We start from the raw sequence: 105,662 nt of genomic DNA on the forward strand, positions 1-105,662 counted from the left end.
TTTTGCCAATTAAAGTAAAAAATCATTCTCCATGACGATATTTATGATCTCAATGTTATTTACGAGTATATGTTAAAGTAAATACTTAAAAGTACCGATTTTTCTTCGAGTAACTGTGAAACATCGAGACAAATAAGGGTGATAAAAGGTAGGTAAGAACGAGATAAATAAGGGTGATAAAATGTCGGTGCTAAGACCCACAAAGCATTCTCTAGGGATTTATGATTTTTATATCCTGACCGTGTTACCCTTAATTACATTTAAAAATCATTTACAAAGTTGATAGTTCTGCATTAGCGTTTGGTTTTTCCTTTAGTTACGAATTTCAACGAATAATAACGAGTAAAGTAAAAACTTCGACATGGATCTTTTAAAATGGAAAAAAAAAAAAAAAAAAAAGAAAAATTAAGTTATGAAGTTTGTTAAAACAGAAATCTTTTATATTTTTACGCAGTAAAATATTTTTGCTGTTTTAAACATAAAGAGTTTAACGGATTTAATCAAAAAAACTGTTCGTGGAAATTTCTAGAAGGTTTGAATTATTATTCCTAGAAGGTTTGAATTATTATCACTTTTTAGGTTTAGATGTAAAATTTCATTAATTTTGATTTCAAATGCCTGATTAAGAAGTTTGCATTTTTTTTTATTATTCGTTAACAATAGAAAGTTCAAAACAATGCTTAGCTCAAATGTCCGCCACGGCTTCGTTAAAGAACACACCCGATCACTCTAACTTTTGATTACCCTATCGAAGAATTGTGGCTGTATGCCGGTGATAGCTTGACAAACACTATGGAGCAATATCTTAAAGGCTTCAAAGAATAAAAGGTTTCATGCCTTTAAGATATTTAAAAAAATAAATTGATGTCTCAAACCGATTTATTTACATTAACAACTTTAAGTTAACCATGGGACAACCGACAATTTCAAGTAATTTTAACTGTAGAAACCCACGCCAAAAATTTTACATTTAATTTAAGCGAATTGTTATAACCGTTATTTGAAAAGTTGAGTTCTTAACCGAAAACTTATTTCGAATGAAATAAATATCAGCGACAATGTTTGACTATTGAAATTTTTTTTCTTGCACGTTTTTTATAGAGAAAAATATCTCTTTTCAGATTGTAACTGATACAACTCAAAAAAATAAACCGGCAATTAAAGGTCTTAGAATCAAATATTTTTGTTTCTGTTCTCCTCAAAATTTGACAAATGTAGTACGTTTCAGTTGAAAAGTTGATCACTGCAAAAATTTCAAGTGCATATTATTAATGAGTAAAAAAGATTTCCCTTGTTAACTTCATCAACATCTCAGAAATTTTTTTATTTTTTTATTTTTTTAAAACAGGAATAAAATTTTTTAACAGATTTCAAATTTTATTAAAAAAATTTCAATTTTCATGAAAAATATTTAGACTCAAACTTTAGCGTCGTAACTGCAAATGTCATCGTTACATATTAATATCCGAAATTAATAATAATATGTAAAACATTAATATGTTAGAAATTAATAAAAGAAGGAAAAAAAAAAAAATTGGAATGAAGTAAAAATTATTTTTAAAATTTCTGTGTTACATTAAGTTAATAAGTTACTTAAAATATAATTTTTTGTAAAAATATAATTTTTTGTAAAAATATAATTTTTTGTAAAAATATAATTTTTTGTAAAAATACAATTTTTTGTAAAAATACAATTTTTTGTAAAAATACAATTTTTTGTAAAAATACAATTTTTTGTAAAAATACAATTTTTTGTAAAAATACAATTTTTTGTAAAAATACAATTTTTTGTAAAAATACAATTTTTTGTAAAAATAATAAACTAGAGTGATGTAAATAATATTTTGCTTTCTCATTTTAATCGTTATTTACTTACTTTAATCATTGTTTACAATACTTTATTAAAAGTTATTTTCATTTTTTTTAAAAAAAAAATCAAATTAACCGTTCAAAACAAAATTTTACCATAAAAAAAAACTCCGCAAAAAAGTGCTACAACACAACAAATATGTGATGTAGAGTTTTATCATTCGGCATACTTGGTACCACCCATACTTTTCTGCCATAGAAACTCAGCTATGCAACACATAAATATGTGATGCAAAGTTTTATCATTCGGCATACTTGGTACCACCCATACTTTTCTGCGATAGAAACTTAGCTATGTAAGACTGTAAGAGCGGTCCACTTGTCCTGTGTTGACGACGTAATTTCCTCTTCGCTCGCATCCACGTGTTCTCAATAAACTGGGTGTGCACAGTTGGGTTATTGGAGTGGACGAAGTTTCTTTAGTGAACTATGACATCGTGCATATAGATATCACTTGAAATTTGTGGAATATCGGCAAAAGATGTCCAACTATCAAAGATTATTCAACTTCCAAGTAAAATCTATTGATGTGTTATAGGTTGCAGTGTTTCTCACCGTCTATCAGGCACCTCTACTAGATAGCAGCGTAACGAATATCGCTCTATGGCCCCAAAAATCCATTGACCCCTGCCGCCATTGACCACGATAATATTTCCTGTGAAAATATTTAAACTCATCAATTTCCACATCTATTGGTTCGCCATTCTTATCTAAGTCTCCAAGTTTCTCCAAAATTTTCTTCTAAATATTGCTAACAAATTTCTCTACTAAAGTTGCACCAGTTCTAATACGGTTTTTCTGGAGAGGCGTAGCTCTCAAGTGATTTGTTCCTGTGTAAAATCAAATCACCACACGTATAGCAGCAATATTAGAGTTTTCAGAGGCTGATGGCTTCTTTCAAAAAAATAAATGATTGCGCACAGCTTGACTGAAATTGTTTTCATTATAACAACATCCATCCGTCTTGATTTTGACTATTTATTCAATGTGAGTGGTATGTTGCAGATTGAATACTTTACATTGTTTGCCACTAGTTGTTGCCTAGCTGCATATTGCAAAACATAGAAATCATCATTGAATTCAGCAAATAAAGATAATATTGAAGTATCCTCAATAATAATTTCTGTTGGAGATAAAACCTAATCAACAATTTTGATACTTGCTCTTGGTCTACAGGCCATTTTTCAAAGCGAAGTGAGTAGCGTAAAAAACACAGTTTAAAAGAACAAAAGTTTTGACAAACCTTATAAAAAGTAGAACGGCAAACATAAACATTGTCACAAAATAAAAATAAGGAAGGATGTTTAGCTCAAACTGCATGAAAAAGTAATTGAAACAAATAATAATTTAAATAACTTATATTTTAACTTCAAACTTTGTTTAAAAACATTTGTATTCTTACTGTAACATTCCCTTCCTACACTTTTTTTTCCGGATATTAATGCGTGTATCAGGACGACACATGCAGTGTAATTGTTAATTTTTTCTCTTTTGAGATTTATTGGTATTCAGGAAATAAGTATTTTACAAAGTTTCATGAACATTCACGTATAGCTGACATATAAGCTAGCATAGCTGACATACAAGGCATGCCTTATAAACATATAGATTATTTCTCATCTCGAAAGATTATTAATTTGTTGTGAGCAAAAATTGTTTAAAAGAACTACTTTCAAGCCATATAGATTTTTAATCAAGCAGCAAAGTTTATCTATACTCTGCCTAGAAAGGAGAATCTAGTTATTGTTTCTTTAGTGAAATGTTACTTAAGAGAAGTAACAAAGATTTTTATCGAAAATTCCGTATTCCTTAAATTGTCGTAAATTCCGTTGTAAAACTTAAATTTGTGAGGGCGGCGGATTTTATTAATTAATTTTATTTTATTATTATTTTTTTTTTATGTTAAGGATGATGATTATTAAATGTGACTGGTGGTTCTATGTAAGTGTAATGGTAGCGCAAATATAGAGAGTGATAGAATGTGAGGTAAGACTGTCAGTGTGTAACGCAGATGTGGTAAAAGCGCGATAGGAGCATCAGACTTTTTAATAACAATTGTTTACTCAAAATATATAAGGAAAAGCGGGTTCTGGCGCATTGATACATTTCCTATACTTAAGGATGCATAAAAAATGGTGAACACTTCATATCATGACAAAACCAATACTTAAGAGTCGTCTTTAAAAATCAAGAAGAAGTATAAAAATAATCATGTTATTTATATACCAGTTCTTTAAGATGCCTGTTCTTGTTTATTGCCTTGTTTTGTAATGTCCGATAGCCAAGGTGTGAATGCCGTCTTGTAAGATGTGTCTTTTGTCATCGTTAGCGCTGAGTGCGACTTTGTTAATTTCTTCAGTGTAAACGTCGTGAAGATGAGATCTGAAAACGTTCATGGTGGCGAGCTTTTCTTGTTTAGTCATTAAGCAGTCATAGTAGTCTTGATGAGTAATCTTATTTTTGACCACGTTCTTTTTGACTCCTTTGCATTTTTTGTGCTCTTTATCTTCTTTTTCAATTTCTTCAGGGATGCAGTAGGAGTAGAGCTTAGGTCGAAGCCCGACAAACTGCGTGATTTGCTTTCCACCGGTCTCATCTTTGAACTTGCCAATAACCTTTTTATTTTTTCCTACTTTGAAGCCAACGTTTTCAATGGCAGGATGGTCTTTTGGAAATTCGCTCGTGTCAAATTTTTCAAGTACATCATCAGCAATGTCTTTGTAAAAATCGTCTGTTTCGATTTCATAAATGAGCGAGTCGGTGTCAGTCATGAGAAGTTTTGCTCGATCACCGTATTTAGGTTTCATGTAGTCATAGTGGTGTTCAAACATGAGAGTTTTGCTCAGGTCGAGGATGCTCATTCCTAAGTAAACAGGTTTATCGTAAGTAATTTGTGTTTTCTTCATGTGAATGGCAGCAAGGTTTTCATCAAAAATGTTGTACCGATCACAACGAGGATTTTTGGATAATTTTAAGACTTCTTTTCTTGTGGTGACAAGTTTAATATCAAAATGCTTTAGAATGTTTTCCATGGTTTTACCAAAGACGGAGTTGTTCATGAGTTTGAAAAAATCCTTCTCAAATTCGTTTTTAGCTCTTGTTCTTTTATCGGTGTTGCCATCAATGTATGATTTCATGAAAGGTTCTTCTCTGAAGGTAAAGCCTCGATGAATTTTGGTGATGACTAAACCCAATCGTTCATAGAGTTTTAGGCTTTCATGGTGAATGACGTATTTTTCTTTGTTGTTTAAATTGGGAACCAGCTTGGGTACTTTTCCAATGGTTAATCTTTCAGGTGCAAGAGGGTAGTCGTTGTGTAAATCGTGAAGCTCAACAGGATAGCTCAAGTCAACTTCAAGAATGCACGGCATGCTGCGCCAATTTTCAAGATCAGTCATCCATCTGAATCCTCCAACGGGAAGAGCTTTACTCATAGCCCATCCATAAAGATTGTTGGCGTCTAAGTACTGAATAAATGTGGATGGTTGTGAAGGATCATAGTCTGACATGTATTTGTTGTTAGCATTTCCAAGTCGATTCGAGATCATGCAGATTCCACCGCGTATTCCTTTTTGGATCATGTTGAGCATGTCAATATCGGTTATCAAGTCCAGCTCAATTTTAGTTTCCTTTAACATAGCGTCCCAAGCCAAACCAGGAGAGGTGTAATACCAAAGAGGGTCGAGACTGTAATATTCCATGCAAGTGTCTCTAAAATTTTCAAAGACATCGGCAAGATTAAGAACGTCGGACTTGTTGTATAGCACGTGATAGTCTTTAAAGGTTTTGCATCCAAATACGTTCCAAACGTTTTGTGCATGCGCGTAGTCTTCATCGCTGATGCGTTTATCATCTAGTCTAGAATAAAAGGCTTCTTTCGGAGGCAATTGCGTTTCGGAAAACTTTTCAATCGAGTCCACCCATTCATAGGGGTAAACTCCTTTTCTTAGTAGCAAATTTCTTTGTTCTCCGCTGTATAATGAATTGAGATGTTTGCACATGATGTTTCCTTTTTTAAACCTTCTATGAGCGCAGTCTTTACAATTGTCTTTGCACTTGCATTTTTTACCTTTCTTATCAAGGCAGTCCTTTTTGCATGTCTTAGGGTCTAATTTAGAGCACTCCTCACACAAATCTTTAACAAGGTTGCTAGTCAAATCTGCTAACGAGCTTTGCATGAACCTATAGCTGTCAACGAACCTTAAATCTCTATACACTTTTGTTGGCTTACCTTTCTTATCAATCGAATCTCTCACTTTGATGCTTTTTGAGAAGCTGATGTATTTTTCTTCGCTGTTGGGTATGCAATTGAGTTTTCCGTTTTTCCGCCTAATCTCTTGATGAACAAATGACTGTCATAGGCAGACAAGTTGTGGAAAATGACTGGTATGAATTTTGGAATTTTATAATCCAAGTTGCATTTCTTATGAGCAGCACCACGGTACTTTCCAGTCAAATGACAGTGATCCCACACTTTGTCACCGTTAAGATCCTTTTTGCAAATGTGACATTCAGTTGCATCTTCAAACTTCTTTTCATCCTCATCCGTCTTTATTGGCTTATTCTTCCATTGTTGTTTAAGTGAATAACTATCACAGCAAATCTTTATAAAGTCAGCTTCAAGACTGGTAACAAACTTTTTACCTACGTCATCCTTATCGCTTTCGGCTGTATACTCAAAAGATTTAATTTTTAAACCATCAGGTCCTATGATGTAATAGCAGAAGGAGCTTGGAACATGCTTTTGGTATTTTTTGGTGTATGACTGTTTTAAGTCAGGGGTGCAAGTGTTGTCATCGATGGGTTTGATGAAACTTTCAAAGTCGGCATAGACACAGTACGGAACTCTCATACTATTGTTGTAGTTTTTAAACTCAAGGGTCGACCCTTCTTTTGGAAGATCAATTCTCATTGGAGCGTTCTCATAACAGTATCCTTTGTGAATTTGAAGCTTTTCTTCTTGGTCATAACCATGCATGCAATTTCTGCAAAAATGAAGTTTTCTTTTTCCTTTTGTTGTTGAGGAGCCGGCAAACCGACTGAAATTGTTAATAAGGCAATAATCGCTGTTGGCTTTGTTTGAAATATACAGCAAATCAACACAGTGCTTTCGATCATGAAATTTGGATATAAGCATAGGTTGAGGCTTATTCATTTCATAGTGAAAGACGTTCACGCTGATGTCAGGGTTATTCACTTCAAACTTTTTGATTTGAGTTGTCTTTACAGGAAATTCCATTCCTTCCCAATTCAACTCTTCTGATTTTAAAATAAGATCATTGTCAATTCTTTCATTGTCTCTATTTTTAAGATTCAACGCTCTGGTGACGCACCACTTGAAGCATTCATTGTCGTTGTTTACCATGTTGATGATAGCCTTTTTGTTTTTCAACTTGAGAGGCAGCTCCATGTAGGAAGAGCCCTTGAAAGGTTCATAATCAACAAAGCTTATATCCATTCTTAAAATCTTTGACAAGACGCAATTGGATCCCATCTTGTTGTAATTAGCGCTACGTTCCAAGATTTTTTCTTCCATTTCAGTCATAAGCTCTCTCACATCATCACCCTCCAATAATCTTCGCGCATTAGATGAAAAGTTAGCTGTCTGAGTAGTTTCCTCACCAGTCAAGATGCTTACGCGAGTCATTTCACAGGCTAAAACAATTCTTACCTTTGTGTTTCTTTCTCCTTCCATGGTTTGAATGGCAGACTCCCTTACCAAGTTTAAAAAAGGAACAATGTCTTGATAACGAGAAGACGGCTCGTAAGAAAATACTCTGGTGGAGCGCTCTGCTGAATGCTTAGTCATATTAAACTTTACTATAATTGGTTTTGACACGGGCTGTTTGTACACTGTTTTTAATACAAGTGATTTGATAGACTGTATCTTTTCATCGATTTGTTTCACTGATTCGCTTACATTCTTCTTGACTACTTCAGGAACGTAGGGATCTATCCATTCTTTAATATCATTAAACTTAGTTTTAACATAGGACGCCACACTTTTTGTAGCTGCCGTCAGACTTGAAAATAAAGGTCTTGGTGCTGGAACCGGTCTAGGTGTAATAACGTTTGTTGAATCTATAACCGGTGTGTTAAGAATAGAGGGTTCATCTCTTATCATCCTATTTTGCAAGAGAGCAGAAGTTTCGAATGAAATCAAGTCGTCAGATTTTGGCCTTGGAGCAGGTACAGGTCTTGGAGCAGGTACAGGTCTTTCGGAACCAACAGCAAACCTTACTTTTGTCGGCTTTATTGAAACTTTTGTCGGCTTTACAGAAACTTTTACAGGTGGATGAACAAACCTTACTTTTGTCGGTTTTACAGAAACTTTTACAGCTGGTCGAACAAACCTAACCACGGTAGGTCTTTCATTAACAGGCAAAGGTCTCGCCTCAGTCGTGCGTCTACGAGCTACAGGTTGAGGAGCAGGACCACTTCCAATGATGGTAATATTTAAAGCTGCAATGAGATCAGCTTTTTTCATTTTATAGATACCTTTGATATCATCACGACCTTTAGCCATCTCTCTTAATTCTTTTACAGTCATTTTATTTCGATCTTTTCGATCATTAACAGAATTTTGGCCAATGACAGGTTTTGTTGTTCTTATTGCTTCAACAAGCTCTTCCCTAGTCATTCTGGTATAGTCTTTTATAGCTCTTTCTTTAGCATCTCTTCTTAATGATGCCATTGATACTTTTCGATCTTTAACAGTTTTACTTTCCATTTTTATTACGGAAAGATTTTTCTTTATGTCACTTTCAATTTTTCGCTCTTTGGCGAAAGTTTTTGCTTTTTGCTTTTTAACATCAGTTTTATCACCCATTTTATTAAGGGAAAGAAAATTTTTTTCGATGCATTCAAGTTTTCGCTCTTTAGCAATTAATTCTGGTTTTGAAGAATAGATACTCATTTTTATTATACTAAGATTTTCTTTAAGTCAATTCAATTTTTTTTAAATCTTGGCACACTTTCAGCATATTTTCTTCTTCGAAAAGTTTTTACCGTTTTTTTTAATTCTCCCGGGAAAAGAATTAAAAAGTTATTTGGAAAGACGTGAATACATATTTTTAATCTCTCTAATATGTTCAGTGATTTTACGACAATTATTACGTCCGCTAGCATTTAGTTTCCAATTTGTTCCTATCAGGAATTTATTACGCAGATCAATGTCTTCTTTTATATTTCTGATCACTTCTTCAAAAGGTGCTACTTCAACCATTTCTTTGAAAATGATTCGATGTTCCTTTGGAAGTTTTCTTACGTTTTTTAGAAATTTAAGCAAACTTTTTGATTTAGCCGTATCAGAAGTTGACACAAAGCTATCATCAAGGGCATTTAAAAGATCATCCTTTTGCATGCTTTCCATCTTTTTATTTATGCCAAGAATTTTATTTAAGTCAATTTTTTAACATGTTAAAAGTTAAAAAATCAATTTTGCTGCTTTTTACGTTTTTCAAGCTTTTCAGAATTTAAAAATTCAATCTTGATTCCATTATCAACCTTTCCATCTCGACGCTCTAAATATCTCCATCCACGTCCAGTTCCTGCCATCGCTTTGTAAAGAGACTTGTATTCAGTCACCTCACCCGTTTCAATGTTGGTTATTCTCACAGTGATGGGTTTTTTCTTAACAAAACTAAGCCATTCCCATTTCGGATCAACAGGTTTTTTTTCTTTTGGAGGAGGCTTTTCTTTTTTTTCTTTTGCTCTTTCTAAAATGTCATCTTTACTAATCAAGTTGTTTTCAACCGCAAGCATCATCAACGTTATTAAATCATCTGCTGTTTTACTAACGCCGTTTTCATTCAACAAATTTTTCAAATACGATGTTGTATATCTCATTTTATTATACCAAGATTTTTTTTAAGTCAATTCAATTTTTCCTGAAAAGACATCTTAATAAACAGCAGTCATGTTGGTTCCGTCTGAAACAAATTTAAGCAGTTTGTCAGAGATCACCACTGCAAAAATAACGGTATTTGCAATAGTTGAAGTTCGAAATTTAAGGTTTACCACTAATTCAGCTGTTTCCGACGTCATTCTTTCTTTTTGCTTGCTGATATCCACAAAGAACAACGGATATAATTTTATATATTCAAGCAAGCTTAACCCAGATTGACAAACAAGTTCATTTGTGCCGTAATATTTTTCATCAAAAGAGAACGCATCTGAATAAGCCATAACCACTCTCTTTTCTCCAAAATTCAAGTCGTAATTGTAATTTGGATACTTTATTCCATTAACAGTCACGTAAAAATTGCTAACATCACAATGGTCGAATAGTGACGGATTAACTGTTTGACTGGAATTTCTGTTTGTCTGAAGTCCGAACAAGATAAATCTTGGAATGCTTTTGTCAGTGACTCTTCCAAGCGACCAGGTAAATTCTGTTTGACCGGCTGGAATAAGCTGTCTTTCACATTTGTTTGATTTATAAGCCACTTGAATGGGAATTTTTTGAGCTATTAAATTCATGAAATCAGTCTTTTTCGAAATATCTAATTCAACGCGAGGCATATAAAGTCTGAATTTTTTAAGGTTGATCATTCCTGCACTAACGCTCTCCGCTCTATAAATCGCATCATCACATTCTTTCTTTGTAAAGGTGATGGTATGCCTAAACCCATAAACAACTTTGTCATAGGTTTCGCAAAATCCAAAAATGTGCTTCAACGGAATTTTAAACGAAAAAGCTCCAACGGATGTAGTGTCTGCAAACAAGTGGTCTCGTCTAACATTGAATCCTGAATTTCCAACAAGATTTGACGTATCCATATACCACATCTGTTTTAATCCATTAGCAAACTGAAATCCATAAGGATATTTCATCAATCCAAGTATGGTGGTGGCTGGACCTGGATACATCACTCGTTCCACTTGCTCTCCCGACAAGTCATAAGTCACATCATTAAACAAATACAACAAAGCGTTGTTCACCAGTGCAATGTTGTCTTTAGCATCGTAAAAGGTTCCATCGCTCTTTTTCAACACCCCTTCAATAAGAATGTAAGCCTCTGATGGTACTGTTTGAATCGATTGACAGTCAATCTCAAAAGTAATCGTGCCTGAAGAATTTAAATCGAGATTGGTTGGAAGATACTCAAAAAAATCAACTTTTTCAATACCAATATCATATTCTGGGTTCTCAGTAACTCTTAATCGCTCAGTACTTATCATTTTTTTATATAATAAAAAATTATTTAATTCATTTAAATGTCTCTTATCGCAAGACATTGCAAGTTTATAACAAGTCATCGCAACAGAATGCTATCTTCATACTATTTTCATGCCCTGCCCTATTTTCACCAGGTCTTGAATTCGAATCGCGTTCTTTTTAGAAATTTTCTTACTTTGAATAGATGAACCAGTCTTTAATTTCTCAATGGTCTTTTTACCTTTGTCAATAGCCACATCTCTAGCAGTGGAAATGGCTGAAAGGGCTAACTCTGTCCCAGCAGATTTTGCAGCTGTAATCGCTTCTTGTCCAATTTTGCTTGTTGCAGCATTTTTAAGCAAATTCACTGTTGCTTTTGTAACACTTGACGCAGCTGCTCTTTTTATGAAATTTTTAATCATGTCTACAATACCACCTCCACCAACAACGTTCTTTTTCACATATCTTCTTTTGTTCACAATGAGCATTTTTTTAAATAAAACAATCTTTTTAAATAATTTTATCAATAGTCCTCATTAACGATTTATATTCCTCTTTATTAATCTCCCCTTGTCTCAACAGCTCATCGCAAATAGCAACAACCATATTTCTTGACTCTTTATTCCCAGCATGCCATGCAGCAATACTCAATTCAAGCTTTTCCACCAACGCATTAGGATCGCTCGGAAGAATAATAACACCACGACCTTTTATACCCTTTTCAATACGCATCATTTTTTCCCAAATAGGAGCAATAAGTTGCTGATACTTTGGTCTTCTTGATGATTTCGGTTTATGCGGTTGCGAATCAGATCTTATAGCATCACTATCCATTAAAATTTTTTCATAATTTTGCAAATCTTCATCGGTATAGCTCTTTGGTATTGTTAATTCACTCATCAGCTCCCAAAGACCTTTTGTCCCTTCATTCACCACCGACAATGATATCATCTCCATCTATTTCAACCTCCATTTTTCCAATATACATTTTATCTCCAACTTTGTTCACTTCGAAAGGCCTTTTCTTTTTTTGATCGACTGACAGGCTCTTGATCATCTTTTCATTGCTCTCGATGATCGGCTTGAACAGCTTGCTCAAATCAGCTTGAAAATTAACATCTGAAATGTTGTCGTTGATGCTGTTCTGATAAATTCTCTTTCTTCTGTCATTAATTTGTTTCACAATTTCATCCCTTTTATTCAGGTCTTGTATTTTAAAGAAAAACATCTTTTTAAAATACGTGGAAAAAAAACATAAATTGGTTTTACGACTACGTTGATCCTTTCTTAAAAAGGTTATTGAACGTTTGAATCGCATCTTCTCGTCCTTTTTGGATCAAGTTTTCTTTAGTAACTTCATCTATTCCCTTTTTGGTTTTGGTTCGTATTTCCTCCATCAAGGATTTAAATTTTTGAAGCTCATCAAGAATCAATTGAAACTCTGAATCGCTTATTTTTCCGTCTATCAACGCTTTGGAAATGTGCTCGCTGATGGTGTTCAATTTCGACTCAGCCAACACTTTGATCTTCTCATGCTTTTCCGCTTTTAATGCTAGTTTTTTGTTGACTTGTCCTCCTACAATTGATAAAAAACCCATTCCAATAGCTACACCTTCACACGCAATTGCAACAGGGGCAGCAGCGATGGTTGATAAAAGACCAATTCCAGTCACACCCAAAGCAATGCATAAGGTTTGCATTGTATTATCTACATTAGAAATGATCCTAAACAAGCGATGATACTTTTTGCTTAGATGAACTCTTTTTGCTTTTTCACTCTCTATCTCTTTTTGTATCTCGCTTATTTTCTGAAGCCGGTAACTATGTCCTTCATCTGCAGGAGCTGTTGGAAGAACTGGATAAAGTTTTTCATTCAATATTTCCATTTTTTTATCAATAAAAAAATTATTTTAAATCAATGTAATTAATCTTACAAAGTTTTTCTCCTTTTTTAACAATCACGTCCTGTTTGCTGTTACTATTCACATCCATAATAACATCATCTACAGACTCTGAAATAATAACTTCGTTTTTTCTATAATTCAATTGATCAGTAATTTTATTCATTAATGTTATCACTGCAACACCTTTCTCCAAATTCAACCCAATGGATAAAGCTATCATTGTATGTGAGAGAGCAGCAAATTTAATGTCTTTCTGAGCAAAAATCTCATATTGTTCATTAACGTTGAAATAAGGTGGATGATCTAACGTTTTCGTAGACACAATAATGTTGTTCGGTCTTCTTTCCTCCAACTCTCTAACCCTCTCTTCCAAAATTTTTAATTGCAAATCCAAACTGTGAACTTCTGCTGAGGCAACATTTCTAAAAAACTTGTGAGGAGCATGCATTTTACATATTAAAATTAAATTTTTAGATCATTTTTGCAAACTTAACAATTCATTATTATCTACCCATGAATTAAAGGAGTCTGGATATCCTAACCATTTGACTAACGACTTGCTCTTGGTTTTGCGAATGATTTTTTCAATTCTGAATATGTCTTGATGTGTCTTTTGCATCTCCTGCTCGTAAAAGGTGCCTTGAATTTCTTCACCGTTAGCGTCAGAGATTTTATACGTGGGTGGATTCATATACTGAACTTTTGACACTGTAAAAACCTCCTCTGTCCATCTCGGTGTATACCCCTTTTCAAAATGAGACTTCTTTTTTACAATCCGCACTTGATCACCCATTAAGAATTTTGGTTTTGCTGGTAATGTTTGATCCTTTCCATACAGATTCCACCATACCCTACCTTTATTCTTTTCATCGCTAGCTTCAACTGGTGTCATTTTGATAGAAGAGTGCTTTGTGTTGTTGTAATTTTTCACCATCTCATCTAATACGTCAATATATTTATTGGTATTGTTGGCTGAAAAATATTTAAACATTCTCTCTTTCATCGTTCTGTTCCATCGCTCGACAACAGAACTTTTTTCCTCGTTTTCAGTGGAGTATAATTGCACACCCAACGCTCTCACGTGCTTGTTGTAAAACTCTTTTCCTTTATCTACCCACAATTTGACGCATTTTCTTTCACCAAAAATCTTTTTCAACGATTCTGCCACTTCAAGACCCGTTTTGCTTTTTAACGGAACGATCCATCCATACTTTGAAAACACGTTAATCACCATGAGCAAATATTTTACACCCTTGTTGAATTTTGAAAACGATTGCATGTCCACCAAATCTGCGGCCCATATTTCATCAATGTCGTTTACAATCACCCTTCTTCTTTTAAAATGATGAATCACCGGTTTATGAAGCTCCTCTGCAAGCTGGTCTGTCCATTTCAAATCACTTACACCCAATCCGAATTTAGCTTTGGCTTTGATGATGGGAGCGATGATTTTTCGCTCGCTTATTTCTTTTTGAGTGGGATTGGGAATCGAATTCATTTCTTCAAGCATCATTCGATCTGCTAAATTTCTGCTTTGAACGTCGTTTAAATATTTATATGCCAAATCATGGTGATACGCTGCATTGTCCACTCTGTCTACCGGTTTGCTCCAATCTTGATACATGTCTGTGGAAGTGAGTCTTTTGTCCAAATTGGTTCCAGGCCCTGCAAAATTCATCCCTGGAATGTGCATTTCTCCTGGAAACTTTGCCCATGGAAGCTTTATTTTTTTTGAAAAATTGTTGATCGATTCCACCAAGTCTCCTCCATTGATCGCATGCGAAGATGATCCTTTGGGCGTATGCGAAGAAACAAACTTGCATTTTGTTATCCCACAAGAGTTGCAAGTCCCTTTCAACATAGGTCTGTTGTTTTTTGTGATCTCGTTTTTCAAGTGAATGGTTTCAGTCTCTCTTCTACACTTAACGCAGTACATTTTAACATATATAAAAACTTTTTAAATATAAAAAATGAAAGTGATGAAATTGTCATGTAAAATTGGGAAAACCAAAAGAAACAACAGCAAGCTTTTACCGAGAAGCATTCGAGGAATCATCGTTGGAAAGTCTGGATATGGAAAAACAACGTTGCTGCTCAATCTACTTCTCAGACCGGGATGGCTAGATTACAACCGATTGTATGTCTTTGGAAAATCCCTTTTTCAACCTGAATACAAAATACTCAAAAGATCCTTCGAAAATAAACTTCCTAAAAAGGATATTGTTGATTTGTTAACAGATGATGTACAAGACGAAATGGAAAAATTGAATTTAAACCCTGAAGATGTTATTAACAACCTTTCAAAAAAATATTCCAACAATGATGATATGAAGTGTCAATTTTTTGAAACAGCGGACGATGTGCCTGAACCTGAATCCTTAGACTCAACCAAAAACAATTTGATGATCTTTGACGATTTGCAATTAACTAATCAAAACAAGTGCGAAAAATATTACATCCGAGGAAGACACTCTAACGTCGACTGCTTTTACCTCGCTCAAAACTATTTCGAGATTCCAAGACATACCATCAGAGAAAATGCTAACTTTATTTGTCTCTTTAAACAAGATCAAAAAAGCGTTAATCACATTTATCAAGATCACGTTTCCTGCGATATGAAAATAGAAGAGTTTAAAGCCTTTTGCAATCATTGCTGGAATGAACCTCACGGATTTGCCGTCATTGATCTCTCTTCTAAAAAGAACGAGGGAAAGTACCGAAGTGGGTTTGATGATTTTTTATTTTTCTAAAACAATTTAAAAAATAATTCTTATTTAAAAAATGTCAGGTATAATCATCGATGTAGATGGAAAATCAAGTGTTATCACCACTGATTTTTTGGATAAAATCGTTTTTGACGAAGGAAAAAGTTATGAAATGGCTTTTCTCGGTCTTGAGACTTACAACAGCATTCCAAATGTAAGCAGTAAAAACAATTCTTTCAAATACAGCATGAACAATGGAGCTCATTGGGAAAACATTATCATTCCATCAGGAAGCTATGACATTAAAGACATCAATGAGTATTTGCAAAAGTCTATTTTAAACACAATAAAAACAGCTCAACGTGGAAGTTATATTATTGCAAATAAAATTAATTACTCTCCAAACAACCTTCAAATTGGAATCAATCTTAATACTTTAAAATCAACCATTAAACTTGGTTTGAATTATTTGATTGACTTTAACGTGGAGAACAGCATCTCTTCAGTTTTAGGGTTTACTAAAAGAAAATTAAATTCCAATTCCGAATACGAGTCGGATCATATCGTTAGAATTTCAAGCATTAACACCATCAGAATCGTTAACAACGTTATCGGATCATCCTATATTAATGGAACCCAATTAAATTGTATTTACTCCTTTTATCCGAATGTTAGTCCAGGTTTTAAAATCATCGAGAGACCAATGCATTTGATTTATCTTCCTGTTAAACTGTTTGAAATTTCAACAATGGTTACTCGTATCATTGATCAGAATGGAGATTTGGTTGATTTTCGTGGAGAGGATATTACAATACGATATCATATTCGAGAAGTGAAATATATAATTTTTAATACATAAAAAAATGAGCAATTATCAAAATATCAAAATTAATATCTCGCAGAGCCAATCTGATAAAATTAAAAAAGCCATTCAAGACAAAACCGATACTAGCATTAAGCTTTCTCATCAAGACTTGAACGGTAAACATGTTCTCGCTATCACTAATGCGCAATTGAACAAAATTAAAAAAGCGTATGAAGCTGGTAAAGGAGTCACACTCAAACTGAGCAGAAAACAATTATCATACAACTCAACCATTGAAGGCGGATTCATCGGAGCTCTTTTACCGTTATTAGGTATGTTAGGCAGCACTCTTGCAACAAGAGTAGTTCCTGCTCTAGCCACCGGATTGTTAGCAGGTGTAGGTTCTTCTGCCGGCTCTGCTATGGTTGATAAAATTGCAGGAAGAGGTATCGTTTACTTGAAAAAGAATGGAAATGGAATGAAGATAAAAACTTTAGGTGGAGAAGGATTGTTTATCACCCCATGGACTAAAAATGTTCACGGTGATGGACTCTTCATTAAAACTGGAAAAGGTTATCAATCTGTTGGAGCTGGTTTATTACTCGGACCTAACTCACCCTTTAATAGTATACCCTTTTTAGGTGCTATTCTATGAAAATCGCTTGTTAAAAAATTCGGATAAACTTTTTAAGAAAATAAAAAAAAATGATCGACTTTCAATGGATTGACGTAGAAGGAATTGTTTTACCTAATGTAGCTTTAACTAACTTTCAATTGATAAAGGCTGCTAAACAGTTAAAATTAAAAAACTTTCAAGGCGTGTTTGTCAGGGATGAGTTACCAAAAAAGCCAAGAAAAAAAGAATGTGGTATTGTGAATACGGGCGATTCAAGCACTGGTGGGTTTCATTGGGTGTGTTGGTTTAAAGACGGTGACAAAAAGTATAGTTTTGATTCTTACGCTCAGCCTCCTCTTGTCGAACTTGTCGATTATTTGAAAAGCCCGGTTTATTATAACAGCGAGAGAGTTCAGTTTGGTGATACGTCTTATTGTGGCCACTTGTGTCTTTACGTCTTGAAAAAATTACAGGAAGGGGATGACTTTCAAGAAGTTATCAATACCTTGTGGTGACTGCTTAATGACTAAACAAGAAAAGCTCGCCACCATGAACGTTTTCAGATCTCATCTTCACGACGTTTACACTGAAGAAATTAACAAAGTCGCACTCAGCGCTAACGATGACAAAAGACACATCTTACAAGACGGCATTCACACCTTGGCTATCGGACATTACAAAACAAGGCAATAAACAAGAACAGGCATCTTAAAGAACTGGTATATAAATAACATGATTATTTTTATACTTCTTCTTGATTTTTAAAGACGACTCTTAAGTATTGGTTTTGTCATGATATGAAGTGTTCATCATTTTTTATGCATCCTTAAGTATAGGAAATGTATCAATGCGCCAGAACCCGCTTTTCCTTATATATCTCAAATAAAGCAACAATAAAAATATTTATAATGATAATATTGCCTTACTTAAAATGAAAGCAAAAGTAAAAATACTTACGACTGATTTTTCTTCTCTTACTTATTTTTCTTAATCAATAATCTCAATTATTTCTCATCAATATGTATATTCTCTTAATATTAACTCATACAAATAACAATACATTAATACTTATAACAACGCAAATTGAAAACTACTCAAATACATTTCCTGACCAAATCCTTCTCATAAGTTCCTCTTTAAATTGTCCATAAATTCTTTTCATTAAATTCTCTTTAAAATCTTCAAAAATCTTTTTCTCATAAATCCTCTTTTAAAATCTCTTAAAACTCTTTTAAATCCTTTTCTCATAAATCCTCTTTTAAAATCTCTTAAAACTCTTTTAAATCCTTTTCTCATAAATCCTCTTTTAAAATCTCTTAAAACTCTTTTAAATCCTTTTCTCATAAATCCTCTTTTAAAATCTCTTAAAACTCTTTTAAATCCTTTTCTCATAAATCCTCTTTTAAAATCTCTTAAAACTCTTTTAAATCCTTTTCTCATAAATCCTCTTTTAAAATCTCTTAAAACTCTTTTAAATCCTTTTCTCATAAATCTTCTTTTAAAATCTCTTAAAACTCTTTTCTTTCTCTTAAAATTCTTTTTTTATAATCTTTCATAACTCTTTCTTAATACTTCTTCAAAAACTCTCTTTAAAACATTTCATCAAAATTTTCCGAAAACATCTCTCTAAAGAGAGGTCTCAAGAAAATCTACTAAAAAAATCTCACCCAAAAGAAAACGTAAAAATCTAAAAGATTTTCTCAACCGTTCCTTTTTCTATCTGTCCGCAGGTGTTATTTTGAATTCTCGTCCAGACAATAGATTACTTTTTCTTCAAGTTCGTTCAGTACTTTAGTTTCAACTTCTAAGCCATGGTATTCTTTAAAACAAGTTTTACTAGTTTTCTTTTTATAGTAGTCTTTATATCAGAGTGGCTACAGAACTTTTTAGAACTTTACTAATTAAAATCATATTATTGTGTTTCAAGTCGTGTTTGCGAAACAGTTTTAATCATTTATGGTGTGACTTATTCATTTTTCATGTTATTAGACATGTGTGTCCACCTGGTGTTTTTTGGTTGACTTACTCTTTTCCTCGTTCGAATATAGCGTGTTTGAGTCGGATAAAACTTAAAGATAATGTTTACAATTTTCTTCATCTTCCCTCCTCACAAATTTATGAGAAGGAATCGCATTTTCGTAAGAGCAATGTGTTTTATAGCTCGATTGTCTGAAAGTTTTGTAGCGCCAGCAATTTTTACTCATGATTTTTAAGGATGATGAAAAACATATTTTGACTTCTAATTCAAAGAATAATTTGTTGAGCCAATTTTAAAATAAACACTAAGCCAGCACAAATATGTTTAAACAGTTATTTGTTTTTTTAGAAGTAAAAAAATCTCTTGTGATTGATAAAGTTTCTTCATAATAAAGTCACCGAATTGTTTTGAAACAACCACAATTTGAAATTTGGCATTATTTTGATACTTTTCATTGGACGCTTATGGCATTTTAAATGTAAAAAATGTTAGAAATACTGAATTTAATTCTCAATTAAAACGAATAAAAAGAGGTGGCTTTGAATACCTGCTCTCATGTTTCAAATATAAAAACAGTTTTCCTCGCTTTATTAGAAAACAATAGGTAATTGATTTCTTCGTTTTTTGCGTTTAAAACGGTTGAATTAAACGAATGTCCGGTAGTTGCTTTAAATTTCATTTAAAACGAATTGAATTTAACAAGTTTATATACTTAGACAAACAATTATAAAATTCCATAAAAAAGTTTGTGATACTTCACATATTTTCTATTATTACAATAAAAAATTCTATAAAACTTAAAATAAAAGTTGTGTTGATTTACAAAAGCATACTTAATGCCAATCAACTCAGCCGACGTTTAGTTGATTGACGAAAATGTAATTGTACATCAATTTTATTGTTTGGCAAGTTGGAACGCTGAGCACAGTGAATTATACACACTGCGCCTATTTACGCAAATCCCTTTATGAAATGCCTTTGGCTCGTAAGTTAACCTTTACACAAAGTAGAAAATCCTTTTTCTAAAAGAAAAACTAAAGAAACTTTAAACCAAAATTTTTCAAAGCCCATTTGAAAAGCATTTTTTGCCATTTTAAAGACTATAAATGTTAAAATCAGAGAATTTTTTTGATTTTCGATAAGTAATTTTTTTTTTTTAATTTAGAGAATATGAGGAATTAGAATTGAAACTAAAGCTAAAATTTTGATGAAAAAAAAAAATATCTTGACAAAAAAATAAGTAGTTAGTTGTGATATTGAAAAATGCATGAAAGAAGTAAATACGGGAGCTCTTAGTCTTGAAGTGGTATAGGAAAAAAAGTTTTTTGAAGGAATTATGATATAAATTTTACATTTGCATCAAAATTATTGTTTCAGACTCAGCTAATACCAATACAGAATGTAAAAGTTAAGCAGTTTAGCGTCCACAAAAGACGTGAAGAAGGTGAAAACAAACCTTTGTCAATTGGATATTATATTCCAAGTTTATTGGATATTTTAACCACATATCAGATTCCAAGATCAAGTCAATATGCTGAGCGTAATAAAAATATCATAAAAGAACTTTGTATGTATTATAATAATGGGAGTTCCTCCTTTTTAAAATATTTTTAACCCCATAATTTTTTTTGGGCATTTTATCATAGTATAATTTGCATTTTGTTAGGAAAAAATATTAACAACGCTGTTCAAAGCACATTTTAATACAGAAGAAAAATTAAAGTTCAACCAAAGCGCAATAATTCCCCATTTTCTTTTTTGCTTAAAATTAAAAAAGGTGCTGTTGGAATTATTATAGCATTTTAACACAAAGTTTTCAAAAATTTCTAATTTTGTTTGTTACTTTTTTACGCATTTTCATTTTTTCGTATATTCATTTTGCTTTTGAAATATCCTTTTCATTTACTAAAACTTAGAATAGGATGTTTATCTGACAAAATATCTTATCCCTATCTAATACTCTTAATAACAAAGTCCAATCCTTGTAGATAATTTTGTTGCATCTATAGTTCGGCAAATGCAGAGCAATTATTTGTTTTTGCAAACAAACAAAGAATAAAATATAGCCCCAAGAGTATGCAGAGCATACCAAAAAATGCCTCAAAATCATAAAGAACTTTTGAAAAACTCAAAAAAAAAAAAGAATGAAAATCATAAAAGATATGGAAATATACAACTGTTTTCTTTATTCCAAAACACCCAGTTAAAAAAAACTTAATTGAAAAATGATATTACAAAAAAATCTTAACTTTGAAAATTTTTTTGTGCGTTGCGTTTAGACTTAATTTGAGAACACTTATCTTTGTCGCAATTAGCCTTTTAAAAATAATGTGTGGCCCCCTTTAAGTTAACAATAATATGTGGCCCCCTTCCTCTTTGATTTTTCTATTTACTATTTTTAGTTTATTATGGAACGTATGAAAACTGAGAAGCATCCAAATTTGGAAACTCTAAAGTTCGGAATTAAGAAAACCGGGCTTTATTTGATGCAACGAACTTGAAGCAGTTTGGAATCACCTACAAACTATCAATAAAACCAGGGGATGCTACATTGCAAAATAATTATATTATGAGCTTGAACTTGTTTTCGTTGTTCCCGAATTTTAAAATTGTATCTTGAACTCAATAGTAACCTTTCTAGTAACCTTTCTGTATGTGGTTTATAATTGAAAGGATCAAAATCACTAAGCAATATAAAGATAAGTTCAGATATTTGCAACAAGCATTATAAACCAAAATTTAATTGTTCTAAAATTCATTTTTTAGTGGCTATGAGTAAAATTAAATATCAAAAAGAGCTTCGTCTACTATGATAAGGAATTAAAGCTCTACATTTTTGTATAATGCCACACCCAAGTGCCTCCCCCGTCTCACAGTTTTCCCCAAAAAGTTACAAAAAAAAGCTAAAATAATTTTTTTTCTCAATCAAAAACTTTTTCTTATTTATCTTTTAAACATTCTCTTAACTATGTATTTAATAAAAAGAAAACTTTGTATTTAAAAAAAATTTAAAAAACGCGCGGACAAAGCGTTTGCCTGTTGTACGTTGCTAAAACATTGAGACAGTTGAGACTGTAGCTCTCTTTTTTTAACTGTAATCAAAATACCTCCTTCAAATTTTGTTTTTTATCTTCTTCAAGAAATTTCAGAAAATCTGAGGCAACGTGTTTTAATTTTTTTAACTTTATTCGGATGATTTGATTCTGAGCTCATGTGACGCTTGAGTCATTGTAAGATTATAAGCTTGCAGCGCATTCAATGAGACAGTTAATGTAAGTTATTTTGACATTGGATTCATTTTTAATCTTTCATTTTCATGCAAATCCGTCAACAATAAGTCATTAAATTTTTTTACTATTTTGCAGTTGTTCTTATAAAGTTGAACGTGTTTTTTTTTAGAGTTTTTTTTTATAAGTAAATTCATTTGCTGCAGTATTTCGTTAAACAACTTAAATGCGTAATTTGTTTGGTTTAGCGAAGCAAAAGGTCAGATTATACTTTAATATTAAAAATATATATATTAGAAACAAGCATGCATAAATATATATCTAAACATATATATATATATATATATATATATATATATATATATATATATATATATATATATATATATATATATATATATGTATAAATCTAACCACAAAAATACTAATTTTCATAATTTTCAATACCAAACAGATTTTTGAGCGGTAGGAATAAAGCCATATATTTTTAAACAAAAATATAGGCCTATATTTATGTAGCCGAAAAAAAAAATTTGAAAAAAAAACAAACTGCCCCTCCCTCAAGACGCCCAAAAATGACCACATTTCGGTCATTTTTTCCCTAAATTGTTAGCTTTTGTGTGTGTGTGTGTGTGTGTGTGTGTGTGGGGGGGGGGGGGGGGGGGGGGTCGGGGGTCGGGGTGTCAAAAAGGATCTGATAGCGCTCAAACTTTTTATGACTCATTTTTTATACATTTGCCCCAAATTTACAGGGTGTGGCTTTTTAGATTTTAAAGTTTACTTTTTTTGAATACCCCTAAATTAAAAGATAAAACCGTTGTAAAAGTTTGGTATAATTAAACAACGTGATATTAATATCGATCAAACTTCTGTACTTGCTATTGGTTACAAAATAAAAATGTTTCCATCTTGTCATTTTTCATCACAAAACTTATATAAACTCTGCTAATAGCCATAGTTTATATCGTATTAAGATTTTTCGTGCCACAGAATGTGCAAATTAAGTCTCCACCAGATTTACGAAAGTTTAAAGTTCTTCTATAGCATTGGTGTAATTGTTATCAAATTTTGTAGATAAATGTAAATCTAAAAAATTCTTAAAACATTTTCGTACCTTATAAGAAATTTTTTTTTTTAGAAATATATGAATAAAAGAAATAAACAAAAAACCAAATCAACTTGTAGTAATTTTTTAGACAAAAAACCATTTTGTGAAATAATCTCTGAAAAAGAAAAATGCTGACGATTTTTGTAATTCTAATGCTTCTGCGTTCAGGTAATGAATTATTTTAATCAAAACAAATTGTCTATTATCGATTTGTTTCAGCACCACCACGCAATTAGTTTTAAATTACACTGAAATTTTTTTTTTCGAAAAATGTTCATCAACTTTTTTAAGATGATCAATCTTAACTTAATTTTTTTATTATTAATTGTTCCTCTCTTTTTTTTTATTTTTAGGAAAAACTGGTATAATAAATAAAGTAACAGATGGATATTATGTACTAAATCCGCTGAAGATCACAGAAAAACCTAATTTTATTGTTGGAACTATGGAATCAGACTACAAACCAAACCCACAGTATTTTATAACATATGTTTTTTACTATCAAGCTGGATCTAAAACACCCGAGCCTGATACTTCCGGTGAGTTCACTATATAACTATATATATATATATATATATATATATATATATATATATATATATATATATATATATATGCATAAATCAAAAGTTAACGGCATAATTACACGCAGAAAAAATAGTTAAAACTTTATAAAAATTTTTGAATTCATCTCCTTCGTGTGCATTTCCATCATTTAGAAAAAAAATTAAGGTGGAAATATCTTGTAATTTGGTTATATAAACATAAATGATCTGGATCTTTACAAGTGACTTATTTTATCATAGATTAATTTATTCGATAGTATTCTGCAATAAACTAATTGATTCATCACAGCTAAATATTCTTTGAGGCTTATATACTCTGTTTAGCAAATAGCTCAGGGATTTTAAAGATAGAAGGAAGAATAATGCTTCTGATAATTATAAACGATTTTAATATTTTTTGTTTATTTGCTTAATGATAAAGAAGTAGAAAGTTCTTACATACATCGTGCATTGTTACACAGAATTGTTAGATGGTACTTTGAGCTGTACCAAGAAAATGACTTATGTAAGTTGAAAACATTTTGCTCAGACTCCAAAGTGTAAAAATTAAAATCAAACTATTTCGTCTGCCAGAGAAAGCTAATTATTGACTTCAGGTTTCTGGGAAAAAATACTGTATTTATTTCGTCAAAAAGCTTTTCAGATTTATAAATAAAGCAGATATAGAATTTATTTTTAAAACGCGAAATAAGACAAAGAGTTGTCATTATGATTTCAGAAAAACCGTTTGTCTTATAGACAAGGTTGGTAACAGTTACTTGTTGGTATATCTAAGGAACTTCCAGAAATCACAATATCGCTTAGATTTGCTCACTAATTCATTTAAACTTGGCAAAGTTTGTCGTCTCATATTATTTGGTGCCTTCCAATATTATTTGTAGAATTCAAAAACCATGCAAGCTCCCATTAATGAACTTGATGTGTTGGTGATTCAAAATGTCTTTGAAAGTAAGGCACGCTTAAAACACTTGAATTTCTAATCAACTCTTACCTAGCACAAAAAATATTTGGCTGTGACTACTAAATCTTTGATTTATGAGCTAATTATCACTGGATTGCCAACTCATTAAATTAGTTTTTTATAATCATTCAGTTTTATGTGAAGAATAGTAATTGCCACATTACAGCCAAAATAACTGTGAAATTATGTGAAGAATAGTAATTGTCACATTACAGCTAATACAAAATAACTCATTAAGAAATAAGATGCAATAAGTTACAAGATATTAAACTATTAATAAAGATACAAAGTAGTTGTTAAATACTAATAACTTTTTTGACAATTTTATAAAAAAAAGGTTTTATTGTAATAAAATCAATTTCAAGTATTAAGCTATTAATCAAGCCGCAAGATCAATATCAAGTATCAAAATTTGATTGAGAGTTTTATAAAATAGGAAAATAAACATTAAGTATAAATTATATGATAGCAGACGTAAAGACATAAAGATAGACATACCCAGCAAGCACACAACGTTGAAACAACGTTGATCAACGTCGATCAACGTTATTTCAACGTTGTTTCAACAATGTGTGCTTGCTGGGAAGGGAAAGATAAGCTGTTGACCAAAGCTGCATCATAAAGTCTATGCCATGCTGCTGTCTTCTCCTTGTTTTTTACGTTGGAATATAAAATATCCGTTGCAAAGAAAAGCTTTTGAGAGACTGTGCATTCGAGTCACATCTTTTTCACTTTGTCGCGTCTTCTTTCTTGCATTGTAAATGTTATCACTAAACTTAATAATTGCAAAGTTAAATTATTAATCATTTAATCTTAAAAAACTCTAGAGTTTTGTCATTTATTTGAATTAAAAAAATATACTTACATTTTTAGTTAACGATTTATAGTTTGTAGTAGAACTTAAAATCAAAAATAAAAACTTTTATGTTTTACAAAGTTTAATTAACTTTTCTATCTCTGTATGCTAAAATTAGAGAAACTAAAACATAAATAGAAGCCCACGAGTTACAAAATAATTGCAACAATTCAAAAGCTGTCGTGAAGTACTTAGGTCCAATTTATGGCGTAATGAAAATATTTTATAGTAAGCAATACTTTCATTTTGTTCGAATTCCAGGAATTTTCAACGTTACGTTGAATTAAAAATAAAAAATTAAACAACAATGGTGGAATTAACCCTGAACACTTGCTTACTCCATCTCTAATGGACATCAGGAAGACCAGAGCTAAACAATTAATTAAACATTACACGACTGAATTCATTCACAGAGTTCAGTGTCATTATGCAGCATAAGTAATAGTTTTGTTGGGTGCCTCGTATGAATGGATTTCTGAACTAGATTGTGCTCATAACGTGAACTAGATTGTGCTCATAACATAATCTGAACTAGATTGTGCTCATAACGTAAATCTTCCAAAAAGATATATATAGATATACATAGACACATACACACACACACACGACACACACACACACGACACACACACACACATATAATATATATATATATATATATATATATATATATATATATATATATATATATATATATATATATATATATATATATATATATATATATATATATATATATATGACACACATGCACGCACACACACATACCACTGATGTTTGAGGCAGTAGATGTTAATATTGTGTTACATTATTTTGATAACATGTCAATATTTCGATTAAAGAATTTACATTGCATTTATATAGAATTAAAAAAAAAAAAAGACATATTTTGAGTACTGAAGTGTGAGTTTGGAGTTTTTAACTGAGAAAGAAATTTTCTATTTCAACATACTCAAGCGATGGTTACATTTTTTAGGTGGTGTAAGCTGGAAAGAGAAAGCAGAGAATCAAAGCAATAATGATTGTGCTGATGAAACTCTGCAACAATACCCTGTGCGAAGAAAGTGCTTTTGCATTAATCATTTCAATGGAACAATTTATACAACCTCGTATTACAATCAAGTGGAGCAAAAAGCTGGTGGTCGATATGAAATGACCCTGATAACAGTTGAGGGATCTGCTAAATATAGTAATAACAATTTGATATCCATAACGCTGTTCTCTGCATGTAACAGTATAACTGCATTATACAATTCAATTCAATGGGATTGCAATAGCTATAGTTATAACACTGATATGATAATATCTAATATATCTAGAGGTTATATTTTACTCACAGAAAAAACCTTGTATGCTTCAGGAATCAAGCTTAGTATAAAAAATCCAGGCTTTATTTCCATAGGTTCCAAAATAAATGGTTCTTTATATACAAATTTGGATTTCATAACTTTTTCTTTTGTTTACTTAAATCCGACACAACTAGTCTCAGTCAAGCCTATTAAACTGAAACCTAATGACACTCTTTTTTTTGACAATGTGACAAGTTTAAGTACTCTGTTTACTATACAACTTATTACTGTGGAAGAAAATGACTTCTGTTCTTCTCAACCTGAATGCATTGACATTACAAAACAGTATCTTACTGAACAAGATAAACTTGCCGAAGATTGTCCATGTATTGATCAATATGGTTTCATTGCAAAGTATGCATATTGTGATGGTAATTTTTTAATTTTGATTTAATTAAATTGTTTAACATAATTTTATGACTTTCTACATAAACAAAAACTTAGCTCTTGACTTAAAATAAAAATCTTTATTCTTTTTTATGTTTTTAGGATGCAAGCCATATTGGCTGCTTTTTAACTAAATAGAATATATAAAAATGTAATCTGTATATTTCTTCTATATAAAACATAAGAGTTTCTCTTATGGCACACTTAAGAGGCCAAGGTACTGATTTTAACAAAAAGTTTTAAACTTATAAGGTCTGACAAAGTAACTTAACTTACAAAATGATTTTCTGAATTTGCAATGGAAAATTGTGAAAAGTAAAACTTTTTCCTCCTACTTTTGTATCCTAATTACTTTAGTCAAGTAAAATTTTCATTTTTCAATTTTGATTTCCTCAAAAATGTAGCCTCCAAACTAGAAATCATAAAAGATTTCAAGGGAAGTCTAATCTTCAAGTCAAAGTTTATTTAAGCTTAAAACAGAAGGGGATAAGGGGATATTATGCTTAATGTTTACTCTAAACATTAATGCTTTTAAAAAGTTCATGACAAAAAGCATATAGTTCAAAATTTACAGTTGGTGAAACTCTAAATATGTTTCAAATTGACGGAAACATTTTTCTTTTTTACTCTACAAATTTAAATTGGCAACAAAAGGGTGCTTTTTTTTCTTATACTAGTTAAAATAGATTTTCATTAGGTGTTCTTTTAATCCTAGAAGACGTTCCTTAAAAGTGTTCTGTATTTTTTTGCAGTTTACTTTTTAACATTATTAATGAAATGAAAGTAAAAAGTATATGAGTTTCTGTTTATGGAACAACAAAACTCAGTTAAACTTTAAATAGTTCTCTAAATTGTTTAGATAATAAACCTCCAATTATCAAGACCACAACCGCATATCTGGATTGGGATAAAATGGAAAAAACTCAGACACCTGTACCTATTATTTCGAGTTTTGTGTATGATCCAGAGGGAAAACCGCTTCAGTATAGTATTTTAGGTGTAAAAGCACTCTACTCTTCACCACCATCAGATGCTACATATAATGAACCATTTTGTGGCTCTACATCTGTAAACATTGATGGGTGGTTTTGTTTCAATAGCACTTCTGGAACAATGTTCTCTACAATCAACTTATTGGGGAAAGTAACTCCTGATGAAGTATTTACTATCAGCATAGAAGTTTCTGATGTAGAACTGTATCCTCCACGTAAAACTTCTGGTGACTTAACAATAACCTGTCAATCACTTTGTACCAACATGACTTCTACATACCGAGTTATGCATGAAAAATGTAATTCAGAGTATTTTTTAGGAAAAGCTTATAATGGCACCATTTTAACAACGAGCAGACCTGATGGATCTAGTTTTACAATAGGTGATGATGTTTACTACATTACAGGTTTAAAATTTCCCACTGATCTGAATGGTAATTATATGGAAATACTGATAACTCAACTTCAAAACAATGACTCAGCTGCAGCTAAATATTACTTTAATGGAGATTATACCTTACTAGATCACCCACTCCTTGCCAAAAGTGGCTATGTTTACAACATCACTTTTAAAAATATACAGCAAAATGTGTCTACGTATTTCACTTATTCTAGTGATTCATTTAAATATCCTACTGATTTTACCTTTTTGATGATTAGACAGAATGATTACTGTTTAGATTCAACTTGTATCAATTACTTCAAGATATACAACAATTCTTTGTTTGAAAATACTACAATCAAGTCCACATGTGCTGAAGTTGATATTTTTGGAATGAAAGCTAAATATGGATATTGCAACGGTAAACTTTTTATGTTGTCATAATGTATATATGAAATATAGTGACATAACAGTCCTGCTACAGTTTACTATATGTTTTGATAAATTATATTATACTGAGCACAAAGAACCAAATACAACAGCTTTCAACATAATCATTTGACAAAAAAAATGATGTTCTTCTTCCCTTTAGTTAATTCTGCACCTACAATGATAAAAACAGTCTTCTACCTTGATCTCAACGATGAGTACGCTTTCACTGAAGTAATTCCTGGCAACTCTTCTATGTATGTAAGTGCTACAAACCCTTTAAAGTACTACTTTACTGCACCTGATAAATATGTTAAAGAAAGTAATGTAACGTTTCCTTCCAACTGCTCAATGTTCTTGAATGACTTTTGCATTAACAATAGCACTGGTAGGATATACACAAGTAGTGGCATCTTTGGAAAATTGTTTCCTAACACTTCTATTAGTTTGAGCATTAAAGTAATAGATGACACAAGTTATCCAGTTCGAAATTTAAATCTAGACTTGACTCTATTAATCACAGATAGGTGTTATCGTTCTACTACAAGTTATAAAAACATAGTTGAACAGTGTGTAAACTATACAAGTCTTGTTTCTGTTAGAGAGAATAAAACACAACAATTTGTTTTTTATCTGCCTAATTCTTTGGAGCGCATAATTTCATTTGAATTTAACCCACTCAGTCTCTTGAATAAGTTTAGTTCTGTCAGTATTGATGCAACTTTTTATTTCAAAGGTGAACTGAATGCTATTTCATCTGACAAAATGAATGTAACAATACCATTATTAAATATGCAGTTGAAGGTTCCATTAAACGTTAGTAATATGAATATTAGTGTCTATGGATACTCTTTTGAGAAAAGAAATATATTTTCTCTAATACCAGAGCTAAAACTGAGGTTTTTAAGCAGTTACATTTGCAATAATGGATGTATGACAAGTTACAATCAATGGTTAGAAAGATGTAAAGCAATACAAAATTGCAATAAAGACTTTGATTATCTGAGTTACAACTTTGATGTTTGCAATGGTGAGTATTTTTAAATTGTTGTTAATTTATGAGTTTTTTAAAATTTGTCAATGTGTTTGGTATATTTATTGGTTTAAACATTTTCCAAATGTTTTTCAGATCCTGACACCACATTTGTAAGCAAGCCAATTTTGTTAAATGGTACTGCAAAGTTCAAACAAAATGTTGTTATTAGCAGTATGATATACACATCTCCTTTTGAATTTGCTAACAAATATTGGTTAAAAGATGGAGTTAAAATGTTGCCAATAAATAATGCTGAAAAGGCTGCACAGTTTTCAAGAGAAAGTTTGAAAAGCAGTTATTTGCTGCATGAATACAGTGTTGGAGGTCTGTTGTTAAACAGTTTAACAGTTTCTGATCAAGGGTATTATCAATGTGTGGTAGAGAATACTAATAAGGTTATCTCTTCAGAGAAGATAAAGTTGCAGTTGTCAGGTAAGGGTACAGCAAATTTAGCAAATAAGTTTTTACTTTTCATAATATTTTAGTCATGTTTTATACTTTAGATAAACCTCAGAAAATTTTTTCAAACTGTCTGAAGTATTTGATGTTTATCTAAAGTATCTGATGTTTATGGTCTGTCTTTTAATTATGATAAGAAAGCAGCATAATTAAGATTTATTTTGATTTTTACAAAAATGAGAGAAAGTTTTTACTTTATCCTTGTGACACTTTTTTAAGTAAAACTATAGCAGTGACAAATATTTTTCTTATGAATAAATATATTTATTTATTTACAAATAAATATACATATATTATTTATAACAAATATATTTATTGTAAATAAATATATTTGTAATAAATAAAATTTATAACAAATATATTTTTCAGTGAAACATATAAAAGGTTTCATTGGAAAATGTCACTTAAGATCTCCTGACAAGTATTGTATAAAAGATACATGGAAATTATAAATATACTTAGAATCATTGTTCTGCAGGAAGATTCAGAGTTGTGTGTGGTGCAACCTGTCAACAGTACCCAGTTAACTCCATTGCAAATCTCTAGGTATTGGCAATGATCCAGTATACCTTCAATAAATGCCTGATTGCCAATTCCAACTGCAGGTATTGAAACCCATACTATCAAATTGCTACCAAAAACCTACCCACTTGTATACGGCAAACAAACATGGTGGATTTGTTTTCTCATTTTTAAATCACCAAACCTTTCCAGATGCAGCTTTTTGCAGTGGGGATGTTTTAATAAAACCTCAAACTTTTTGGATAGGAATTTTTTATGGCCATTTTGCAATATATAAAAATATAATTCAGCTTTAAATATTTACAACATAAGTTTTTTGCTTCTCTCGGATTCTTTGTAAATGTGACTTATGCTGGGATGATATTGACTTTTATGAGTGGCTGCATGCGTTCATGCATTCACACAGGCATTATACATTCATATAAATATAAATGCATAAAATCCTCTCTTTAGATTACACTTGTGCAAAAGCAAATCTAATTATATCAGAAAAGTGGAATGATCAATACTTAAATATCTTAAGCCGTGAATACAAAGATTTACTAAATAAGGTGCTTTTTGTTATGTCACTAAAATTTGTTATGTATTTAAGTAAATTAAAAAAAAAAAGATAATTCAATAGGAGTATCAAAATCTACATAATGTGATTTTATGATTTTACTTTCATTGAATATCATTGAATAAGCGAAGACTCCTCAAGATTTCAATGTAATTGATGCAAACAAGCAAAAAAAAAGAAAAACTTTACTGCAAGAATTTTGTTACTCTTATAATGAATCATTATCAATCAAACCTATAACATCTATAAAAACCTATATAAAAACCTATATAATCAAACCTGTAAAAACAATAATAACTCAAAATAAAGCCCCATACAAAAGTGATGTATTTATTCAATAAATATGTACTTTACCCTTACATGTTTTTTTTTATTTTTTGTGATTTTATGTGAATTTATTTTTAAATGGATCAAAATGTTTATAACTCTGTATAAAGTTTTTGTATTTATTTTTAAAATTAAAGTTATGTTTAAAAATGTTTTATTAAATAACTGTCATATAAAAATGTTTTTATAACGCATGAAAACATTTTTATATGACAATTACCTGAAAATGGTTCATAAGTATATGTTTAATAATTACCTGAAAATAGTTCATAAATGTAAGTTTATCAATTGTATGTTCATTCATTATTGTGAGGAATATCTCTTTAAAATAGCTTTAAGGTAATCCATTTTCATTTTTAGCCGCTGTTAAAAAATTATTCATCATATGAAGGAATAATATTTCAAGATATGCACTTTTATGACAGGTTTCGTTTTATTTTATTGTGAATTTATGAATTGATTATTGAATGTTTTAATGATTTTATTTAAAGGTTAGGATCTGTGTTCTTTGCTTTTTACTATTTACTGCTAAAATGATGAAGAGCACATTCATGATATTTTTGACTTTTTTTTAATGAAGAACAAAATTGAAAAAAGGAAAATACTGAAACTTTTTAGCAGGTCTTTTAAGTCTATTAAGTCTATTTCAAACATAAATTTATTTCAAACATATTTTAATTCCTGAATTGAATAAAACTATTTTGTTTTTTTTTTTTCAATTTGCAAGTTTTTGGTGATGCTGTAATTTAACATAAATCTGATACAAAACTTTTAAAGTAAAAAAAAAACGGTTTCAGATTTTTGATCAATTAACATACTGTTTTAAAGGAAAATAATGCATTTAAGACTGTTTATTAAAAAAAAGTAATCCAAGTTATTTTTTTTAGTAAAGTTTTCAATAATTAAAAAGCAATAAAAACTCTGAAGCTAATAAGAGTCTTATGAATTTTAAATTTGTTAGTTCCATTTAAAATAATATTTAATAGGAATAATATTTCAAGATGTGCTGTAATGTGCGTAAATTAAATGCAAAATTTTTAAAGTAAATAAAATGATTTAAGATTAAGTTTTTTCATCACTTAGCACTCTGTGTTAAAAGAAAATAGTGCATTAAATTCCTTATCTCCTTTAAATTTTCGTTTAAAAAGTTACCCAAGTTATCTTTTAAATAACAAAATTTGATAACGAAAAAGCAATAAAAACTGAAAGCTATTAAGAGTCTTGAATTTTAAAGTTATGAGCCCCATATAAAAAGTGATGTATTTAATAAATATGTACTTTGCCCATCCTTAACATGCTTTAGCAACAAAAATGTTGGTGTTTTGGTAAACATTTCCTATCCATGTTCAGACGGAAATCGTACAAAATGTTGCACAGAAATAGCTAAATCATTTCAAAGCAGTACTACTAAAGAGTTAAAACTTTGTGGTAAGATTTGTTTGATTTAATTTTCTTTTTATTTGATCTCATCAGTAATTAAATTAGAAGTACTTAGTAGAATTAGCAATGTCTGAAATGTTTCCTCCTGTGTAGTTGTGAATTTTACCAAGTTCATGCAATTTTTTTGATCATAAAATTGTTGTAGTACTTCGTTTTGTTTTTTTTTATTTTGAGAATAAAATTTTGATCAGAAACCAAAAATTTCTTTAGCTTAAAGAACAAACCTCACAAATTATATTAGAAAATATTTATATTAGAAAAATTAAATGAGTTCAATTAACTTGGTTGAAGAAAACTAAAATGTAGTCTTGGAAAGAATGGTTATTCCTGTACGTTGTTACCTGTACATTTTTCTTACCTGTATGTAAAACTAAAGTTCTTCTAAAGTCTGTTAACGAAAAAGTCTTCCAACATTCTGTTATCTTTAATTAACAAGATATTAGGAACAAAAAATACTTAAAAATTATTTATGGTTTGCCAAGTTGCTGGAGTTTACCATGCCCTGTGTCAAATTGTTTACCTTTCTTTGTAGTTTCTATTTTGTTTTTTGTTTGTTTAAGATTGCTGCACAAGTGAGACAGTTGGAGAAGATGATTATACAGGAGAGTATACATTTCCTGTCACTTTAGCTGGGAGTGTCTCAACACTTCGTTGTGTTCATGGTACAGAAGCCAGAAGTATACAGAGACGATGTATAGGGGTTAGTCTTTTTGATGTTTCTCAATGGGAGAATCCTGATCTACTAGCCTGCCCTCCAAAATGGCAAATCACTCAGAATCTTGAGATATTAAGAAATGTTAGTTTGATTATTTATTTTTAATGATTATTACTTTGATATTTTTACAATTAACAATTCCAAGAAACAATTTTTTTTTCCCCTTCTTAATAATTTGATTTTGTTCAAACAAACTTTGTTTTTATTCAATAAATTTATTGCTTCAGTAAAATATTTTAACAAGCTCTAAGATTATCAATACAACTAGCCCTGTCTGATATATCCATTTGCTTGCATCTATAACTAGGTTACAGCAGGAAATGTTGTGAATACAACAAATAGTTTGAATGAGATTCTGCAAAATGGAACCCTCAAAAGTATATATGATATTGATTTAATTTCTGGTGTTATTCAAAATATTATCAAAGTAAACTCTTCTTCAGAAGTGGTAGGTATATAATGATTTAAAATGTACTAAGTTTTTAAGCAAATGTTCTTTGGTGTTTTTGCTTTTCGGAATAAATTATAAAATTAAGCGATCATTTTCAGGTTACTGGTGGAATTTTGTCTTCTGTTGATAACCTACTAAGTTTAAATGCAGATTTGATTGTAAAAGCAAATAAGAAGTTTGATTCTTCAGCTGTGTTTTTATCTCAATTGAATGCTTTGGCAAAGCAGCAGACTAAAAATATTACAATATCAGGGAAAAACTTAGCATTTTCTTCTTTCACTACCAATACAAGTCAAAGTTCTTTGTATATTTATTCGCAGCTAAACGCAAGTAGTGTAAACGTAAATATATTAGGCAAAGATCTTAGAAATAATTCAAGTTTACAAGCCTACATAGTTATTCCCTCACAACTGCTCACTGGACAAAATCAAGTTTACTCTTATGCATTTTTAAAAAAGACTTTTTTTACAACAGATGAAGACAAAATAGACAGTGTGATACTTTCTGCAACTTTAAACGGTGTTAATGTGAATAATTCTGTCTACCCAATATCAATGATGTTCTTGCCTAACACTAATGTTGCAGGCAACAGATCTTGTTATTTCTGGAAAGTAGAGGGTGTGTTTATCTTGTACTGTTATTAGATGTATAACTTTGCTTCCGCCGTTTTTCGGTAGGTGGCGTTAGAGATACGTGGTAAATACTACTGTCCGGTCTAAAGTGTCATTTGGCAACTTCATATATCTGTCGAAAGCACCACTTCCAAACATAATTGATTTTGTACTCGCTTCATATATTTTTAATCGCTTTAAAATATCAGTTTACAAACCGTATTCTCGACATTTGCGGCATTTTTTTTTTTTTACGTGTTCGATTAAAAGAAATCTGCGGCAGAGACTCATCAAATGTTCTTGTATACGTATGTTGAGGCAGCTGTTAGTAAATGAACGTGTCATGAATAGTTTCAACGCTTCAACGATGATCTCAACGTTGATGACTGGCATGGCAGTGGAAGGGAAAATGAGTTTGAAGATGACGAATTGACAATTTTACTCAACGAAGACTCGTGCCAAACCCAAGAAGAGTTGGCTGAATCATTGCATGTGACTCATGCATTTCCAAACGCTTCATAGCCCTGGGGGAATGGTTCACAAGCAAATAAATTGAATGCCGAGTTGAAGCAGAGGGATACTGAATGGCGTTTCTTTGCTTGTGAACAGCTGCTTCAAAGGTAACGACGGAAGGGATTTCTGTATCGTGTTGTGACTGGGGACGAAAAATGGGTCCATTACGATAATCTAAAACGAGGGAATCATGGGGTTTGCCCGGCCATGCTTCCACATCGACAGCAAGACACAATATTCACGGCTCCAAGGTTATGGATTGTATTTGGTGGGACCAGACTGGTGTAGTGTACTACGAGCTGCTAAAACTGAAAGAAACCATTATAGGCGAACAATACAAAACTCAACTGACGCATTTGAGACAGGCACTGAATGAAAAACGGTCGCAATACGAGGAAAGGCACAACAAAATAATTTCGCTGCTTGACAATACTCGCCCCCATGTGGTGCAACTAGTGGAAACGTACTTGGAAACGCAAAAATGGGAAGTTCTACCACACCCGCGGTATTCTCCTGAGATTGCTCCATCTGATTACCACCTTTATTACCGATCAATGGCGCACGGTCTGACTGATCAGCGGTTTTTTTCTTACGACGAAGTGAAAAATTGGATTGATTCATGGGTTGCTTCAAAGGGTGATGAGTTCTTTCGACTCGGAATTTGTTTGCTGCCGGACAGATGTAAAAAGTTAGTGGCCAGCAATCGACAATATTTTGAGTCATAAATGTACTATCGATTTTTGAAAATAAATTTATAGAAAAAAACGGCGGAAGCAAAGTTGTACACCTAATAAGTTTAGAATTCAAAAAGTAATGTTTTTTAGTTTTTTTTTTAAAAAAAATTCCTTAAATTTTGTAACTTAAAGGTGTATGCACTTCAAAAATGTGTAAGGAAAGACACTTCATTTATATGCAAGTAAATGTTTTGTGCAAACAAGTTCCTAGTTTTTAAAATAAAAATAAGATACTTGAATTAGTTACATAAATGTGTAACGTTTTTCTGGCTTAATATAGATAAATCTTGGTCTACTCAAGGATGTCACGTTACTAGCGATCCTTCGTCGTCAAATGTTTCATGCGAATGTGACCATCTCACAAACTTCGCTTTGATATTAGATGTTGATCAGTCAGGTAATAACCCCTTAAGTCTTCAAGTTATCAGTTGGATTGGTTGTGGTATCTCAATTGCTGGATTACTTATTACTATTGTTAGCTATTCTGCATTTCGGTGAGATTTAACATTTTTCTTTATAACAATGGTTGTTTTGTATTTAGTTTTGTATAAATCTATTTATTAGGTGTTTCGAAAAATAGTAGGAAAAACTATTTGTGAGTTGCTGCTCTCTTGACGCAAAAAGGATCTTTTCCTTGTCTTTTCCTAAGTAACAGCAAAGTCATTTTCAAGGTCTTGGACTACATCTGATAAGTTCTTTAGGAGTCATGCAGCAACATCTTTTTCTTCCAAAAAAAATTTAGCTGATTGCAACGCATTGACATTGCTGAATAAATTACATCATTTTACTACACTAAATACTTCATGATGATTTAGATTTTTATTGCACTTGATAAATAGCTCCGTAACCTAGAAAAGGCAAAGTTAATATTTAAATAATATTTATAAACAAATAACATTTATATTTATTAATATTTATAAATAATATTTATCTAAAAAAGTTAAGGTAAACAACACTATGAACTCTGGTTCAGACCGCCTAAAAAATTAAAAATCATATTTTAAACACAACTTTTTTCAATATTTTTAGATAATCGTATCATCTGAGGCAAGATGTTACAAGATATTTTATATTTTAAATATTAGATAGCATTTTTACATGTACATTCTTAAAAAAGACTTTTACTTACATAGAAACATGATAGATTTTTTGTAATTTTTAGCATTAGAAAGGTGGAGAATATTTGAATGCTTAAATAACATAAATGCATTTAGATATAATTGCTATTAGAAAGGTGGAGAATATTTGAATGCTATAAATAACATAAATGCATTTAGATATAATTACTCTTTGTATTCAACAATTCATAAATTTTAAGTACAAGTTTTAAAAGTTTATTTAAATTTTTAATTAGAATAATATGCTTAATACTTAATAATAATATACTTAAATAGTAATAATATACTTAAATAATAATAATATACTTAAATAATAATATTTGGCCGTGTTTACTACAGTCTGACTAGAATAACAGTATAAACTTTAAATTATAAACTTTAATGCTCTAACTAATTACTCAATGAAACACTTGTATACACTACATCAGAGCAAAAAGCTGTGGGAATAATCAAAAGAAGATGGAAAAAATTGCATCAATAACAACGACAACAACAGCAACAACAGCAACAACAGCAATAACAAATTTGAGAGAGCTCAGTACTTTAAAATATCAACAGCTTGAAACTTTGTATGTGATAAAATTATTCATAATCATGATGAAAAAGAGAATTGAATTCTCCTTCGACTATTGGAATGAAAATATTCAGATATTGGAACTGTCCAGAAAATCTTGAGTATTTTTTCTTGGTCATAATCAAGGTGCTGGGCACACATGAGGCTGTGCACATTATTTTCAAACTAAGTGAAGATATGGATAGAAAGATTCAATGCTAAGCAATAGAAATCTAAAATGTTTTTAAGAGGCGGTACTCTAATTCCGGAAAGTTCTAGAACATTTAATGACGTTAGGAAGTTAATAGTTTTAATAGTTTTTACCAATAAAAATTGTAAATATGTTTGTTGCGGTGATTTATAACGGAAGAATATTTTAGGAAGAGCATAGGTTATACATGAAGGAGAAAATTTGTAAAAGAGAGTTTTAGTTAGGAGAGAAAGTTATTGCTATTTATTGATTTGTTGATTACGAGAAAAAACTACAAGCTAACCGGGCCATGGAACCAAGTATGAGATTATTTGATATGTTTGAAACGTATGATGGCACTTCGGAGGCTGCTATCTGGATTCAACGAACGAAAGTGATTGATGAAATTCAGAACTTAAAGCTTGGACTACTTTTTCCGATTCTTCTCAGAGAGGCTGCTTATGCAATACAAGATGCTTCAACCGCGGAAGATAAAAAGATGAAGTGGAAGTCATACGTGTGTTATTAGCGGCGTTTTCTGTAGATGCCTACACTGCATATGAACTGTTTACAAAACGAAAATTATGTGACGGAGAAAAAGCCGACGTGTTTTTGGCTGATTTAAGACAATTAGCCTATCTTTCTAAATTACTAGAGGAGTCTGTGCGTTTGGCGTTTGTTGTGGGTTTACCAGAAGTCTTATCATCAAGATTTCGAGCCGTAATGGACCCGATTGATATAATGTTACCCAGAGTGAGAGCTGCTTTGAACTGTGCAAATGTGATTGACAGTGATGGTGTTGGCGCTGTATCTAAACGCCATGCTACAAAAACTAAATTAGTGTGTTACAACTGTAAAGGTTTGAATCACATTGCAAAGATCTGTTCGCTTGCGAAGAACTTGTCTCCGAAGACCGTTAGATGTTTTAAATGTGGTGAGAAAGGACAAATTGCATCGAAATGCTGGAAGCTGCAGGGAAACGACTGCAGGAGCGAGGAATCTGCGCTACCTCGCTCCTGAACATCGGTGGAATGAGAGCATTATCTGTTATTCGTTTGAAGGTTAACGGTATAGTTGTGACAGCTTTAGTAGAAAGGTTAATCAGTGCACTGGGTCAGCGGTCGTGATTCTTGAGGTTGATGGCATTAATGCACGTGATGAAGTTATTTTAGTGGATTTCCATCCGTTTGGAGTTGATATGATGCTCGGAATGAGTTCCATTAAATTACTAGGAGGAGTATCCATTTCTCCTTTGGGAAAAGCGAAGTTCGGATTGAGTTACTGTGGAGCATCAGCTTCAAGCAAGGACAAAGTCAAGAAAATTGAAATTAAAAAGAAAAATCATGAAGCAATTTTTAATGGTGTTGAATGGAGAGTCAAATGGAAATGGAGAGATGGAGAAGGCCCCAACCGATTGTATAAAAAAGTGGCGCAGTACGGAATTCCACCATACGCTAGAGCAGACTATGAAAACGAATTACAGGATTGGATTGATCGGAAATGGCTGTTTGAGTATGACAAAAATGAATTGGGGCCGCCCAAAGGGCAGATTCTCTTAATGGCTGTCATTCAGAGAAACAAAGACAACAAAATACGACTTGTTCTGGACTGGAGAGAAGCTAACGATTTCATTGAGGCTTACACGAGAGATGCAGATGTGTGTGTCGAAAAGCTTAGAGAATGGAGAAGGATGGGTAACAAACCAGCAATCATTGATTTACGCCAGGCTAATCTTCAACTAAAAACTGATAAATCTCTTTGGCCGTTCCAAACAGTGGTGTTTCGAAATAAAAGGTATTGCTTGACACGAGTTGGTTTCGGATTGAATGTTGCGCCAATGATCATGAAATCTGTTGTGATTGCTGTCATTGATCAAGACGAATTAGTGAAGAGTAGAACGTCCGCTTATGTAGACGACATTTTCGTAGACGAAAGTGTGGTAAGTCTTGATTATGTCAAGAGACATTTTTTGAAATATGGTTTAGAGAGTAAAGAAGGTGAGCAGATTGGTGTTAATGGAGTTCGTGTGTTAGGATTGTGTGTGCGCAAGGTTGGTAACAAACTGATGTGGTCCAGAGGGAATGGTATCTCAATTGCTGGATTACTTATTACCATTATACTATATTACTATATTAATTTCACTGCAAGATATCATTTCCATATCGTTTATAGAAAACAAAGCCATCTTCAAATTTTTTAACCTTTTTTAAAAAAAAAAAGTATTTGGTCTGTCAAAAAGTATTTGGAAGAACTTATTATCCCCCCTCCCCCTAGACCTACCTGTTTTAGTTTACTCCGTAAACCATATCTTGTTGAATACTTAAAAAATTTAATTGCATATATTTTAAATCTAGCCTAAGTGTTAACAGTTATCTCTAAAAATTAATCAAGATGGTCACAGTAATCAGCTAGTGTTCACTAAAAAACTAATTGAAATCTCGATTAGATGAAGGTCTAAAAAAAAAAACAACAGAATTTTAGGTGTGGATGTTCCATTACGTCCTCTTCCATTGTCAAACTCATATTTCTGCTTTTTACATGCTATTTATTCAATGCAAAAAAATGAAAATATGCAACGTCGTTACATCACATATTTGCAATAAAGTTTTTTTGTCAGAAACAATTTTTTTTTTTTCAAATAAAAATTTTATTTAGAAAATCAATGTATTTAAATAGATCACTTAACTTAGAAAGGAAGTTTCACCAGGAGACTGTAGACCTTAAACGCCTCCACCAAATATAGTATTGAATTGATGGGAGACAATTGGGGGCTGATTTAAGAAATTTATTTATTTTATAATCTTGAAACATTAGTTTCTTCTAAATCTTTTATTGTTATTTTTGTGTTACCTTAGTCGAAGTGTATGGTAATTTCTACTCGTTTTTTTTTTTTTTTTTTTTTTTTTCTGTCACTACGAAATGTTACTATTGCAGTCGTTTTGTTTTCTCGTTTGAAAAATGCATATTAGAAAGTATTACTAGTCGCCAAAGTGATGTTTATGTAGAGATAGTAGGAACTATCTTGAGACTTCAGTAAACGGTTTCTTTGGGAATAATTGTTTGGAATGTTTGGGAAATATTTGGAACTATCCGTTTTCGTTACTTGATGGCATTAACAATTACAATAAAACCTTATTCAAGAAAAACGTAGTGCTAAATATAAAAACTATAACAACAGAGGATTAGTGCGTTCTCATTATGAAGTTTTGAATTTTGAGTGTGAATCATTGATTTGAGAACAGCTGCCATGTTGTTCAGATGTATTTTTGATAATTAAAAAAAAAATCGACTATTGGAATCATTTTCTATTAAATTTTTTGCAGGTTATGCCATACAATTTCTACTTTTTTTTTTTAGTAAATTAAGAGTGAATCTTGCTCCTAAAATCCTCATAAATCTATGCATAAGTTTAATGGCCACACTTGTACTCTTTCTTGCCTTTGTTGAGCGCACCCAACCTCGTATTTTGTGCCAGGCAGTTGCGTCACTGTTACAATTTTTTATTTTGTCGACATTTTTCTGGATGGCAGTTGAAGGGTTAAACTTGTATCGAATGTTTGTTAAAGTGTTTCGTGGTTCATCTAGCTCTCGGATATTTATGTTGAAGACATCTGCTTTTGCTTGGGGTAGGTGTGTTTTTACATAAGTGCAATTTTTTTTTTAAAAAAGCTTGCGGTCATATTAACCTTGAATTTTTTTTTTTTTAGTTTTACGTCTATTTTATTTATGTTTCCTTTTTGTTCTCTTAGGTACACCGTTGATATTTACAATAGTTACAGCTGCTGTTAAACCTGACAACTTAGGCCCGGCAACTGACCATGATCCTAAGATGTAAATATTGTCTTTGTAACACTTCGATTTTCTGGTGTTAATTTTTTTTTTTTTTTACCAAGGATTAGATGATATTTAATGTTATTATATCTTCTCTAGATGTGTTGTTCGAGGTATTCCATTTTACTTTGGAATACTTTTACCTGTTTGTGTGGTGATGGTTGGCAATATCATTATTTTAATTCTCGTTCTCAGAGGAATTGTGGGTAATTCAAAGCTAGTGAAAGATAGTAAGTCTAAAAAAAACGATCGCTTCGCTAAAGTTCGAATTGCTTTGTCTTGCTCTGTCTTGCTTGGTACAACTTGGATATTCGCAATTTTAGCTGTTGGTGATCTTCGAGACGTATTTCAATGGCTATTTTGTATATTTAATTCATTACAAGGTTTTTTTATTTTTCTGTTCTATACTGCGCGAAACAGAGAAGTCAAACATCAATGGCTAATGTTCTTTGGAGTAAAAAACCTGATTAAAGATCCTCGAAGTTCGATGAGCGATATGAGTCGTAAGTTATATTTTTGTTTGTTTGCAGGATTTATCGTTGTAACGTAAATTCCTTGTAGGATTTATAATTGTAAAATCAATTTCATATAAGAAAAGGAAACACTTTCTTTACAGCCGTTTTTAAAATGTTTTCAATCTTTAGAGAAAACGTGGAAAGAGAAAATTGCCTTTTCAATTCAACGAAGTTCAACTGAAGTTAGCAAAGAAAAAAAGTCAAAGAAAATAGTTTTAAACTCCCGTCAGAGCAAGTGAAATGCTTATCAACTGTGGTTGAATTGCTGTAAATCCGTAGTTATTTTGTTTATTTAATTAACTTGGTGAACAATTTTAAAACGATTGTTTACTGTGTTATTTATCCGTACATTTTTATTTCAGTTAAAACTTTTATTGTGAAAAAAGTAAATGATACAATTTTAAAACAATTATATTACTCGTCATTATACTTACAAATACTGTTCTCACAAATCTAAAGTAATGCATTCCCAATTTTGCAGGTTTCATGAGGCCAAAGATGACATTTGGTGCTCTGAATCCATATTTCCTTAGCTGTGATTTTATTTGAAGTATAGGTATAGGTTATCATCCATGTGTCAAAATTGTGTTTATAATTTTTTAAATGGATTAAACATAGTGCAATCTATGGGTTACATTTTGTGGCTGCATTGAGGTGGAAATGAGCAAACCAATCAACCATTTTCATTGAAGTAATTTAAAGTTTCTTTTGATAAGTGGGAGTCAAGTTTGTTAAACTGTATAATGTTCTTTCAAAAGAAAGACAGGCCTTTCTTTCACCATGTTCTTAAATATACTTCTTGTATATTTCAGAACATGATGGAAAAGCTATAAAAATTTAGCCTCTGTCTTTCAAACAGAAGAGTTTGCAGCGCCTTCGTTTCACTTGGGAACACTATTTAGAAACTACTCTCTAATAAAAAAAAAAGGGTCGAAGAAATTCCCACTGGCAGAGACAGCGAGGCGATAACCATAACAGCTACTTAAGGTATAAGACCCCTCAAAAATTTTTAAATTAAAATAACTCTTTTAACAAAAAACCAACTATATTCTGAGAAAGAACTAGGTAACAACATTTAAAAAAATAAAAAATAATTTTATTAGTTGTCATGGTTACCAATTAAAATAGTCAACATTCAAAAATGTTTATGCCACCCCGGCCATAATATCTCAGTAACTGAAAGCATTTAGGGTATGAAATTTTGGCAAAAGGTTAACAACATGTTGATCTACAAACTGAACTAAAACTATTTAAAAAAAATAAATATTTGAGTTACACTGAAATTTTTAAAATGGTGCATTAAAAAAAACAAAATTTTTTAAGATCAAGCTAGTATAAATAAAGAAATTTTTAAAATATTGCAAAACTTTTAGTTCCAATTGTAAAACTAGATGCAATAAACATTTGCTGAAAGTTTCATGCAAATTGAACATACCGTTAATGAAATAGGATGGCCGGGAGGTCAAAAATTTACATATTGAGAAAAACGCATTTAAATATAACATTCATAATTGTACCAAAAATTTTCAATGAAAATGCCAGTTTAAAAACAGTTACTTATAAGAACATGAACCAGGATCATATAGTCTACTTTCTTGGTCATTATCTGCATCTTCTTTTTTTTTTTTGCATCCACGAATTACTTTTCGTTGCTTTTTTGATGCTGTCCGATTTTGATACTCTGCAAAAATTAGACGCTTTTTGTTCATGATTGAACAACCTTGAAGAGTATATATTCCTGGAATCATATTCAACTTTTCAAATAAAAGAACACTTGCTTTTCTTCCAATATTAAAATTTGAAACAGCGTCGTAAACTCCAAACTCCAACTGTGTTAAAGAAACATACTTTGTTTTGGGTATGCGCTGCCATATCATCCCATTAAAACTTTCATTTTGGTTTTGGGTCTTACCATGAAGACATTTTTTTAAAAGTTCTTCTTGAGATAGATCGATATAAATAGGTTTTAAATGGCTGACAACTGAGAGTGGAAGGCCTGTGCCTGGTTTGTAGGTAGAGGTTTTATTAGCTTTGTCCTGTTTATAACAACACCAGCTATTAATACCATCAGGGCAATGATCATGCCAATTATTTTCAGCTGATGAAGATACATGAAAAAATGTTGCAAGTATGGCCTTTTTCATACCTTCTAAATCATTTACATTTTGCCTAACAGCAATTCCATAGTAATTTTGTAGACGGTTAATTGTAGCATTTGTTAATTTTCCTTCCCCTCCAAGTCCTTTAATAGTTTTTTTCAACTTTCTCAATCTACTACCAACACGTTTTTGTACGTGTCCAACACACTCCAACTTACACACTGTAATACCAGGATAAGTATCCTTAACATAAGAAAAGCTTTTACAATCACCATCCCCATAATACTCTACATATCTTAGTCTATTTTGTGAGATCGAACGACTAAATATTCTTTGTGCACCAATCACTTCCATACCAGGAGCAGAGCCACGATAATTTAATTTACATACATGTGATGATTTCCATGTTTCAAATGCAGTAGGATTACTTTCTTTTAGTTTAAATTTTAGGCTACATGCTTTGCATGATCGACTCATTGGTTCGCAATCAAGAATTTTACCTGTTTTCATTGATATTGCTGTAACAACTCCATTTAATGAAGAGAATCCACGTCGTTGCCAGCTGCCATCAACTGATACTGCAGTATCAACAATATTTAAAGAAGACTGAGAGATATCTTTGGCAGCATCAATCATTGTTTCTTTTGCAACAACTTTAGCACATTCAGAGACAGTTTTAATTGTTTTGTTGTAATTGTTTTTAGTCATTGGTTTAGGGATGTTCATTAAAGATGTAAATTTTTCTAATCCTGAAAAACCTTGACCACATGCACGCATTGAATAAATTATTCTATTATTTACATCAAAAGTTTTTCTTCCAGAGCATTTCTTTGAAGTATAGAATTCAATTTTTTCATCGCAGTTAGAGCACCAAATATATAACATTGAGCTCAGTCCCTTTTTCTTAGAAAAACATTCTGAAAGATTTAAACCAGATTGTAGACATTTTTTACAACATAATTGATAAATCACACTAGATAAAATTTCCATGTCAACAATACGATAACCAACAGAACTGTTTTCATTTAGCTGTGGTGTCTCAATTTTTTCAATTTTTTTTGAAGACACAGATAAATTCAACAAAGTGCTAGAAGAAAGATTGTCTTTTTCAGTACTTATAAAGGAAGCTACTGGCAAATTTGAATCATTTAGCAAATTTCTGGTATATCTATTTCCATCAAATCTTCTTGATTTTTTACTTTTAGTACTTTGTTTTACTCTACATGACTTTCCCATTGTTTAGAAAGTTTATTAGATAAAAAGAAATATAATGAAAAAGCTCGCAATTCTCTTTAAAAACTCGTTGCTATGCGTGTTGCTATGCAGACCAAATTTACCCAGTCAAAGGAAACATTGGATATCTCAAGAACTAAATAAAATCTTTAAAAATGGTTTTTAAATTTGTGTTCAGCGATAAATTTCGTGCCAAAATTACATAAAAAAAAAACAACCTTTTTTTTAAGATTTTTGAGGGGTCTTATACCTTAAACTGTCTCTATAAACAGAAGTAACACGTCTAACTTGTTTAAAACATTTTCGAGCTAAACCACGATCTGCAGTTTGAACTGTGGTAGAACAAGTTTCATTCAAATTTCAAATGCTTTTCTTTTTCAAGTCCTTAACGGATAAAAACAATTTCTAGATTTTTGTAAAATTTTCTAAGGTTGGTGGGATTAAAACTGAAAACGCGTGCTTGATTTTTTCAAGTTTTGTTGCTGACAGCTTTGTGCGTCTTTTGAGATAAGTGATAAACTAGTCCCTCGCTCTTCATTTTTACTTTCATTCCGAGGCATTTTTACACAATAATCTTTTCCATACCGAAAAGCTAATTTTTATATGTCCGTAAAATTGTACAGGCATATATAATTGTACTTATATATGTGTGTACAATTTTGCGGACATGCAAGTATATTTTGTATAAAAAAGGTACTACTCGTAAAAGCCCGTTCCTTTAACCCAATACCTTAAGGATGTTTGCATATGCCCGTTAAAAGACTATATGTAATGATATGTCAGTTGTTATTCAAATTAAATTCATTTATACACAAAAACAGAAACACATTTATAAACAAGCATAAAATTATTTTATCAGAATTGGTGAATTGGTGAATGAGCACAATATATTTAAATAAATTAAAAGCTTCAATAAGAACTGAACTCTAAAAATTCCTCAACTTATAGTCATTATGGGGAGAGTATTTCTGAACTCTGAGCTGAGAGCTTCATAATTTTATTAAAAATTGAAAATTTCTGATTGCGCAGGGCAAGGAGAGGAGAAGAGAAGAGCCTGAGACAGTAGTTCCGTCTCCCCTTGGAATCACAAAGTTCACTCTTAAATTTTATTAAACCGTAAACCATAAATCTAACTTTTTTTTAACGAGTATATACAAACATAATGAAAATGCGCTTAAAAGCTATCAAGCATATTCGGGAAAATTGCACATTGTACAGGCAATACTTGCCAGTACTTGTGTACGAGTAGATACGGGTATTGCCCGTGAGAAAATTCTTATTGTACGGGCATTTATAGTTGACCCGTACCCGCAAACATAAATTATCATATGACTACTTTTCAAAACATCTGTTCTGATTTTAAACTTTAAATTAAGCGATCGAGCTTATTATGAACCGCTATCTGCAGAAGGACAGCGAGTTCATAAATCTTGATTTTATAAGAAAGACAAAATAACTGTTTTGACACCTTGTTTTCAAATTTGGGTTTTTCAATTTTTTCCTAGTTATTTAACGGTTAGTTCGGGTCTAAAAGATATATCTTTTTTTTTACGTGACAGTTTACTATCTTTTCCTGTAGAATGAGGATTTGTGAACTTGTTACCATTCTTCAGTTAGTTAATCAAATATCTAAAGAGTGCCGCATGTAGTACACTTACTTCATACCACTACACACCGTAAATGACGTTGAAAAATTTATTTACAAGCTTCTCCTACTGTTCATATTTTTACACTAATTTATTTAGCACACACACATAAGCACACACACACACCTACACACCAGTGATATTTAAGTTCTAAATATAATTTCAATTTCCATTTTTACTTCGTTCTTGTAGCATTGATTTAATTTCTAGTTTTAATTTTACTTCTTTTGAATCAGTTCTGATGAAATTAATTTCAGTTCAGTTCTTATGATTTTAATTATTTTAGTTCTTATTTCAGTTACTAAATCAGTTCATATTTTACTTCTATCAAATTTTACAGCAATTAGTAGTCCTAACGACATACTTTTTTTGAAAAAATTAAAGTGTAGTCTTGAAGTCTACGAATTTGGGTAACTTGTACTAGTTACATTCATTTAAAAAAAAAATCTTATGGCTCCTTCCTGGGCCTTAAAAAAAGAAAAACTTGCCCCACCCCGGGGTAAGATGGCGCAAACTATAAAAAAGATTATTAACGTATTAGTGAGTAAAAATGTATAAAAATTATTTATTATTTCTATGAGCTAGTAGCAGTTAGTAGTTTGAATATGAAGCCAAAACAACACCCCACCTTTGTTCCTGGTAACAAAACAACACCCCACCTTGGTTCCTAGTAACAAAATCCCCTAAAAAAATTTTTTTGTAAAAAAATTCAAAAGTATTTTTTTTGTAAAAATAAATTTTTTCAATATTGTTAGAAATAAAAATTTAAAAAAAATTAATTTTATAAAGATATTTTTTGTTTTCCAGCTTCCCCTATGAAAATTTTGCCAATAAACCCTAAAAGCTTTTCAATAAACTGCCTAAAGATCCTGAAAAACGACAACTACTAAAACAGCCTGACTGATAATAGTAAATCAATTGTGACTGGAATATTTATATTAGTTTTAGTCGTAGGACCCAAGATGAAATGGTCAATTAGGAAAGTTCCCTGAGATTTCTGATACTTTTTGATAAAAGACTCTGCAGATAAACGCAATTCGTCAACTTACCCCTGCTGAAAACTAGCCCCGGTCTCCCCTATCATTATTTCAAGAAATAATGTAATACATAAATTTCAAGAAAAATATTTAAACAATTTTTTAACTTAGTAACCATAGTAACCACCTTAGTAACATCTAAAAAAGGATAAAAATAGTCATAAAATAGTCATTCAATGATTCAATTGAGTTATAATAAGAAATTGAAAGAAAATATCTGGTTGAATTTAAATTACAAGTTTTTGTTCAGTTTCGTAAAATTCTCATCTCTAATGATTTTTTCATTCGATTGTGGCGACCAACAGTTAAAATTCCACAAAGTGAAAATATCCTTTCTACAAACGCCTGTGATGCTGGGGCGGACAGTAAATCTTCAGCCAAAATTGCAATCTTGCTATACTTGCTTTTGTTTTGTTTCCAAAAGAGCAGGCCGTTACTTGGCAGCGCTTCATCACCGCTTATGTCTACCAAATACCTTGACAGCTGACTTGCAACAGTGAGGTTGTTTTGGTTATAAATTTTTCTTTCTTTTGTAAAGATTTTATTTGACAAGAACTTAAAGCGCTTTACGGCAGCAAATTCACATTCAGATCCATTTGACTCAGCAGCAGCTTATAATTCTTGTTCTACTCCACAAACTTTTATTATATAAATCTTTGCTGCATGGAGCAAGGTACCCATTTCCGGTGTGAGGATAAAGACAGCAACGGTTGGATCTAACAAATATGCAGCAGACGGAAGAGGATTAAACGTATCTGAGTCCGGCTGCAGAATTGTTTGAAACCGTTGACGTAGATCTCCAAGAAGATTCGCTATCAAAGACTTGCTGGTAGGATATTCTTGTAAATAGCATTCCAAATTGAGTATAGATGGTAGAACCTGTGAAAGAGACTAGGCATCGGTCTGAAGTATATCTGTTTGTACTGCAAAGGGTTCCAAAAGTGAAGAAATGTTTTGAAGACGAACCCATTCATATGCTTTGAATGTGTCGATTCTTAAATTTAAGTAAACCGTCTGAAATTAAAGTTTACTAATAACAATTGTAATAACTAATAATTATCATTGATATACGTCTCTTTTTTCCATACTGTTGCAATGTGATTTAAAAGGCAGGGTAAAGTATTTCCGTGTTATTAGTAAACCTAATTTAAAGACTATATACCCTGTCTTGTTTTTTAATGATAATGACTAATGAACTTCTTACAATTTATAACCATTTTCGTTTTTTTAGTTTATATAAGGTAAGACGCAATTTTGTAGACTTAATAAAATTCCGAAAATAATTTATACACACTAATAACATAAATAATAAAATAATATGTACCAATTTCTATAAGAACTTCATTCACCGATGTCTTTATTTTAAATAGCCGGTCAATCATCTGATATGTACTGTTCCATTTTGAGGTGCAGTCAGTTATCACAGACTTCCCACACTTGTCAATAAGTTTCTCAATTGCCACACTTGATTTCCTAATTCTTGATACAACTTGTCTCGTTTCTAAGGTGGTTGCACTATAATGTTCATAAACTGGTTTTATGAGAAGCTGGAGTGTGTGAGCCATACAGGGCATTCGACGATATGGAATATGATCTGGCAGAAATAAATCAGTTTGTTCTGACTGAGACTGGATCTCTTCCTCATCAGTTTCATGTTCAGACTCGTCAGATTCAAACTCATAAGATTCAGATTCGTCAGATTTTTTAGCTGCATACACTTTCTGTAAGAGCCTGATGGCTTAAATCATATTAGACCCGTTGTCTGAAACAATCAACATTACTTGATTTTCTCTAATACCCCACTGGTCAAGACATTTCTTAAAACATTCGGCAAGCATCTCACCCGTGTGGGGATGTTGGAGTTCTATCAAATTTAGGAAAGCATGTCGTGCTTTATCAATGGTGGTGTCATAGAAACAAGCAGATATTCCAAGGAACGATGCTGTGAGACGCTTCTTCGTCCAACCATCAAGACAAATTGTTACTTTGCGTGTACGATTCATCAAGTCTTTCAGTTGTGCAGATTGTAGAAGAAAACGCTCGTTTATCCGCTTGTTCAATGTTGCAGACCCTGCAATATAAAATTTAAATCAGTTAAAATTTAATGCACATCAGTTTGTGTTTTTAGTTACTATAGTGTTACATTAATGATACTATAATTACAGGCAAACATTTAAAAATTGTTTAGCATTGAATGAATTTAAAACAATAATTTAAAAATTTAGTTGTGTTAATTATAACCTGGCAATTTAAATTTTGGGTCAAAAGTTTTTATCATCTTTCAAAACGACGGCTGATCTAGCAATACCATTGGATAGCTGGTATTAACAATCATTTCAATCACGCTATCCTGACGCAATTGATATTCATTTGATTCCGTTGGCCACGCGGTGATTCGGTGTTCAAAGCACTCTCTTATTGTCTGAGTTTTTGTCTTTCCACTATTTCGGGAAGATATAGAATTGCTGTCATCAATTTTACGTTTCAAAAATATTTTTTCTGCATTTCGTTTTTTCTTTTCATCCGCGTAACATTTGTGTGTGTCTTTATGTATTCTCTGAATGTGCGCCACCAAGTTACTGGAATTTTTTCCGGCAAGAGATGCGCCACATACGCTCTCATTAATTATGTCCTGTACTAGACACGTGGATTTGTCATTTTTTTCATCGTAAACGAAGAATTTCCATACAAGACTGTCACGCTTCCTACCAGCCAACAACCTTGATAAACTCATTATTCTGTTATCAATTTGCAACTCTTAAGAATCTTTAGATGTTTATTTTATTTTACAACAAAAGATTGAACGCATTGAATTTATACTTAACGTAATGACAAGCACGTTTTGTGGTCCATTGATACATTCTATAATCATTCCAAATATCATCGTTATGGTCAAACATGTGCGCCAATTTTAAAGCAAGTATGCAAAATTTGTAAATTAATTGTCAAAAAAAACTAATTAGTGTATCGAAATTTCTTTTAATATTCAATAATTTTCGTTCGGTAATAATTCCTAATTCTATTCCTATTTTCGTTTTTTGATGCTTATATTCAATTCTATTTCAGTTTTCGTTCTTCAGATATATCCTAATTTTAAATTTTTATTCACATTAACGAAATCAATTATTTTTACTTCTAATTTTACTTTACGTTAATGAAAATATCACTGCTACACACACACATATATATATATTTGTCTAAGTGTGTGGTCAGTAAGTTAATCTAAATATAGTCTATATATATATGTAGTTCTTTTTTAGTTTAGCCTAAAATGGCTTTGCAACGCTACTCCCTTTTTGAAGTAAGTCATTTGTATCAGCCAATTCAGTGTTGTAAAATGTTGAGTGTTGTTCTTGAAAGCCGTATAACAAATAGAAGTCCAGAAAATTGAAGTGACTTGCTTATTTTTGTCATGGCCTGATAAGATAGAATCGAGGCTAAGCTCTAGAAGAATCACAATTAGTCAGAAAGTTTTTTATTTAAGGTATAGTTGGGATAAAATGCTCAATAATATTATTGGTGTATTGGCTGTGATTTCTTTTCTTTTGCTTGAACAAACCAAAACAATAAAAAAATTAAAAGGGCTGTGAGGGATAAGATGTCTGTTGAGTATATTCAGATTTTGTTTTTACGTCTATGGTTATTTTTTATCGAAAGTGAATTTGCTGCAATTCCTCACTTCTTAAAAAATTAATCACAAAATAAGCAAGATGATTACAAATAATAGCAAAAAACATTTTTTGGTTTGTAAAAAGCCGAACTTCAACAAAGTAAATATAGAAATATTCAAAGCACAGACATTACTTTTTTTTGACTAAAAAACTGCATACTTTAAAAAAACACAGGGAAAAAAAATAGACATCAATAAATCAACTAAAAGCAACTAAAAGTTGAATGTAGCCCTACACATATACACTACCGGCAATTAATTTGAGACCAGTGATGAGAAAACAGTAATTCTAGTAAAAATCAATTAAATTAATCAGTTTTATTTTCGTTTATGTTTTTTTCTATCTCAGTGAATAAAGAAACAACAAATTAGTTCATGAAAAATACTTTATTTAGTTTTCTTCACAAATATTTCTAAACAAATTGAAAACTTAACAAACATGAAAAAGTTAAATTATAAGGTCTTTATTATTTCGCACAAGTTTCAAACTTTGCGTTCATCAAAATAACCACCACGTTTCTTCATTACTGCTTCACATATTCTTGGCATACGAAAGATTAATTTGTTTAAAGTTTCCATGGTTACAGCTTTCCAATCCTTTTGCAGTAACTCCCATAAATGTTCCTCAGATTTTAATTGGAATTTCTTCACATACCGGTCAATTTCATCCCAAAGAAGTTTAATGGGATTGAGGTCTGGTGATTGCGCCGGCCAGTCCATAAAAGTAAGGGTTTTTTTTTGTACTAGTTGATTCAGATAATTTGTACAAAATTTAGATTTGTGCTTTGAGTCATTATCTTGCATAAAAACAGGCTGGCGTCGAACTACCATTCAATGAGCAGATGTAACGGCATGATTCTCCAAAATTTCTCTGTATTGCTCCTTTTTCATAATTCCACGAACTCTGATCAAATCTCCTATTTTGTGACCTACAAAACAACCCCATACCATTATTGAACCTCCTCCATGGTTAACAGTAGGCACAATGCACTGCGAAATGTAACGTTCATTCTGGTGCCGGCGTACAAATATTCTTCTCTTGTTGCTTAATAATTCAAACTTGGACTCATCGCTCCATACTACTGCTTTCCATTGACTTATTATCCAGTTGGCATGTTTGCGAGCCCATTGTAGTCGTTTTACCTTATTTGCTTTCCTTAGCAACGGTTTTTTAGCAGCTACACGCCCTCAAAGTCCAGCTTTCATCAATCGTTTTCTTATTGTCCCGACACAAACAAGTTTTTTAGCAGTTTCATGGTATTCTCTCATTATTTGAGGAGCTGTTAATTTTCTGTTTGACATAGATAATCTCGTAATACGACGGTCACCATGTTCATCTATCTTTCTAGGCTGTCCAGGTCGTGGTAAGTCACAATATTGACCAATTTCCTTCAAACGCTTGATTTTATTGTGAACTCCTGTTGTTGATATTTTTATTCTTTTTGTAATTTTTCTTTCTGAAACACCTTCTTCATCAAGTAAAACAATGCGAACTCTCTGTTCAAAACTTAATTCTCAAACTGGAGCCTTTTTAGTACAACAAAATAGAAACTAAAAAAAAAAAAACAGCTCAAACAATACAATATTTGTATATTCATTTGCAAGTCATAATATACTATATTGGATCTACATAAAGTATCTACAAGAAGCTACCAATGAGAAAAATTATATTTTCAATATCAATTACAAGTCATTAATCAAAATTAAGTAACAGTTAAAAATAATACTTGTATTGTCTTTTATGCTGCAAGAACTCAGCACATACACTTTTGTATACTTTTGTACATAAGCAAATTTTTGGGTGCAAAAATGCCCATATCCTATTCTATTCACATATTTATTGTGCTCTATTTATTTTTGATCCAAAAATAAAGAAATGCAATTTTTTATAACCAGATATATTTATTTTTGAAAAGTAAATACCGTTTTATAACCACTGGTCTCAAATTAATTGCCGGTAGTGTACATATATACATAAAAACTTCCTTTTTAAAATTAAACTAAATCACTTCGTAAACTTCTTTTTCACAATCCCTTCTCAGTTTTCGTGTACCCAATCTTTACAAGTGAAGCACTAAATTCAATCTTCAATGTTTTCTCCACATAGTAGTTTCAAATTTGTTTTCAGACGTTAAAAACAAACAAAAGCAATTTTTGACTGTTTTTTCCACTTAGTTGCATGCTTTGGTAATTTTTTTTTTAACCAGTACCTTTTATAGATAACTCATTGTGGTTTTTGTCAATGCATTAAGCACCAGTTTTATCAGGATATTATACCTTAAAGCTGATATGTTTTTCATTCAACTCTATTAACATTAAAAAAATAATAACTTCGGAATAAAAGCTTTTAAACCTCTCATAAAGTTTACTTCGTGGTATCTGTATATATATATATATATATTGGCCATTAATAACAACCCATTTTGTTTCTGTAATATAAATATAAGTTTGAAAATAAATATTTTGAAAATTGAGAGATTTTTTTTTCAATTGTTTCTTTTTTTTTTTTTGAGATAAATAAAATGATTTTAATATATAAAATAAAATCATAATAAGGTAAAAGATTAAAAACTAAAATATTTAAATGAAAATAAGTGCTCATATGTATAAAAAAAATGTGGCCAAAATAAACAAACTACCACAATAAAATTAACAAGCCATAACAAAAAAATTTACAAAATACGAAAAAAAAAAATAAACGAAATTAATTTTTTGTTGACAATCATTTAGCTTTTTAGCATTCATCGATCCGTTTCGGCATCTAATTCAATAAATCCTGAGTAATATCTTTTGGACCACTATTCAGTAATCTTGTTACTTCTTCTTTCAGCTGATTTGGATCTTTTATTTCAATTTTACCAAGATTGTGGTCAAACCAAGACCACAAATCCTCTACGCATTTGAGATCTGGACCATTGGCTGGTTAAGACATAATTTTAATGTTGTCTTCTTGACACCATTGCTTGCAAATCTTAGCAGTAGGACGTGGAGCATTTTCTTGTTGGAAGATAATTCCCATATCTTTTATCGTCTTAATATCCTTGAGAATCAAGCCTTCCGACAAATAGTTTGAAGCAGCTGGCACCTTCATAGTTCATGCAGCCCCAGATACCTATATTGCCACTACCTTGTTTTGTTCTAAAGCATGGTCCTGAAAAAATTCGACCACTTTTAATAGCCAAAAGAATAATGAAAAAATTATCTATTTAACTGCTCTTTAATATTTAAATAACGGCCAAAGCATGCACATTTTAAATAGATTGACGCATTTTAGTTGCGCTCGATTAGTGACAAAATGTCAACAAAATAAGACATTTTGCACAAACATCTTGAAAATCTACAGGCTTCTGCAAGATTTAATGCAAAACAATTAAAAGTTCCGCGATGTACAATTGATGATGTTTTAAAACGATATAAAGAAACTCTATCAATCAAAAGAAAGCCTGGTACTTGACTAAAGAGTGATTTTGCTGATAAAAAATTAGTAAAAAAAAAATTAAGACTTTAATTGAAAGAAGTCCTGGACTGTCAGACTATGATCGAGCAAAAAGGTTCAAAATAAGTAGAAGCACTGCCAGACGTGCAAGAATAAAATGTAGCTTTAAAGTATATTGTGGCATTAAGTATCCCAAACGGTCAGAAAAACAAAGTGTTCAAGAAAAAAAACGTACAAAACTATTGTATGACAATATTTTTACAAAACATGGCGGCTGCATATTTATGGATGACAAAACCTACTTAAACTATGATTCGAATCAATAGCACGGTCAAATGTTTTACTCGGTAATTGATCGTGGAAGAGTTACGCCAAAGTACAAGTACGTTTCAGTGGATAAATTTAGTAAGAAGATGATGGTATGGCAATGTATTTGTAGTTGCGGACAAAAGAGTAAAGTTTTCGTAGCAAAGTTAACAATAGACTATAAATTATATATCGAAAAGTGTCTTAAGAAGCGTTTGCTGCTTTTCATTAAACAACATAGAGGTCCTACTATATTTTAGCCTGGTTTAGCGTGTTCACATTACTGTTCAATGACAGTTGAGTGGTATAATAAAAGCGGCATCGTATTCGTTCCCAAACACATGAACCCACCAAGTTGTCCACAATTTCGTCCATTCGAGAAATACTGGACTATGTAATGAAAAAATATTTAAAGAAGATGGGCAAAATTATTCATAATCACACAGAAATGCGTGATAATTGAAATAGAGTAGGAAGACAATTCGAAAAAGAATTCCAAAAATTAATAGCGGGTATTAAATGAAATATTCGAGTATTTTTTCGAGAGCAGAATAACTTTACAATTAAATGTCTGAGTATATCTTGAAATAATGTACTATAATGAGATAATACTGTAAAGTAAAAAAGCTTGAGTTTTCAAATTTAATTTTGCTATCAATATACTTTTTTATTTTTATGCTGGATTTTTTCTGGAGCATCTTTATACTTTACACAATCTGGGTGCATTTTTTCGTGTGTAATTTTTCTCAGCATTTCTCTGTTTTCCTTGTAATCAATCTCAACGTTCATTTCATCGCGGAAAAGAACGTTTTGTCACACGCTCTTAGACCAAATTTTATGAGCTAAACAGCAGTTTTTTCTTGCTTTCTGATGTTTTACGATAGACGTGGTTTTTTGAAAGCAACTTGCCACATGTAATTTGGATTGCTACATTCTATCCAAAAGTATATTGCTTTATTCCACTGTAAATTGTAGCAATAAAAACTCCCCAGTTACTGTCAGTTACTGGGATTATTGGTGAAAAAACGTGTTAAAACTGAAAAATGTGTTTTTTCTGGTAAGATAAGAGACAACAGCAGCATCTACAGGTTTTGAAACACAACGAAAAGTTCGTGACGTTTTTTCCTTTTTCATTGCAAGTTTTAGGTAATAAAAGTTTCTTAGATATACAATCAATACGAATGTTTCTTTTCCAATAAATCAGTTCATAATAATGTAAGAGCACAGATGCTTTTATATTATTATAATTTAAAATTATCTGTGCTTTTACATTATTTTAGTGAAATAATGTAAAACGCAATTCTCGTTTTTACAACAAAAACATGTTTTTTAGTTGCCGCGAAAGTTCTTTTAAGTGCAATCAGACAAAAAAGCTACAAAACGTGTTACTCATGCAAAGCATTATTATAAACATAAATTGAACTCCTCGATGTTCTTTGCAAAAAATGTGTTGTAGCACCCAGATTTTTAGAAATAAAGTTAACTTAATGCAAACGCATTGTTGAACTTGCAAATGCTATGCACAAATGCTGCTTATTTTTGCTTATTGTTATTATCACCAGCCAATCACTTTTTCAATGCAATAGTTTACACTCTACTTTAGTTTTCTTGAGGATATTAAATAGAAATACTCCACTTTTAATTTTTTCACAGAACCCTAATTTAGAACATGATATAAAAGTTAAACTAGAAATTTATAAGCATTTTGATATGAAGTTCCTCCTTTTTAAAATGTTTTTAACGTTTACGATTTATTTTGAGTATTGCTGTTTGAGGTGCATTGTCTGTCACACTTGTCACACATCAACAAGCTGATTTTGCGGAGAGGTGATGTTAACTGAAAAGAGGTAGTGTCTATTGAAAATAGGTGATGTCAACAGAAAAGAGCGCGTAAACCAAAATTTAAAAACATAGATTCAAGGGCGAACTTTGCAAAGCTCGCTGAAAAATGCTTCAAAAAAAAACTTTTAAATTTATTAAAGAAAATTCTTGAAGCCGAATCATCCAGTTCAGAAAACATAATTGAAAAATGATATTGCAAAAAATCGCAAGTAGCATTTAAAGATATTTTTTTACGAATTTCTCTTAGATTCATGCCGTCTAGGATGTATTTGAACCAAATTTGAGATCTCTCATTTTTGCCGCCATTAAACATTGAACGTTAAAGTTAGCAAGAACACGGTCCCTGCCTTTTAACTTTTCTATTTAATATTTTTCGTTTACTACGGAGTACATAAAAACAAAGAAGCGTTTAAGTTTGAAACATTTAAAGCCATAAAGATCATTAAAACCAGGGAAAAAATAATTGCAAAATAATTATCTTAAGAATTTGAATTCATTTTTGATGTTCATAAACTTTGATATTGTATTTCAAAAACATTTAATTTGTCTTAACCTATTGATTGCCCCTCCAGTACCCTTTCTGTATAAGCTTTATAACTGCATGGATCAAAAGTACTATTATATTAGAATAAATTTCCTGGTTTCACTGCTGTACTCTATAAGTTTTGCCTATGAGCATAGCTTTAAACGTGGTCTGATGTTTTGTTCATAAAGTTTCAGTTCAAAGAATATTTACAACAAATATTAAAAGCCAAAATTTATTAGTTCTAGAAGTCAGCTTTCAGTAAATAGGAGAGAACTTATATATTAAAAGACCTAAGTACCGCTCACAAGTACCTCCCCTGACTCGCACTCTTTTTCTACAAAAAGTAAAAAAAGAAGAGTAAAAAAATTTTTTTCTTAACCAAATTTTTTTATATTTATTTTCAAGTATTCTGTTAATAATTCATTCAGCAAAAAGTGCTTGACAAAGCGTTTGTCTTTTCTGCCTTGCTTTAACACTGAGGCAGTAGAGACACTAGCTCTCTTTTTTAAATTGTGATCAAGATACCACCTTGAAATTTTGGATTTTTATTTTCCTAACAAACTTTATGGAAGTCTGAGGCGCAGTGTATGTGCAATTTTATTCAGATGATTTGATGGTGAGCTCATGCGATGCATGAGTCATCGTAAGATTATAAATTTACAGCGCATTCAATGAGACAGTAAATGTAAGTTATTTTGACATTAGATTCATTTTTAATCTTTCATTTTCATGCAAATCCGTCAATAATAAGTCATTAATTTTTTTTTTTAGGATTCGTTACTGTTTTGCAGTTGTTCTTTCAAAATCGATCATGTAATTTTTTCAGAGTTTTTTTATAATCATATTCATCTGCTGCATATTTCATTTATGATCTTCAACGTCTATTTTGTTTGGTGTAGTTAAGCAAAGGTCAGATTACACTTCAATATTAAAAATATAAACCTCTGAAACAAGTATGCATATGTATATATATATATATATATATATATATATATATATATATATATATATATATATATATATATATATATATATATATATAATATATATAATATATATAGCAAACTCAACAGATTTCCTTAAGAAGATTTTTTACGCAACAGTTATACTTATTTTTACACTTTCTTGTTTTTTATTTATATATATATATATATATATATATATATATATATATATATATATATATATATATATATATATATATATATATATATTTTAGAGTAATATTTTTAAAAAAAGTATTGTACATAAATATAAGAATAAATAATTTTAGACAAACAAAGTAATACCTTAATTTATCTTAACACAGTTAACGTAATTAAAAAAGTATAAGTTTAATATCGAGTTTGTTACCAAGATAAAAGTAATGTCTTGGTAACAAGCTTGGTTTTTAAAGCAGGTTTATTTTCTTTTTACACTAATTAAAAGATAAAACTGTTGTAAAAGTCTGGTATCATTAAACAACGTGATACTAATTAGTATCGCGTTGTTTCATGATACCAGAGTTTTACAACTGTTTTACAACATCGATCTAACTTCTGTGTACTTGCTATTGGTAACAAAATAAAAATGTTTTCATCTCATCATTTTTCATCGCAAAACTTATATAAACTCTGCTAATAGCCATGTTTTGTTTTACATTTAGTCATAGCTTATGTTACATAGCTTATATTACATAGTTTTTCGTGTCAGATGCCACGGAATATGCAAATTAAGTCTTCAGCAAAAGTATAGTAGTTTAAGGTACTTCCGTCGTATCGGAGTAATATTTATTAAAGTTTGTTTATAAAATCAAAAACAGTTTCTTACCTTATGAGAAAAGTATGTTTAAAATGTAAGTATAGAACAAATAGCAGAGAATTAATCAAAAAATAACCGAAGAAATATGCAAGGGCTATTTGTTGTCATTTACATTCATTTTTTAGACAAAAAACCATTTTGTGAAATAATCTTTGAAAAAGAAAAATGCTGACGATTTTTGTAATTCTAACGCTTCTGCGTTCAGGTAATGAATTATTTTATTCAAAGCTAATTGTCTTTAATCAATTTGCTTCAGTACCACAACGCAATTAGTTTTAAATTGTATTAAATTTTTCTTTTTGAAAAAGCTCAACTTTTGTAAGATGACAATCTAAACTTAATTTTTTATTATTACTTGTTCATCTAAATGTTCTTTTGTTTTTGTTTTTTTTTTAGGAAAAACTGTTATACTAAATAGAGTAACAGATGGATATTATGTACTAAATCCAGTGAAGATCACAGAAAAACCTAATTTTATTGTTGGAACTATGATATCAGACTCTCCAAACACACAGTTTTTTATAACAGATGTTTTTTACTATCAAGCTGGATCTAAAACACCCGAGCCTGATACTTCAGGTGAGTTCACTGTATATGTACATTCATACATAAGTTAATGCTACATGAATTGCTTAAAAAATGTTCCAATTTTAATACATCTCTTAGGAAAACGTAGTCAAAATAGCATACATGCTACATTGCTTGCTCTTATCATAAGTTCTGTGACAAAAAAACAGGCGCACACTTTCTATTACTAAGCTGGGCATATTAAAAGTCTAAATTGAAACCTGTCTGCAGAGTTGTTACGGCACAATATGTTTGGCAGATCTGTCGACATGTTTTCAGACATATTTTGCATCGACATAAAATATGTCCGAAATAATTTTCTGTCCACTTACTTTGACATAATTTTATGTCTGAGGCATTTTCTGCCGACATAAATTGTCAGATATATTTTTCTGTTCACTTACTTTGACACAATTTAACCTGAATTTAATTGCCAATTAAAACGACTAAAATATGACGACTTGGATTGCCCACTTCCACGTTTGAGACATTAAAACGATTTTCCTCGCTGCATTAAAAAATGATTATTAATCTAATTATTCATTTTATTCAAAGTTTTGGAAGAGCATTATTTGAAATAGCAACTTGCGAAAGTCTAATTTTCAGAAGTATTCTTTGCGAAAGTTACTTTGACAATTTTAAATGCTTCTATATATTCGTTACAAATAAAAATAATTACTAAATGTATATACCCTTTTGAAAGATTTTTTTCCTTGAAATCTTTCGTTTAACAACCCTATTTTAAAGGCTGAAAATAACAGCATAGGAAAAATTATCGCAGATAAAAAACATCCATAAAATTGGATTATATTATACATTGCTTATAAATTTTCAATTTCACATTAGTGATAAATAGTATTGGAGCCAGCGAGAAGGGATGGTGGTGTTGGGGGTATGACACTCACTATCTATTACCTATATTTAGTTTGATCATTCGAAAAATTTAGATGGTACTATTCTATTGTTACTATTCTATTGTTACTATACTGTTCACAAATCTTACCAATCGAGTTATGTATTTTTATACTCAGCAAGCATAATTTTTAATCGGCAAATATTCTAACGGCAGTTTTCAACTAACCACCTCCCCCCCCCCGGCCCTAAATACCAGCGAGTATACTCATTTGATATTAGCGATAAGAAGTACCAATTTATTCACGCAAACTTCCATCATTTTTCTCAACAAATTTGTCATTTAATGTGAAAGCTTACATATGCAACATTATCATTACTTTCATAAATAGAACTTTATCAGTTTCTCATTTTTTCAATGTACGGACAAATACGCACGGAATGGCGCTTAAATTGGTTGGCGTATTTAGATTACGTTTGTTAGAATTTAAGTACCTTTAAGCTTCGGCAATTTATCTATTATAAAATGCATACCATATGTAAAACGTATTGATAGAGTTTTTAAAATGCAAAACATTTAATAACATTTACCGAGAAGCTTATCGTCCGCATTTAAAACCTCCCCAATTAAAATCGTTTTTAATAACTGTAGAATAAGATAAACATTCTATCAAATGGCTGCGGTCGCTTTATCAAACCAGAAAATTTCTTATCACTTTTTAATCTCTTACAAAATGCAAAATATAATCTATCATTTTAAAGTACATTTTCACTTTAATGTTAAAAAAAATAAAAATGCGATTTATTTTTCCCAAAATAATGTATTTTTTTTTGGTGTCAAAAAAATATTTTCTAGTCTTAAATAAATTCATTTAATCATATTAATTATGGCTGTATACTAGGCAGCAGCATTTTTTGGCATTAAATTGTCAACAAGCTGGAGTAGATAGTTTACAAGAAAATAAGAGTTTTAGCATGAAAAGTAAGATCTAAAGTTAACAAGAAGCCATCTTATTTAAAAAGTAAGTTTGAAATATCAACTTAAGTAAACCTCATTTGAGACGCCATTTTTTGTAGAAAGGTTAGGTTAATGAATTAATTCATTATGAAGTATAAACTTGGGTGGGTAATAATTAATACATTAAAATGTAAAATACATTTACAAATGTAAAAAAATTTAAAATTAAATAACATAGAATCGGGAAGACTTGCAACGTTCATATTTTGCACTTAGCTTTATAGTCTAATTAAGCGATCGGTTTTTCTAAAAAAAAATTGAAAATCGGATAATGATACTTTGGAAAAAATTGCGATGATTGGAGCCTGGAAACAAGCCTTTAAGTTTCTGGGGTTCCCCACCTCCCCCCCCCCCTCCCCGCCACAAACATGAGAGCAACAAGTTTATAAAATCATTTTTTAAAAATGTTACAACCTTATTTGATTGTTTTTAAAACAAAACAGTTCAAGTTCAGAATTTAAGAGTTTTTATTTAAGAACAATAAAATAAATTAAAAAATAAAAAATTATTACAACAAGATACTTCCGTATTACATTGATTAAATTGGACTAATTTTAAACCAAATTAAAAAATTCTAAATTTTCATACAAAAACATCAACATTTGGAAACATTCAGCCGTCATTCTGTTTCGCTTAGCATACAAATTGTTTAACGCGTCAGAAAAAAGGCGCTCACTTGGTGCACTGGTAGCAGGTGTACATAAAATCATCGTTGAATTAAAATATAATATTATTGTATTATAATATTATATAAATAATATTGGAAAAACATATTGATTTTGATGTAAAAACACAAAAACATTTTGTTCGTGCACTGAAAAGTTTATATGTTCACTGATTTCTTTTTTTAAATCTAAGGTTACACTTTTGTCACTATCACTTCCGGAATCATCTTCTTCATCGTCAAATTACAACTTAAATTTTTTTGATTCCTTTGTCATCTTTTTAATTGGAATTATTTCACCAACTCATTTTGCAAGATAAAAATCCGACAAAAATTCTTTTACTCTTTTTAAATACTTCTTTTTTTCGTACTTTTATAATTTGGATCCAAAAAAGTGGCACATAGTAAAAAGGAATTATTCTCTAATTCATATGAATCTTTGTAAGTTTGTAAAGATTCTAATAAATACGATTTCAATATTACAATGAAAGGAGGAGTTTCACTTTTATTCTTATTTAGCTGCTTCTCAAGGTACTTTATACTTGGAATAATTAAAGAACACGTTGCATACCTATCGCTAGATAGTAAAACGCTTACTTGATGAAAGCTTAATAAAGCATTAACCGTTTCTTTTAAGTTAACAATTTCATCTTCTTCGAGTAAATATTTTCTCATATCTTTGTATTGTTGTTTCGAATTAAAGATATCTTTTACGTAGGAGTGAAGCTTAAGCATTCGCACTGCCATGAGAAACGTAAAGTGCTGACGAGTTTTCACATCTTGAATCAAATGGAGTACGTGATTTCTTTCGACACCCTGTCGCATTTGACTTTCTTCTAATAAATCATTAAGTTCAGAAGAATGATTGAAAGATGTAACAAATTTCCTGCACTTAGTTAATGTTCTTGCAATGAAAAAGAATTTACGAATTATCTTTTTCACCTTTAACTAAATCTATGACATTTTTAAGAACTAATTGCAAAACATGTCCCATGCATCTTATTGATTAAATGTTTAAACAAACCTTTAAAGAATTTAGACAGTTCCGTACGTTACTGGCGTTGTCTGATACTATACTCATTATTTTATCATCCACTTTAAATTTTCTACAATTTTTAGCAAAGCCTCTTTTAAATTATCTGCATCATAGCGGCCATTAAGGTATACAAAGCCCAAACAAAAACTGATGAAATTTGTTTTGTCAGAAATGAAATGAGCAGTTGCAGATATGTAACTATAGTTTTGACAGGACGTCCATCTGTCAGTAGTTCTAGTTAAAACTTTAATTGATAATAATTTTGACTTCAAAAGTTCAACTTTTTCTCGATATAACTCAGTTAAAAGAGATCTTAACTTTTTTCGGCAAGGCACTTTATACTTTGGATTTAAACACAAAACAAATTCTTTAAATGCATTACTTTCTACCAACATTAATGGAAGACAACAAGCAATAATGAAAATCAGAAGAGCTCTATCAATCTAATCGCTAATTTCTTTTGACAAGCTACTCGTAGTTCGGTTTTTTTTCTGCGTTATTATTTTGTGATCATGTTTAAGATGGTGATCTAGTAAACTCTTTGATGTTTTACATGAGTACTTTTTAGGTCTGTTACAATTACATTGATTGCATATCCATTTTGATGTTTCCTCCTCGATTGAGTAATATTCGTATGTAGTTTTAGTTGCTTCTTCAATGGACTGAGTATAAACTTCAATTTCTGTTTGACCGGATAAAAAACTTGAACTTGTTTCGCTACCGTTATGATTTACAAGGTTTTGTTCATCTTAAGTCTTTTTTTTATCCAATCTTTTCTTTAAACCAGACATTGGAGCAGCATATTCAATTGGAGAAAATGCATTATTGTTCGACATAGTTCAAAAATACAGTTTCTTAAAGTAAGTTTAAAGATATTTTTGAGAATAACGGTTTATCTTGTATATAGCGGGAAGCCATTACTTTGAAGTGTCAGTTAAGACATTCCTTAAATTTTGTTGTGTGGAGAAATTATGTCAAAATTATATGAATTATGACAGATAAATCAATTTAAAGACATTCATTAAAATTTGTTTATAAAAAAAAGGCGCTCAAACCACTTCACAACTAGGGGAGAACCTTAATGAATGGGACGATTATTGAATGGGACAAACTCAGATTCTTATACAAGTATCGATGTAAGGATATTCAAATTCCTGTAGCAAAGAGTAATAGAAACAAGAATTTAACTGACCAACTCATCCATCCTATTGCTCTATGACCGTAATGACAATGGATGTTATTGTGCTTTCGAATGTAAAAAGTAATTTTTAAAAATGTTTTTTTTTTTTCTGATTTTGCAACAATTTTTAAAGTAATGGAAAATAAAATTCCATGCTATAATAGATAGCAGTCTCTAGTACTACAGTGATTAAAACAATCAAGCTTAATTAATGGTGTTATTGGTGTGAATAATCATTTTTGGATAAAGTGATACGCATATTGAATGGGACAAAGTACTACCTATTGAATGAACTTAATAAAGTATTATTTACAGCTTAGCAGAGGGATGTTGCAGTCCCTTACTTTTATTCCCATGGGTAATGGGTATTATTTACACACTTTCATACTGCAATATTTACCTAAATAAAAATAACTAAATATAATATTCTAAAATGAGAAAGTTCTACTTTGATTGAAATTTAATTAGAGTATTTTTAACTTTAAAATGTTTAAAGTAAAAAAGTATTTTTAACTTTAAAATGTTTAAAGTTAAAAATACTTTTTGTGTAGTCTTTATGTATGTATCTATATATTTAACTAAATTTACAATTAATAAACTAATTTGAAAAGTGATTGAACTAAATACGTTTATTTTTAACTCTTTTATGTTTGTCCCATTCAATGAGACATACTTAATGAATGGGACAAATGCCATGCTTCAATAAAACTCTCTTTTTACCAATAGCCAAATACAAATCCATTTTTTTTGTTTTACTATATTATTGAGCAAGTTAATTAGACTAAAAAGTTAGTCGACTAAATTTAGTTAGACTAAAAAGTTAGTCAAGTAAATTTAGTTAGGCTAAAAAGTTAGTCGGCTAATTTTAGTTATAGTTTTTTTAGTTAAGTTAGTTACAACTTTTAGTTTTGCTCACAACACTAATTTTAAGTTTCTGGGAAACAATATTTTCTTTATTTGGTCAAAAACTTTTGAGGATCACAGACACAACAGCTACAGAATTTGAAAGCTAAATGAAAATCGTCAAGATGATTGCAGAAGAACCGGTTGTCTTATGCGCATGATGAAAACACGAGAGCTGATTGGGCTTCAAACTAAAATACTCAAGAAAGTATATAAAGCCAAAATCCGAGACCCTAGGGGTGCAAAAGGTGCAAAAGGGGCATGCCGGGTTTGTCGCTAAGCACTGTGGAGAAATAAAGAAAGAAAGGATGTTGAACTTCCATCCCTTTTCAAGTTCTCAAAACCGATGACAACAAGAAATCACGGTTGCCATTTTCTGAACTGTTACTTTGAATGAAAGTAATCATTCAGAAGTGACTAATCTCACAAAATGAATGAAACAATCTCTTTAAATCACACGAAAGATAACTACCAGGGAGCATCCAGTGAACAAATATTGTTTTATGAGACAGATATCACAATAGTTTAAATTAAGTTTTGTACGTGACTGTCGAATAACGATATTCATTAACTAAGTTACACTATCAAAACTAATTGAGCAAAACTTTTGTGCCAAGTTCCATTCAATCAGACAACCATTCTCTGATTCTTTAACCCTAATCATTTTTATAGCTCAACCATAAGGCCTTATGCAGTGTAACAACTTATCCAATCTCATAATTTCTTTATCAAAAAAAGTATTCCCTGAATATTTGATCAAACTTGGCATTGATGAAGGAAATAGATTCATGAAAGTTTACGGAAATCTCGTTTGTTAATTTTTCATTCTAAAAAAGTAGTTCTTACTTTTTATTGGCTTAAGCATATATGAATAAATTTTACTGATTAAAGCATACGGTTTTTTTTTCTTGTATAATGTGTTGGTTTATGTAAATTGAAGAAAAACAAAGATAGCAAAAAAGAATATTTATTGGGTTTTCACAATATTAATGATACCAGCATTTGATTCAAAGAATTGCAAAAGATGGTGGTGTCTTGCAACAAGTACTTATTGCTATATCTGAGGAACTTTCAGAAATAACAATCTTAAGTATATTGGTTACTGGTTCACACAAAATTTAGCAAAAGTCAGTGTCTCATGTGATTTGATGAGTTCAAATATCGTTTGTAGGATTCAAAACCAGACGTGCCACAAGTTATATATCCAGCATATGATACATTAATACTAGCTTTTTTTGGTCAAAATAAGCAAATTTGTTATTAAAAGTAAACTGCACGCATACCTGAGAATTGTAACACGCACACGAACGCGTGTTATTGTCATTTGCAAATTATGATTTGAATAAAAAGTTTCGGTTTCTCGATCCAATATAATATGACAAAACACGTATTTTTTGAATAAGTCTTGCGTAGGGTTAGGACTATTGTAATTGTAATGAAAACAATAGCAGTAACAATAATTATTGTTATTGTATTAACTTAATTTAGAAACAATAACAATACTTGTGATTTACAACTATTGTAATTCTGTAATACAATAACAATAAATATTGTATTGGAATTAATCTTTATAAAACAATAACAATATCTGAAAAAAAAGTGTATTGTAATGACCCACTACAATAACAATAAATATTGTATTGTAATTCGTCTCTGTTATACAGTAACAATATATTATTGTAATAAAAAAAGTTATTTTATTGTCAAAATTTAATAAATGTTTTAATAGTCCAGTTGCCGACTATATACTCTTGTACCCTTGAAATAGGGTACAACTAATATTTAATGATTGATTCTATTTTACTGAAACATAATGGGAGGGGGAAGGGGTGCCAGAATGGTAAATTGGGCAACTTTAAGTAGTAAGGCTATCATCAGACAGGCAATATTCTGCGGCCATTTAGAGCTTAGAAATACATAACAAGATAGGTGATGCGAAATCTAAATATGATCCGAAGGTGATCAAGATTAATACCGATTGCGTATTATATTATATTTTGAAGATCAACACCGCATTTGTTACTTTTTAATCAACATATATAAAATAATGTTTTTACCCTATTTATACAACTTTAATCGGTTAAAATGAGATAACTTGGTTTTTTAATGATCATCATAAATGTGCTATATATGGCACTCTCATGGTAATTTGTCACCACAACCACGCAGGATCGGCATGTACAAGTTACAAAAATAATTTTAACGTAAATTTCTTCTGATCAAAATATGTAAAAAATAAAATTTGCAATATATTTCAAATCTGTAAATAAAAAATAGCAAAAATAATAGTAAGTTTGTCAGAGATGAATATAAATACTTTAAAATACGTTAGCTTTTCTACTATAATGTAAAGTAATACACTCCATTAGTTATTGTAATTGTTTTCATCAAAACAATACAATAGTTATTGTAATTGTAATTCATTAAAACAAAACAATACAATAGTTCTCGAATTTATTGTATTGTTAGAAAAAAAACAATTAATATCAAATAATCAAATAAACAAATAATCAGTTCCTTGTACAAAACAATATTATTGTATTGTACAAGGAACTGAATAATCGATTAAATGCAGATTTTAACTAATTAGTTTATTATCAAGTTACCAAAATCCTTTTAAGTTTTATCTATAAATATCTGCATAAAAACACAAACAAAGAACGTTCAATGATTTTGAAGCGCTAACGTTGTTCCAAGAATGGCCGCTAAAAATCACGAAGGAAATATCGAAAATTGAGATCAAAAATTTATCTGAAGATTTTTTTCGAAAAAACGAAATACAATACAATATCATTGTATTGTAATATATAATTGTATTTAATTTTTACAATTACAATTACAATAGTCCTAACCCTAGTCTTGCGTATACATAAGGCTCTTACTACATTCACGTATGAGTGTTAGAGTCTTTAGAGCGCACAAATGCTAATTTAAGTAAAAAAAAAACTTGGGTTCCTTGAAACCAAAACACTAACATTTACTAATTAAAATAAAAAAATTTGGATTCAAAAAACCAAACTACTCTACGCCGTTAATGCATGTTGAAAAATCAAACAGCGTTGAGTACCCTTTATCTTACTTAAATTTTCTATGACCAAAACAAAAAAAGAAAAAAACTATTATTAACAAAAAATGCTTCATTTCGTTATTACGTCATTAACAAAGACAAACTTCAAAGGGAAGTGGTTTTCCATTTTCAGATTTGTGGATTTTGAAACTAATGTTAAAAATTGCAAGATTATTTCTGATCAAGAAGTATTCGTACTGAATCCTCATAAAATTTTTCAAGTTATTTCTGCCGACAAACCAATGGGGAGTTCTAATACCTCATATATCTGTACCCCATGCTCTAAGCATGACGTCAAGATTTCTGTAAAAGTAGATTAAATTTTCAACCAGGAATATTTTTCAAGTATAAGAGCTGTAGCTCATAGCAACCAAACCTTCAAGAGTTTTACTCATAACGGATAATACTGATATTAGGGATTTTACTTACTAAATAATAAGGGTCTGCTCTCGTTATTTTTTTAAATCGAGACGAGCCGAGACGATCCTAAAAGCTTTGTCCCGATTAGCGATAAATATCGAGACAATTTTCAATTTTCACTCGAAATCCGGGACGATACCGAGACGAGACGAGATGTCCCAGACAAAATAGGAGCTTCACAATTTCCCGGAATTTACATCTTTTTAACGGGACATAACGAGACATAACGAGACATAACGAGACATAACGAGACATAACGAGACATAACAAGACATACTAGTTAATCCTTAATCTAAAATTTAGTATTCTGCTGGGGCGCTCGGCCATTACAATTGTTTTGGTTACTTTATCGTAGTTAAACTATTTACCGAGACTTAACAAGACAAATAAAAATTGAAATGAAAATTTGCATGTGTTTCATTTTTTTTATTTGTGATTGTTGTACTGTAATGCAATTAACTAAATTTTATCGGCAATAAATAAAAGTTTTTAATTACAAACTTTGTCAAACAATTCATTTACTTGTGTCACTAGTTGAAGGTGCATCAGTTGGAGCTTTGGATGGTCCAGCAAAAGGAGCTGGAGCAGAACTCCTTGAACTGGTGATTAGTGGTGTAATACCTGGTACATGAGATAATGTAGCAGTAGAGATTCTAGAGGAGGCCGTACTTGCTCGTGACATCGGCTGACTTGGCAGTCTTGGATTAAGCTGAATCTCAACCACATCATCTGATTCAACAACATTGGCTTGATCACTCTCTTGAGACAACAAATCTGGAAGGAAATTTACAAAATTTTTTTAAACTGAGCAAAATTTCAGTTTGAAAAGAATTTAAAAGTTTAAAGTTAAAACAAAAAACATAGAAGCAATAAATGGAAGTAGCAAAATTTAAGATTTTACTAAAGGCAAAGATAAAGTTAAGATCTCTCTTTAGAATTTTTGTGAATGCCCTACCAGGATCTTTGTCATCTTCTGAGGTCAGTTTCCAGGACTTGATTTGAACAAAGTCATAGTTCTGTTGGATATAGAGCAACTTTTCAACATTTTCCGGCTGAAGCTTGGTCTTTTTGTGTGTGACTATGTTTCCTCCTGCAAAGAAGGCTCTCTTGGAAATGGCCGAAGATGCTGGATTTGCCAGGTAACGCCGTGTCGCTTCAGCCAAAAGAGGTAAAGTCATTTCATGTTTTTTCCAAAACCCAAGAATATTATCCTGGGCCTCTTTCATTGGCCAGGGATGCATATTCTTGTAGACATCCCATTCCTTGGCAATGTCGGACTTGTCCGAAATTGCTGTGAGATGAGAATGAAATTCAATTACGTCTTGAGCCAACGAATCTGTTTCCTCCTCCAAGTTTGCAGTGGCCGTTGGTTGATCCATGATTTTGTTGAGCCAATCATGACGATTGGTGTGGTTTTCAAAAAATTTGGAACCTATACTTTGGAACAAGTACGTGTAGGTTTTATCATAGGTTCCAAATTTTTTGGATGCCACACCCTTGTAGTAAAAATTAAGGAGATGACCAACACCAAGAAACATGGTATGAGCGCCAGCATTGGGAAACCTTTTATCAAGCTTGGCTGAAAAAGTTCTTAAAAAAGATTTCCTTGTGTCTGACAAATCATCTTAGACCAATTCAACCCTGTTGATGTGGTGCTGCAAATTGTGGAGACCACCAACAACGATGTGTAGAGTTGGCTTTTTATCTGCACTAAGTCTCTCAGATGTCTTTGCCAACAGTTTGAGAGTAGGCAACAGTTCCTCAAAGATTTTAAACTCCAATTCAGAGGGCACAAGAGATGCAACATCTGCTGGGTCAATGGCCTTGCTTTTATTGCCAAAAGAGGTTCTTTCATGTCAAAGACACTCTGCACACACATGTATGTAGAATTCCAGCCAGTGTTGTTGGCAGTGATGAATTTTTTGTTGACCAACTCTGTAACATTTTCCTTTGAATCGGTTTCCATGGCAAGACGAATGTCCCTGTTCATAGCTGCAATTTCGGCCTTGATTCTTTCATTCGCCAAATGACTCTTGTGCGTCTTTTCTGCTAGCCTTTGAGCACAAGTGATTGCATGATCTACTGTTGTGGTGGCATCGACAGTGTCCTTGATGGCCAAATTCAAGGTATGGTCCACACAAAGCAAAGACTCATCAATAAAAGTGCACTTTGGAATTGCAGCTTTGACATTGGCAGCATTGTCATGAGTTACGACCTAAAAAAGTAACAAAAAAAGTAACAAAAAATTACAGCAAACTGAAATGTCTAGTATTGTCACAGTATGGTAATTTGTGTCTAATACAAACACTAAAATAACTAACTTTTCTTTGCACTGATTATAAACGTGCATATTGGTGAGATCAGGCATATCACTTTAACTGTTGAACACAATTAACTCATGTAAAAAAGTACATTTTGTAATTTAACTTAAGTGTCGATCTTTTTGGCAATGTTGTCTGCTGTGTGCCTCTCCCTGAACGGACTGACAGAAACGACAAATTTGTTCAGGGTCCACTCCTTGTCAATGTAACGAACAGGCAATGATTGGTATGGATCAAAGTTCCTTGAAGTCCAAATGTCCGTGCTCAGAGCCATTCCCGGACTTTCCAGTAGATCAGTTTCCAAAACTTTATCCACAGCCGTTTTGACATTGTCATACAACAAAGGCAGCTTGTACCTAGAATAAGTTGTGGCAGCCTTGATTTTCAGCTTTGGATCTAAGTAGTGCATAAACTCCTTGAAAGGTCTTGCCTCATCAAAGCTGAATAGAAGATTCATCCTTGCCAGAAGTTTCATAATATCCAAGTCACCTCGAAGTTGTTTGGATCTCTGGATTTGTACTTCAAACACTGACTCAGTCTTGCCTTGCTTGACTTGCGCTTTATAAGACAATATGGGATGGAAAGTCGTCTTTTCTTAATGGAGCGGTTGAGAACTTGAGGAGATTTTTCGCCTGGAAAAAATCTTAAAATAGTTTAGTATTGCTAAGTCTCGTTACGCTTTTCCCGGTTCATTTCGAGAAAACGATTCCGAGACGCAGACCCTTAATATCTAGTTAATATAATTGCTCTGTCTCGTAACGTTTCATAATTATCCGGGACACAGTTTTTAAATTCTGAGAAAAAATTTATGTCCCGATTTATAACTTTATTCCGGGATAATCGTTTCCTTTGTCTCGTTATTTTTTTCCGGGAAATTTCTCGTCTCGTTACGCTTTTCCCGGTTCATTTCGAGAAAACGATTCCGAGACGCAGACCCTTACTAAATAAATACTTCTACGACTATTTGTTATATCAGCAAAAAATCTCCGCATTAAGTAAGAAAATACTTAAAGCATGGAGATTTTAGCTTTCGTGTTTTGATGACACCAGTCAACAAGCTTTTTTTCATCAGACATCAGGACCAGATAGAGTCCTGATGTCTGCTAGACAACGATGATTTTAAACCTGGGGCCAATGCTATAAACATAGAAAACGAAGGTTTTTCGTAAAACACGAAGTTTTTACCGTAAAAAGCGAAGAAAAAAAAATCCATTGCTATAAACATTTGAAAAATTCCGTTTTTAAGATAAAAACTTCGTTTTTAAATCCAATGCTATAAACGAACCAGGGAATCGCCTTTTCAGATAAAAAATGCGTTTTTTCGAAAAAAATCTTCAGATAAATTTTTGATCTCAATTTTCGATATTTCCTTCGTGATTTTTAGCGGCCATTCTTGGAACAACGTTAGCGCTTCAAAATCATTGAACATTCTTTGTTTGTGTTTTTATGTAGATATTTATAGATAAAGCTTAAAAGGATTTTGGTAACTTCATAATAAACTAATTAGTTAAAATCTGCATTTAATCGATTATTCAGTTCCTTGTTGTGTTTCGTTAACAATGCATGCATGAATTTAACATTCCAAGCTTATTTATGTAGGTTCTCGATAGTTATTTTGGTAAAACAAATTTTTCATAGTGTTTGGCTAAAGAAAAAAATAAATAGTCGACAAATATGCCATATAATACACAAATACACAACAAAATAAAATATGCCATAATATACAAATACACAAATACACAACAAAAAAAAAAGCTGTCTAAAGAACTTAAAGCATTAAAGATCAGAGAAAACAAAGAGGTTCTTCTGGGGAAGCTTAGTATGTTTAAATTAGCAAACTATTTTAATAAAAATATGTATAATTACATGTATATATATATATATATATATATATATATATATATATATATATATATATATATATATATATATATATATATATATATATATATATTATATATTTATATATATATACTTACAATAGTTTTATTAACTTAATACACTAACATTGAGCTCTTGGGACTCGATACTGCTCTCGAAAAAACGTTGTCAGAAACATCTCCGTTAAAAAAGCGGCTATTAAACTAAAATGAAATTGAAAAACAAAAATATATAATTTTTGAGCCTATTTAGTATGATTTCTGACTTTGTTCGACAAAAAATCATTAAAGAAACATCAAAATTTAGTAATTTTAAGTAATGTTTTAAACATCAACCTCTCAAAGCAATCGGTATCGAAGCTCATTTTCTGCAACTTCATCTTCATCCGAAAAAATTAAATCCATGTTCCTATTTTAATTTTACACAGTTTTTTTAAAAACCAAGTACTAGAATGTAAAAATATTTATAAAAGTAGAATAGACAGCACAGCCTACTTAATAACTAATAAAGTTTATTAAGTAGGCCTACTAAATAAAAATTAAAATAAAAATTGGTATGAATGACGTATTACGGAAAAAAAAAATACGTGAATTTTAGTGACGTATACGTTTTATGCTTTTTAGCAATGGCCGAAAAAAATACAAACAGCGGTGAATTCTTTGAGTTTGCGCATTTTTTTACGAAAAAGTAATTTACTTAAAAAATTGCGTTTTTACAAAAGATTTTTTTTCTCGAAAAAAACTTCGAAATGTTTATAGCATTGGCCCCAGTGTTAAGTTTTTCTGTGGCACGTTTAGTTTTTGTGATGAGATAAATTATGCTTCGTAGTATTTTAATGATTTTGTTGCAATTAAAGTAATATTGCTTCTCATTTCAGATTTTTTTTGCTGACTAATTTAAATATTCGTATGCCTTTAACATGTAAAAATCATCCACACATGTTTTGCTATGTGTGAGGATCATTTATAGCTTCGGGACAACGACATAAAATTACGAGTGACGTAATGAAAATCTACAAATTATATTTTGGAGGTCCGCAAAGCGATCAGGACAAAGGGTCTGCGTATCGTTATTATTTTGAACCCATAAATATATTACACGATAACGATATCAAACGATATGAGTTTGTCTATGAAACGATAAAATCGGTTTAGTTATCGTTTGAAACGATAACCAAACGATAACTTATCGTTTGAAACGATATTATCGGCTTTTTTTAATCGGTTTATCGGAATACATAAAAATAACGAGAATACCGATATTTATCGGTATAATAACGATATTTTTTACAATATTCCAATTTATTTTTTTTTTAAAATTTTAGTTCAAATATAAAATAAATCTTCAAGTCGAGTCAAGATGTCGTTTGGCCTATCTTTACCGGTTTTACAAGTTAATCCTTCCCAATTGTATACATTATCTGGATGTCTAACTTAACAAAAATTCTGTAAAGAAAAAGTGAAGCAACACAGTTTTCTAAATTGACCCCCAGGTTGAAACTCTACCCACTTCTGATTTTTTTACATTTAATCAATCATATGCATTAGTAAACACAATATATGTTGTTAAAAAAATCTGTACTAAGTGCTAAATATGTTACTTCCAAAATTAAAACGCATAATTTTTGGGTTTTTTTCTTCCAAAGTTTTAATAAAGTCAGCCATTATTGTCGTCAAAATAACCCATTAATATTTATTTATTTCATTAACAAAAAAAACCATAATATAAATACATCTGTATCACAAATGATATTAAAGTTAATGCTTGTTTAAATTAAAATTTACCACAGCAGATTTTAGCTTTTCTCCATAACCTTTTTGTCCTATGTTTCTTTTATAGTTCATCCAAGTCTTTTCATAGCAACCTAAGCTAATATTATTGTGTTTTTTTCTCGCAGCGAACACAACGTTTCAGCTCTACATTTTCTCTTCTCCTTAAATCATCTCCTTTACAAAAAGTTTTCCTTCAATTTATACTATACAAAGAACCTCAAATATGCTCATAAAATAAACCGCTTAAACTATATTTACAACATATCAAATAAACTACGTCAATCAAATCCGCCGTAAATAGTTTCTTCACGCAATTCAATTACATATTGCAATCTACAAAGGTGAGAATGTGACACACTAAAATATTTATATTCCATGAAACTGTCAAGTCATAGCTAAATACATCTTTTGTATATAGTTGAAGACTAGAAAATGAACTTTTGAAATCTTGAATTTTAACAGAAATATCTGTACCCATTTCCAAACCAAACACAGCTGATTTCACTAATGAAAACTTACGCAAGCAATTCATTATTGGTAAAATATTGATTGCTGCAGTTAAGGTCACATCCTTCTCCAAAATATCTAACAGGGGCATAAATCAATTATCATTGTTTCCATCTAAGCCTACACCATGATACCCTCTCATTAATATGTAATGTGTTTTCAACCAGCTTTGAAAAGCTGGCCAAACGTATTAAAGCAAAGTACAAAGTTTATCCACAACTCCCATCATAATGTAAAGCTTAGGTGGAGGAACAATTTGTTCAAGAAAAGTTTCTTGATCTTCTTTTAAGTAAAGGAAATGAGGATTTATTACATTTTTGTATTCCTGCATTTTCAATCTTTTTTTTCCACCATATACATATTGATCATAACATCAGTCTATAGAGCCCAACGTTCTTAGTTTCCCTGCTTCAAGGGAGCATTCTCCTTCACAATACAGGCAGGCATATTTACCAGAGTGACTTGAAAGTTCTAAAAACACTATTTGCACACTTTAGGTCAAATGCCATACTGAAGTTTACTTCTTCAAGTTGAAGAAGTGCCAATAATTTTTGGATATTGCCATTATCCTCTAAGACCATCTCCACAATGGCAAGAATATAGCATTGCTTGACACCAGAATCTTCATATATTTCAAAGGAAGAATAATGATTTTTTGGATCAAAAACAATAATAACTTTTAAGAAGTTTTGACCACCATTTAAAGATATTCAGAGTTTCCTGCAATTCAGTCATTTTAACATTAATAATTGATTCTACAGCACTTGTTAGATTCCTGTGTAAAGTGGAACGTGATTTTTTTGGTTTTATTTATAGAGAGTTCTAATGCATTTGATAGCTCCATAATATTTTGGAACAAGATATGATTTACTTTCTTTCTTTTTGACTTAATTTCATTTACTCCAACTGTAACAGAGAAAAGATTTCCACCTGTAGACATCTTGAACTGCTCTACACTTACAATGCTTTCACTCTCCATTTTATGCTTTAACAATCCAGATGCTACTTGTTCTGCATGTTTATCTCCAAGTGATTCACCAATATCTACTCTATTGGTTACAGCTTTACTTTTGCAACAATGATGAGAAACTCCTCTAAAATTAATAGTAAAAATTTTATAACAGTTTTTGAAATAAGTAAAATCAATAAAAAATATATTGAATCAAACTATAAATTAGCATAAAGAGAAAAAATGTTTTAACTGATCTTATTTTAACCTTATTTTTAAATTATAAAATCATAAATATAAATAATCTATACTAAGATTTAAATAGCAGAGTCCATAGATTTTTCGGCTACATTTAAAGTATTTGACCCTGGCTAATTATTTGTCTGGATACATATCAGAGGTTTGGCAGTACTAAATATTGCTATTTTTCTGCTTTTCAAACTCAATACCACTTACTAGTTTCTGTTTTAACTTATATATAAACACTATCGACATAAAGTTTGAGGCAGGTACTGTGCCTGTTGTTTATTGAAATAAGCTAAAATGATCTAAACAATTGCTGATATACTAGAATCAAGAACTAAAACATAAAGACACACATTTAAGTCAAGAAAATAAACAATTTCAATATATTTATATCTTAAAAGGAAAAAATCATGACCTTCCTCATACTTTCTGTTAAATGTGTGTGTGTGTGTATATATATATATATATATATATATATATATATATATATATATATTAATATATATATATATATATATATATATATATATATATATATATATATATATATAGATCGATAGATAGATAGTCATAACAGTATATATTTTTTAGGTGATGTAAGCTGGAAAAAGAAAGCTGAGAATCAAAGCAATAATGATTGTGCTGATGAAACTCTGCAACAATACCCTGTGCGAAGAAAGTGCTTTTGCATTAATCATCTCAATGGAACAATTTATACAACCTCGTATTACAATCAAGTGGAGCAAAAAGCTGGTGGTCGATATGAAATGACCCTGATAACAGTTGAGGGATCTGCTAAATATAGTAATAACAATTTGATATCCATAACGCTGTTCTCTGCATGTAACAGTATAACTGCATTATACAATTCAATTCAATTGGATTGCAATAGCTATAGTTATAACACTGATATGATAATATCTAATATATCTAGAGGATATAATCTACTAATGCAAAAAACCTTATATGTTTCAGGAATCAAGCTTAGTATAAAGAATTCAGGCTCTATACCCAAAGGTTCCATAATAAATGGTTCTTTCTATAGAAATTTGGATTTCATGACTTTTTCTTTTGTTTACTTAAATGCAACACAATTAGTCTTGGTCAAGCCACCTATTAAACTGAAACCTAATGACACTCTTTTTTTTGACAATGTGACAAGGTTAAGTACTTTGTTTACTATACAAATTATTACTGTGGAAGAAAATGACTTCTGTTCTTCTCAACCTAAATGCATTAACATTACAAAACAGTATCTTACTGAACAAGATAAACTTGCTGAAGATTGTCCATGTATTGATCAATATGGTTTCATTGCAAAGTATGCATATTGTGATGGTAATCTTCTAATTTTGATTTTAATTAAATTGACTTTCTACATAAACAAAAAGTTAGCTCTTGACTTAAAATGAAAATCTTTATTCTTTTTTATGCTTTTAGGATACAAGCTATATTGGCTGCTTTTTAACTAAATAGAATATGTTAAAATGTAATCTGCTTATTTCTTCTATACAAAGCATAAAAGTTTCTCTTATAGCACACTTAAGAGGCCAGCATACTGATTACTGATATTTTCCTCACACTTCTATCCTGCTTATTTATAGCAGATATGAATTTCATTTTAAATTTTGGTTTCCTCAAAAGTAAATCATAAAATATATCAATTGTCATCTAAAGCTTTTTTTTTTAAAAAGCCAAAAATTATTTAAAATTAAAACAGAAAGGGATAGAAATTTGTTAAATTTTACATTTGATGAAATCTTTCTGCTTTTTGCTTTATTTATTTGATAAAATCTTGCCCCCTTAAAATTCATTTGATTAATTAAAAAGATCTGAAAGCTCTAATCATTTATGAATATGAAATGTTAATGACAAAAAGCATAAAGTTTAAAATTAAAACCTGGTGAAACTCTAAATATACTTCAAAATGACTAAATTGTTTTTTTAATTTTTTTTATTCCTTTAAATCAGCAATAAAAGGGTGCTTTTTTTTTCTTAAAATTTTCATTAGAATTACTTTTAATCCTAACAGATATTCCTTAAAAGTGCTCTGTATATTTTTTCAGTATTTTTTATCATTATAAATGAAATGAAATTAAAAAGTATACAAGTTTATAATTACAGAGAAAAAATATATAATTAAGCTTTAAATAGTATTCTAAATTGTTTAGATAATAAACCTCCAATTATCAAGACCACAACCGCATATCTGGATTGGGATAAAATGGAAAAAACTCAGACACCTGTACCTATTATTTCGAGTTTTGTGTATGATCCAGAGGGAAAACCGCTTCAGTATAGTATTTTAGGTGTAAAAGCACTCTACTCTTCACCACCATCAGATGCTACATTTAATGAACCATTTTGTGGCTCTGCATCTGTAAGTGTTAATGGATGGTTTTGTTTCAATAGCACTTCTGGAACGATGTTCTCTACAATCAACTTATTGGGGAAAGTAACTCCTGATGAAGTATTTACTATCAGCATAGAAGTTTCTGATGTAGAACTGTATCCTCCACGTAAAACTTCTGGTGACTTAACAATAACCTGTCAATCACTTTGTACCAACATGACTTCTACATACCGAATTATGCATGAAAAATGTAATTCAGAGTATTTTTTAGGAAAAGCTTATAATGGCACCATTTTAACAACGAGCAGACCTGATGGATCTAGTTTTACAATAGGTGATGATGTTTACTACATTACAGGTTTAAAATTTCCCACTGATCTGAATGGTAATTATATGGAAATACTGATAACTCAACTTCAAAACAATGACTCAGCTGCAGCTAAATATTACTTTAATGGAGATTATACCTTACTAGATCACCCACTCCTTGCCAAAAGTGGCTATGTTTACAACATCACTTTTAAAAATATACAGCAAAATGTGTCTACGTATTTCACTTATTCTAGTGATTCATTTAAATATCCTACTGATTTTACCTTTTTGATGATTAGACAGAATGATTACTGTTTAGATTCAACTTGTATCAATTACTTCAAGATATACAACAATTCTTTGTTTGAAAATACTACCATCAAGTCCACATGTGCTGAAGTTGATATTTTTGGAATGAAAGCTAAATATGGATATTGCAACGGTAAACTTTTTATGTTGTCATAATGTATATATGAAATATAGTGACATAACAGTCCTGCTACAGTTTACTATATGTTTTGATAAATTATATTATACTGAGCACAAAGAACCAAATACAACAGCTTTCAACATAATCATTTGACAAAAAAAATGATGTTCTTCTTCCCTTTAGTTAATTCTGCACCTACAATGATAAAAACAGTCTTCTACCTTGATCTCAACGATGAGTACGCTTTCACTGAAGTAATTCCTGGCAACTCTTCTATGTATGTAAGTGCTACAAACCCTTTAAAGTACTACTTTACTGCACCTGATAAATATGTTAAAGAAAGTAATGTAACGTTTCCTTCCAACTGCTCAATGTTCTTGAATGACTTTTGCATTAACAATAGCACTGGTAGGATATACACAAGTAGTGGCATCTTTGGAAAATTGTTTCCTAACACTTCTATTAGTTTGAGCATTAAAGTAATAGATGACACAAGTTATCCAGTTCGAAATTTAAATCTAGACTTGACTCTATTAATCACAGATAGGTGTTATCGTTCTACTACAAGTTATAAAAACATAGTTGAACAGTGTGTAAACTATACAAGTCTTGTTTCTGTTAGAGAGAATAAAACACAACAATTTGTTTTTTATCTGCCTAATTCTTTGGAGCGCATAATTTCATTTGAATTTAACCCACTCAGTCTCTTGAATAAGTTTAGTTCTGTCAGTATTGATGCAACTTTTTATTTCAAAGGTGAACTGAATGCTATTTCATCTGACAAAATGAATGTAACAATACCATTATTAAATATGCAGTTGAAGGTTCCATTAAACGTTAGTAATATGAATATTAGTGTCTATGGATACTCTTTTGAGAAAAGAAATATATTTTCTCTAATACCAGAGCTAAAACTGAGGTTTTTAAGCAGTTACATTTGCAATAATGGATGTATGACAAGTTACAATCAATGGTTAGAAAGATGTAAAGCAATACAAAATTGCAATAAAGACTTTGATTATCTGAGTTACAACTTTGATGTTTGCAATGGTGAGTATTTTTAAATTGTTGTTAATTTATGAGTTTTTTAAAATTTGTCAATGTGTTTGGTATATTTATTGGTTTAAACATTTTCCAAATGTTTTTCAGATCCTGACACCACATTTGTAAGCAAGCCAATTTTGTTAAATGGTACTGCAAAGTTCAAACAAAATGTTGTTATTAGCAGTATGATATACACATCTCCTTTTGAATTTGCTAACAAATATTGGTTAAAAGATGGAGTTAAAATGTTGCCAATAAATAATGCTGAAAAGGCTGCACAGTTTTCAAGAGAAAGTTTGAAAAGCAGTTATTTGCTGCATGAATACAGTGTTGGAGGTCTGTTGTTAAACAGTTTAACAGTTTCTGATCAAGGGTATTATCAATGTGTGGTAGAGAATACTAATAAGGTTATCTCTTCAGAGAAGATAAAGTTGCAGTTGTCAGGTAAGGGTACAGCAAATTTAGCAAATAAGTTTTTACTTTTCATAATATTTTAGTCATGTTTTATACTTTAGATAAACCTCAGAAAATTTTTTCAAACTGTCTGAAGTATTTGATGTTTATCTAAAGTATCTGATGTTTATGGTCTGTCTTTTAATTATGATAAGAAAGCAGCATAATTAAGATTTATTTTGATTTTTACAAAAATGAGAGAAAGTTTTTACTTTATCCTTGTGACACTTTTTTAAGTAAAACTATAGCAGTGACAAATATTTTTCTTATGAATAAATATATTTATTTATTTACAAATAAATATACATATATTATTTATAACAAATATATTTATTGTAAATAAATATATTTGTAATAAATAAAATTTATAACAAATATATTTTTCAGTGAAACATATAAAAGGTTTCATTGGAAAATGTCACTTAAGATCTCCTGACAAGTATTGTATAAAAGATACATGGAAATTATAAATATACTTAGAATCATTGTTCTGCAGGAAGATTCAGAGTTGTGTGTGGTGCAACCTGTCAACAGTACCCAGTTAACTCCATTGCAAATCTCTAGGTATTGGCAATGATCCAGTATACCTTCAATAAATGCCTGATTGCCAATTCCAACTGCAGGTATTGAAACCCATACTATCAAATTGCTACCAAAAACCTACCCACTTGTATACGGCAAACAAACATGGTGGATTTGTTTTCTCATTTTTAAATCACCAAACCTTTCCAGATGCAGCTTTTTGCAGTGGGGATGTTTTAATAAAACCTCAAACTTTTTGGATAGGAATTTTTTATGGCCATTTTGCAATATATAAAAATATAATTCAGCTTTAAATATTTACAACATAAGTTTTTTGCTTCTCTCGGATTCTTTGTAAATGTGACTTATGCTGGGATGATATTGACTTTTATGAGTGGCTGCATGCGTTCATGCATTCACACAGGCATTATACATTCATATAAATATAAATGCATAAAATCCTCTCTTTAGATTACACTTGTGCAAAAGCAAATCTAATTATATCAGAAAAGTGGAATGATCAATACTTAAATATCTTAAGCCGTGAATACAAAGATTTACTAAATAAGGTGCTTTTTGTTATGTCACTAAAATTTGTTATGTATTTAAGTAAATTAAAAAAAAAAAGATAATTCAATAGGAGTATCAAAATCTACATAATGTGATTTTATGATTTTACTTTCATTGAATATCATTGAATAAACAAAGACTCTTCAAGATTTCAATATAATTGATGCAAACAAGCAAAAAAAAAAGAAAAACTTTACTGCAAGAATTTTGTTACTCTTATAATGAATCATTATTAATCAAACCTATAACACCTATAAAAACCTATATAAAAACCTATATAATCAAACCTGTAAAAACAATAATAACTCAAAAAGCTAATAAGAGTCCTATGAATTTTAAATTTACTCATACAAAAAGTGACGTATATAAAAAGTGACGTATTTATTCAATAAATATGTACTTTGCTCTTACATACTATGATTTCTTTATTTTATATGTGAATTTATTTATAAATGGATCAAAATCTTTATAACACTTTATTCAATTTTTGTATTTATTTTTAAAGGTAAATTATTTATAAAATAATTGTCATACAAAAATGTTTTTATAAGGCATGTTAGTTAAATGAAAATGGTCCATAAATATCTGTTTATCAATTATATGTTCATTCATTATTGTGAAGAATATCTTTTTGAAATAGCTTCAAGGTAATCCATTTTCATTTTTAACAGCTGCAAAAAAGTTATTCAATTATATGTTCATTCATTTAAGTGAGGAATATTTTTTTGAAATAGTCTCAATCTATTTTCATTTTTAACAGCTGCAAAAAAGTTATTCATCGTATGAAGAAATAATATTTCAAGATATGCGCTTTTATGACAGGTTTCTTTTTATTTTATTGTGAATTTATAAATTGATTATTTAATGTTTTAATGATTTTATTTAAGGTTAAGATCTGTGTTCTTTGTTTTCTTACTATTTACTGCTAAAGCAATGAAGAGCACATTCATAATATTTTTGACTTTTTTTAATGAAGAACAAAATTGAAAAAAGGAAAATACTGAAACTTTTTAGCAGGTCTTTTAAGTCTATTAAATCTATTTCAAACATAAATCTATTTCAAACGTATTTTAATTCCTGTATTTTAGTAAAGTTTTCAATAATTATAAAGTAATAAAAACTCTGAAGGTAATAAGAGTCTTATGAATTTTAAATTTGTTAATTCCATTTAAAATAATATTTAATAGGAATAATATTTCAAGATGTGCTGTAATGTGCGTAAATTAAATGCAAAATTTTTAAAGTAAATAAAATGATTTAAGGTTAAGTTTTTTCATCACTTAGCACTCTGTGTTAAAAGAAAATAGTGCATTAAATTCCTTATTTCGTTTAAATTTTCGTTTAAAAAGCTATCCAAGTTATCTTTTAAATAACAAAATTTGATAATTAGCTCCATTTAAAAAGTGGCGTATTTAATTAACATGTACTTTGCCCTTAATCAACATGTTTTAGCAACAAAAATGTTGGTGCCTTGGTTAACATTTCTTATCCATGTTCAGACGGAAATCGTACAAAATGTTGCACAGAAATAGCTAAATTATTTCAAAGCAGTACTACTAAAGAGTTAAAACTTTGTGGTAAGATTTGTTTGATTTAATTTTCTTTTTATTTGATCTCATCAATAATTAAATTAGAGGTACTTAGTAGAATTAGCAATGTCTGAAATGTTTCCTCCTGTGAAGTTGTGAATTTTACCAAGTTCATGCAATTTTTTTTATCATAAAATTGTTGTAGTACTTCGTTTTGTTTTTTTTTATTTTGAGAATAAAATTTTGATCAGAAACCAAAAATTTCTTTGGCTTAAAGATCAAACCACACAAATTAATTTATATTAGACAAACTAAATGAGTTCAATTAACTTGGCTGAAGAAAACTAAAATGTAGTCTTGGAAAGAATGGTTATTCCTGTACGTTGTTCTCAATACGTTTTTCTTACCTGTACATAAAACTAAAGTTCTACTTCAGTCTGTTAACAAAAAAGTCTTCCAACATTCTGTTATTGTAATATCAAGACAACTAAATTCTATGTTTGCTGTATATTTTCTCATAATGTTCATCCGCTTGTACAATTTAAATATCATTTCTAAATTCATTGTGCACAATGAATTATGCACAACGAGCCATATATAGTCATTGAACTACATATTCATTGTGCACAATGAATTTAGAAATGATATTTAAATTGTTCAAGCGGATGAGCATTATGAGAAAATATACAGCAAACATAGAATTTAGTTGTCTTGATATTACAAGCTATTTCGGCCGTATGACACCAATGGCGAAAAAAAAACGGAAGAAGCATACTACAATCTAGTCGGTAGAGTACGAAGAGTCGTTAGAGCACGAAGAGTTGTTAGAGTACGAAGAGTCGTGTGAGTACGAAGAGTCGTTAGAGTACGAAGAGTCGTTAGAGTACGAAGAGTCGTGTGAGTACGAAGAGTCGTTAGAGTACGAAGAGTCGTTAGAGTACAAAGAGTCGTTAGAGTACGAAGAGTCGGTAGAGTACGAAGAGTCGGTAGAGTACGAAGAGTCGGTAGAGTACGAAGAGTCGGTAGAGTACGAAGAGTCGGTAGAGTACGAAGAGTCGGTAGAGTACGAAGAGTCGGTAGAGTACAGTGATAGTGATGAAGAAAGTGCTCAAAGGTCAAAACCGGTTTTTGTTAGAAAGAGCGATCGTATAACTATTCAAGAGCGTGTGCAAATGAGACAGGAAGAGTTTCCGAATAGATATGCAGACTTTGTGATCTAGAGATCAAGGGGTGTTGTAGTTGCGTCATTGTGTAATTCATTGTGCACAATGAATTTAGAAATGATATTACAGTTATCTTTATTTATCAAGAATTTTGGAACAAGAAACACTTAAATATCAACTATGGTTTTCCAAGTTACTGGAGTTTACCATGTCCTGTGTCAAATTGTTTACCTTTCTTTGTAGTTTCTATTTTGTTTTTTGTTTGTTTAAGATTGCTGCACAAGTGAGACAGTTGGAGATTTTGACTATACAGGAGAGTATACATTTCCTGTCACTTTAGCTGGGAGTGTCTCAACACTTCCTTGTGTTTATGATAAAACCAGAAGTATACAGAGACGATGTATAGGGGTTAGTCTTTTTGATGTTTCTCAATGGGAGAATCCTGATCTACTAGCCTGCCCTCCAAAATGGCAAATCACTCAGAATCTTGAGATATTAAGAAATGTTAGTTTGATTATTTATTTTTAATGATTATTACTTTGATATTTTCACAACTAACTAATTTTAATTCCAAGAAACAGTTTCTTTTTTCCTTCTTAATAATTTGATTTTGTTCAAACAAACTTTGTTTTTATTCAATAAATTTATTGCTTCAGTAAAATATTTTAACAAGCTCTAAGATTATCAATACAACTAGCCCTGTCTGATATATCCATTTGCTTGCATCTATAACTAGGTTACAGCAGGAAATGTTGTGAATGCAACAAATAGTTTGAATGAGATTCTGCAAAATGGAACCCTCAAAAGTATATATGATATTGATTTAATTTCTGGTGTTATCCAAAATATAATCAAAGTAAACTCTTCTTCAGAAGTGGTGGGTATATATTGATTTAAAATGTACTTAGTTTTTAAGCAAATGTTCTTTAATGTTTTTGCTTTCCAGAATAAGTTATCAGTTTAAGCAATCATTTTCAGGTTACTGGTGGAATTTTGTCTTCTGTTGATAACCTACTAAGTTTAAATACAGATTTGATTGTAAAAGCAAATAAGAAGTTTGCTTCTACAACTGTATTTTTATCTCAATTGGATGCTTTGGCAAAGCAGCAGACTAAAAATATTACAATATCAGGGAAAAACTTAGCATTTTCTTCCTTCAGTTCCAATACAAGTCAAAGTTCTTTGTATATTTATTCGCAGCTAACTGCAAGTAGTGTAAACGTAAATATATTAGGCAACGATCTTAGAAATGATTCAAGCTTTAAAGCCTACATAGTTATTCCCTCACAACTGCTCACTGGGGAAAATCAAATTTACTCCTATGCATTTTTAAAAAAGACTTTTTTTACAACAGATGAAGACAACATAGACAGCGTTATACTTTCTGCAACTTTAAATGGTGTTACTGTGAATAATTCTGCCTACCCAATATCAATGATGTTCAAGCCTGACACCAGTGTTGCAGGCAACAGATCTTGTTACTTCTGGAAAATAGAAGGTGTGTTTATTTTGTAGTGTTATTTTTAGAATTCAAAAAGTAATGTTTTTTAGTTTTTTTTTTAAAAAAAAGTTCCTTAAATTTTGTAACCTAAAGATGTATTCACTTCAAAAATGTGTAAGGAAGTACACTTTATTTATGTGCAAGTAAATGTTTTGTGCAAACAAGTTCCTAGTTTTTAAAATAAAAATAAGATACTTGAATTAGTTACATAAATTTAGGTAATGGCAATAAATGTGTAACCTTTTTCTGGCTTGATATAGATAAGTCTTGGTCTTCTGAAGGATGTTACGCTACTAGCGGTTCTTCGTCATCAAATGTTTTATGCCAATGCAACCATCTCACAAACTTCGCTTTGATATTAGATGTTGATCAATCAGGTACAAATCCCTCAAGTCATCAAATTGTCGGTTGGATTGTAGGTGGTATCTTAATAGTTGGATTTCTATTTGTTATTGTTAGCTATCCTGTGTTTCGGTGAGATTTAATATTTTTCTTTGCAACAATGTTTGTTTTGTATTTGTTTTTACATAAAGTTGTTTATTACGTGTGTCGAAAAATTTTGTGAATTGCTGCTGTTTTGATGCAAAAAAAGATTGTTTCTTCGGCCACCTCTGATGAGTTCTTTAAAAATCAAGTAACTGCAAGGTCATTTACAAGGTCAAGGACCACATCTGATAAGTTCTGTAGCAGTCATGTAGCAGCAAGTTTATTTTCTTCCAGATACTTTTTGACAGACCAAGTACTTTTGTTTTTGTCTAGTTAAAGTTAAATTAAATTTTGTTAATTTCTAAACAATTAAAAGGCTCTTTTGAAGTTGTTACAGTTTTTTTAACAGGTATAGCAGTTGCATAACAAAAAAAAACTATTTTTTTTATGTAAACATCTTCCTTATTTCCTGCATAACCCTCTGACAGATTATAAAAACATACAGTGATAGAAATACTGATAAATAGTTAAGTCACTGTTCCTAAAAGTATTTAGTTGTTGCTTTTCACACTTTTAGACATGGTAAGTTGATTAGTGTTTTATGTTTGTTCATTAAATTTTTTAAAGTGTAAACACATCTTTTGAAGTTCGGAAAAATAGACGCAATCAAATGAAATATAATTAAAACGAAACTAATTTACTATTGTGTAGCAGGAAATACAATAATTTAAAGTAAGTGTTGATATTACTGTATATAACTCAACAGTTTAGCATCTCATAAACTGGAAAATAATGTTAAAAGATTTCAAAATAGGTAAGTTGCTCTGTTAAAGCTGTGGTTCAGAATGCTCTTAAACTACAAAGAGTGTCCTGAACCAAATCAACAGAGCGCCTATGAAATGATACAAATGCACACGTTTTTTTTTTTCTTTTTTGTTTTCTCGTTTGAAAAATGCAAATTACAAAGTATTACTAGTCACCAAAGTGATGTTTATTTAGAAATAATAGGGAAAATCCAGTAAATGGTTTCTTTGGGAATAATTGTTCAGGTTGTTTTGGGAAATATTTGGAATTACCCGTTTTCTTTACTTTGATGGCATTAACAATCACAATAAAACGTTAGTCAAGAAAAAAATAGTGCTGAATAAAAAAACTGTATGAAGTTTTGAATTTGAGTGTGAATTATCGATTTGAGAACAGCCGTCATCTTGTTCAGATGTAATATTTGAAAATTAAAAAATGATGTTAGCTACTGGAATCATTGCTATTGTTATTGCTTGAATGTTAGTTGAATGTTAGCCTGAATGTTAGTTGGAATCATTTTCTATCAAACTACATTTACAGGTTATTTTATTCTATTTCTATTTATTCATTTCTTTTTTTAGAGAATTGAGAGTGAATCGAAGAGTAAAGAAGTCAGATAAAGTAGTTTTAAACGAGTCTCAAGCAAGTTCTTTGCAGGATTTATCGTTGTAACTTAAATTTCATAAAACAAAAGCAAACACTTACTTTATAACCATTTTATAAACTGTTTTTAATTTTTGCAGAAAACTTGCGTTGAAAAAGGTAAATGATACATGTTCTAATGCTGTATAAAGAATAATTCAATCTGTCAAAACTTGGTCAGTTTTTCTTAAAATCTTCAATTCGTAGCTCGCAAGTTTTGTTCCTCACAAATTTTTTTACGCCAAGTAGCGGAGACCTGGGTAGTTGGTTATAGTTTTGACTTTTAGGCTCTTTGCATTTCTAAGTGATTTTTTTGAAAATATCAAACTGCAGTTTAAATAAATATGAATTTGGCAACCATGTTCAAGTGTTAACGCTAAAAAAACATAAAAAAGAAAGGTTTGTGACCGAAAAAGGGCCTGCGAAAAAGATACACTAATGCGCCAACTTAAAATTTTGACACCATTTAAAAAGAGACATGCTTAGCAATGTTAAGTTGTTTTTTTAAGTACAATCTTTTTTACGAAGACATTTTTTCATCTAACAATATATTAATTCTAACATTTTTAGCTCATGTCAAAGTAATACGAGTTGGCATAGTATTATAAAGGAGAGAAACGGTTGACAGAAGTGGTGTAGCCTTATTAAAAAAAAGCTGGTTATGCTGTTAAAGCTAAATACCTCCACCAAAATTGTGGAACTATCTTATTACCTAGAAAAGGTAAAGATTAACCCGAACTAGATAACAACACTTTTACTAAGTCTTTACACACTTCCCCCGAGAGAAACGAAAAAAAAACAAACAAAAAAACTAGGAAAAAAATGCCCTCTTAGACAAGATTCTTGAGCCCATTGGTGACATTTAGTGCACTGAACCAAGATCTCAGCTTCATTGATCCTGTGTTTATTTTTTTTTAAAAGGACCGAATACACTGCAATCTATGGGGTTAGTGATTGTGGCTGCAATAAGGCGGAAATGAGCAAACAAATCCATCGTTTTCAATAAATTAGTCTAAAGCTTCTTTTAGTAGGGGGTGGGGGATGGGGAAGGGAGGGGGGCAGCTTTGAACATTTTTTAAACTTTTTTTTATAAATCATATATTTTAATTTTTCTAACCACTTTTTTTTTTTCTGAACAGTCAAAACAATGATTAAGGAATAAAACTGCAGTGTTTTAACAAAATCTAGCTAAAAGTTAATTCAGAATTCCTATTTCTTTAACACGCGTGAAAATGTTCAAAACTGCCCCAACCTGAAGGAGCTTTAATCCCACCTGAGGCAGCTTTGAATTATCCTTTAAAAGGACCATTAACTGCCACATCCAAAGGTTGCATTCTATGAGTGAAATGAGGAGGAAATGTTAAAACTACTATTACGTTTTCACAACAATAATTAACGGCATTTAATGTACAATGGCTTTCATAATTATCCATTAAGAGTAAAATAGGATCCTCTTTCGAACATCTGACTAAATTTATATGTTCTAACCTTTAATAACAATGGCCTTGTCATCCAACTACTTGTTGAACTGTTTGCATAACCAATACAACCAGGTAGTCCTCCTTTTATCATGGTGTCATGAAACCGTTCTCTTGGAAATATGAAGACAAGTGGAATGAAATTTCCTATGGCATTTCCTATACAAAACATTGTAATTAGTTTTCCACGTTCAGCAGACACACACTGACCAACTTGTTTTGTTCCACGTGATACTATAATATGGGGTGCTTGTACTTCTGTCATAATGCTAGTTTCGTCGATATTATAAATTCTAATAGGAGTGAAATTATATTTTTTTAAAGCTTTTTCATAGCTATCAAAAAACTGATTTACATTGTGCTGATTGAAACTTGTTGAACAAGACAAACTTGTATTTTCAGGTTTTCTAAGTGAAAGTTCTTGGTGACGTTTCATGAAGCCCTTCAACCACTCTATACCAGCTTGTTTATTTTACATCCATTTACTTGGACATTTGCAAAGATTCACAGCAAAATGAAATGCTAATTCTTTTGCTTGTTTACATGCTAAGCCACAATTCATTTTAGAGGTTTTTGTTAAGTAATCTCTTAACATTATTTCCTCATCTTTGTTAAATACTTGTGCGACAGTATATTTAGTTGTCAAACCAAGCTTGGTCTGAGACAATAAATTTTTATACTTTTTTATTCCGTTATGTAAAGTAGACGTTTTATATTATAAGTTTTAGCAGCTTCGCTTGGCCTCATTAATCCTTTTGCAACTTGGAGAACAGCATTATTAACATCTTCTTCTGAATTCGATTATTATAACTATTATAATTATTATTTATAATTATTTCGAACCATTTTTTTAATATTAGAAAATCAAAATTTAGGCCGTAATAATTAAGTAATAAAGTGCGAGAAGTTTAAACAACGGTTCAAAGGTGCCCCATTCATTTTATTCAAAACAGCATTTTAAATAATAAGCGATGATTTTTTTAAACAAAATTAATCTCAATTATTGACATTTTCTGCTTAAATGTAAATCTTACGAATCATACTATCTTATAAATAACATTAAACATTTTTAAGAAAGAAACGTGGTCAGGAAAATCTTACAACTTTACATCGAAATGTTTACGATTTGTCCTCAAAAGCAAATCAAACAAATATTTTGTCCAGTTTATGCCAAATGCCAGAAAAACAGGTGACAGCTGCGAGGGTAAATTACTAATATATATAAAAACTTTAGTTTAAATTACTTAATCTTAAAATATATATAATAATAATAATATAAATAATATAAATATAAATAATATATATATATATATATATAAAAAATTAAATAAATTATCTTCACAAAACATTTAGTTTTATTGAGTTTAAGTACAAAAACGCTTCAAAAATGCATTATTTTTAAAGCTGCTTCCGTTCAAAGCTGCCCCCCTTTTTCCCTATATTTCAGAACATGGTGGAAAAACTATAAAACCTGAACCTAAGTTATTTAACCAGAAGAGTTTTCAGTGCTTGCGCTTCCCTTGTTAGCACTGTTTAGAGATTACTCTGCCTGTGGGAATTTCTAATGGCAGAGACGGAAAACATAGCAGCTAACACACTGCTTCTATAAACAGAAGTAACACGTCTAACTTGTTTAAAACATTTTCAACCGATAACACGATCTGCAGTTCAAATTTCAAATATTTTTCCTTTTCTTAAGTCCTTAACGGATAAAAACAATTTCTAAATTGTTGTAAAATTTCCTAAGGTTGGTGGGATTAAAACTGAAAGCACGTGCTTGACTTGTTCTTTTTTTTTTCAAGCTTTGCTATTGACAGCTCTTTGCGTCTTTTGAGATACGTGATAAACCAGTCCCCCGCTCTTCATTTTTACTTTCATTCTGAGGCATTTTTACACAATAATCTTTTCCATACTGATAAGCTAATTTTCTCACTTCTTTTTGGGAATCCAAAATATCAATTGAAGTGTTTAAAGTGGGACACCCTAAAATATAAGTACATGTATATTAGGTAAGCATACCTGTTTAATTTTACATACAGTGATGTTTGTTTGGCTTCTTGTTGTTTCTTTTTGCAGCATATTTTCACTTGTCTGCATTTTTGCAATATTATATAATGATATATTAGAAATCGAAAATTTCAATGAATTTATGGGTTATTTAAGTAGAATTATTGGCACATGTCACCAACTAGTCCCACGATCAATATGCCAACTGAACCCATTATCTTTTTGTTTACAAAATAATAGCTTGTACGAGTTTGGAAGCGATGGGTTTTTTTAGCTTTTCTGTAATAAACATTTTTCTCTTTGTTCAATTAGATTGAGGCTTTTTATTTTTTATAATCATAATTTGTAAATACAAGTAAAAAAAAAAAATTAAAAAAAATGAAAACAAAACAAAAAAAAAAAAGACAAAAGAAATCATATAGAAATTAGATAAAGAGAAATGCTTGTTTCAAATTCAATATTATTAGTTTGTTCTCAAATTGTTTCTAGAGGCTCAGAAATTTGGAAAAATAAGAAACATATTTTTGGTATAGCAAAAAATATTTTTATTCAAACTTTATAATTTCGAATTATAAACTTAATGGATTTTATTGAGTGGCACAACTGCGCTTAATTTCTAAGGCTTTCAAAATTTTTTTCCGGAATTTAACAACTTTGTATGTCTAAAGACGTGAGCTGTTTTATATGATTTATTTCTAAAGACTGAAAATGAAGTTGGTACTTTATTCGTGATTATTTCTTAACGAAAAAACCTAACATCCCCCCCCCCTCCGATATTTTAGAAAATATCCCCATAACTTCAACTCTGTAATTTGGGAAGACTTTTTAAAGTTTGATGCGGCTGACAAGTTGAATGAGTTGAATTTCATCAAAAAACAATTCTTACTCTACTTTTTTCAGAAAAAAATTTGAAAAGATGAGTTGCTGATTTGTTGTTTCAAAGTAATTAAACCGTCAAAACTTTGTTCATAAAAAGAAAATCGGAAAGAAAATCTTAATTGTTGCTTTATCACAGTTTTTTTTATTACATTTTAAATCTAGGAACAATCTTGCTCGACTTGTTTTTGATGCACTACAACTTTAAATGCTTATTGAAGCACTTTTATGAATGTCAAACTACATATTTACGATCTTTTGATTAGAGCTTTAACCTAAAACTGCACAGAAGACGATTCGCTGTAAAGATTGCTATACAGTAACCAACCATTTAAAGAGCAATGAAGATGCAGATGCTATTTTTTTAAGCTTACCACCCTGATTTCCCATTTTTCATTCTATGAGCCATTTCCCAGGGTAGTTTAACGCCTTTATATAAAAATTCGTTAAGTTCTTTGAAAGGTTGAATGCACACTTCGAACGGTAAACACAAAACGTACCAGCCCGCACAGAAAAACGCTACAGGCCAGCCAATTGTTATTAGAAATATGAACCATATTATAGACCAAAGAAAATTCATCTAAAAAAGAGAGATTATTATGAAGTATACGTTTTTTAAACAGAAACTTTCGAGTATGCCACATTTTGTAAGACAGGCGAGCACTTTTTCATTTTTTTCATATACTAAACACCAGTTTTAAATAAAACTTTTCAGCGTTTTTTAGTAAAGAGTCAATATGAATGTAAAAAACTAAAGTCTAATAAAATATTTTTTTGATGTAAAAAACTAAAGTATCAATATTGTTCAGCACATTTTTCACTTACCTTCATGCTTATTTCCAGATTTTAAAGTTCAAAAAAACGCCATCGAGCTTTAAATATTCAATGAGTGTTGTATGTGGTAGACCTATTTCATACCGCTATGCACCACAAATGACGTTTGGAAGATTTGTTTACAAACCTCTCCTACTGTTCATATTATTACAGTAATTTACTGACACACAGAGAATACATACATACATACATGCATACATATACATACATACATACATACATACATACATACATACATACATACATACATACATACATACATACATACATACATACATACATACATACATACATACATACATACATACATACATACATACATACATACATACATACATACATACATACATACATACATACATACATACATACATACATACATACATACATACATACATACATACATACATACATACATACATACATACATACATACATACATACATACATACATACATACATACATACATACATACATACATACATACATACATACATACATACATACATACATACATACATACATACATACATACATACATACATACATACATACATACATACATACATACATACATACATACATACATACATACATACATACATACATACATACATACATACATACATACATACATACATACATACATACATACATACATACATACATACATACATACATACATACATACATACATACATACATACATACATACATACATACATACATACATACATACATACATACATACATACATACATACATACATACATACATACATACATGCACACATGCACACATTTAAAACAAAATTAGTTGACTACAAAACCAGGCAGACTGATCCAAAAAAAATCAAGTTAAAAATATATTTAGAACAAGATATTTCTATGCATTTCTTTTTACTATACCTTTCTTTCGAATTACATTTGTAAATTTATTTACATACAAAACACATAGTAATAAACAAAATCTGAAACATACAAAAGATATTTTAGTAAATGAGTTTTAGTAAAGATTTGCATTGATTGTAAAGTATATAAATTTTGAAAAATTCTTCTTCATTCTTAATAAATTTTTTCAACAATTAGAGGGCCCAACTTGGTTTTGCGTGAAAGGGATATCGGCGGTACAAAATAACTTTTTTTTTCAAATAAAAGTATAAAGCTGTTATTTTTTTGACAAAAATTTCTTCCTATTTAAAATCTATGTTTTTGTGTTGCATTAATATCATCGACTGGCGAGTCCCCACATTAATGTCAGCGATCGGCGAGTCCTCGCATCTCCAAACACCAAAACTTAATTATGGATTTGGAATTCATCCTTTATGGATTGGCACAATAATTACTTCAAGATAATAATTAACACTTACTAATTAAAACTTAACTTCGAAAAAATTACAACAAAATAATGCCTTGGTTCGTAATTGGATTCGGGTTTAAGTTTAGAATTCAGTTTTTCGTATTGAGTATCTAAAATTCAAACCTTATCCTCACCTAAATTCTAAAACGAAAGCCCTGCACACTCAACGTACAGCTAAAACTGAAGAAGTTAATTTATCTTAAGCACCACAAAAACAATCTTTAAATAAAGTTTTGGCCTATGCAAAATATTTGTCCCACTCCGTAGAAGTAATTGGTTGGGAGTGAGAAGTATTGCTCAACATCCTGAGAAGAATTATATATGATTTTATTTAATTTACTCATTTCTGTATATAATTTGGATGAATACTTTTGCTTTTTTATTAGTTTGTGATCAAATTTAACTTACTATATTTAAAGTATTAAAGTTTTTTTTTTTTTTTTTTTTTAATGTTAACTTTTAAATATTTTTGCTCAAACAGTTATTTGTAAATAGGTATAATTAGATGGTACCGGCGACACATGTTTTGGGAAACCTCCAAACAACTCTTCTCATTAACGAAAATTTGTGATTTTTTAAAAATGTTTTCTTTTTTTTTTTTATTTTATAAGGCATTGAAATGTACAAGGCGTAAAAAGATTAATATACATTATAACACGTAATGATGTTAGATTATATATCGCGTTGTTTTCATGGTTTGCATTCTGTTTTTGCTTTGTAAGTTGTGGTTTATCAATGCTGCCATCTTACACATGATAAAACTCAGCTTATTGGGTTAAATTCAAATTAAAACAATAATAAATTGATAATGATCCGGTGTCATGTTAATATTTTACTCCGTTGAAATTTTACTGCGCAGTAAATTTTTAACGCTATAATTTTACTGCGCAGTAAAATTTTAACGTTAAAAATTTACTGCTCAGTAAAATTTTAATGTTAAAAATTTACTGCGCTCGTTATTTTTTTACTGTCATCAGGAAAAGAAGAGATGTTAAAGTTTTTGGGAGGGGCGGGTAAAAATATACATGTTTTATAAAACTAAGGGTACTTCAATTTTTCTTTTAATGAAACTTTTATTATTTAATGCATACATTAAATGATAGTTTACTTTCCAGGCCAGATTTTGATTCACTTTTTTATGTAAAGCTATGCATTTTCCCTTATTTTTTTTGCAATACATCAATTTGTTGTCTATAATTGCAAAGTTTTTACATTGCCTTTTAAAGTTTGCCTTTTTTCCTCTCTCATTTACACCTCCTGGAAACTTTTTGTCATTCAAGTATTTTCTGATACCATGAAAGTTAATATTTTTGTACATCTTGAAAACGCCAAAAAAATAAACGCCAGAAACTGTATATTAAAAAAGTCAGTAAAAAAATAACGATAGCAGTAAAATTCCAACGTTGAAATTTTACTGCGCAGTAAAATTTTTAAGTTGGAATTTTGCTGCGCAGTAAAATTTTAATGGCAGTAAATTAAAAACACCACACCGGAAAAAGCATAATGTAGCAGAGGCATAAAAAAAAAAAAAATACGTGCTTTTTTAATTTTCTTGGTATTTTTCTTCAATTTCTTTGCAAACTTCACTGTTTTTATTTTTACTTAATGGTACAGGTAAAGAAAATGTCTTTTTTTTCCAGCGGTTTTTCGCTCAACCCACATATACTTGAAAGGTGAGAAACGTCTATGCAGTGAAAAATCAATTCCAAAGGATACGCTTTTCACTACATAGTTAAGCCTTTACAGCACTAATTAACTAACTCCATTTTTTGAAAAATCTTGAATTAAGTGTCAAATTACCTAATATAGTCATAACGTTTTATATTTACACTAACGTTTTTGAATAATAAAGATTAGCGCAATTAAATGATAAAGTTGTTTTACATTATAAAGAGAATTTTAAAGAAAAATAAAACTTTATAATATATTTTATGATCACGTTATAGCATATTTGCAAATATGCTATAACGTGATCATAAAAAGAATTTAAAAAAATATAAATTATTTTCTTGCATTTCTCGTATTTCTTGTATTTTTTTTATGTTTTACGGAGTTTACTCGATTTGTCCACTGAACGGCTGAGTTTATTATTCATCTTTCAAGTATACTTTACCTGTTAAACGCAAACTTTGTAACTACTCGCCATTGTTTGTCTCGACACCTTCGATCTAAAAAATTTGCAAATATGCTATAACGTGATTAATTTCGTTTTCCGTAAAACTGTTTTATTTTAAACCCAGGTGATGAATTTGTCAACAAGTTTCAATAAAAAAATTTTGATGTGTTTTTTATTGAAAAAATGCATACATACATTTATTTATAAAAATTTGACAACTTCAACACCTAGGTGTTGTTGATATTTTGTCGCGCGCGTTTTGACTTAAAGGATTTTGATTTGATTGAAAGCAAAGAGGTCATAGAAAAGGAAAAAAATTTAATGCCAACTCTGTAAAACCTGAAAAAACTAGAATTGCGTGGCAAAATAGGAAATGGTATCGTAAAAAATGAAGATTAAAGTCCTCCGTACCAGCATGTCGTTTTAAATGTTACGAAAGAATCTCAGAAAACCGTTGTCTAAAATATTTGAAGAATTTAAGTGTAATTATGACAAGTGCAATGCTAAATGTTAAGGATAAGCACGTGATCCCCGGACCTGTAAAATATTGTCGAAATCTAAGCAAAGATTATCTAAACTTTTAAATATGGTTGAACATGTTTTTGTATTCATGATTATGTCTCTTTGGATATTTCGATTGTCTCTTTGGATATGGAGATTATTTTTAAAACAAGAAATTACGCGAATACTATTTATCAAACCGCAAAAAAGTTATTGCGGTTCTTGGTAATACAAAGAGAAATAAGATTATTTCTGAAAGTATTATGGTTGCAACGATGAGATGAGAAACTTTCCGTGAATGATCAATGTCGATCAATGTTATTTCAACGTTGTTTCAACGTTGTGTGCTTGCTGGGTAGTATACACATTACATTAGGTTTGTATCTAGCGCACTGATGTCCAATAAGCAATAAAAAAGTTAAAACAATTAATAAAATACAGATTTATTATTCACAGTACAGATCTCATGCATTGAGTATTCTAGGCAGAGCTGGGCAACTGCTTTTTTTTTTTTTGAATCCAATATCCAATAGTCCGATAGTTTTCCTAATTTGCCCGTCCGATAGTCCGATATCTTAAAAAAAAATTTCAAGCTTTTTTGATTTTTTTTTACCAACTTGCCACAGACAACTTGTACAGGCTGAATATGTTGCCTGTGGCAAGCTGGCTGTTTCTCTGGCTGGGAGTTCGAGGCCTTATAGTGCTATTAATAGAAAACTGGCCATCTCCCTGGCCGGAGGTGTCAATCACTCCTCTGGCTTATTTCATTAACAGGCCGGCTTGATATATCACTGTGGCTTATAGCACCAGATGGCCGACTTGACGTAAATGTCAAATATTTGTCCATTTCAACTTGGTATGATATCTAGCTGTAATTATTTATAGAAATTTTTTTAAAACTTTTAAAACCCATCAATGATTATTTTTTAAGTAACTAATGATTTATTAATACTTAAAAAATATTGATGTTGAAACTGGTGTTATTGACCCCCAGTTTCAGTTGCATAACTGAAGCTGGTGGTCAATAAAATAAGTTTCGGTTGCTACGGTTTTGTAAAAGGAAATATTTCGCTTATCGAATTTACTGTAGTAAATCTATATTATATAGCCTCTTCGTGTTGCAACTAATAACTTAGTTAACTAAGGTCAATGTTTTTTGGAACTCTAAGGATTACGATCTTACCCGAAATCCATCTTACAGAGATGTTGAGCTAACAATCTAACAGTGCTGATGGACACTTTGACTTGTTGCAGCAGTTGAAATAAAGAACGATGTGCCCCCGGTCGGAAAGGGGAGGAGCAATAGTCAAAAACAAAACAAGAGTACTTCGTGGAACAGAAAGATATGCGTGATCGTGAATTTGAATCTGCACTTGTTAAAAAATAATAACTTGTTTCATATATAAAAGTTAGGAAGACGAAAATACAAAATTTGGACGGTCGGATAGTCGAAGTTCAATATTTATTTTTAGTTCGATAATTCGATACTTTTTGCTTAGTCCGGTGGTTATCGGATATCTTATATTGCCAGTACGATAGTCGAAGTTCGGTACATAATTAGTCCGATAGTCATATTTTTTTTTCTTGGTCCGATACTATCGGAATATCGGAACTTTTATCGGAAGTACCCACCTCTGATTCTAAGTAAAAAATTTTACAGTATTTCTGTTAACTACCAAACTTTATCTGCAGCAGTTAAAACTTAAAAATGAACGACGTTTTACAAAAAAACCAAAAAATTCAAACTATCAATGAGAGTTTTGGACAATAGAAAACACTTTTTCAGAAACTTTTATTTTTTAATTAAAGTTAATCCCAAGTTTTCAATTTCAATCAGCGACATCGTTTTACCAAACACCTCTTGAGCAAACTGGACCAAACCGGACCAAACCGGATCAAACCGGAACAAATCGGACTTAACCGGTCGTCATTTGACCAAAACCCATTTTACAGCAAAATGTCTTTATCTCTTTTTTAGTTCTAACTAAGTTTCCGTGACCCCCATACCCTCCCTCGAATGGTGTCTCAGGCGTATCTAAGATCTTTTCTTGTCAAGACATTTTTCAATATACAGGGTTTTTTCTTGTTGTTTCTGGGCAGAAAAAATGAAAAGTTGTGATTGTAATATCAAGACAACTATATTCTATATTTGTTGTATATTTTCTCATAATGTTTATCCGCTTTTACAATTTAAATATCATTTCTAAATTCATTGTGCACAATGAATTATGCACAACGAGCCATATATAGTCATTGAACTACATATTCATTGTGCACAATGAATTACACAATGACGCAACTACAACACCCCTTGATCTCTAGATCACAAAGTCTGCATATCTATTCGGAAACTTCCGCATTCGCGTCGATTTTCGGTGATTCAGGTTGTCCGCAATGGGTTCTTCCGATCCTCTAGTAGGCAAATCGGCTGCGATGGGAACAGGACGGACGTCCGACATGTGTCTCGGCAATCCATTGATTTCTACCGAAACTCCTCGTCCTTCATCTGTAACTTTTCCTCTGTTCCATTCGCTCGTACATTTCGAGTCAGGTGGTTTTACAAATACTTCTTGTCCTTGAAAATAATTGTGGAGAACTTCTTCGTTGGTTTTGGCAGAAATTGTGTGTGGTTTCCGCTCATAAGAAAATATAGCTTTGTAGGGGAGCGATGTTTCCTCGCCATTTTTCCTGGAAGCCCGGTTATACCAATATACCATTTTTAGCGGATCTTTGCCACTTCTGGCTGCCATTCGCTTGATAGTGCGGTGATGACGTTCAACAATTCCGTTCCCTGATGGCCTGTAAGCGCAACGAAACAGGATGGACACTCCCCATTCTGTGCATAATTCACTAACGAGTTTTGAGCGAAAGGTCTTGCTGTTTTCAAGTAGAACTTGCCATGGTGGTCCTCTTTCTCGAAATATTTCTTCTAAATGGAAACACACTGTTGTTTCTTTCTCGTTCTGTAGCTTTCTCCAAATTGCAAACTTGCTTCTTTTTCCACAGTCAATAATAGACAAATAATTCTCTGATTTATAGTGGGTTACATCGATAGCTAAACGGCGCCAACTCTTTCCGACTTCAAGATTTCCTTCTTCCCACTTAATTGGCGCAGGATCCACCGATAAACATCTTTCGCAACTTTTCACGACTGATTCAACGTCTTTTCTACTAACCTTCTCCTTCGGATATGTCTGTTTCATCAGATAAAGGGTTCGATTGACTCCAAAGTGATGAAGATTATGAAATGACTTCACATCAGGCGGTACAACATTTGCTGTCATTGCAGAATGGTTTAAATGCAGCCAGTTCTGCGGTACTCTCGTAAGAGCATTGGCTTTATTTTCTGCTGACTTTACCAGAAAAAGTTTTAATTTTATACCACACTCCTTCACAAGGTCTTCAATTAACGACAACCGGCGACGGACAAGTGGTTCTCCAAGACCGTGAACTCGAACGGGTTTGTCACCGATAATTAAGGAGTTCAACCAGCCGGCAACAGTAACCGAATCACACTTTATGGTAATACATTCGAATCCCTATTTTGTTGCTAGATTTATTCCTTTTATCACGACTTCTAACTCTGCAAGGTTAATGTGAGCCGTATCATCTTGTTTCCTCAGCCACGAACAGTCTTCTACTATTTCCCCAGCCACTTCCAACACTATGCCAACGGCTAAGCTGCTTGCATCACACCACACTGTTGCTTCGGAAGTGTTTTTGACGTTCCATGACCCATGAACGGGATCTTCTTTTGTAAGTCTTTCATTTAAACTGTTTACTAATTTGACAATACGTTCGTCCACAAAAGAGTCCCATCCACAACTACTCGAAACCCTTTTTAGATGCACGAAGGGCGCAACCAATTTGCTATTGGAAAATGTCCGGCCAGCTGTCCGCACCAAGAAAAGATTTGCCGACGTATCATTTTTCCTTCAGGAACTTTAGGTATGTTGTCACGTTTCCAACGGACTTGGTTGCATTGTTTGTACACTCGCAATCCAAGCACACGACCGCCGACAAGTTTTTCTGGCAACTTAGAATCCAAGCCATATTTTTCCAAGAGTTCTCGAACTCTGCAATTTGACACTATGTTGTTATTGACAATGATATCATCAATAAATGAGTCCGTCCCAGCCTCGACAACTTTGTCTAAGGATAATACCTTTTTTAAAATTTTAGTCATTATTCTGGGCGCCACATTTAAACCAAAACCCAATCTTGTTAGACAGTAACGCTGCCCTTCATATTCCACGACTTGATATTTCCACAGTGCTTCGTCGACACGAATCTGCAGATACGCTTTCTTTAAATTGATTATTTCAAGATTTTCTCCCAACTTTCTCCAGTTGCGAAGTTTGGTACTGCAAACGTCGCCATCTGCAGTATGACTGGACACAAATTGATTCAGCTCCCGGTAGTCCATCACCGGACGTACTTTTAATTTGTTTCGTTGAATTACTGCCATCAACAGAATGATGCCATTACATCTCCCTTCAAATGGTTTCAGCCATCCCTGTGCTATCCATTCACTTATTTCCTTTGCATAATCACTTTTAACGTCATCAGAGATATGATAGTTTGGAATTTTGTTTGTCAAAGTTGGTGGTTCTATCAGCCACTTCCAAGACACGCTCCAACTGCCATTTTTGAATTCTGCTACGAAGTCTTTATCAATCAGCTTTTGAATAGTAGGCGAGGATACTTCATTCGTTTTTTCTTGAGAGACTGCAGTAGCACTGATAGTTAGTTTTTCCACATTGAAGTTTATGGTTTCGCCGTCTCTCCCAACTTGGACACCTCCAAGCCGTCGTATTGCGTCCATACCAAGTAGCATTTGATATTCGGGGACAATGTTGGCAACCAGGCATTCCAAATCGATGGTAGTGTTATTTATAGAAAGATTAACAACAATCTGGTGTTTTACTTCAATTGACTTTCCATTCATCATCACGACCTTTTGTCTTGCGTGTTTGACATTTTTTGCGTTTACGATATCCCGACTTAAAATTGATTTAGAGCATCCAGTATCCAACAATGCTTTTATTTTTCTTCCATTGACATAAACGCAGAGAGTTGGTGGTTTTATATTTCGTGGGAAGCCGCTCGCGCAGACGGGTGGCTTCCCTTCCATGTTTTTTGAGTTCGTACACTTTTTGTAACAGTTCAGGGCCAGGTGGTTGTCCATTCCACACACAAAACACTTCTTCTCAATTCCTTCGCTGCAATTTCGACTGATATGTCCCTCCTCACCGCATCGGTAGCAAGTCATGGTCTTTTTTCCGCTTCCTTGAGGAACCTTTCTTGGACCAATAGCACCAAGATTCACGCGACTAACAAAACACGATTCTTTACAACGCAAGATTACCAAACTTCTTGCTTTTTCAGCGATCTGGTGCAGCGACATTGTTGATATCGAGAGTGCTGTTTGGAGCTGTTTTCTTGCTTCGTCAGGTAATCCGAGAATAAATGCGCACCTTATCCACTCTTCGCTTACGTGAGACGATATTAGCTTGCTCAGCCTTGTTAATTCTGCGAGATATACGTCAACGGACTCGTTTTCCTTAAGACGGCGATTTACGAACTCTTCGTATGCTGTTAGCGGAGAAGCAGAGAAGGCGGTAGTCAGTGCATTTTTCACTTTATTGTAGTCTTCTTTTATCTCATCACTGAGTCCTTGATAAACGGCAAACGCCCCGCCAGAAAGAAATAAGGGGAGCACCACATTCAGCTCGTCAACTTTTTGAAGTTTTGCTACCAGTTCCAACTTCTGTATCCATTCTGAAAATTCACCCGAACCATCGTACTGCGACACCAAATCCGCGAACTTTATAACAATGCTCATTGCCTAAATAGCTTGTAATATCAAGACAACTATATTCTACATTTGTTGTATATTTTCTCATAATGTTTATTCGCTTTTACAATTTAAATATCATTTCTAAATTCATTGTGCACAATGAATTATGCACAACGAGCCATATATAGTCATTGAACTACATATTCATTGTGCACAATGAATTACACAATGACGCAACTACAGTGATCATTTTAAAAAATCATTTTTTATATTTTTCCTTTTTTGCCGGTGTCAGCAAAAGAGAGAAAACTTAAAATTTTTTTTTTCTTGGACATAATAGGCTGATTTGATTTGTTCCATTTATTTGCTGTTCAGATATTGTACTTTCGTTTCATATAGGTGGCAGTCTCGGAACAGAATCTTAGAGTTTTGACCAATTTTCAGTAACTGAACGTAGTTTTACAGAGCCGTTTTTTTCGTTAAACAATTCAAATATATTCCAATTGAGGTATGCTTTTGTGTTTGTTAATAAATGATATTTTTAAAAGATTTTATTTAACCTTTAAAGACATATATGTGAAACATGAGTTTCAATAAAAAAAAAAAAGCTCTTTTTCTTATTAAGTTCTTTAAAAGATTAACACGTTATTTTGTTAGAGGATTTTTTAAGGCTTTTTTTAGAGTTTAGTCAACTAAATTTGAAGCATTCTTAGATATTCATTAACAGTTTCCGGACTTTAAAAGTGACTTTTTAAGTCCGGAAACTTTTTATTGTCGGATACTTCCGTAAATGCGGTTTCAGCCATTTTAACGGATTATTTTCAAGCAGTAAACCGTTCTGATTGCTTGTTGCACTTACAGGCCTGTTTTCAGAAAACTTTTCACATACATATATATATATATATATATATATATATATATATATATATATATATATATATATATATATATATATATATATATATATATATATATATATATATATATATATATATACATATTTTTATATAGAGAGAGGCACTGAAACCTTATTAAATAGGCTGATTGTTATTTTAAAAGTTCTTTAAATTCTTCCCTTAATTTGTCAATTGTCTT

General features: G+C 31.1%; 5 protein-coding genes and 2 pseudogenes across 15 annotated transcripts in view; 2 read left to right on the forward strand and 5 right to left on the reverse strand.

The window, feature by feature from the left end:
• Positions 1 to 24, reverse strand: part of LOC149886343 (uncharacterized) — a 1,150-nt gene extending 1,126 nt beyond the window's left edge. Inside the window, exon 1 of the mRNA XM_090093586.1 lies at positions 1 to 24. This exon is cut by the window's left edge and continues 248 nt beyond it. The gene's annotated coding sequence lies outside the window, so the exon portion shown is untranslated.
• A 22,359-nt stretch (positions 25 to 22,383) lies between these two features.
• Positions 22,384 to 43,277, forward strand: LOC145184067 (uncharacterized). 3 transcript variants are annotated; one of them, XM_090092389.1, is made up of 18 exons: positions 22,384 to 22,523; positions 23,461 to 23,540; positions 23,726 to 23,911; positions 26,732 to 27,475; positions 28,351 to 29,286; positions 29,458 to 30,324; positions 30,424 to 30,762; positions 31,765 to 31,862; positions 32,558 to 32,622; positions 33,501 to 33,625; positions 34,198 to 34,433; positions 34,660 to 34,800; positions 34,902 to 35,421; positions 36,942 to 37,155; positions 41,880 to 42,148; positions 42,272 to 42,353; positions 42,453 to 42,856; positions 42,998 to 43,277. In XM_090092389.1, the coding sequence occupies exons 2-18, from the start codon at positions 23,501 to 23,503 to the stop codon at positions 43,105 to 43,107; spliced, it is 5,376 nt and encodes a 1,791-aa protein (XP_089948515.1). In that variant the 5' UTR covers positions 22,384 to 22,523; positions 23,461 to 23,500; the 3' UTR covers positions 43,108 to 43,277. The 3 variants fall into 3 exon arrangements, 2 of the variants coding, with proteins under 2 accessions (XP_089948515.1, XP_089948516.1); XR_016453951.1 differs by lacking the exon at positions 22,384 to 22,523 and having other exon boundaries at positions 23,391 to 23,540; positions 34,902 to 36,737; XM_090092390.1 differs by lacking the exons at positions 22,384 to 22,523; positions 23,461 to 23,540; positions 23,726 to 23,911 and adding an exon at positions 25,855 to 25,983.
• An 852-nt stretch (positions 43,278 to 44,129) lies between these two features.
• Positions 44,130 to 46,203, reverse strand: LOC149886344 (uncharacterized). Its single transcript, XM_090094372.1, has one exon. The coding sequence runs from the start codon at positions 46,201 to 46,203 to the stop codon at positions 44,422 to 44,424; it is 1,782 nt and encodes a 593-aa protein (XP_089950498.1). The 3' UTR covers positions 44,130 to 44,421.
• Positions 46,204 to 49,572: 3,369 nt separating this feature from the next.
• On the reverse strand, positions 49,573 to 51,617 carry LOC149886345 (E3 SUMO-protein ligase ZBED1-like; annotated as a pseudogene).
• A 2,124-nt stretch (positions 51,618 to 53,741) lies between these two features.
• LOC149886346 (uncharacterized) lies at positions 53,742 to 57,084 on the reverse strand. Its single transcript, XM_090094373.1, has 2 exons — positions 56,959 to 57,084; positions 53,742 to 54,050 (listed from the first exon to the last, which is right to left on the reverse strand). Exons 1-2 carry the CDS (start codon positions 57,082 to 57,084, stop codon positions 53,742 to 53,744), a joined length of 435 nt encoding a protein of 144 aa, XP_089950499.1.
• Positions 57,085 to 59,413: 2,329 nt separating this feature from the next.
• On the forward strand, positions 59,414 to 89,677 carry LOC149886347 (uncharacterized). 8 transcript variants are annotated; one of them, XR_016454493.1, is made up of 15 exons: positions 59,414 to 59,572; positions 60,589 to 60,668; positions 60,860 to 61,042; positions 78,438 to 79,184; positions 80,018 to 80,953; positions 81,125 to 81,991; positions 82,091 to 82,429; positions 83,432 to 83,529; positions 84,291 to 84,352; positions 84,983 to 85,107; positions 86,494 to 86,726; positions 86,959 to 87,099; positions 87,577 to 87,720; positions 87,984 to 88,197; positions 89,535 to 89,677. XR_016454493.1 is itself a non-coding variant. In XM_090094033.1 (15 exons), the coding sequence occupies exons 2-15, from the start codon at positions 60,629 to 60,631 to the stop codon at positions 89,623 to 89,625; spliced, it is 4,596 nt and encodes a 1,531-aa protein (XP_089950159.1). In that variant the 5' UTR covers positions 59,414 to 59,572; positions 60,589 to 60,628; the 3' UTR covers positions 89,626 to 89,677. The 8 variants fall into 8 exon arrangements, 6 of the variants coding, with proteins under 6 accessions (XP_089950159.1, XP_089950160.1, XP_089950161.1 ...); XM_090094033.1 differs by having other exon boundaries at positions 87,201 to 87,720; XM_090094034.1 differs by lacking the exon at positions 59,414 to 59,572 and adding an exon at positions 60,131 to 60,497 and having other exon boundaries at positions 87,201 to 87,720.
• LOC149886348 (uncharacterized) lies at positions 77,025 to 89,826 on the reverse strand (annotated as a pseudogene). Its single transcript, XR_016454495.1, has 2 exons — positions 89,659 to 89,826; positions 77,025 to 77,745 (listed from the first exon to the last, which is right to left on the reverse strand). The product of XR_016454495.1 is annotated as an uncharacterized LOC149886348 (transcript).
• Between the last annotated feature and the right edge of the window lie 15,836 nt (positions 89,827 to 105,662).

Source organism: Hydra viridissima, unplaced genomic scaffold (genome assembly GCF_058129835.1).
Source record: "Hydra viridissima isolate aposymbiotic clone 2 unplaced genomic scaffold, HvirCarnegie_v1 scaffold_7, whole genome shotgun sequence".
Lineage (NCBI taxonomy): Eukaryota > Metazoa > Cnidaria > Hydrozoa > Anthoathecata > Hydridae > Hydra > Hydra viridissima.

Bases quoted from the DNA above. Each gene is read 5' to 3' on its own strand.
- LOC149886347 (XM_090094033.1), top strand. From the start codon at position 60,629: ATGCTGACGATTTTTGTAATTCTAACGCTTCTGCGTTCAG. The intron at 84,353-84,982 runs GTTTCTTTTTAT...AACATGTTTTAG, and splicing joins GATATGCGCTTTTATGACAG to CAACAAAAATGTTGGTGCCT. The intron at 87,100-87,200 runs GTGGGTATATAT...AATCATTTTCAG, and splicing joins TAAACTCTTCTTCAGAAGTG to GTTACTGGTGGAATTTTGTC.
- LOC149886346 (XM_090094373.1), bottom strand. From the start codon at position 57,084: ATGAACGTTGAGATTGATTACAAGGAAAACAGAGAAATGCTGAGAAAA. The intron at 54,051-56,958 runs GTATATTGATAG...AGTTTTGAACAG, and splicing joins TCCAGCATAAAAATAAAAAA to AGAGTTCGCATTGTTTTACT.
- LOC145184067 (XM_090092389.1), top strand. From the start codon at position 23,501: ATGCTGACGATTTTTGTAATTCTAATGCTTCTGCGTTCAG. The intron at 23,541-23,725 runs GTAATGAATTAT...TTTTATTTTTAG, and splicing joins TCTAATGCTTCTGCGTTCAG to GAAAAACTGGTATAATAAAT. The intron at 34,434-34,659 runs GTTAGTTTGATT...ATCTATAACTAG, and splicing joins ATCTTGAGATATTAAGAAAT to GTTACAGCAGGAAATGTTGT.
- LOC149886344 (XM_090094372.1), bottom strand. From the start codon at position 46,203: ATGGGAAAGTCATGTAGAGTAAAACAAAGTACTAAAAGTAAAAAATCA.